Genomic DNA, 141,256 nt, shown 5'->3' on the forward strand with positions numbered 1-141,256 from the left:
GATTATTATTAAACTTTGCTTCTTTATTATGTTGAAGGACATGTATATTTAGTCAGGTAAATCTTGTTTTGTGTGCAGAAACTGGGAGCTCACAGCACCATGGACTGGAGAACAGATCAAAGTGCCGACCAAGTTTATTGTGGGAGACCTGGACAGTACATATAATAGTCTAGGTGCTAAGGAGTACATACATAGTGGTGCCTTTAAGAAAGTAGTACCATACCTGCAAGAACTGGTTGTGATGGAAGGAGTGGCTCACTTTATAAATCAGGAAAGACCAGAAGAGATCAGCGCTCATATATATGACTTCATCAAGAAATTCTAATCTGGTATTTAATAATCTCATGGTAAATTAGATAACCTCATCAATAAAACATAATATGTGTCGCAACAAGGATTTCTTTATCATGATTTGGCTAATATGCCTATTAACTTGTCTTCATGTACAAAGCAAACTTGTCTTAGTGCAAGGTCTAAAACCCACCCTTTCCATTATGCTTCAACGTCAATCATTCGCTATCTCTACTCTGCTTTCACTGGCATTTTTTCAGTTGTTTTATGACTGTTTATCGCTTGTGTTTAGAAGTTGTAACAATCTGGCAAACTCACAAATGTTATATGTTGGGCACCAAGGTTATATTTGCATACCGTTGTCATTAAACTAATGTAAACATTGGCACACTTTAAACAGAGTAAACTAAACTCTTGTTATTGATTAAGATCAAAATATGTTCATATTGCACTCAATTAATATCCAAACCTTTTCCTCTTGTAACCAAAAAAAAATCTCCAAACACACTAAATTAGTATGTAAAGTTCCTGCTGACTTCTTAAAAAAATGAAATGAAGCAGTAGATGCCTCCATCTTCACACATGTTGCAGTTTATAAATTCAGATTTACTACACTTAAGTATCCTAAATTCACTAAAGTCGAAGATCTGTGATTGTCTGATTTGATTATTAACATCCAACGGCACTATATACCTATTTAAGCTAAAGTCCGATTAAGATCAAACTGTCATTGACCACTAACTTCAGTGAATGCAAGATCCTCCAATTGCTGGAAATCCGAGTTCATGGTCGCAACTTAATCTGAAGGACCCGACACAAAAAGAAGTAACAATTAATTTAAAGACCATCAGTCGGCATCAGACACTTTTAGCTCTAAGTTCGTAATGGGAATAGGTAAGTAACCGCATACATGACAATAAAGAATGAGAAATAAGATTTGTGAATAATTCAAATTCATACTACAAACTACCATATTTTAACAATTTAAATATATCAATTCCGACAGGTAAATTGATCACAGCGCAACGAATCTCTCTATGCAATCAAACAGCCCAACAGGGAGGGTTCAACGACTAAAAACAATAGAAATGGTCGTACAATTGCTCCTTACTAGAACAAAAGCTACTCATTAATTCCTCTCAGAAGTTCAGTAGAAAGAATGCTAAAACAAAATTGTTCGCAGAGGGCGCTTCATTCTTTTTTCCCTAGATATAGAATGCAAAATAAATTGTTCCAACAGCACAAAGGGGGGAAAATACAAAAAGATCACAAGATAAAAGGAATGGCCCTTCATGTTTGAGTTCCATAACTCAAACTCTAAAGCCTTTGCTATTCCTTTTTCCTCGGGCCTTCTCAAATTTTCTTCCATTAGAACGGACATATGGCTTGGTGTGACTATGTGGCACGCCAGGAGCTGGTCCAAAGTGCTTGACAGCCTCTCGAGCATTCTTAGGACCTCTAAGAAGAACCTGAAACGTTATTGCAACAAAAATTATATATTATTCAGAGAAGTGTTATTTCACAACAATTTTCAAACAGCAGGGAAGAAATGAACCTCTCACTCTCAGTATAATTTTCTTCTTACTCCTACAACTGTCTTATAAGAGCAAGACAACTTCAAACAACAATTAAGTTGGTCTCTATTTACTAAACTAGATTGATATGAAAGTAAATGGAACAGTGGAACAACAGTGGAACAGTTTTGGTGCCCGAATATAAAAAAGAACATCAGCTGAACAACAAGATTATATATCATGCTTATCCTCCAAGCAATCGACCTTCATATTCACAATGGTACGAGGACGATAAGCTAGCACGTTAAAAGTACACACTCAAGTGGTAAAAACCTACAAAAATGGATACTTATTCAGAGACATTAAACAACTTAAACCTTTACTTGCTGGAGATAAAAAAAAAACGTACAAGAACGGATAATTGTTCAGAGTTCAAACATGAAACATCAATGACCTTTACACCAAGATAATACATCCGGATATAATGTTTTGCTCATGTCAGCCAACATGGCAACTACTTAAACTATACAGCAAATTCACACACAAAAAAAACTAAAAAAGTTAATTGCAATAAGTAAACAAGGATAGCATTCATATCCATACCGTGTTCTGGCCAAGAGGAGCTATAAGAGCGAGCTGATCGAAGGTGAGGCACTCACCACCGGCCTTCTCAATTCTAGCTCTGGCAGTTTCGGTGAACCTTAGAGCAGCAACCTTCAGTGCAGGTACTTCATAGACACGAATATCATCGGTGACAGCCCCAACAACTACAGCAATCTTACCCTCCTATTACACATGACAAAATAAACATAAATCCAAAGCAAATAAAAGGTTCACATGCAATAATTTATCTAATCAATGGAATAAGTAAAATAGCAAAAAGGGTAGCTACCTTTCCCTTGGTGTAACGAATCAACCGAGAGAGTGAAAGAGGTGCCTTGTTGACTTTGCTCATGAAAAGACGCTTGAGGATAACAGAGTTGAAGTTACTCCCAGTCCTCCGAACCAGAAAACGGTAGAGCTTGACGAGAAGCTTGAGGTAAATATCATTGGATTTTGGGGCGGTTCGCTTTGTCTTCTTGGACTTGCCTCCTGCTTTCAAATCGATCCCCTGCGAGATGCAATTGAATTCAAACAAAGTTAGATGAAGCACTCGGAGAATCTATGAGATGAGGTGATAACATTGAGGTTCATACCATTGCAGATGGAGGTGCTTCTTCTTCCTGCTGCTGCTGCTTGCGAGCGAGAGAAGAAGGCTAGGGTTTTGTTTATGGTTTAAAATGAATTAATTTATTTATTTGTCAATTTTCGCAGGGCTCGGAACCCGGTTCAACTCGGGTCACGTTTGTGAATTGTGACCCGCTATGATGTGATATTGAGATTTGGGAGGTGATTTTTTGTGGGTTACAAGAATAGGAAGAATATAATCTTATTATTATGAGATTAATTCCTATGTACTCATAGTATAAATAAGTTTTACGCAATCGTGTAATTACACACTCCATTTTGCTAGCTCATAATTAATTTTAATTTTAACTATTATTTTCTTGGCTTATTAGCACTTTTAGTCCCCTACGTTTCTCATATGTGCAAATGGGATCCCCAAACTTTAAAAATAGCATTTCGCTACCCCGACGTTTACCTCCGTCAACACTTCTGGTCCCCATACAGTTTTCTGTCAAAAAACTAACGGTTTCGGGGACCAAAAGTGCAATTGAACCCAAAAATTAATTTAAAAATTAAAAAAATTGAAAGTCCAAAAAAACCCTTGATCTTCATCTTCTTTCTGCATCATCTTCAAACTCAAAACTGAGATTAACACAAAATCTATTCTCTAATAGCACTTCCCCACCCTCAACCACCACTCTTCCTCCTCCTTCTTCACCCATCACCACCTGAAACCCAGAAAATACAGAACAAACCCAGAAAATATTTTCCCCCAAATCTCATCAACACACATCAAATTCCCAGAAATTGATGTATGCTCAGATCTGGAGAGATTATAGAAGATCCGATGAACTCTAGTCAAAAGCAAGCGAGATTGCGCTACTCTTCACTTTTTCACCCACCCTGCTCTTGAATGGCTTGGCAAGAATTAGTTCTTCAAGCATGGTAGGTTTGGGTGGGTCTTGCAGCTCTTTCTCATCGCAGGTCTTCAATTCGTTCAGCGTAGAGAGGAAAATCACTCTCTGCCTCTCTATAAATATCATTCCCAACGAATCTTAGAGATCTGTGAATTTATCACTAGCTCCGTGTTGTTTTGTTGTATTTGGTTATTTGCATAATTGCATCTGACTCCATCTGGGCATATCTTTATAATATTATCCTTTGATCTTTTAAATAGAATAAGTTGGAATCTTTATTGCTGATTGTGTGAGAGAGATATTAAGGTCTTTGTGTGTGGTTGTGTGCGAGTATGTTTGGGTGGGTTATGGTCTGAACTCTGAATCTCTTTTTTTTCTCGTATGTATATGAGGATGAGGATGAAGGAGATAAAGAATTAAAGATGTTTGTGAGATGAAAAAGAGGATGAAGATGATTTTGATTTTTAATATTAGAGAAAATTATGAAGATGATGGAAGAAGAAGAGGGAGATGATGAATTTTCTGGGTTTTTTTTATTTTTTAATTATTTGTTTTGGTTTAATTACATATTTGCCCTTAAAACCGTTAGTTTTTTGACGGAAAATTGTCCGGGGACCAAAAGTGTTGACGGAGGTAAACGTCGGGGTAGCAAAATGCTATTTTTAAAGTTTGGGGATCCCATTTGCACAAATGAGAAACGTGGGGGACCAAAAGTGCTAATAAGCCTATTTTCTTTTGTCTTAATTGCACTTTTTAGTCATTTATATCTGATCGTGCGATTTGATTTTCTAATGGTTAAATTGAGAATTTTTTTTTTGAAATCTACTAAATTTGTATCATTTCGTCTGACTGTCATGAAATTGATAATGAAAATTGTTGAGTTGATAACTTCATTAGTACTATTGCAATTTAAACGTTAATTTTTTTCTTTCCTTATTTTTGCCATGTCACATTCTCTTTCTTACATTCCCAACATCTCTCTTTGAAGTATCATAGAGGTGGATGAGGTTGCCAAAACTATCACAAAGTCAGAGGAGGTCGTCAAACTCTCACCACATGCCGCAATATGTGCAATCGTGCAAAGGTAGTGGAGATGTTTGGACTCTCATCTACCACCCGTGTGAAAATGTGAGGTGAAGCAATTAGGGTTAGGGTTTGGCAGTTAGTGAGTAATAAGTTGTTTATACGTAGTAATGGTAGTTAAGTAACTTTACACAACTCAAGCGACAAGAGTTAAGGAACATGAGTTGCATGTAAGTGCAGGATTTGATCCTTGCAAAAGAATAAAAATCCCTCCCCCTAATAAAAAATCAGCGATAAATAAAAAATAATTTCACATAATAGGTATGTGGAACTCAAGTACCCCGCATACCTGTCCTCACCCTGTTTATAAATGGGTAATTCTTATTTTCAAACTACGGGTATTCGCACCTGTATTTTACCCATGAATGTGAGTTTTATTTGTCATCCTTAAACCCAAGTCTAAAGAAAAGCCTATGATAGTGCAAGTATCCGTGACAGAACCTTACACACTAGTGAGATATTTTGTGATCTCTAGACTTAGCCTGAAAAAAACCCTCTCATATATCCATAGTATATACATTTAGGAAAAGATCTCAGCACAGTCATCGCTTACTTGGCATCTACTGATTGGTTAATATCAGGAAAAATCCTACATGGCACTGAATCCTTCATTCTTATTATCCTACACCTTTCTCCTTATCCTTCACTCATCTCTCCTTAATCACATTGATTCTAAACGCGTTTTACATCCTTTGCCGTTTCAACCTTCATTCTAAACGCGTTTACATCCTCTGCCGTTTCAACCTTCAAGATCATCTCTTCCGATCTGTATTAATCGCATTTCATAGCCCTTCAAATTCCCCTTCAATCGCATCTCTCTTCCCCTTTCGGTTCCTGTTTCGAATCAGATATTTTTCTCTCATCGCTCCCTTCCTCTCTTCCCCTTCAATCGAATCTCTCATGGCCCCTTCCAATTCCCCTTGAATCGCATCTCTCTTCCCCTCTCGGTTCATGTTTCGAATCTGTGTAACTGAGATGTTTATGGGTGGCATAGAATTGATGACTTCGACTCTGTGTAAATCGCCTCTCCCGTCTTCATTCCTCTCAACGCCACGACGGCGACACCACAGGTATTCAGGGCTTAATTGATGTATGTTTTAGTGCCTGTATTTTGATTTTGATAAATTTGTGGTTTGCAGGCCGATTCTCTACATCAGATACAATACCTGATGTTTCGTAGAAACCCTAAATCAGATTCAGGCAGATGCTCTACATTATATCCTACATCAAGGTAAGAGCTTTGATGTTTATATCAAATCCTGATTCTCTTAGTTAGTAAATTCCTCACAACCTCAGACTTTGTTTCATATCTGTTTTGTTATTTCAGGGAGATTTTGTTCCTTTTTTTTCCCTTGGCTTTGCAGGATATGACCCGTGCGTTCTCTTACTGTAATTATGTATGAATCATATACTACGTTTCTTCCTTTCGAGATTTTGTTCCTTTTTTTTTTCCTTGGCTTTGCAGTATTATACTTCCCGTGAAAATCTACATTTAATTTTTAAACAACAATCCTCCTCTTCACCATGGCTCCCATTATGCCCTCATCGCAATCGCCATCTCAGGTATGTTCAAGCATGATTTTTTATTTTATTCTTTTTCAAAAAAATTAGGTGATTGATTAGTTGCCTTATTAGATGAAGAAATTGTTGTTTAGTTGACTTATCAGCAGTGTTGTTATGTGCATATTTACTGTAATTATTATTTTCCTCAGTAATTAGTGTTTTTGAATTCGAATTTTTGCTTGACCTGAAATTACCCCCCTTATCAAGCTTTAAAATTATAATCTCACCCTAAATAACCTCCTGGCCGTATTAATTAGTGATTTTGAATTCAAATTTGTGCTTGACCTTAAATTACTCCCCTCTCATGCTTCAATTTGTTGAATTCATGTAGAAAAAAAATCAAAATTAGGTTTATATTTTAGGCTATATATTTAAGCTGAAAGACTCTTTTGGATTTCAATTTTTTAGGGGACGCTACCTTCATATTTCAAAGAAACATTCAAAGAATCAAGGGTGTGGAGGTGTGAGCATTTCCTTTATGCATGTGTGTTCCCACCATTGCAGGATTATGGTAACCAGGTAAGCTCTACTCCTAGCAAAATTAAGGGCAGCTGCTTCTACACAATTAAAAGGTCAACAAATAGAATATGGTTTATTAAGGATTTAAGCAAGAATTAGTTAATGCTTTGACTCTTTATGTTGTCTCTTTTCCTGCCTCATTTCTCATATAATCTTTTAGTTTGTAATGTATATGAGAGGAGAATCATAATGAATGGGAAGAATGAAGGGAAGTTCCAATAGCAGCGGAAACATTCTATTTCTTTTACTGTAAAAATATGATAACTAACATCTGTGATATGATTTTGCTTTCTGGGTATCCAACTCAACTACTCATCCGTGCATGATTTTTTAGACTCTGATTTATGTTTGAAACAGATTTTTTTTCTGTCAGCTGAAATTGCATTGTTAACACTTTCTATCAAGTTCATCTTAAATGGAACATATTGGGCTGTATATCATGTTGGTTTAAAATTTTATACTGCTTATTTAAGAATAGTTATATAATATATTGGTATTTTGTTTCCTATTCGTATATTTGGTTCTAATTTATTTAATCTAGACAGATAATAGCTTGAGGCGATTTTTTCTTCAATTCAACATAAGATTCTTCCTTCCTTTAATTTTTTCATGCTATTGTCCAACTTATTTGTCTATTTTTTCCCTTACTCTGTTGCATGTTATACTTCTGGTGTATATTTGGTGATAAAATGGTGGGATAGATTTCAATTATTGATAGATTTTGGATGTGATGTCAAATTTGTCTTTTGGCTCTACAGGGGTTGAAGATAAGGTCCCTGATTGCAATACTCACAAGGTGGTTTTTAAGAAATATTGGATTGGCTGAGGGTTCTGGAGAGAGTGCAGAGTAATATGTCTCTGCGATCTAAAGCTACAGGGGAGGAGAAAAGGTCTAAAGAGAAAGGAAAGCCCACTCCTTAGGATAGTAAAGAAGAGGTTCATTTTCACTTCATATTTTCCCTGATTTTTCTGCGGTAAATCATTTTTGTGTTTGTGGGTGAATTTGTTTTGTAGTTATTTAATTGAGACTGTTGCTCGCAAGCCCAACAATGATATTGCCTTGGCTCTCTTTCATGGTGATCTGGAACAAGGCCTCAAGTATTTTCTAAAGGAATTTTTTAGAAATTCTGCTGTGGTGCCAAGGAGGAAGAAAAGATACATGGACAATAGCTTAAGTCTCTCAAGTAGAATCCTACACTCTCTGATATGTGTGTTTTGTTATTTTCATATGGTTGTGCTAATAACATCAAAAACATTTCAATTTTGCTCCCTATAAGAAGTTGATCTCTCTAGGTTGGTTTAGTACTTTAGTTGTTTGTTTGACAAAGTATAATTTTTAGGCTTCCAATCACTCTGATGTAAACTTGAGAGCTTTGTCAGATGTATGTTGCGACAAAGTTAATTTATTTCTTTCTTGATGAAAGTTAATTTATTGCTTTCTTTAACTTTTAGCTTTTCCTTTTGGTTAAAGTTTTTTAATTAGCCACAGGATGCATATACAATGAATTACTATTGCAAACCTTTTTAACACTGAATTGGTCTGGCATTGTATTATATTACCCTTGACGGGAAAAATTTCACAAGGTTTAAAGTGCATTTAGTTATTTTTTAGTAATTATTTAAACATTAGGTTTTGGGGCTTACTGAAGAGTTATTTTGCAGGTACTTTAAGATTTTCTCCAATTATTTCTGAGAACATCTGGTATATGTTTTCAGAAATATTTCCTTTAATGATTTAGGCGTTACAATTATTTTGTCAGACACAAAGATATAGGTTAGTAATCTAAAGAAAGGGGAAGGTCTACTGCTTCATGGGTTTGTTTATTTTGCATTCCTTCTTTTGTTCTTCACTGGATCACAAGATTCCATGGTTTTTATATTTTTGTTAACTTGGTGTAGTGTAAAAGTCAATCCCCCACTTCCTGTTCTGAACTAATTTGTGTTTTTTATGGATGACAGTAAGTATCATATTTCATCAATCATTCTGCTGAGCTTTTACAAAGAAGAACATCCTCTGATGCAGACAAAGCATTAGAACATATTAATGAGGCGTTGATGATGAGTAAATACTCCGAAAATTTGCTTGAAATGAAAGCAAAGACTCTTTTAATGGTCCGTGCCTCATTCTTATAATATGCCTGAATTTCACTATAGATTAGATTACATGTCAAAAGTCAACATAATTCAGCATGAGTCTGTGTTGGATAACTTTCGATTCAATTATCAGCTGTGTAGATATTAGGAGGTGATTCAGCTGTGTGATGAGACACTTGATTCTGCTGAGAAGAATGCTGGTTTGCAAGTCACAGAGGAAAGCTTCTACATCAGAATATGGCGGTGCTCAATGATCCTTAAATCCTACTTTCACCTAGGAAAGCTTGAAGAAGGTCTGTCTTTGCTGGTGCAACAAGAGGAAAAGGTGTACACCATAAGCAAGTAATTAGTACTAACTTTTTATCCATTCACCCACCCTCTGCTCACTTCCCAGGGTAAGCGTAAAAAAGTCAAAGAAAAAAGTAAATATTTGACAGTTATAATGATCTTTTTATCATCAGCTTTGGTTCTATCATAGCAGGAGTGGAAGCAAGGTTTTGGATTCACTCATACTGTTAGCTGCCACTGTATGTGAGCTCTTACATCACAAGGTGAGCTTATATGTTATGTTTTATGATATCTTTATGATGACCATTTATATAAGCATTGTTGTTTGGTTGATACCCAGAAAGTGTCTGGTGTTAAAAGCAACTATAGTTTTATCACTTTATGCTTTTTTACCTGGGATTTAATTGTTATTTTTGCTATTTTACTTGAGTAAATTACAGTAACTGAATTTACAGTGAAATTAATAAATAAAAACTCAGAAAACACTTCTCTGATTACAAATGACAGTTGTTAGAATATAATATAAAACCATTAAAGTGGCCCTTACTCAACAGCTTAAGCTTTTGGGATAAGTGGTTATTTGACATGGTATCAGAGCCTCTATGGCCGAGAGGTCTAGAGTTCGATCCTTGCTCCCCTCACTTTCTGATTAAAAAGTGGAATTTAATTAAGCACATGGTAGGTGGGCCTGCTGATGAGCAATATTTTACCCATTTTATATAGCCTTAATTTGTCATTATTAATGATTATTCGTAATTAATTGACCTTGCTTGACAGAGATTTCTTTTATTTGGTCTAATTACGTTTATTCTTATTTTCAGGTTTTATTTGACATCAAGGGCATTTTGGAGATTTGCGGAATGAAGATTTGATTGTGCTGGAGTGAAGATTGTATTTTATGAAATATTAGGATTTAATTTCGGAATAAATTAAGTTTGATATCTTTCAGATTCAAACTTATTTAGGTTGTTATTTTAAAACTCTATCTTTAGGATTTGTTAGGATTTGATTTTGATATCTTTTAGGATTTGATTTTGATTTTGATTAGGATTTGTGATCTCAGCTCCTATTTAAGGGTTTGTGCTGAGAGAAACAAGAACTTTTTGGCCTTCTACATTATTATTATATGCAATTTCGAATTTCAGTAATTATTAGAGTTCTGCTAGGGTTTATGCTTTTAATCCCTAGTCTCTTCTCCAATATAATTGTTGAATTCGCCCCATTCATGGAAGGCTAATTTCCTTCGAACGAATTCATTTGCAAAGTATATCGCGCTCTTGAGGTATAGTGCTTAATAGACTTCGCATGATTAGTTTTCTTCATCTCTACTTCTGGCTAGGGTTTGCATAATTCCTTAGGTTCACGAATTAGAAGATGATGTATGTTCGCTTAGTTCATATTAGGGCGTAAAGGATTCTTAATCGCTTAGTTTAGGAATCTGTGAATTAGTTATCGCTTAGTTAATTAATTCTCACGAACTAGGAAACTAATAACAAGAATTGATCTTTAGATACCCGTGATTGAGCAGCGATATACTGAACAAATGGATTCGTCCGTCTTTACTTATCATATTAATCTTTGTTTACTTTCTGCTAATCTTTTGAACTGAATCACAACCCCCCCAGTGTGTGTGCGTTTAGGGTTCTTAATATTGAATCTGTGCCGAACGATAATCCTTGAGAAACGACCTAGGAGTCACTTCCTAGTTACTACAGTTTTATAAATTAATTATTTGTATCGGGTACGGCCTCGATCAAATTTGGCGCCGTTGCCGGGGATTATCGTCCTTGCCAAAGGTTCAATAGAGTTAGTATTAGCATTAGTAGTATTAGTATTATTAGTAGTAGTATTAACAAGTTCGATCTCTGACGCAGGTACTGGATTTGTTGGTGAAGGTAAGGATTGGTGATTTTTGAAGGATAATTAGGCTGTAACTTCAAACGGCCATATCTTTTGCTCCAAAACTCGGAATTGAACATATTATATATGCTTTTGGGGTAGAAAAAAATTTCCAATTCATCTGTGACCGCTACGCTGTGAGATCGATTCTTAAAAACGCAAAAAGAGGCCTTCCGCCAAAAGTTTTTTTTTAGGGTTTTGAAAAAAAAAAAATTACTTTCATTCTTATTCTATTTGGGATACTTAGTGTTGCATGACTAGGGCAAATCCTGGGTTTTTGCATCCATTTATTTCTGAAATAGATCGAGAATTTCATAGGTTAATTAGAGCACGTAGAGCTTTTGTTACTGATTCTCATTCAAGTGATTCTGATTCTGACCTTGATTTTGATTCTGATTTTGTTGCAGTTTTTGATAACATGGCTGAAGAAGGACCGCGAGAAAGAACATTAAGGGAGCTGGCTGCACCTGATTTCACCTACGAAAGCTTGTGTATCCAGTATCCTGAGGATGTACCATGTGTACTCAAAACTGGACTAATCCATTTATTGCCTAAGTTTGGTGGTCTTGCAGGTGAAGATCCTCATATGCATATCAAGGAGTTTCGTACTGTCATATCCACCATGAAGCCTCCTGAAGTTGACAAAGATCATATCTGTTTGAAGGCTTTTCCTCATTCCCTTCAGAGAACTGCAAAGACTTGGTTGTATAACCTGCCTCCTTCATCCATTGCAAGCTGGGACGACCTGAAAAGAAAGTTTCTTGAGAAGTTCTTCCCTGCCTCTAGGACAACTTCAATCAGAAAAGACATCTCAGAAATCAGGCAGCTACATGGAGAGACTCTACATGAATACTGGGAAAGATTCAAGACACTATGTGTGAGCTGCCCCCATCACCAGATTTCCGAGCAGCTCCTAGTTCAGTATTTCTATGAGGGTTTGCTCAACATGGAGAGACATCTCATTGATACTGAAGCCAGGAAGTTGTTTGAGAAGATGGCTGCTAATTCTCAGCAGTTTCACACAAGGAGTAATGATGCTGTTAAAACTGTTAATGAGATTGGGACAGATCCAAGGATGGACAAGCTTGAGAAGAGGATGGAAACCATTGCCAGCTTGGTTACTCAATTGGCCATGAACCAGAATAAACCTTCACAACAGGCAAAGGTTTGTGGCATTTGCACTAAAAACCATAATACTGATGTTTGTCCTTCTCTGCAGGAACCTACAGATGAGAATCCTGAAGCATATGCTGCCAACATTTTCAATAATCGACCTCAGCAAAATTATGATCTGTCATCTAACAGATATAATCCTGGCTAGAGAAATCATCCAAATCTTAGATGGTCTGATCAGTCACAACCTGCCCAAGCACCGTTTCAGAATAATGCTAGACCATATGTTCCTCCTCCAATGCAACAACAGGCTAACAACCCTGCTGCACCGCAATCTAAAGAATCTTCATTGGAGGATATGTTGAAGCAGATGACAGCCCAAAACATGCAGTTCCAACAAGACACCAGATCCTCTATTCAGAATCTGACCACCCAGATAGGACAGATGGCTACTTCAATAAACCAGCTCCAGTCCCAGAATTCTGATAAGCTGCCCTCTCAGACGGTTGTCAATCCAAGAAATGTGAGTGTCATCACCTTACGGCCGGGGAAGCAAATTGATGCAGATCATGGACCCGAGCCAGAGCCTGAACCTGAAAAGGAGACAGAGACCACTGCCACAAGAACCTTCCAAGTACAACCACCTTCCATTCCTCTTCCATTCCCTCTGAAATCTATGCCAAGCAAGAAGAAGGAAGAGGTAGATAAGGGAATCTTGGAGATATTCAAGAAAGTGGAGGTGAACATACCTCTACTTGATGCACTCAAGCAAATTCCAAGATATGCAAAGTTTCTGAAAGAATTATGCACTCAGAAAAGGAAGTTGAAGGGAAATGAAAGAGTTCGCATGGGGAGAAACGTTTCTGCAATCATAGGTAAAGCTGGTAAACCTGCTCCTGTTTCTGATGTTCCTGAAAAATGTGAGGATCCAGGTACGTTTTCTGTTCCTTGTGTCATAGGTGATACTAAATTTGAAAATGCCATGCTAGATCTAGGAGCTTCAATTAATGTGATGCCTATGTCTATTTTTAAATCACTTTCACTTGGACCTTTGAAACCTACGGGTGTTGTCATCCAATTAGCAAATAGGAGCACGGCACACCCTGCTGGTTGGGTAGAGGATGTTTTGGTTAGGGTTGGTGAACTTGTTTTCCCTGCTGATTTTTATGTGCTTGAAATGGAAAAAGGATCTTCCCGTAATACAGTTCCTATCATTTTGGGGAGACCATTTTTAAAGACAGCCTGAACCAAGATAGATGTGTATGCTGGAACATTGACTATGGAATTCGGTGATATTGTGGTTAGGATAAACATTTTTGGTGCTATGAAACATCCACCTGAAGATTATTCTGTGTTTCATATTGATTTGCTTGATGAACTGCTTGATGAACATGAATCTGATTTCCTACATGAATCTGATTTCCTACATGATTCTGATTTTCCTTCACTAACTGGGTCATACACTTGTCATACATGTACTGCTACTGAAATGTGTGATTCTTGCATTGATCAATTTTTGGACACTGTTGTTGTTGACTCAGATGTTAAGAAATCTGATTGCACTAACCCAGTTGTTGAAGTGCAGGCTGCAGAAACTGTATTGGAGCTTAAGCCCTTACCAGATAACCTCAAGTATGCTTACTTGGAGGATGATAAGAAGCTCCCTGTCATTGTTTCCTCAACCCTTCATGAAAATCAAGAGGAAAAGTTGCTGCAAGTACTAAAGAAGCACAAGAAAGCTATTGGTTGGACCTTAGCTGACATTCCTGGTATTAGTCCATCCATGTGCATGCATAGAATACTCTTGGAAGAAGGAGCGAAGCCAGTAAGACAACCACAAAGGAGACTCAACCCAGTGATACTTGATGTTGTGAAGAAGGAGATCACCAAGCTGCTACAAGCTGGAATTATATATCCGATCTCTGACAGCCCTTGGGTGAGCCCAGTTCAAGTGGTCCCTAAGAAGACAGGACTTACCGTAGTGAAGAATGAGAGGAACGAGCTTATCCCTACTCGAGTACAAAACAGTTGGAGAGTCTGCATTGATTATAGGAGGCTCAATCAAGCAACCAGAAAGGATCACTTTCCTCTGCCCTTCATTGATCAAATGCTTGAGCGCTTAGCAGGTAAAAGTCACTACTGTTTTCTTGATGGTTTTTCTGGGTACTTTCAAATTCACATTGCTCCTGAGGACCAAGAAAAGACCACATTCACTTGTCCCTTTGGCACTTTTGCCTATAGGAGGATGCCCTTTGGTCTATGAAATGCCCCTGGTACATTCCAGCGGTGCATGGTAAGTATTTTCAGTGATTTCTTAGAGAGTTGTATCGAGGTCTTTATGGATGATTTCACTGTTTACGGATCTTCATTTGATACATGTTTAGATAATCTGGATAAAGTTTTGCATAGGTGCATTGAAACTAACCTTGTTTTGAATTATGAGAAGTGTCATTTTATGGTAGAGCAAGGCATAGTTCTAGGTCATGTGATTTCTAACAAAGGTATAGAGGTGGATCCTGCGAAGATAGATGTTATTTCACATTTGCCTTACCCCTCTTGCGTGCGAGAGGTGCGTTCTTTTCTTGGCCATGCAGGTTTTTATCGCAGGTTCATTCAGGATTTCAGCAAAAAAGCCCTTCCTCTTTCTAACTTGCTGCAGAAGGAAGTGGCGTTTGATTTTGATGAGAAATGCAGAGAGGCGTTCGATTGCCTCAAGAAAGCCTTGACCACCACTCCTATCATTCAGGCACCGGATTGGACAGCCCCTTTTGAGCTTATGTGTGATGCCTCTAATTACGCATTGGGTGCTGTCCTTGCTCAAAAAGTAGATAAGTTGTCTAGGGTAATATATTATGCATCTAGGACTTTAGATTCTGCACAAGCGAATTACACAACCACTGAAAAAGAACTTCTAGCTATTGTGTTTGCTCTAGATAAATTTAGATCATATTTGCTAGGTTCTAGAATTATTGTGTATACTGACCATGCAGCTCTAAAGTTCCTGTTGAAGAAGGCTGAATCAAAACCTAGGTTGATCCGATGGATGCTCTTGCTCCAAGAGTTTGACTTGGAGATTAGAGATAGAAGTGGAGCACAAAATTTGGTGGCCGATCACTTGAGTCGGATAGAGAGGGATGCTGACACTCTTCCCATTAGAGATGACTTTCCGGATGAGCGGCTCTTTAATATTTCAGTTTCTTTTCCAGCACCCTGGTTTGCTAATACTGTTAATTATTTAGTTGCTTCTGTGTTCCCTCCATTTGCTTCTAGAGCTCAGATTGCTAAGCTCAAGAGTGATGCTAAATATTATTGTTGGGATGACCCCTATTTGTGGAAGTTTTGTACTAACCAGGTTATTAGGAGGTGCATTCCAGATCATGAGATTGAGTCAGCCCTTCAGTTTTGCCATGCTTCTGCAGTGGGTGGTCACTTTGGACCCCAAAGGACAGCACGCAAGGTGCTTGACTCTGGATTTTACTGGCCCACCATCTTCAAAGATGCGGCAAGGATTTGCAGCACCTGTGAGCCATGTCAGAGAGCAGGCGGTACCATGTCTTGGAGAAAAGAGATGCCTCAACAGCCCATGCTGTTTTGTGAGGTCTTTGATGTATGGGGTATCGATTTTATGGGTCCTTTTCCTGTTTCTCTTGGTTTCTATTATATTTTGCTTGCTGTTGATTATGTTTCTAAATGGATGGAAGCTAAGGCCACCCGGACTAATGATTCTCGAGTTGTTGTGGATTTTGTTAGGTCTAACATCTTTTGCAGGTTTGGCATTCCTAGAGCGATCATTAGTGACCAAGGCACCCACTTCTGCAATAGGTCCATGCAAGCTCTTCTCAAGAAATATGGGGTTGTTCATAGAATTTCCACACCATACCATCCTCAAACAAATGGGCAAGCTGAGAATTCCAACAGAGAGATAAAGAGGATCTTGGAGAAGACTGTCCAGCCTAACAGGAAGGATTGGAGCAATAGACTTGAGGATGCTCTTTGGGCCCATCGTACTGCTTACAAAGCACCCATCGGAATGTCTCCTTATCGCGTTGTTTTTGGTAAGGCATGTCATCTCCCTGTTGAGATAGAGCATCGTGCTTATTGGGCTGTGAAGACTTGCAACTTGGCTCTTGATCAAGCTGGTGGCGAAAGAAAGCTTCAATTGAGTGAGTTAGATGAGATCCGCTTGGAAGCCTATGAGAACTCTAAGTTCTACAAAGAGAAGACCAAAATATTCCATGATAGCTTGATTTCCAGAAAAGACTTTTTGGTTGGACAACAAGTGTTGTTGTATAACTCTAGGCTTGGCCTAATGAGCGGTAAGCTTCGTTCTAAGTGGATTGGTCCTTTTGTTGTTACTAATGTGTTTCCTTATGGTACTGTAGAGATCAAAAGTGAATCCACAGATAAGAGCTTCAAAGTTAATGGTCATCGCCTCAAGCATTTCCTCACTAATCCTTCTCTTGTGGATGCTACCATGGACAATGTTTCCTTGGTTGTTTCCACCCTCCGCCCGCCATGAATCAGGGAGTTTTCTTTCTCCTTCTTTACTTTTAGTGCACTTGTTCAATTCCATATTTGATATGCTTCATTGGGACAATGTGTAGTTTAAGGGTGGGGGGGAGATTACCATAGGTAGAATATTTAGTTTTTGAATAAATTAGGTTGATCCATGCTTTCTTTGAATTCTTAGGTCTTGTTTAGATTATGGGCATTTTCTTTCTTTGAACTGAGTCATGATATCTTGTGATGTGAATCCATGCGTTCTTGTTGTCAAGTTACTTTTGAAAATTGAGGGGTTGAAACAATTATGATAGACTTAATTCCCATGTGAGAGTTTTTGAGCCTTAACTGTAGGTGGTCAACTGTATGCCATCTCTAATCTTTTTCTTGTGTGATTGCACTCTTGATTACTTGCACTCTAGAACTTGACTTGACGCTTGTTTCTACTTGATATTCACATGCACATATTGAGGTGATTTTAGGCATTTTCTTCTTTTAATTAATAAGCCACTAGCCATATAAGCTTACCTTGAATGAATTATCCTTTGATAGCCACTTTGAGCCTTTTTACCCTTCTTTTCTTTAGCTCATTACAAGCTTATAAGTGAAAAACCATGATTGACCTCATCTTAGGGAATTTTGGAGCTTTGGAATTGTTTTGGGAGTAAGTACTAAGTGGGTAAGGGTGCATTGTTCTTTAATTCTTCTAATTCTCGGTTATGCTTAGTTGGTTGTTGTAAATAGTATGGTGGTGCTGTTTTTCTTACTAGTTTTGAATTTCAGTAAAAAAAACGAAAAAAAAAAGAAAAACAAACAGAAAAGGAAAAAAAATGAATGAAAGGATGAAAGATGAAAAGTTGAAGTGTGGAATTGGAGGAAGAATTGCAAATCTTATGCTTTGAAATTGGGTTGATCTTGACTTACTTCTTACTTATTCCCCACTGCTCCTCTATTTCCTAAGGTTTTAGCTACTTATCCCATATTTTATCCTACCTTGTCCTTGGCCACATTACAACCTTTAAAAGTCCTTTTTGATCTTTATGTGCATGTGTTTTTGATTGTTGATGTTAGCGTCTTGTCAAGCCTATGGTAGTGTTTGTTCTCATGAAGTGCCTTGAGCGTAAACACAAACCTTAAACACTTGAGTGTAAACACTTAGAGAGCATAACTTGTGAGGTTCTATCATCTTCGTTCTCACCTCTTGGTTTGATTGGTTACTTTACATGCTTGGATGTTTGGATGATATTCATGGATTTCTTGTCTCTTTGATTCTTCACTTGATTTTGCCCATTTCTCTACATTTCCTAGGATTCATTGTTAAGTATGTGATCTTTTAGGTTATTGCATGATTCACTTCCAGTTACAAATTGGTTTTCATGTTCTTAATTCTTCATTTTGCCCAGGAGTGCAAAAGGCTAAGTGTGGGGGTATTTGATGAGCAATATTTTACCCATTTTATATAGCCTTAATTTGTCATTATTAATGATTATTCGTAATTAATTGACCTTGCTTGACAGAGATTTCTTTTATTTGGTCTAATTACGTTTATTCTTATTTTCAGGTTTTATTTGACATCAAGGGCATTTTGGAGATTTGCGGAATGAAGATTTGATTGTGCTGGAGTGAAGATTGTATTTTAGGAAATATTAGGATTTAATTTCGGAATAAATTAAGTTTGATATCTTTCAGATTCAAACTTATTTAGGTTGTTATTTTAAAACTCTATCTTTAGGATTTGTTAGGATTTGATTTTGATATCTTTTAGGATTTGATTTTGATTTTGATTAGGATTTGTGATCTCAGCTCCTATTTAAGGGTTTGTGCTGAGAGAAACAAGAACTTTTTGGCCTTCTACATTATTATTATATGCAATTTCGAATTTCAGTAATTATTAGAGTTCTGCTAGGGTTTATGCTTTTAATCCCTAGTCTCTTCTCCAATATAATTGTTGAATTCGCCCCATCCATGGAAGGCTAATTTCCTTCGAACGAATTCATTTGCAAAGTATATCGCGCTCTTGAGGTATAGTGCTTAATAGACTTCGCATGATTAGTTTTCTTCATCTCTACTTCTGGCTAGGGTTTGCATAATTCCTTAGGTTCACGAATTAGAAGATGATGTATGTTCGCTTAGTTCATATTAGGGCGTAAAGGATTCTTAATCGCTTAGTTTAGGAATCTGTGAATTAGTTATCGCTTAGTTAATTAATTCTCACGAACTAGGAAACTAATAACAAGAATTGATCTTTAGATACCCGTGATTGAGCAGCGATATACTGAACAAAGGGATTCGTCCGTCTTTACTTATCATATTAATATTTGTTTACTTTCTGCTAATCTTTTGAACTGAATCACAACCCCCCCAGTGTGTGTGCGTTTAGGGTTCTTAATATTGAATCTGTGCCGAACGATAATCCTTGAGAAACGACCTAGGAGTCACTTCCTAGTTACTACAGTTTTATAAATTAATTATTTGTATCGGGTACGGCCTCGATCACCTGCGCATTTATCCACGCTTCAAGCCCAAAGGGCTCTTGCATGAGGGGACGTGTTAGAATATAATATAAAACCATTAAAGTGGCCCTTACTCAACAGCTTAAGCTTTTGGGATAAGTGGTTATTTGACAGCAGTTCACAGAAAATTATAGAAGCTGGGAAAGAAAGAAACATATCCGAGAATAAACCTCAATACTACCCAAATGATTGCCCACCACCTTTCTCACTATCCTCTCTTTCCCTCATATTCACGTCATTTTCACTGGTTCCAGCATCCCCTACTCCCCTACTCTACTGCCACTGTCCAGTTTGTTAGAATTTAACCTAGCAGACTCTTCCCCGCTATCTCCCACATCATTTTCCAACCTACACTTCTTCCTCTTCCCCCTTCTACTGTAGACCTTCATTGGAAGCCCATGATGAGGTTCATCAACAAACCATTTTGTTTATAATATGCAGCTTAGCAGCCAATTGTTTGAGTTTTCAACTGACTTTTATGATGAACTTTTGGAAGAGACACTTTAGCTTTAGCTTTAGCATTGTAAATCTTGGGAGTCAAGCGAAGGTGTTTATCATCTAGAGTCTAGAGAATTGTGAGTTTAACTTGATTTCATTTCCTTGGTTTTCAAGTTCGTAGAGGACTTCTATAATTCTTTGAAAAAATTACAGTATATTATGTGTGGTGGTTTTGTTTTGAGATGAACTGACATTGAAATCTTTGGACTTTATTTCCCAGCCATTAGATGATGTCTTCATTTGTTATCACCAATACTAGGCCAAGGGTATCCTCTAAGATGCTTCTTCTTACAAACGTCACAATTCTTGATATGCTTGGTGGATTTTAAGTACCAAAGGAAATGATTTATGCAGAGATATTGGAGCAAGTTGAGAGTAGGGAGTCTTTTATTGGGGGAGACATGTTTCTCCCGATATGGCAGGGGATGATTTCCATTTGAAGTTCTGTAATCATTATACTTCTCTTTTCACTAATTGAAGAGCTATATCAGTTACTCAGTAGAGATGTACCCACTATATTTTCTATGTTTCTCTGCTTTCTATATATTTTATGTGGCTTTCTTTGATTTTACCAGTTATTAGTAGAGATGTAACTACTACTTTTGACAGAAACTCATTTAGATTCCTAAAATATTGATGAAAATTTTATATTGAAACATAAAAGAGGGATTGCTGCACCTCAAAGTCTGCCTCTATTTTAAAATCTCTTTCACTTCTTATGTAGGATCTGAACTTGAAGTGTTGCTATCTATGATATTGCCACCGGCTATGTGTGGACATCATAATCACTTGGTTTGGACTTTGGACGCTATAAAGGATGGACACTTATTCAATTAGTTCTAGGATTCGTGCTGGGTTTTGTCCTAATTTTCTATAATCTTGAACTGTTGCTCTCTGTGACTTTGCTACCCGCTAGACATTCTAATCACTTCGGGTTTTGTTAGAGTATTTCAAGAACCTAACTTTGGATTTGTGCTTTTTACAATAGTATGATTAAATAACTTACTTAAATTTGGAATTTTACAGGGAAACAACAAGAGCAATAAGGGATGCAAATTCTGTAAGAGGCTAATGTGTCCCATCTGCAATCCTTTAATTTGGATAAATGGCTCAAAATCAACATGTGTGGCAACTGGCAAGGGGAACCAGTAAAGTGAATAAGTAAACTCATCAAGCTAGATTTCTATGGTCCTCTCAGATGTGGGAAAGTTGTTAGCCAAAGCAATTGCTAATTAATCTCAGTTTCCTCTCCACAAACCTTAATCTAAAACAATGTCTTAATCCAGCTGGCAGGTATTTATGTTTCGAAGAATGTCTTTGTTTTGGACTGAATAATCCATGAAATATTGGAATTTAATATCTTTCTATATTTTTATGCTCACAGAACTAAACACTTTTTATAGGGTTTAGTATAGGAGAGGGAGGGGTGGAAAGTAAATGGATGCATGGTGGCTTTGCAAATTTCAATTTTTCACTGAATCTCCCCCAATTTGTTTATTCCATTATTTCTTTTCATTTTCCCATGAGGGAAATCTCTTAGTTGTAGTAACAAATCTGCACCATGGAGTAGTAGAGGTAACGATTTCACAAGATTTATGTTGTGTATAGAAGTTCTAGCAGTTACTCAGTTTTAGAATGCTTTGGTTTTTATCTGATTTCTTTCTATAGTAGAAAGGGATATGTGTTTGTTAACTACATCAATCAGTGATTAGTGTTGTTGGTGACCAATCTTTCTTTCATTTATTTGATATTTTTTTGTAGCATTAATATTCATTATGTACTCATCTACATTGTTTATATCAACTGTAATTCTGTAAAGACTAATCTAATGTGCTTGAACTACTTTTGAGTCTCATTCTTTGTTAGTTTATTTACACTCCTCCAAGTGCTTGGAGCTGGAACTTCAAGTTATAATGGTTCAATGGCAACTATTTTTAACGACTAATCTTGGGGAAGTTTTGCCACGTGCCATAAGGAGAATCTATCAGATTGTGGATCAGATTGAGCTTGATTTTTTCATTGAATTGAGACTGTTTTTTAATATTCTAAAGTTGGTTTTTCATGTTCTAAAGTTGTATTTTCATATATCAGGTTGTGGGTCAGATTGTATGTTTTGACTTGAAACTAAGACAACTCTGCAGAACGCCGTGTAATGACTTTGTTCCAGTCTTGGATCTTTTTGAATGAATTCAACCCTGCATGGTTTGTTATAGTTTTACGTCTTATATCATTCATTTATGTATGGTTTATTATTTACCCCGTCTTTGGGTTAAAAACATTTGAGCAAGGTAAATGCTTGGGGTCTGCATAAAGTTATTTAAGATTACTACAATTATCTAATTTCAAGCTTTTCACAGGTGATGGTAGAAGGATAATTTAAGTGATCCTTCTCTCTATAAATGATTCTTATGTGTAAAAAACTCTTACGAGAGGGATATTTTACAAGAAAATATTTTCATATTAAAAATAATATTGTATAAAAATAATTTTTAATATAATTGAAGTCCATTTTTTTTTCAGAATTTTAATAATTTTAGGAGTAAATGTATATAATAGTATGATAATTTCTTTCATTCAATAAAATTACTTTTGCTGTTAAAAAAAATATATATAATAGTATGATAATTTGATAGTTGAAATATGTAATACGTGGATTAGAAAATATTATTACATATATGATTACAATTTTTTAAGTTTAAATTACACAATAAAAACTCCCGTAAGTAGGAATTTTTAACATGAAAATATATCACTTTTAACATGAAAATATATCACGTTAAAACTAATCTAAAATAAAATTAATATAATTTGAATATAATTTTGGTGCGTTTTTTCATAATTTTCAATATTTTAGGAGAAAGTATATACATAAATAGGAAATTTTGATAGTCAAAATTTGTTCTATTGGAATCCGAAAGCATTAATGTACGGTCTACATTTGTTCATGTTGAAACTACAAGGCAAAAAACTATAACGGTGAATATTATAGTCTACATGAAAACTATAACAAGTACACGTTCAAACTTCGTTCTTCTCAATTCTCATGGTTGTAGGGGGATGAAAATCATACATGAAAATATTTTTATGTTTAAGATAAATAAAAAATATCTTTTAAAATAACTTAAGTAATTTTTTCATAATATTTTATAAAATTAGAACATAGTATATATAAAAACATAAAAATGGATAATGAAGTAATAAAAAATTAATTATAAAAATTATGAGCATTTAAAAATTTTCATGTAAAAAATATAGTCTACATTTATTTATATTTAAATTTCATGAAAATAAATTAGGGTGGAATATTTAACATGAAATAGTTTCATGTTTTTAATATAACTAAACACCACTTTCATAACTTTAGACATAAAATATGAAAATTTGAAAGTAAAAATATAGCGTATAAGGATTTGTTTTTTTGGTATATCGGAAAAGTAACGTATGAGGATTAGAATATATATATATATATATATATATATATATATATGTGTGTGTGTATTCATATGAGAATTAGAAACAAAATATGAGAATTTGAGAGATGCGATTCCGCTTTTTAATATTTAATAGACACAAAAAATCGCATCTTAATATTTAATAGACACAAACAATATATTTTCAATTTAGGAAAAAAATAAACAAAATACGCGAAAGTGATTTTATGCTGAAAACTACAAATTATTGTTTGATAAAAATCTACTTAGGCAGACATAAAATGAGAAAAACATCCCTATAAGATCGTTACTAATTTTCCTTACCGTCACACAACCTTTTCATCTCATTTTATTCATACATCATGAACATGAATTATTGCTTCAACCATCTTTGCCAAATCAATTTGTCGATGCATGAATGGTTTGTTGTTGTAAGAGTCCTTAGGGCTTGAAATTCTCAAGATGACGATGAAGGATTGGATTCACCCATTGTCCTATAATTTGTTGTTGATGGATTCAAATGTTGAGTCCATAGAGTCCGATATTATTATTACTAACCCAATATAGTTTATTTTACTTCATAGTCAGTCAATGATTGGAACCTACTTGATTTATAGGGTCAAAAAATTGGAACAGATGCTTGGCATACTATTGCAAATCGTTTTGAAGATATAATCACTGAAGATTTAGTCTATTGATTTCAATTTTTTTCGTATGACGCATTTTTCAGGATTCCAATGCATCTAGGCATCGGTACAATATACACTTAAAGAGCCTAATAAAGGTATTTTCGTACGACAATTATGTGGTTTCTAGGCATGTGATCGAGTTTGATAGCATGTTTGCCTTGAGTTCAATCATAGATTTTTAATCGGTAAGTAAATTTCTTAATTCATTTTATTTCACATATATTTTCAATTCCAACAGGTGATAATAATATCATTTCAGATGTCATGGGTTCCCTTACGAACGTCAGAAACGAAATCTCATACGTGTGAAATGGAGTGCTTACGAAAATCAAAGAAATTTAGATCGAATCTGATGAGTGTGTAATTTTTTTTATCTTTACAAGAGGAACACACAAATTCAAATTTTCAATTTAAATAAAAAATCAAAGATAAAATACTACAAATGAAGTAAAGTTATTTATTGTTTTCATAGGAAAAAATTTAAATGTGTTTTGTTCGATAAATTCATCGGCAATTTGAACGCATTTATAAGTGCAAGCGATATCAAACATATTGTTGTTGTCATATTCATGGAAAAAATGACAATAATCAAGGTACATTTACATTTTTTTTGTTCTACGTACTAAAGCGACTTTTGTATATAATACTCCCTCCGTTCCTTTTTAAGTGTCATTTTAGCATAAAGCTCTCAAACCAAGATATTGGATTATTAGAGTTGTTTTTCCCATTCTACCCTCTCACATCCCAGTCATAAAGTCATAAAGCTCTCCAACCAAGATAGTGGATTGTTAGTTTTTTTTCCACTCTCTCATATCATTAAACCATCTACCACTCTCACCCAATCATAAAGTCATAAAGGTCTTCATAGTTATTAAGAAAGAAGAATTTTATGGAAAATGTGAAGTGGAGTTATTGAAAAAGTAAGGGTATAATTGACAAAATGGAACCTAAAACATCAAAACGACAGTTAAATAGGAACAAAAAAATTGTTCTAAAATGACACTTAAAAAAGAACTGGGGAGTGTATTTTATGTATATGACACCCGACTCCAAAAAAGAATCTAGTTGAATATCAGCTAAATACTGGGTTTTTTTTTAGGGAAAGCTCATCAACTTATATCAAATAGAAAAGGTTGAATTAGCAAGTAACAACAGAGAAATACAATCAGGTGGATTATCCCACCATGAATAAGATGAGAATTCATAGGCCCTAGCAGCTAAAGTATGGGCTACTACATTTGATGTTCATCGAACATGAGAGATACCAAAAGCTAAATATTGAGTTTAGATGCACCAAAGTTATGTTTAATCCTAACATTCATGGTTGTTTAGTTAATTTAAACAATTTTAATTATGTTTTTAAATATATTTATGTCATTATAATTATTTATCTTTGATTTGAACATTGCAGGGTTTTAACTTTGCTTTGGAGCTCTAACGCCTCATGATCTCTGATGCCACTTTGCTATAAGGCGTTTATCAATGTCCACGGCAGCTGCACATTGAAAAAGACTTTGAAGGAAAAATTTCAAAAACCGTTTGCACATTTTATCTAATTGTTTTTCGGTTTTCTAGCTACCTTTGAATTTTAAATTATTTAGTGTGACTTGACACTTTTTGAAGGATTCGTTACTTCAAAAGAATGTCTATTATCTTGCTCCATTTATTCAATCTACAAAACACATTCTATGGTTTCCAAAAGAACTAAAAATCACACCGTCGACAAATTGATCCTAAAACACCGTACTTTGCAACATCAACTTCGCCAATATTAATCTCTCTTTTTTAGAAAAAAAAACATAATATTTTTAAAGAATTAAATTAGCATATTACAATCATTCATTTCAACCAAGATGAAATAAACACAACTATGGTAAAATATATAAAATTTACCAAATGATTACAAAATAAAGTTCACAATTTCTTTATAAACACAATGAAACTCATATATAATTTTAAATTCTCCCGTGCAAGGCACGGGTCATAAACTAGTAACATCTTAAAATTAAACCTTGAAATTTTAAGTAAATCATGCGTATTTATCCAAAATTTAATCAAACTCACGCTATTTCCACACCTTCCTTCACATCAATTAAGCTGCCAACTGCCTTATGAGCCGTCATGACACGCAACACTCAGTCTCAGTCATTTTAGTTGAGGAATGAAATTTTCAATGTGTTGAAACGTTGCTTTGGTCTTTGCCATTTCTTTCAACCAAAATAAAATAATAAAAATAAATGACGGGAAGCAATGCATTGAGGACCATCACATGTGTCCATACAACACTGGTGTAAGACAGAGTCATTATTTCACAAAAACTTCATAAGGACGCATGAGGATTCTTCCCTCTATGAAATGTCTGAGCTTTAAAATAACGTCACAAACTGGATATATACAAGAAGTCATGTTTAATTTTAGGTGTTTGGTGTAGTGCCTCCTCCCAGATGCAGGTATGGTGTCGCCGTTTAGTTGGACCAGTAGAAAAGTACAATGTTTTATATGAGTCAGCAAGTATATTTTTCCTATAATATTTTTTTTATAATATTATTTTTGAAAATATAGTTATTATTTTTTGCTAATTGGTCCCTTCACCTAAATATAAGAGTTTAACCTTGGTAACGGTTAAAGTTAGTGTCCATCAACGTAAAAAAAATAAAGTTGTCCATCGATCTTCTCTCTCAATTGGAAATTATATTTTTTTTTCTTCTTCTCCCACTTTTCTTCTGGGATTTATTCATATCCATCTCCTCCCTCCTCCTCCTTAACCCAAACCCAGAATATATGAACCCAAACCCAGAAATCACTGTGTTCGGCCATGAACCCGAGACTGCGAGCAAGTTTTAAGGTTCAACGTCGCACGATCCAAAAACGCAAATTGAAACCCAAACTCATTTTTCAAAAAACGCAGAGAAGAAAAGCACAAGTTGAGAAAGATCCAGATTCAAAAAAGGGAAGTTAACCCCAAAATTTTACCAGAAGAACAAACCCAAATTTCTGCCCACAAAACCCTAGAGTTTGGGTCCTCAGGTTTTGACGGGAATCCTTAGAGGGATGTGAGAATGGAAGAGAGGGACGGCGTCGACGAACTCGACGGTGTCGTTGGAAGGGGAAATGCGCCCAATTAAGATGTCGTTGATGGCAGAGAACGAGTTTGATGTAAGTGTTTTGAGCAACCTCGTACCACAAATCGACGCTTCCATTGTGTCAGCGGTGGACTCCCGGTGTTTATGGGTCGTGGTCACGTTAATGGTTTCACGGTAGTTCTCCGACGACAGTGCGTTCTTTAGATCGGTCACACAGGTCGATTTCTGGTGGTTCTATGGAAGCTTCCTCTAGTGGGTTTTGCCACGGGTATGAGAGGAAGGGAAAATTGAAAAAGAAAGAAGGTGATATTTGGATTCATCCTCCCTTTGAAGAATCAAAGATGAAGAAGTGTGAAGTTAGGGTTCCTCGTAGGTTGAAGATGAACCAAAGAGAATATGAATCAGCAATGTCTGTTTCATACTTTCAACCTTCAAACTAAAAATCTCACTCATGGTAAAAAACAAATAACTTTCAAACATTTGCTAAAAAACCCTTCCATTCTATTTTTAATTTATAAAAGACAAACGAAAATGAAAAAATAATACACATGTCATATTTTTATTTGAAGAAAGCATGGAGGTACCACACCCACAAAAATCCAGAGGCACCACAGAATCTACCTTAATTTTAATAATGGATTTAGTTATAAACAATTAATATTTCCTTCCAGACAAGACATTCATGTGAATATGATTCAAGAACAGAGTTTCATCATAAAACAGAGAAATCAAAGCTGTGTCTGTTTATTCTGTATTGGTCCTCTTTTGATGACTGCATCAAATCATTCATGTCATATTCCCTAACTAATTTCTCTTTTTAGTAATGCTATTGTTATTGTGGAGTTGATGCACCCACCACATGTATGCAGTTTTCCAAGTGAACAAAGCTGTCTTTTATTATTTAAAAATGGTTCATAATTCATCTTTACATAATAGATTTAAATTTCATTATTGATAATGAAAAAGCTCTATGCATACTGTAAAGTATGTTTTTATGATTTAGTATAATATTTTTATTTAATGTCCGATCTGTAGTTTATTAAATCAATGATGTCAGAATAATTATTTGTTCACACCTCAAAATGAGGTGGAGAATGAAAGATAAGAAGAAAAGATAAAGTAAGAGAGAAAAAATATAAGATGTGATAGATGATAAGAGAAGAGAGATAGAAATAAAAATATGTGGAAATGAAGTGTATAAAAAAGGAGATGTGTATATATCATTGTTGATGATGTCATTGTAGGATATTTACAAAGTTTTCACCCCCTCTCACAATTAGGGTGAGGGCATGTTTCCAAAATCTTAGGTTGTTTATAGAAGCACTTATAAATCACTCATTAACATATTTCTCACATCATGCACGAGAATTAAACACACAACCTTCTGATGAGAAATGATTCATCATTAACTATTAAGCCAATAATATGTTGACTTTTTTGATAAATCAGAAAACTAATAAAATAACAAACTTAACGAGCTAACAAAGAGTCCCTCGTGACACAAGTCTCAACATCTAATGGAGGCTCTTCTAAGACGCAAACATCTATAAAGGACGAACGAGCTCCCATCTTCTCGAGATAGTCCACCGGAGCATTACACTCCCGCCTAATCCTGGTCACAACAACGGGCCAACTTCTGACTCCTGATATCTGCAAAATTGGAAGGAAGCAACAACTCTCATCATCCTCCAAAGCCTGCAAAAGCTCACCGCGGTCCACCTCCACCATGACATTCTTGTGCCCACGTTCGATCCCACACAAGCTCCAGACCCAACATTAACACTTGAGCTTCTGCAATCAACGCATTCCCCCACGCCATTGATGGCGTCGATAATATGCCGACTATTTATTTGTCAATTGAACACATTGTTTATAAAAAAATTGAACACATTAATTTTTAGGGTTAATAGTCTACTTGGGGGGTCTTTGTCTCGCCGTCTGAAATTAGTCTCTCCCCGGAAAATTTGCAAATCTGGGTCCTCTCGTTTGCAATAAGTCTGGAGCAGGTCCTCACCGGAGCCCGGAGCTCCGACGAGTGATGAATAGGCATGCTGACTGGATAAATGAGGCTGACGTGTCAAGGAAAAAAAACAATAAAAAATAAAAATTATAAATCAGTTTTATTATTTAAAAGAACCCTAATTAACCCTAATTAACTAACTTATCCTAATTGGGGCCCAAAACAATTCTCTATTTCTGAAATCCCCCAAATTTCCCAATCATGTGACATGAATTTAGGGTTCTTGAATCAATTGCTTCTTCTTCCTCTCAAACCCATAACCTTCTGAGCATCTTCTCATCTTCTTCTTTCCCTCAGTTGCTTCTTCTTCCTCTCAAGCTTGTGCCTGCATGTCCATCCACCATCTCCCCCCGAATCTGCGAATCGTCCTCCATCTATCATTTCTTTGGGGGAAAGGTTACGGGTTTGGGTGTGGTGGGTTGCGACTGAGGATGGGGATGGGGGTGAGGTTGCGGGTTGGGGTTTCAGTTGTGGGTGGGGTTGAGCATGGGGGTGGGTTGCGAGTGAGGGTGGGGATAGAGGTGGGTTGCGGGTGAGGTGGGGTGGGTTGCGATGGGTTATGGGTAGAGATGGGTTTCAGGGGTGGGCTGTTGGTGAGGGTGGGGTGGGGTGGGTTACGAGTAGGGGTGGGGATGGGAGTGAGTTCCAGGTGAAGGTAGGGGTGGGTTATGAGTGGGGTTGGGTTGCAGGTGAAGGTGGGAATGGGTATCTAGAATGGGTTTCTGGGTGGGGTGTTTCTTACTCTGTGTCAATGTGTAATGTTGCAGTGAGATGATGAGGAAGAAAACAAGTAAATAATTGAAGTCACCCATTATGATAAGTTAATCAAAACCAGATCAAGTGCCAAGAGATGTTTTCTTTAAAAAGTGAATAATCTGGAGGAGAGGAACGAAAAACCAGAGCAAGAGCACAGTACAGGGGAGAAAAAATAGAATGCTAGAAAGTGAATCTTCTTGTGTTTTCTTGTTTGGATCTACAATTGTGTTTCTGGGATCTGGTTTTGATATTGAAGGCCAAGGGATTTTTTAAATTTTTTTTTCTGAAAGTGAAGATTTAATTTTGGGAGAGGTTCTGATTTTTTTTTGGAGAATTAAATTTTTTAATTTAATGATGTGTAATTTTTTATTTTTTTTAAATTCCACGTAAGCCTCATTTATCCAGTCAGCATGCCTATTCATCACTCGCCGGAGCTCCGGGCTCAGGCGAGGACCTGCTCCAGACTTATTGCAAACGAGAGGACCTAGATTTGCAAATTTTTCGAGGAGGGACTAATTTCAGACGGCGAGACAAAGACAGGGATCAAGTAGACGATTAACCCTAATTTTTATTGACCAAGTTAGTTTTTTATTTTTAATTAAAACATTACACTTCTATGTTTTAACTAAATTTAATTTTCCTTAAAATAATTTTCTATATATTTTCAGATATCTATAAATTATTTTTTATACAGAACTTTGAATAGAAAAACTCTAGTTGTTTTTTAATTACTAAAATACCCTCAAAAATAATTGAAAACCCGAAAAAGTACAAGTTGAGTTTCCGACGACTCTTATTATGTGTCCGAAAATTTGGAGTGCGACATTTCAATTTTCTGATAATAAATCCCTAAATTTCCTCCTCCTGCCACGGCGACTCCGACGATGCTCCCCTCCAAACCTCCTCGCCGGAAAATTGTTCCGGAGAACGGCGATGACTCCGCCGATAAATTGGACCAGCTCCTCCTCTCCTCCGCCATATGCAACAACGAGGACTTAGGACCCTTCATCCGCAAGGCCTTCATCTCCGGCAAGCCAGAGTCACTCCACCACCACCTCCGCCACTTCGCTCGCTCCAAAGAGTCCGAGATCGAAGAGGTCTGCAAGGCGCACTACCAGGACTTCATCCTCGCCGTCGACGATCTCCGATCCCTCCTCTCCGACGTCGAATCCCTCAAGTCCTCCCTCTCTGACTCCAACTCCAAGCTCCAGTCCGTCGCTCGCCCTCTCCTCTCCTCCCTCGACGCCCTCGTCGAAACGCGGAATGTATCCAGGAACGTCAACCTCGCCATCGACTCGGTCGGAGAGTGCGTTCAGCTGATGGAAGATTGCTCCCGCGCCAACCGCCACCTCTCCAATGATAACTTCTACATGGCGTTGAAGTGCGTCGACGCGATCGAGAGGGAGCATCTGGACAAAACGGCGTCGTCGACTCTGAGGAGGATGCTGGAGAAGAAGATTCCGGAGATTCGATCTCACATAGAGAGGAAGGTGAACAAGGAGTTTGGGGACTGGTTGGTGGAGATCCGAGTGGTGAGTCGCAATTTGGGGCAACTTGCAATCGGTCAGGCCTCGGCGGCGAGGCAGAGAGAGGAGGATCTCAGAATCAAGCAGCGGCAAGCGGAGGAGCAGAGCAGGCTCAGCGTGAGGGACTGCATTTATGCTTTGGAGGAAGAGGATGAAGATGGAACTGCCGGTGGTGGCGGTGGGATCGGAGATGACGGGTATGGTAACGGTAACGGTGGTGGTGGAATTCTGGGGTTTGATTTGACTCCGCTGTACAGGGCTTACCATATTCACCAGACGTTAGGGTTAGAGGATCGGTTCAAGAAGTATTACTATGAGAATCGGAAGCTTCAGTTGACTTCGGATTTCCAGGTATCGTCGATGACCCCTTTTCTCGAATCACATCAAACCTTCTTCGCGCAGATTGCGGGGTTTTTCGTGGTGGAGGATCGAGTATTGAGGACTGGGGGTGGGTTGATATCGAGAATGGAAGTTGAGAATTTGTGGGAGATTGCTGTTAGCAAAATGTGTTCTGTGTTAGAGGATCAGTTTTCCAGGATGCAAACTGCTAATCATCTTTTGTTGATTAAGGACTATGTGAGTCTGTTGGGAGTGACCCTGCGGCGATTCGGGTACCCCATTGATGCATTGCTTGATGTTTTGAGCAAACACAGGGATAAGTACCATGAACTGCTATTGTCAGATTGTAGGAAGCAGATAGCTGAGGCTGTTGGTGCTGATAAGTTTGAGCAGATGTTGATGAAGAAAGAGTATGAGTATTCCATGAATGTTCTTTCTTTCCAGATTCAAACATCAGATATCATACCTGCTTTTCCTTATTTAGCACCATTTTCATCCACGGTGCCGGATTGTTGTCGCATTGTGCGGTCCTTCATTGAGGATTCTGTGAGTTTCATGTCGTATGGAGGGCAGCTTGAGTTCTATGAAGTAGTTAAGAAATATTTAGACAGGCTCTTGAGTGAGGTTCTAGATGAAGCTTTGGTGAAGCTTATTAACACATCAGTTAGTGGTGTCTCACAGGCTATGCAAATGGCAGCAAATATGGCTGTGTTGGAGCGTGCTTGTGATTTTTTCTTTCGCCATGCTGCACAGCTTTCGGGGGTTCCCTTGAGAATGGTGGAGAGAAGCAGAAGGCAGTTTCCTCTGAGAAAAGCTCGTGATGCTGCAGAAGAGATGCTCTCTGGTCTACTCAAAGCCAAAGTGGATGGATTCATGAGCTTGATTGAGAATGTAAATTGGATGAGTGATGAGCCTCCTCAGAGTGGAAATGAATATGTGAATGAGGTTATAATTTATTTGGAAATTTTGGTTTCAACAGCTCAACAGATATTGCCATCTCAAGTACTTAAAAGAGCTCTACAAGAAGTTCTTTCTCATATATCGCAGAAGATTGTGGAGACTTTGGTTAGTGATTCTGTTAAGAGGTTCAATTTCAGTGCTGTTACTGGAATCGATACAGATATCCGGCTCTTAGAATCATTTGCTGATAATCAGGGTGCCCTTTTCTCGGATGGGGATGTTGATCAATTGAAAACAGCCCTTGTCGAGTCAAGGCAATTAGTTAATTTGCTATCAAGCAATCATCCAGAGAACTTCCTGAATCCAGTGATTAGGGAGAGAAGTTACAATGCCTTGGACCATAAGAAAGTGGTAATTGTTTCCGAAAAATTGAGGGATCCTTCTGAACGACTCTTTGGAACCTTTGGTAGTCGTGGGGCCAGACAGAATCCCAAAAAGAAATCACTGGATACATTGATAAAAAGACTTAGGGATGTTAGCTAATTAAGCTGTTAGCTGTATGTAAGGTACTTCTGTCTTGTTTTTTTCTTTAGTTTCATTTTGCCTCTGATTTATTTTATTTCTAGTCCTTGATGAAATTATTTTGTTCAGTCCAGCCCATCACTGTGTTCCAATTACATTTTGAGATTTTCCAATATTTGTTTGAAATGTATATTTCATATGTTCATTTTTTTGTTGTAATAATGCATGCTTTATGAGGTGACTGTTTATTAAACTTTCGCTAGATTGATGTCTAGAACTCCTTCTTACTGAGCTTTGATTCTTTTTTTATATGTCATAAATTATTGCTCTGATATGTATCTTTGTTAATCAACCTTGTGCTGTACCACATTGTTTGGCTGTAAACCTGTTAAGAAAAATGAAATTTATCATATTCTAAACTATTGCTTCTTCACATTTAGCCAATAGTCAATGAGGGTTGAGGTTACTGAAGAGACATAGATCCACGCTTTGGTCTTTCAGAGACCATGTTTTGTTGCCTCAGCCGTTAGGTTGGGAAATTGGAATGAGGTGACTGTATCAGTATGGTATGATCCTGCCTTTTATATGAAAATAATCTTACAATATATAGAAGACAACGATTAAGAAAAGAAATAGTGTGGAATGGAATCAGAATAGGTCTATTGTCTATAGATTGTTTAAAATAGGGTTGAATTGAGAATATAATAGAATGTAATCAGTCAAATTTCAGAATTAAACTAGGTTAGATAGTCTGGCTCAGCTCATGGGATTTGGATGGTGAATTGAAGATAATCCAGTCGTTTTCCACATCTTGCTTATATGGTCTTGAGGAGATATTGTCCCACCTGCTGGTACTATGTTAGATTACTTGTTGGCATCCGTCTAGGCATCCATGTAAACAGACGGTAGCATTTACTTCAAGATTAAAGGTAAATGAAACTCTTCTTATTCTTCTTATGGATTGGAATGAAAGTTCCTTCAAGTTAAGGAGTTGATTGGGAACACATGATTTTGTGAAGGAGTCGACTCCAGTCATAAATATTTGAGTAGATAATTTGTGTTTGTTACAACTTAGAAGAAACCCCACCAGCCTTTAGCCCATTCTTTCAAGTTCAATGAATTTCTAGCTCTTCGAAGATAATGTATTTTATGATTAAATATTGGAACCAAGTTTAATTGAGGGAGCATCAACTCTTACATATTTTTTCTCCCTTTTGAAGGATGTTCTCATCTGTTTGCAAAATAATAGTTGTTCCTCCTAACAAATGATTTTTTGATGGATTGAACTTGTATTCTCACCTTTGTTGGGATCTAGCCTTCTTAACACTAGATCAACACATTATTGATATAATGATATGACATTTTCAAATGGTGGAAATACAATTCATTTTTATTTTTTTTTGATAATTGGCTGTAAATGACTAAGATTTCATGATATCACTTGGCTAAAGTTCACCTTTTAATGAACATGGACCGCTACTGACAGATAATAACTTCTATTACCTCTCTTGCATGTCATATCTTCTTAATGAACATGGACCCCTAATCACAAAGACATCTCACCAACATAAGTTATTTTATGGCAAATTGAAACCAATTTTTTCTTTTGGTTACAAGATTGAAACCAAATTTAATTGAGTGACTTTCAATCCAAAAATTAAGTAAATGTTTTAAAAATTAAGTTCGCCTCTTAATACAAAATTTTCTTCTTATTTACTTCTAGTGGATAATAAGGATAAAGATTAAATTATTTCATTAACAATTGTTAAAATCACATAAACGTAAATGAAATACAAACCATACATGTTGTGACAAAAAAATTACTATACCAGCATGTAAAAAAATATATGCATCATATGCTAAGGATCATCCTTTTGCAGTTTTAATGTGTGATATTGTTCTCGGAGTCTCTGTTCATGGTAGCATAAGTTTTCCCTATATACCTGGAGAATTCAATTTGGTTGCTGATTGGCTTGCCAGTGCCGCGCTTCAGTTCCCGCTTAGAATGCATATTTTGTCTTCCATGTTCTCCCTCACCTTCTAAGCCAGGTGCTTAGTGTTTTTTTTGGGCTTCGCTGCTCCATGTAAAAAAAAAGTGTTAATATTAAGTTTAACAAAAAATAATAAATACTTAATTAGAAATATATTACATAAATAGCTATGAAGCTTATAAAAAAATAGAGGTATGATTCATTTAGTCCCCACTTCATTTCCACGTTTATTTTTTTTATCTATTTCTCATCTCTTGCAATTATATCACTCATCACATATTTTACTTTCTCATTTTTTTTCTTCTTATCTCTTTCTTCAGCGTCCTTATTTCCACTTGAATGAAACTTTTTTTTTCATATAATTACACTTGATTGAAACTTAATTCTTACATATATCCAATTAATTTATATTTTTTTTGGGTATATGAGAGAATCCAATATTTGCTTTTTGCCCCCTAGACAAATCCTTTTTTCTAGCACAAATGTCATCTAAGCTTTGCCACGCGCTACTCGAGTTACCCGCATTATTATTAGAATATTCTCAGTATATATATAGTGAGTAGGGACAAAAACTAGCACCTCCAACTTAATTTGCAATTGAAGTCAATTTGCTTGTACATATTTATGACACATGTTCCTCATTTACTTTTGACTTCACTTTCAATCACAGAAAAAATTGGCCTAAGTAGTGTTGAGATTAGTGTTTACTTGCATCCATCATCAGCAATCAAACAAAAGTGATGATGATGGTGATGGTGAGATCTTCAATCATCATATTGGTGGTTTCCATTTTGATATGTGTGACAGTTGCTGCAGTTGCAGAGAAACAAGAGAACAAGTTGTTGACGGTGTACGAGGTTCTTGAGTCTTATGATTTTCCGGTGGGGCTTCTTCCAAAAGGTGCGACGGGGTACGAGCTAGATGAAAGGAGTGGGAAGTTCACGGTGTATTTTGAGGGAACCTGCATCTTCGGGATCAAGTCTTACGATCTCAGGTACAAGTCCATGATCAAGGGAGTGATCTCCAGAGGGAAGCTTGCGAAGCTGAGGGGAATCAGCGTGAAGATTGAGCTGGTTTGGCTCAGAATCACCGAGGTTACCCGCGACGGCGATGACATCCATTTCTATGTTGGTGTTGCTTCAGCTGATTTTGGTGTTGATAGCTTTCTGGAAAGCCCTCAGTGTGGATGTGGATTCAATTGCAATGGTTTCCGTAGAAATGGTAGTCTTTCTTCTGTTTAGTTACAGATCTTTCATTGTTGTGTTTTTGGGGTCTTTAATCATCAATTTCATGGATCAAGGGTATGTATGGTGTTTGGCTGCAACCTTGAATTGAGACATTTTTTCTATTGGACGGATGTTATCGTAGAACATTTTAATATTCTTCCCACAAATGTCTTTACCGGGATTTGAACTAGTGATGTCATTCTTATAGGTCTAACTTGTTCATCACTAGGCCAATTGCAAATCAATGTAACTACCATTGCTCTATTCTCTTTCACACATAAACCATCTTATAGATTGACTTAAGTAAGCAGTTTAGTTAATCAAGTGTTTATGGCTCATATAAACGCTCCTTCATAAACTAAAAAATTCATTGATAGTAGATATAAATGTTTATTCACAAACAAATTTAAACAACTTATAATATAAGTTAGAAATAACAGTAAGTCATAAACTATTTGCAAAACTCATCCAAACACTTTCATAGGCGTTCTTAGACTTATCAAGTTTCACTATTTATATTTTTAACCCAAAATGGTTTTTTAAGAAGAACATCATAGTCAGACAACAATGCTTTGAACATCAGCAAGGATGAAGCAAAAATTTATCATAAGGTTGCTGAATGCTTGTTTTGATTTCCCGACACAAGTGTCAAGCCCGATAATTTGTCTTGTTATTGACGAATAATTATTCTTTCACACATCATTTTTGAGGTGGAAAGAGGTGAAGGAGAGAGATAAGAAGTAAAACCATTTACCAAAAAAAAGTAGTTTAAAAACAATTTATCAATATGGAGCAAAATCCACCGCTCCAATGCCATTTCTAATCTCATGACAAAACTATTTTAGGAGGGACATAGAACCCATGCACGAAAACAATGAAATTGTGTTGCATATCTTAATTGAACCCAATTCAGGAGTTCTGATAAGGACCCAAATTTCCAACAGACACGTAATAAAGTACTAAAACGAAATTAATAGCTATTTTTTATTACTATTTATGCGTGTTACAAATCAAATTTAGTTATGATAAAATTAGAATCATGGAGCTAATGTCAAATAATAGGAGGATTTTGTACTCTATCAATAACCCCCAGTCGAAATGCAGGGGTTTCTTCATGTGATTATTACTAGAACCAGTACTAATAGGTTCTCAAATATGGATCATTCTTATAACTTGAATACAAAGGAAGATCAAGAGCTCTCTCAGCAACTCTACGGTCTGCATGAATCTTAGCTATCAAGCTTTCAAGGGAAGGAAAATTGGCCTGTTATGAAGAGTGCCCAATTTTAGCGAAACTCAAGAAAATGGAGAAGAAAACTTGGAGGAGAAATATTTATTCAGCTGTACCTCAGGACGGATGTAACCAACTATAACAAGCCGCAGTTCTTCCCCGTAGAAATCCTCACTGAAATCATGGAGTAACCATGGTTCCTATATTGAAAAAACACAGATCATATGAAAATTCTGAGGCAAATAGTAATAGCTAGAGGTTTCTAATAAAAAAACTTACTATAGTTTTTTCTTTGTTGTTGAAATATGGATTCCAACCAATGCTCATAACCATTTTAAAAATACCTCTCCCAGGTAATCCAGCCCAACCAAAATAAACTCCTGCAGGATGCTCCACAAGGAGATCTGAATAGCCTTTTGCTGATAAATTAGCTGGAAGAAAATAATGCAACAAATTCAGTTGGTATAATCAAAGGCCGGAAATTATTTTGAGATAGTATAATCCAAATATATTCAGTGAAATACAAGTTACAAACATCACAAGCAACCACAAATACTCGTACCTACCACCTATTTTTCGCTTATCTACTTTTCAGCTTCATGTCATATTACACAATTAATAAGTGGAAACATACCTGTAGGGATTCCGAGGACCTTTGAGCCACGACCAAATCCCTTGATGACAGGACCACTAATATGCCAAGGATCTATGGGCAAAGTTCCCTCAACCCCTACAATAGTTCAGAATACTAGCTCAAATGTAAATGGCATACTGATAAAAGAAACACAATATGCACAGAAGGTACTATCTTAAGGCATTAGAGGTTTACAATCTTCAAATGGAGGTAGACCCCACTTTTCAAGTTGCAAATCAAGCAGGGAATTGATCACCTCATCTGCTGCAGTATAGAGATGTGACTGTTTTGGAAGAGATGGTACAGCAACCACTTCCATTCCAGCAGCCTTACCTGCAGTAACACCTGGTCTAAAGAAGCCATGTACACATGTTTTTAGAAAGAAGATACAGAGGAAAGGCAGCAGTCAGGTATAAAGAAAAATGGCTAGGATAAAAATCAGCATGTCTATATAAAAACCTAGAAGAAAATAAGAAAGCAGTCTTCAGTTGAAGTAAAGTATGCTGACTAAGATAGATGCAAGGTAGGCATCACCGCAGACTGTAATCAGAGAGGGTTTAACCAAAATGTAATCAGAATTGAAAGGGGATTATTTTGACTATCATGCTAGAAGAAAAGATACAAACGACTTGAAAGTGCTATAAAAATCCTTTCAAATTATGTTAGACTTTTAACATAATTCCACAGCCCCAGTTTAAAGTATCAAAGAGAACATTCATGGGATACAGAAAAACAGTTCTTCTGCAGAAAGATGTAACAAGCCAAGGCCTAAATCAATAAGCAAGCAAGAACATGTTGCAAAAAGGAAGCTTAAATGATGATTACAAAGAGCAGATTGTAATTCAAATTGTACACATATACTCAAAAGAATATTATGTAGGAATTTCCAGGAGAGAAAAAAAAAATTATATGGATGCTCTCAAATTTTTATCACAATCCCTAAGTCCCAAATGCACCCAATCACTCTATCTCTGTCAATCGCACACCACCCTGCACCTGATTAAGCACTTATCAATTACGAGAAAAAGATTTTCACTTCACCAAAAACCAACCCCTGCTTATAAAAAAAAAAACCAAAAACTAATCCCAAGTACACAGCACGTAACTTTGTCTACCCAAGCTATCAACATAACAATCATCCTAAGCCACTAGGTGATTTATTTCAAAGACTACAAAATCCAAACAGAACCCCTTAGGGGCTGATGTTTAAAGGTTCTCCAGAACTTTTTAAATTTTTTTTCCACGAAGAGGCCAAAAGAGGGGCTATTGTTATATATTACAAATATAATTCATGAGAAATCCAGAGATAAAAAAAAAAAAATTCTGAGGTATTGCGAATATAAAAGCAAACAATAATCCAATACAAAGTGTAACAGTCAAAGAAGACTCAGTTGGCACAGGAAACCATATACAGGACAGAGTCAGAACAGGAGAGAGACACTCACATAGAGTCTTCAATGACAAGACAGCAAGAAGGTTCAATGCTTAACCTCCTAGCCGCTTCAACGAATCTGCAATAATAAAACACAATAATTTTAGAAGACAAAAGATATGACTTATACACAAGAAACACAAGAAAGTCTAAGTAACCAAGGCCAAACAATACATTTGGAATCTCACATTTCAGGGGAAGGCTTCCCTTTTCTGACTTCATCTCCACCAATTATGACAGAGAAAGAATCTTTCCATCCTGCATGGACAGGGAAAAAAATAATAAACAGTCTCATACTTACATTCATAGAGGCAAAGGAGCATAAGAAGATTAAGGTTCTCGAAAAAAATCAACCATCATGAAATGATATTTTGGCTTCAATGTTTTCCCTTGGGGAGTTTGATGCCAAAGCCATTGGAGCTCCATGACTCTTCAAATGTTTAATCAACCGATTGGCACCAGGAAGTGCTTTAATGTTGCACCATCTAAAATGAGAATCGAGCAAAAACTTTAGCGGGAAACTTCCTCAGAAGTTTGAACTATGAATTCAATTGAACGGACCAACCAAGTAAATGATTCACTATATATGTTTTTAAACAAGTAAATACTTGTATCTCCGATACGAAACATAATACACAAAGATTTCAGATCATAAACTAATTGGTACGTGACAAAATTTTCAATATATTGCCTTGATATGTTAATAAATTTCCTAAGGTAATAATGAAGATAGTAGCCGAATCTAGTGTTAACCTCCCCCTAATTAAAGGTACAGCAGGGTGTCCTCAAATAAATACTCTGAAGCGATGCTTCGCTGGAGATAGTATAACGTCACAAAATATGCTATGAAAGTGCATTCTTTAACCATGAAGAGTAGAAACCAACTTGGAAGGTTAAAACATAACATGCAAGACTTTATTGTTTGATAAGGTAGTCTCTAGCAAATGCAGCCAGAGGGCCTCAATCACCTTCTCCAAACATTCATAAAGAGTAAGCACTAAGCAGTTATTGTTAGTTCAACCATAATTGGAAGCATATAGCGGTATTCACATTCAAAATTTAATTGAAAATATATCTCTAAGCATGGTCCACATTTAAAAAGACAAAAAAAGACAATCTTCAGAAGAATGATGCAACAGATAATTACTGATCAGAGAACAAAGGCGAAATCTCAGAAATAAATTCAGTCGTCGAACAGGGAAGTCCATAATCTTCTACAACTGCAGCAGCAGCTTCAAATGGTGTCTTCCCCACAATTTTAAGAACTTCTCTTCCATCCCATTCCTTTCCATACTTTCCTAATGAGAACTTCAAAACATTGCCTACAACGCCATCTGTAATTAAATCACCCTTGCTAGTATCATTGAACTAGTAACGAAATAACGGCCAACTAGAATGAGGAAAATATAGCTACTGGATGATTATTATTATTATTCAATTGAGGGAATGAAAATACAAAAATCAAAAGCAGAGACATGATGGGTTGACGGATAACAGGACAACAGACCTGTGTTGAGCAGTGTGCCATCTAAATCAAGGATAACACAACTAATCCACTTCCTAAAAGGCTTTGCAATCGACATATTGTCACTCAGACCAAAATCTGTTACATAAATAAATAATGAAATAAATTCAGACAATTGTTCAAACTAAACAAAGAAGCACTCTACACAGAATAATTGCTCATTGGAAATAAATGAAGGTTCAGAAACCACAAGAATACAACAGAGAGCTTTCGGCACAAGAAGTGAAGGGTGAAGCATCTGGAAATTATGCCAACATAAAGATTGTAAATTGGCGACCTTCAAAGAAATTCCTTCATGTTCTGCAGAAAGCAATACGACAGCCACACAAACTGATAAAACCGTCCATAATCAGATAAATTTAAAATTTCCTCCTTTATGTGTTTGTGTGTATTTGACAAAATACAAAATATGGCTTTTTGATTATGTGCATAGTACTCAAGCATCTGCATATAAGTTCCACAACATGGTAGCAGCAAAGAATTGAGTAACAAAAAATTTACATTACAATGCAATAAGTTCCACATATCAAGTAAATTCAGGTTTGAAAACCACTTAATTACCAAGTAAGTTGAATCAGGGAGAAAGTGAGGAAGCCAGGAAGATTTTTCAATAACGATGTGTAAGGGCTTAGGATTTGTCGAGGAACAGTGCAAGGCAAGCAGAGGAGTTTGAGGATTAGGGTTCATATTTGGTGGAACATTTGGGATTTTGGGTATGAAGCGCGCTGGTGAAGCTGGGAGAAAGTGATAAGGGAAGTATAAACTTATGCTTTGTTTGGAAAGGAGAAGAAAATGCGAGGAATGAAAATGACATAAATGAAAATGAAGGGAAAATGAGTATTATATGAAGTTATTTCAAAAAAGAAGAAGAAGAGTATTATATGAAGTTACTTTGTTGTCATCATATGTAAAATACTCTAAGAAATTAATTTTAGGGTAAATAACAATTTTGGTCCCTATAAATGTAAGTGGTTTAATTTATGCCCAAATCAGTTTTTTTTTTGCTTAATCCTCAAATTAGTCATTGTATTTATCTCGCCGTCTGAACTAGGTCCCTCACCGGAATTCTTTTAGCAACAATTCTGCTTTACAACCTATTTTACCAATAAGGCTTCTTTATTTTCTAGAGCTAAAAATCCCTTCTAGGAATTGTTTATTAATTTTTCCTCATAATACCTCTCTTTTTTATTGATTTTTCTGGTTTATCTAATTGTTCTCGAAGACTGAAGGAGGACACATTAAATGTGATGATGAATACTTAGAGCCCGTTTGGTGGTCAGGATATGATAGGATATGACAGGATAGTAATCATATCTTGTTGTTATCTTTTGTTTGTTGCGCCAGCAGGATAGGATAACATTATCCCGTCTCCTATCTTATCATGTCCATCATGTCTAAAAGTTATCATGAGGGGGGAGCTAGGATAGAACAAAATAGAATACCAGTTATATATTTTCTTTCAGTATCCTAACTTCAAATTAATTTATTTTAATATTATATAATTTATAATAATATTAATTAATAAATATTAAATATTAATTTAACTAAAATAAAAATAATAATAATAATTATTCATAAATAGTAAAATAGATTACTCACTTACAAATATTGATTTATTAATATTAATACACTAATTTATTATTTTCATCTCCTATTATTTAAAAATTATTTATCTACTTATATAATAATTTAAATATATTAATTTTAAAATAATAATATTATTAATTTAGTTAATTTTTCTTATTTATCGCGTGTCAGTTGTCACAATTAAGTGAAAACCAATTGGATACAAATATTAATTTTTTAATAGTAATAGACTAATTTTCTATTTTCATCTCCTATTATAATTTAAATATAAAGTACTTTTGAAATAATAATATTCTTAATTTAGTTAACTTTTATTGTTAATTATCACGTCTCACAACTAAGTGAAAACCAACTGGTTAATTGCATAATTTTATTAAAATATAGACTATCTTCAAAATAATAAAATAGGCTAATTAATAAAAGTTAAATTAATTTTAGTTATTTTAAAATAGACTCATTAATGAAAATGTATAAAAAATTAAATTTAATAATGATCAATTTTTAAATGTATTTTTTATTTAAATATAAATTTGATACATTTTTTCTTATCATATCTTGTCCTTATCATGTGCACCTCAAACACAAGATAAGATAAAAGTCTATCCTGCTCTTATCATATCCTGTTGTTATCCTGTTCACATATCATATTCCATCATATTCTATCATTACCACCAAACAGGTCCTTAGTGTTTTGATGATTAATTTGTAGGTAGTTAATGGTAATTATAGGCTAATAGCAACTAAACAAAAAGTGGTTTGTTTACTTGTCATACAATCGTAGTCAAGCTTCGCTTGAGACTGAAGGGGGACTCATTAAATGTGATGATGGATTTAGTTGTTGAAATTTTAGCCTTTGCTGGTTGCAAGTTGTCTGCTTTGTCTCCTTAGCTGTGATTAATATATTCTTTTGCTTTTTAAATAAAACTTGTTATGGATGCAGTTTGTTGCAAGGTGGTCTTAAGAAAGTGGGTTAATTAAATGCATATTGATGATATTTCTAGTTTTATGAAGGGATTTTTTTTAAAGGGGAAAAAAGGGTATCTCTACATGCATGGTTGCCCTTAAAATCGTATTGACGATTAATTTGTAGGTAGTTTATGATAATAGGCTAATAGCAGCTAAACAAAAAGTGGTTTATTTACTTGTCAAGTATAATCATTGTCAAGCTTGGCCTGAGGCTGAAACAGAATACGCACTGGAACACTTCTACCCTTGTATTAGCTTCAATCGTATGACTAGTTTTAGTTTATAACCCTTATTTGTCACTCTACATTTTTCATATCATTAATATAAAACATTTTAAATATCTGCTTTAATTTTTCATTAGTCTATAGAAGAAGAGAGGTCAAGCAGAATACATAACCACCAATCATTCTCAATGAACACCTAGCAAAATTTTAATTATGAAATACTCTTGATAATGAATTTTTTTAATCACTATTGATATGATGAGACAAGAAAAGAAATGAAAAAAATGAATCTTTACAAATCATTTTCAGCCACATCTAGAAAGATATAAAAATAGAAGAGCGATAAATAAAAAGTATGATAGGATATAAATAAAGAAGAGAGTCGTTAAAAAAAAGAGAAATGTCAAAAGAAAGTGTGTAGAAATAGAGTGGGAAAATAAATTTTAATGCATATATATTAGCATTTTTTCCATATGGATAATAATATTGGATTAATATTGTTCAACAGAAGTTTCTGCTATGCGGTTGACTTTCTGCTATGCTTTCCCTGCCTTTCATGCTTGCGGAGTTCTGGACGTTGGGGACCTGTTTTCTTCTGTTATAGGTAGCGCTTTGTCATGCTTGGTTTCATGGTCTTTCTACCAACGTACAGATTCTGCAAGTGCCCGAGAAAATAAGGATGTTTGTTTGGTTGATTCTCCATAATTCTTAAAGTTTAATATTGTGAAGGCCTTAGAAATTTACATATCTATTGATTATAATATATAAAATTAATGGTTAATATTATGCATTAATATCATTTAGGAGTTATGTAGAAGCTCAAAAGTTAGAAATATTAAAGATTGAATTTAAATCAAATTTTAAAGTGCTTAATTATGACACAATTCAACATTTAAATTCATGAGGTAAAAACTTTTCCACTTTTACAAGTCCATTTACATGTGTTTACTATTATATATAATTCATAAAATTAAAATATATTCCTAACGTGGTACTTCCTTTTATTTGTGAATTAAAAAAATAAAATTGAACAATAAATTAATCTCAAATTTTAATTTAAAATTAAAAATATAGATTAAACTGTTTCTGAAATTCATCTAAAATATATATATTGGCTACACATCATTATCATAAACATAAATAAGTTTTCTTTGTTTTACTAAAAAAAAAGGGGTGGTTACATATTATGAATAAATGTCATTAAGTAGTTATATAGGAGTTGAGAAGTTTATAACTTTCAAGATTGTATTTAAATCTCACATGAAAGTATCAAATCATGACACCAAATTTAAGATTAAGTTCAAGGGGCAAAAGTTATTTCACTTCCACAACTTCATTTTCATTTGCTTACTATATAAATGAGCATAACTTGCAAATATTTTCATTTATAAGATTCGAACTCAATACTTGCTCTAGAGGGAATTGATGGCTGTATGTTGCGGATAGCGTATCAATGAGTATGTATCACTTAACTACGGGTCATAAATGTTTTTTTACCATGTATATCTTTTTAACTCTGTAGATTTCTTTATAGGAGATCAATCATGATCGTTCGTTATTTTTCATCTTTGTCGTTCTTTATAACCTTTTAAGAGTTCTATAAAAAACGTTTAAGATTTAAATAGAAATTTGTAACCTTCAAGAATGAATTTAAATCTCACTTCAAAGTGTATACTCATAAAAAAATAAAGAATTAAATTCATAAGACTAAATACTTTTCACATCCATAACTCCATATAACATGTGCAATATTTACACACATTTCAAAAAACAAAACAGGAGTTCCATATTAAGCATTAATATCATTTAATAATCATAGACCAAATAAAAAAATCATATTTTTATGAGTGTAAAATAAAAAAAGAAAAATGATCCAATAAAAAGTAAACAATGTCATTTTAATATTAAAAAAAAATTCTTAGAATCAATGTCTGTTTTGCAACATAGAAACTTATTATGTAACGTAAAGATGAGTGCATTTAAAACAAAGATTATATGAAAACAACACTATTTATAATGCAATAGTTTTTTTACACTATCATTTATAATGTTGTGGATTTAAAACTTACTAAGGAGCAAATAAAATTTTTTGCATTTGCAAAAATAACAACTTTATTGCAGAGCAACAACAGGTCATTAGACAACTTCCCATAAATGACTCAAATTGATAGACCTTCAATACCAACTTTTTAAAATAAGCTTATTATGGATGAATTATGTTATGATATACAAGATCTAACAACATAGCATGTACACCTTCTATATACATGACACCAAAATAATTTTTTTTATGACATGATCATGTTAGCAATTAATTATGATAAACATGTATAACCTTTTTCTATGATTCTGGAGGAACAGAGAGAACTTTTATTTGGAGAGCATTAACAACAATTATAAGATCAAAGGACGAAGAACTCATTACTCACAAGCATTATTTTGAAGTTGTAGACTAAACACTCAGAGATATTATAATATTTACTAATAAGCACAATTTCAACCACCCTTTTGGAGGAGAAGTTGTTGTTGTGGAATGACAAGAACAACTGAAAGTTTCAACCTACATGAAAATATTGTATCATAAATTTCACGAAAATATTAATTCAAAACAAAAGGATGGACGCATATTGTATCAAAATGGACCTTCACCACATCTGGAGGATGTCGAGCACATGTCGAGGAGGAAGCTCCCTGGAGGTTGGGCGCATATGAGGTATTTGTTGTCACCAAAGATGAACAAAATGCAGTAGCACGTCACAACAAAAAACTGAATGAAGCGACAAGCTGGTGACGAAACATATTATTTGGATCCGCCTAAATGGTGTAGAAAAAAGACGTGAAGATACCTACACTACCAACATCAGCCAAGGTAAAAAAAAAACAGATAAAATCCTGCATATAGGTAATACAATCCAATATATAAATATATATATTACCAAGGCAACACACAAATAACAAGAGTTGTAAAACAAGACAAGTTAAAAGTGTGTGTTGTGTTGTCTCAGGGGAGGGAGACAAGACACCACAAACACACTAAATCCATTATCATGCTACGACCAAACAAAAAAAACACATTTAAAAAACAATATATTAATACAAAAATATATTTTAGAAAATACGCAAAAATCATAAAAACACACAAAATAAATTAAAATGAATATCCCCCGTGCGAGAAGTACTAGTTGAGAGATAAAAAAAAGAGAGATAATTGATAGATATCATGTGTGATGTGCTAAGAAAGGAGGAAAGAGTTAGGAAGAATAAGAAATTGAAAACTTCTTTTTTGGATATCTATAAGAGCCGGTGCTACTAAAATCATAAAATCCGTAATACTGCTAAAAGAATCACACTCTCATTTACTACTTTTTTCTCCATCTTATGCATGCCTCCTATGCCTGAATCAAAAGTCAAGGCCGCCTCTAGATGGTGTCTTTGGTGAGTCACTTTAAAAGTGAACCACCATGGTGCACTTCAATAATTTAATTGAAATGACAAAAATACCATCAGTTCTTTATTTTTTTCCCATCCTTGTCCCTCCTTTCCCAGTCTGTAGCAGAGCCACACCCACACCCACCTTTCCAACTCCTTCATGGTGAAGAAGAAGACAGTCTTGTAAGCAAAACCAGCAAATAAAAATCCACACAGCCACCACCAACTCTGGCCGGCCACCACCACCGCCGCACAACGGGTTAGATCTCCTCTTTTTCTAGACCACCATGCATGTCTTTCTCCTCCACCAATCTGGCCCTTTCTCCTCTCTAACACCCTCTGTTAATAGGGTACTTCTCTTTTTCCTTAATATTTATGCAGAAATTAATAGATCAGAAAAAACCAATTCTTGGTCGGATTCATCCGCCACCGCGCCATCTCCGCCGTCTCTAACGTCGGCGTAGTCAAAATTCTTATCTCTGACCCCTCCCTCCCCGAAAACATCACCATCCTGGGAATCACCGTCGATCCCCGCAGCAACCGTGTCCTAGCCGCCCTTGAGCCGGTCCCTCCGTTCAACGTCCTCTGCTCCCGTCGCCGTCTCTTCCTCTCCCACCTCCACTCCGAACTAAAACGCACTATCGCTGAAACGATCTTTTATTGTTCATCTGCACTGCAAAAAAGGAGGAACTCCTTGAACTGTTGAAGGAATTTGGAAATATCATATCTGAAAGTTTTTGTGTTTAAGAATCTATGACGGAGGACATCTGGTCCCGTTGTACGGTGGTGGTTGTGCTCGGTCGGAGGTGAGGGGAGAGGGGCAGATGAGAGCTGTTGAGAATGGTGGCAGATTGAAATGGGGTAAAGGACATTTTAGTAAATTTAAGATTCAACCAAAATTAATCTCAGCCATTTAATTTTAAACTATTATATCCGATGGTTGTCCTTTAACTGAACCACCGTGGGACAGCTCTTGACTGTACCACCGAAGCCAACACCCCGTTGATGTTGAAACTTGAAAGTTTTGCTTTTACTTAGCTTCTTGATATTCTTCACATTTCCATCCCTATGGTATTCATTTTCAAATCCCACAAGCATGGTCGCTCCTTGTGGGCTTTGTCAGTCAAGTGTCAACATCTCTAGAAACCTGAGGTGTTTCTACTTATGATTAATTTATTACCAAATGGGCTGACGAATCTCCCTCTAAGCTTGCTTTTTGTGCAAACATGACATGATTCTCTATGATTGTTCAAATAAAAATCATTTTCAGTGGATTTCTATAAGAAGAAACTCTCAGGTGATATTTGATAAGCTTTTAAAGAGATGACAAGTGGCATATAATAATATGAAATTTTTGCACCACTAGTTATGACTTGTGAGTCATTAATTAATTTCTAATTACTATATTGAATGGTGTCCGTCTATTGACCTCCAAATGTTGGCTGTAGGGGATACACTTGCCGAAAGATACCAGAAATTTTGCTAAAAGTGTGCTTGGACATCATAGTGCGCATTTTAATTTCAAGTTGAACCAAGAATCTGAATACCAGATTTCCCATGATGTTCTTTTTTTATATTTATTTCCCAAATGGAGTTAAAAACAAAGTAGTACTAGTTCAAACATTTACGATTGTTTGGGCAACAAGATCAGCTCTGAGCACCAGTGATGCATGGAATCCCACCACAATATTATAATCAGGTTTGTTAATTTCTTGGACAACTTCAAGGAAAGATTATCACAACACAATACGCCACTGCCTACAAGACATGCCTGTCTTTGACATATGCGACTATCAAATTCTTTTATGCTGATTTTATTCTTTTTAATTATTTGTATCGGCCAAATAATCATCAAATTGAAAATGACCAAATCTCCCTCTGTTCACTTCATCTAAACTTACTTGCCACGCACGCTTGGTCTTTCATTAGAAAATTTAAAGACCATCATTCATTTGATATTGGTTGACAGCAAAACTATAGTTGTTTTCCTACTTGCATTCGAACTCTCGCCATGAGTTGGTTCCATGATACATAATAACTTTTTAGGATTAATACCTCCATATGCATATTCATCTCGATCTCATAGCTCTTAATTTTATTTTTTCTTTAATAATTATTTATTTGTGTTCTCAGTTCTCACCATGATCTGAGATTCTCATATCTAAGATTTATGCAGCCATCTCATCGCTAAAGAGAAAAACTATTTCATTAAGGCTTAGCTCTAGACTTTATAAATGAGATTAGTCTTGATCTTACGTCTATTACATCGTGATCCTTATAATTATTATATATGCCTCAAATCCGATCCGGTCTAAACACAGATGGCTCACTAAAACATGTAGGGTCTCGTCCCATACCCTATAAGTTCTCTTGATTAGGGCGCCAACTTAGGGCATAACCCCATATTCAATCCAATCTTTTCAAGGAACTTTTCCCTCAATCATACACTACTCCTTGCACCAATATTTTTAAGGGTAAAATGTAGAAGGTAAATCTATGGCGGGATAATCCACCCTTTTATGTTGCTCAAGCTTTGATGGTAGACATTTTAGTTTCTAATTAGTGAAATTGGCGTACTTTCTTAAAAAAAAAATAGAAGAGAAGCGCAGAAAAAACAATAGGATGCGAAATTACAAGGGATCAAAACTAATTTTAGGAAGGAAAAAAATACTAATTGTATTCAGTAAAATTAGAAGATGTTACACCATTGATCAGCTGCCAATCCTCATTCTACTGGTTTCTAAAACTAATATGAAGAGCAAAATAATGGGAAAATAAGCATTGATCTAGTTTCATCGTCATCAAGCAGAGGACGTCACTACAGAACACATCATCACCATCATCAATATTCCATGCTCTTCATGATAAACAGAACAATCCAAGTTTCTATTATGCCATATGACTCTTTTTTTAACGAAACATTTCTTAAATTGGTTGAGATATTGATTAATTAGTTGTTGAATTTTTTGGCGAGAAGCATAGCGCGCATTTCTGCAACATCAACAACCTCCTTGGTGTTCTCTGGTTTGTAGTAACCAGTGACAGGGTCCGGCACCCATGAAACCTTGTAAGTTGAAGCACCTTTATCTTCCCCTCCCATCTTTGTCATTCCTGATCCTCTTGTTGCGCTTTGTGTTGCCGCAGCAGCAGAGTAACCGCGTCTGTTCAACAATCAATCAATCAATCGCATGTTAGTTAAATAACCAAATTGAAAATTTCACAATCATAAGATGGAGAATCGAATCAATGTAAAAGTTCAGTACCTGGTGAGAGAGGTGGAGATTCCGTCAAGGAGTAGAGCAGAGAGAGCCTTGGTGTTAGCGAAAGAGCGAGCCATTGATGATGATTGATGATTCAAATGGAGATGAAATGAAAAGCTATGGAAAGAGCTTATTTCTGTGATTGTATATGAATTTCTGAATCAGAGAAAAGAAGCTCCCCACAGCTGAAGTTGATCCAACTTTTGATGATTTTGTGTGTTGATGAGAGAAGGGGTGAGGGTGTTTATATAGGGCGGGGATATGAGTTTACTAGTCAAATTAAGTTGGATGCATGATTTATTGTTAGACCAGAATATTAGCCGCGTGCAAATATGAAATTAATTGATGTGTAAGTGTAAGTAACCTATGGTTTGGTGCCACTTGTGAGTGATTGAGTCATGACGGTTGAGTCATGAGGGAGTGAGTTGAACTTGGTCTTGCTTTTGACTAGGCCCTCTTTTCTCTATGTAAGTCAGTCACCACCCGCAACTTGGTGATTACATGCATGTGGACAACTGGACAAGGTAGTGGTCGATAAGAAGGAACTTCTAGAGAATATCGAGAACCTTCTTCCCAGCACCCTCGCTCCAAGTGGATGAGTCATGTCATGAGAGTATATGCTTGTTGTTAAGCATTAGAATGTTAATCATTGCAACTTGAAGTTAAATTCAAATTTGCCAAATCCAAATCAATTCCTCAAATATAGTAAAGTACCATTCTACTTTATACTTTGAAGATGCACCAAAAAAACCTAAACGAGTCACTCAATTGGCCCAAACCATCTTTGGGTTACATAAAATATTCTACTATTCCCTTTATTGAAGGTTTATTATTCTAGTTAATAATTTCAGCATATTATTAGTTCAAGTTCTGGAATATCTTGGGTAATTGGATGTGGCCAATTGCTAGTTATCTCTAAGTTTGGTTTAACTTATCTAAAGTAAGGTAAAATAAACATGATAATCATTGATTGATTTAACTTATTGACTTTATGAAAGTAGATAAATACTATTAATAATTATGATCCTTACTTTACTCTTAACTATATGTTTAATAAACTCTACTATCTACCCGTTATACTTGACTCTATTGGTCAATCCAAGTCATTTAGTTACTACTAAGAGAATTTTTTTTCTTTTTTTTAATACTCAACTCCATCTTTTTAGTGCAAAATAACACAAAAAACATACTTTCTAGTCACTCACTCATGAATAAATAAGATGACTTTTGTTGACTAAAAAGATCACATGACTTTTGCATTTTATGAGAGCTAAAAACAAATATATATATATATATATATATATTTTTTTTTTGACAGGAATTAAAATTAACCATTACGAATTTTACAAGGATGAAAAATATATTTTAGGCCCATAGCAGAAGAAGGCCCAGAGCCCAAACACATTTGTTGTAGGCTTTGAAGCAGCGTCGTCTCCGGCAGTGGCTTAGGGTTTCGGTCGCGGAGAAGCCGAGTTTGTTTTCCATTCACAATGACAGAAGCGAACGCGGGTCCTGAAACCCCTCAGAACAACACCATCTACATCAACAACCTTAATGAAAAGATTAAGATTGAAGGTCTATTCTTCATTCCCTGTTTCCTGTTTCTTCGAATCAACGCATGTTCTTCTTGTTTTGATAATTCAGTTTTTTGGATGCAGAGTTGAAGAAATCTTTGCACGCTGTTTTCAGTCAGTTCGGGAAGATACTTGAGGTGTTCGCTGCCAAGACGCTCAAGCACAAGGGTCAAGCTTGGGTGGTCTTTGAAGATCTCTCTTCTGCTTCCAATGCACTTAGGCAAATGCAAGGTTTCCCCTTCTATGACAAGCCCATGGTACCTACCATATACACTTGTTTTCTACTATTTATTTATTTGTTGTGTTTGGTGTAGTTTTAATTAGGAGTAACTTCACTAGGTAGAATTATGTGGTTTTGTTTGCTTCTAATATTTAATAATGCTACTTATTAGACTTGAAATCGATAACAATCGTCATCTTGGCTTAGGTTTCATGTCAGAAAATTGTTAGAAATTTAGCATAACTTATGTGCCCACATGATTAGAGAAAGAGAAGAACAGCTTTCTAGAACATTGCCTTATCTAGTAGCAACTCTATTCTCCTCAATAGATGTTAGATTATTCATTTGAAATGGACTATAAGATGATAGGAAGAAGTCGAAATGTCGAATGTCTGAACATGTCAAATGTAGCACGAAATGGCTATTGCCTTGTGTCAAGTGGCTATCGTGTTTGCTATGCAGTTACTGGTGTAAGTTCTTTTTATCAGTTAGGCTGCCGGTCCCTCACCTCTCCTCACCGAACAAAATAGCAAGATGTCTTCTTGGTTGGAACAATGGATTTTAGTTATAGAAATAGTCTAGGAGGACTCTTTTAAAGACTGATGCTAAGGACTAGCTGATCACAACGTCTTGATGTTTATCCTTAATGCTGAGGATCCATTAACTACAATTGTGATTAATTTGATAAAGAATCTTCAGCGGTTTGCCATTTTGAGCTAAGTAAACTATCAATAGGTCCCAATGGAAAAATTTCACTATAATTCTATTGAACTAGTTTATTTGTTTGTTTATGAATGGGGATTACCAACATGCATGGCTGAGGTTAATTGTTGGGCTGAAGGTGGTGATTAGGTGAAGCCCTTCCCGGAATAGGGATTCTAGGATTTGAGCTCTTAACAGAACATTGCATGTAATTATGTAAAGTTATCTTGTGATCATAATTTGGAGTCGACAATAATTGCAATTTGCAACTAACTATTGGTGGGTTCTATTGAACAAGCTGTAACCGCAAGTTCATGGATCATATCAGATTTTGGATTTATTCAGCAGAGGAAAAAAAAAAAAATAGTTTTTTGTGGTGCGCGATATGTCTTCATGATGTGGCTTTGGTAAATCAACGAATATTTTTATCTGAATGTTCTCAGGCTATGCAAGTTGTTTTTATATCATTTTCTGCTACAACCATCAATGCTATTTCTAGCTCTCTTTGTGCTGGTGGGGTTTTAATTGTCCGTAAATATGATATATTTGCTAGCATGTGATGTGATATGGTTCAATGGCCTTATTAGCTTGACATGATAGATTGCTTGGACATTTAATTCAACAAGTCCTTATTAGAAATGTTTTCATAATTTTTCTCTTTAGTCACTGCTACTGATTCAAATATGCTGTTTTTCCCCCTGTTCTATGCAGAGAATACAGTATGCAAAGGCTAAATCTGATATCATAGCAAAAGCGGATGGTACTTTTGTTCCTAGGGAAAAACGTAAGAGGCATGAGGACAAAGGTACAACACTCTGAGCTTTTTTTTAATGGATATTAAACTGTATGTTTGAACCCACATTTGAACAAAAACAAAGTAAACTAAAGCTTATTTCCTCTTCTAAATTGGGGCCCAAGGCACTAAATGCCCATTAATGACAGTAAGGGCCAATAGATTTCGTGGAATTGTCTCCCCCTTTAAACTAAATGATTTGTACTTTTTCCTTTTTTTTTTGGGTTGGAGGAGGGCCCTTTAGGGTTCAAATCGATTTCACACTTTTGTAATTGATAATATCGAAGAAGGAAAAGTTATAATAAACGTGAACTGTGACTCTCACCTACCTCTAGGCACCTAAGGCAAGTGTAGTTTTGTATTTCACCAATTTGTGTAATTTTATGTATCCCCCTGCTTGGGATAGTCTTATACAATACTTTTGAGCATCAAGGATGGATGCAACTCTTTTGCTCAAAAGCTGTGTAGTATGGACCATATAAGGTTACTTGTTTTATTTAATGCATTATGTAATCAATAAATGTGAGTCACCTTGTTTCATTTTGTTGCAGGCAACAAAAAACGGAAGGACCAAAATGATGCTAATTTAGCTGGGATGGGTCTTAATCCTGCTTATCCTGGTGCTTATGGTGCAACACCTGTAAGTTTCTTCTGCTGTTTTAATTTACATTTTTGGTCAATGATCATGTTAACAATCCATTAGTATGCTAGTCCTTTGTGTCATTTGAGTTGAGCAACTTTAGAGTTCTTTCTATTTTATAGTACTTTGTCTCTTTTTTTGCCTTTCAAACATATTTTTGATTTTCTGGTAGAAGAAGCCTTCAGGAATAGAAAACAAAGAAAATTTCTTCCAGTAAAAAAGTGAGATAGGCAGAAATTAAGGTCATACTCTATCTTGTTTCAAAGCAAATTATTCAAATACACCAAAAAGATGAACAATTTTGTTTCATGTTCTTCATGGCAACCATGTTTACTTAGTGTTTGGTAGACAGTTAAGAACATGGCATATGGATTCTATTCTATGTTTTGTATTTCTTAAAAATGGAACATAACTGGACATAAGAGTCAAAAAATGGTACACGATGGTTCCTTAAAAAGGGGTTGAATCAATGAAAACATAGTAGAACACTATTAATAACTTTTTATTGACAAAGTACCACTCATCATTCTTCTACTGCTCCTAAGGTTATGCGGCTTGAACAGTCTCCCCATTTCAGTAATCTCACTGCAATCCCTTTTCCTTCTCTCACTCCATTCATTTCTTCTCTTTAATTACTTCACACTTTTCACAACAGCACGTCATCACTCATCACCAAAGAAGAAAAGCTACAAAACTCACCAAATTTTCTTCTTTACCAAGCAGTAACCATTACAGATTATTATTACAATTTATTTATCTTATTTCTTCCTCAACTTTTTTAGTTCAAGTTTGGTAAAAGATGTATTTGAAGAGTCAAAATGCTCCGGAAACATATTGAGATAGAATCCATGTACTAACCCAACTAAACGTTAATCAGAATAAGGATATATGTAATTGAAGACATTGTTCTGTTTTGTTCATTTATGTCTTGAAAACAGAACAATACATATGGCTCTGTTCTATTCTATAATTACTGATTGCGTTTACAAGACATTATTAAATTGTATTCCATTCTGTTATGTAAGCATACCAGACACTACATTAGCTACTTCTACATTTGTTGCTTGCCCTTTCTAATATATCATCTCTCCCAGATACCTTATCCAGGTGGTTTAAAATCTATGGTACCTGAGGCTCCTGCGCCTCCCAATAATATTCTCTTCATTCAGAATCTTCCCAATGAGACAACTCCCATGATGCTGCAAATGCTCTTTCTTCAATATCCTGGATTCAAGGAAGTTAGAATGGTTGAAACAAAGCCAGGTATTGCCTTTGTGGAATATGGAGATGAGATGCAATCCACAGTGGCCATGCAGGCCCTGCAAGGTTTCAAGATAACCCCACAAAACCCTATGTTGATAACTTATGCCAAGAAATAGATAGAGGTTTCTTCAACTTATGGTACGAGAAGGGCAGGAATCATATATCTTCGACAATTTTTAATCTATCTAATGTAATGGTGTATCGTCTTTATTGGTGTTTACCCGTAGCAGCTTTGATTTGTGTAATGGTTACAGTTTAGAAAATAACTTTCACATTTTTATAAAAAAATCTGTATTTAATTCATTACTAACCGGTTCAAGTATATCCATTACAAATTATGCCCCTTTCTCTAGATTTTGCATTTGTCTTACTTGATGAAGACTGATGGATCAACTTAATTGGTTTCATCAATTTGAGATGCATGGTTCCGGTGACTTAGAATGAAAACAGAACAAGGTAATGGCATTAGCTCCACACTGACAGTGAATGCCTGTTAACAATTATTTGTTTTTGCCATGTGACTGTGTTCAGATTCGAGCAAATGAGTTGAAAGATTATCAGGATAAGGAAGTTCTTTTTTAGTGGGTTCATGTTCCTTTTTTTCTGAAGCATGGTAAAAAACAGGAAGTGATGTAGAATTTTAGCTGTGTGGGAGCATGATAGAGTTGAGTGACTTTAACCAATACGTGTGCATGACTAAATCAAAAGTATGCACACGCCAATATTGAAGCCCTTAGATTTTCATTTGGTAATGACTTCATCTAGAATCAATGTTCTTCCACAACACAGAGCATGGCCTCTGTTAAACTACCCATAACTTTTAGGGGTAAATGGTAAAGGAACTATTGCACTTAGTATAGGGAATCATATCTACCTAGGGAGGTTCCCAACTTTCTCCCACATGCCATGTTCAACACTTGCCCCCAACACGCAAAGCCTACAACTACATGCACTCGTACATTATTCTTCTTCATTTTGCTTGCTTGCGCCATCCAATTCTTCCCCAATGAAGCATGTGGGACCCAAAATCCTTTATCCAAAAGCTAGCATTAGATATGATTTTTTAGTACAAAAGGAACTTCAGAAGGCTTGAAGTGAATCTCAGATAAGCAAAGAGGTCGTTGGCTTTTTTCACGTAGCGTAATTCCTCAAGTTTGTCTCCATAAAGTTTGGCAACAATAGTTAGATTTTAGCTCAAGTTTCACTCATGTGCACTTTTATCTTAGATAATAAAAATTAAAAAATTAAAAATATTTTCTCCTTCTAAAAAGTTAAGTTGCACCAATAAATACTGACCCTTTTCCTTTGTGTTGCTCAAGTTTCAACCTTCACAGTTTCATTTCACAACCACTCTTATCAAGCTGAAGGTGTGTGCAGTCCTAATTACCGGTAGAGAAGCTCCTTGTTGGAGAAGCAGGGCACGTGCAAATTTGTCGGCTCTCGAATGTCACTTAACCATTTGCGCGTGCTCCCCTTCTCCAACATGGGTTTCTCCTCCTTGGTCCTTCCTTTCCTGGCCTCTTAACACATTGCCTCTTAACACATTGTCTCTGACGCTATATGAGGTAATGATATGCTAATTGGGCTCCCTGTCTTGTTCATATGTAAAGCTATTGATTTGAAACATGCATCTTCTTCGAGAAACAGAGTGAAGCATGTCACTTTCAAATAGAGGAAGAATTACAATTTTAACTACCGCTTACACTATAAAAACTAATATCATTTCACAACTGAGATATGAAGTTCCACTTCAACAAAAGAAAGAGAACCCCTTCCACTTCCACAAATTATATCCCTGGACCAGCATCTTCATATATCTGCTCCTCCACGACTCCGTCCCTTTTAGTCTTCTCTCTACCCATCATCCGAAAAGGGACAGCGACAAAGGTAACAAGGGTCGGCAATCGAAATTATCATTATCGGAACTTAAGGGGCATATTCATCATCCGAAAAGGGACAGCTCTGTCAGTTATTATTAGTGTTTCTTCTTTCAATTTACTGAGCACAACTCTACTTTCAGTTGCACTGCAAATCAAGTTCTTTCTTCCTCACAGATCAGCCAGTGGTTTTCTATTTCTTCCCTAGAAACAAACTAGATATAGATTATTACTGCTGTTATAAAAATATATGCTTGGGTCAAAATCACAGTAGACAAAAACAATTTTCTTTAGCTTATCGACTGTCCAATGTGATTTTACCTTCACTGCGATTTGTTTTCCAAACATGCACTAACATGTCACCATGTTATATACTCAAAAAACTTTTAATTGCTGATCTTGAGAGTTCTTAGAAGTTAGAATCATACATAGGAGTTCACATTATGCATGGAGGATAAATAAACTGTTACTTTCACTGATGGGTTTTAAATTGCATGGATTTTCCACATCATAGTTTTTTTGTAAGATCAGATTGACACTAACTGTAATTGAAGCAGGATAACCTGGTACTAGAATAGGAAGTATGGTTGTGCCCTTAGAAAAGGTCTATACCAGCTGAAAAAGCAACTAACTGGTTCACTTAAAGAGAAATTGTGAAATTTTATATCAGAATAAACTAATTAGCCAAGAATAGTTAAGTTCATCTTTTTTGTTTCTATTGCACATGATAATAAAAGTCTTGCTATTGTTGCCAGCTTGTGGCCTCTGTATTTAGATTTGTTTGCTTTAACTCTCTTCTTTGTCATAGTCCTGTCTTTACTTTTTCCTTGGAAAACAAAACTTTTCATTACTCTTGTTAATTCAATTCCTTCTATTGGTTTAACAGTCAGGGTGTTGTAAACCTCCAACTGCTTGTGAGTACAATTATGTGAACCCAATACTTTGCATAAGCCCTGTGAATCCTATGGCAGACCCAGACTGCTACATATGGAACAATTACCAGAACCAGCTCTGCTACAAGCCTACAACTGCAATGCATGCAAGGCAGGTCTACTTGGGAACCTCAGAAAAGAGTGGAGGAAAGCCAATGTCATCTTGGTTGTGGCTGTTGTGGTCCTTATCTGGGTCTATCTCATTGCCTGTAGTGCCTACAAAAATGCTAAAACAGAAGACCTCTTCAGCCGCTACAAACGGGGTTGGGTTTGATCCATTTTCCTCCCAAAAAACTCAGAGGACCTTCCAATTAGAGCATATTTGAATTAGCTTATCTTTCTTCAGAATCAATTATGGAGCTCGGACGCAACTTACATAAGCTTCCCTCCATGATTGATTCGAACATTAAAACCAATTGTAGAAGATGTACTCTTTCTCTTTAAAATCAATCTTCTTCACTAGTACAAATATTCCTTTTCTAGTTCTCTCTTGATAGTGGTTAACAAGTGGTCCAGCAAGAGATCTTCCAAAATAAAACTAGATAACACTAATATAATCCTGATTCTAGCTTTCCTCAGAGCAGGGTTATTCCATGTCAAATTGTCAGTGGTTTCTAGTTTTTTCTATTGGATCTTTTATGACAAACGTTGGTTACCTTAACCTTTGATGCTAGTATCCACAATCTAAACATGCATGCACGTGTGACACCAACTTTACTTTGTATTTTAATTCTCTGAACGCGTGAAACAAAAAAGCCAACCAACACTAGGGACTGTAAAGAAACTAGAGCTTCTGGAATTTTGAGGTTTCCAGATCTCTCATTAACTGAAAGAAAAATCTTCCCAGATCTTTTGGGTAAACTAGCCACTTTTAATGCATGATTTAGAGTACAAGAAACGAAGAGATCAGAATTCAAGTTGTGTATTCAATAAATTTATTTATCTACTGGATAATGCATAGGTTGATATGCCACAAGAAAATAGTTTATAGCTCAGAAAAATTTCTTTAAAATATTTAAAAACAAAAAATTACATACAATGTGAAGAGAATCAATCTCCCATCAGAGTCACTGCTGATAAGTAGACACATACATTGATACAAATTCTTTCAGTTCATATTTATCTCAAGCGGTAGAGCTTCCTAGAGTACACAATGTACATAGGATCAGAGCGTCCACGATTAGGAGATATATCGACAGCCTACAGAAAAACGTAAACGGCATTAAACCTTCAATTTACTTCAGCAATGGTAACACTTTCGTACTATATGAAACATTGCAGAGACTTGTCATCATATCATAATTCTTCAATAACTATTAGTTGAAGCATGGATGGGTTATGCAAGCTTAATCACAAGTGGCAAGTTTTGTTGCACGCAGGCGTGTGAGAAGAACTAAGAAGTAAAGAATATAAAGCACAGGGGGAAGAGTGGGTTAGATATTAGAAAGAGTTAGAGATTCATGCAGCTTGAAGCTTGTCCCCACAAAAATGTGTCAACTTAAATGGGAAAAATAATCATGACTGTGCAGATAGCTGAATGTCTTTCAAACAGGCAAGATAAGAAATTATCAGTTAAGGAATTACCTGAGGGGGTTCAAATCCACCAGCATAATGGAAATATGAACCCACAATCATAACGTGGTCAGCATCCCCAGTTGATGTCCATAAAGAAATGGCTTTTGTCCAGAAGCACCGGTTTGAAAAGCTAGTATCATCAATGAAGTTATCCTCAGTTAGTTGGAAAGCACATAAGAGATATAAGACCAATAATTGAAAGAACATCATTAAGCGGAAAACAGGCAATCCTCATAAGATTTCTTATTTATTTGATTGGAGTATGAAACAAAGAATCTTGGTCTCTCAATCTCCTTATGTCTAGCAATTTGATCCCCCAAGTTCAGATATACTAATGTCAGTGATGTGCAGATTCGATGGAGGATATTAAGTACTGGGGATTCGTATTTTGAGGGATCAACCTAATCTTAATTAATTGATAACTTCTGACTTTCAGGGACCAAAGTAAGTTCTACTCTAAAACAACTAGATGGAAAAAAAACTCTCACTTTCTAACCGGAAACTAGAGTGTAGTGATCTTAGAAAAAGACAATAAAAAAGCCGTGAAAGAAAAAAGAAAGATACTTTTGAACTAGTACTTATCAGAAATTATTGGTAGGAGTAAAATGTTCATGTCCAAAGATACTGAAAGCACCTCATTCTGTTACTCCAAATTATGGGATGAGGACGAACGTGTCTGCATTGGCAATCTAATGATGCATCTGGGTTCTGGTTGCAGAGCTCTGAACACATAACTCTCAGTTTAACTAGTCAGCAGTTGAGTCAAATGTTTTTTTCCCATTGCCCTAGTATGACATTACATCGAAAAATCTCTATATCAAGGGGTCAGGGTTTATTTGCCCTTATCATGCAAATGCAATTAATTGTCTACAAGCATAATCAAAGCATGAGTCCACGAGGTTAAACTAGGAACTATGCTCTCAAGTCCCAAGTAAACTTTAGACAGAAATATTATAATAACAACGAACCTTTCCAAGGAGCAAATCAAGGATATATACACCCATTGTAGTCATTCGTCCATTAGATCCAGGAGAAAATTCCTGTAATGAAGGATCATAATTTTAATATGAATAATAACTTGCATAGCACTTTCAGATGGTATCACAAGAATAGATGATAATTCAAGAAAACTGAAACCCAACAAGTAAACTATTATACTTAGAAAAAGGACCATTTACGCACAAAATATAACATAAATAACAAAATCTTGATAGATTTGTTTAAAACTACATCTGTCACACAAAAAATATTGACACGGCATGCTATTTGCATAGTTCCATATGAAGCAACTATAAATAGTGGTTAGCCAAGTAGAAAATAGAATATTACAAAGAATTAAAGGTGTGTGACATCAAAGTTCCAGCACCTTGATCAAAATCCTTGTAGATAAAATCCAATTTCAGTCATGGGGGAAGTACATGTAAATGCAAAAAAGTCAACAGTCGATTTATTTTAAGTCAAATAATGAAGAAAAAAACAAATATAATTATCAGAGCACAGTAGGAAGAAAGAGACAATAGATCAAAAACCCTAATAAATGTCATTGGACGATAGACTACTGGGGCTATAAAGATAATAACCATATTCTCATACCTCAGCATCCTTTATATATGGTTCAAACCAGCTCCAGAGACTTTGGATCAGCAACATATCTCAGATAGAGAAATCCAACCTATCAACAATAAAGGGAATCAATGCAAAGCATAAGATAAACAGACAGGAAATAAAAACAACCAAGAAACTTGACATAGACCTAAACAAAATTTAAAAAATGTAGAAAAGCAGCTGAAGAAAACCTCTTATGATGATGCCAGGTAGACTACAACCAAACCATATATTGTCTAATTAAACAAAACTCGAGATCAAGAGAAGGGAATACAAGGTGCAAGTTAGTGCATTCCTAACATCGTGAAAATTAGAAGTAAAAAGGCAGAGATGTTATTGGTTCATTCAAAATATCATTGAAGCATATGATCCTATGATCTATCTATATCTCCTAGTCTTAACTATCTTACATTGGAAATTCAACAAACCCACCAACACACTCGGACTTAAGGGACATATTCATCATATCGTTTTAGGGACTTGCATACTCATAAAGTGGAAGCCTTTAAGCCCCCCAAGAAGGCTTAGCGCCCTCAAATTACCATCATCCCAAAAGGGACAGCGACAAAGGCAACAAGGGTCGGGAATCGAAATTACCATTATTGGGACTTAAGGGACATATTCATCATCCGAAAAGGGACAGCGACAAATGCAACAAGGGTCGGCAATCGAAATTACCATTATCGGGACTTGAGGGACATATTCATCATCCGAAAAGGGACAGCGACAAAGGCAACATGGGTCAGCAATCGAAATTACCATTCATCCGAAAAGGGACAGCAACAAAGGCAACATGGGTCGGCAATCGAAATTACCAGTCATCCGAAAAGGGACAGCAACAAAGGCAACATGGGTCGGCAATCGAAATTACCATTATCGAGACTTAAGGGACATATTCATTATCCGAAAAGGGACAGCGACAAAGGCAGCAAGGGTCGGCAATCGAAATTACCAGTCTCGGGATTTAAGGGACATATTCACCATATCGTTTTAGGGACTTGCATGCTCAGAAAGGGGAAGCCCTTTAGGCACGCCAAGAAGGCTTAGCGCCCTCAAATTACCATCATCCGAAAAGGGACAGCGACAATGGGTCCGCAATCGAAATTATCCTTCTCGCCACTTTAGGGTCATCTTACCCATCTCGTTTTTAGGGACTTGCATACTCTGAAAGGGGAAGCCCTTTAGAGACTGAAAGAAGGCTCAGCCATGTAACTACCATCATCCGAATGCAAAAAAAAACAGGGACAGGGACAAAGGCAACAGGGTCCATAATCGATCTTGGAGAGAAACCCTAAATCAGAAAAGCGATGGAGAAACATGACGAAGAATCCGTAATCGGGCACAGAGAAGAAAGAAAGAGAAACCCTAAATTGAAAGCCAAACACATTCATTCATTAATCTCAGAAAGTTACCCCTCTCTCGCTCTCTGTTGAAACAACCAGAAGCCATGAACGCTTTCCCTCTCTCTCTCTCTCTGACTCTGATTCTTGTTCGCGCCATCTCCAACCGCTCGCTCAGGGACAAAGGCAACAACGTTTTCGCTTTGTGGTTCCAACCGCTATATTTTCTTTCTTCGAACTGAACTGGACAAGACAAGTGTTTATTTATAACGTTACTGTGCTTAAAGATTAAGCACAAAATAACACAAGCGTGTTTCTCACGCCACGCGTCTTCATTCTATTTTCATTTTAAATCTTTTTTCTTAACGCTAAAAATCTGGAGTAAATCTTTTTTTTTTTAAAATGAAATCTGGAGTAAATCTAAATAGACAAATTAAGGAAAACATTCAAATATCTTTTTATTCTATTAATTAATTTTTCAAAATTTACTTCTTATGCATCCGTACTGTAACATGCTTTATTTAATAATATATTATCATCTTATTTAATAACAAATAATTTCTTAAACTCATCAAAATAATTAAATCACAAAATATTATCTTTTTAAACAGAAAATAAATTAAAATTTGAAATCAGATTTTGTCCACCTCAACGACTATGAAAAATATTTTCATATGTTTGGATAAATCAATGTAAAATTGTTTTTTGAGCAAGATAGAAACTATCTAAGTAACATTTTAAAATAAATAATAACAAATATATAGGAAAATAATTTTATAAAATTAAAAAAGGAACTTTTAAATAACAAGTTTTTTTTTTCTTTTTTGACGTTAAATAAGTACTTCATTCAAATAGAAGGGGAATGAGTGAGAGCCATACAATCATCTAACATAACTTTCCCTTAGGGGGCGTTTGTTTCACGGATTGGAAAAGGATTCCCGGGAATGTTTGGGCCGGAATCTACATTCCAGTGTTTGGTAGCAGATTTGAAAAAAATATTCTCAGGTATCTTTCATTCCTGGGTAAGTCATATGCCCATCCAGAAGCATTTCTCATTCCCATGATGAAGAGGTGGGTAAGTTGAATCCTGAATAGAAGGGAATGAGATTTTTGGTGTGAAATCTCTGAATTGCCACTACCCACTACCAACTAACCACTACCCATGTCTTTTACCGCGAAGGGTATTTTAAGAATTTTACTATCTATTCCCAGGAATATACATTTTGAACCAAATATATATTATAATTATACCCAGGAATATTAAAAAAGATTCCCAGAAACTGATTTTGTGAACCAAACGAATTTTTTAAAGATGTCTGGGAATAACATTCCCATCATAACATTCCCGGGAACAAGATTCTCGGGTATCATTTTCCAATCCGTGAAACAAACACCTCCTTAGACCACTTGATCCCTCCCCAAACCATACATAATCAATAAAAGAAAGTGCCAATTTGGACATAAAATCAGCAGCATTGTTACAACTCCTTTTAGCATGGAGCAATTGCCTAGTATGGAAATTATCTGATAAAATCTTGCAGTACTTATTTCAAGGCTTAGATAAAGTTAATCTTTGCAATTCATAAACTAGTTGACATGAAGCATTTTCCATTTTCAAAGCGAGGAAACAGCTCAAATTTTATGAAGGCAATTTTTTTTTCAGTCTTTATTCTAATACTAGCATTTTTACCCCGTGCGTTGCACGGTTATTAAGATTATTGTGTAAATATATATGTAGAATAGTTGTATAACAGAGAATAAGTTCAAATATGTATGTGAATAGACCAACTTAAAAATGTTAAATAATAAACGTTGTATAACCCACCAATGTCAACACATGAACAGTAAAATAAATCCAAGATTTTGCAGAATGCCTTGCAAAAACAAAATGTTAAATATTGTTTATTTTGGAGAATTAAGATAGATCTAATCAAAATAAATTAAATCAATTCCTTTGAATAATTCCGGTTTTATAATTTGTAAAAGCTATGTAAGAAGTCAAATTTGAGGAAGACTTTTTGCTGATTTTCATTCCTTCAATTTTATGGTTCTTAGTTTAAATTTAAATGACTAAAAAGTCAAGCATTAAAAACAACAATATGGAGAATTAAAACAGTTTTATTCAGTACCACAAAAATCAAATCCCCATAATCAATATAGGTACATAGTCAAAAAAAAATTGGTACGTACAACCGTTTCCTTTTTTTAATGGAAATAAATTAAAAATCACATGATATTTTGCTAAAAATTCTCTTTATACATAAAATAGGTTAAATGCATTAACCACCATCATTTTGATTTATTTATTGTAATTGGACAAAAGAGTTTAAAGGTATTGACCACCAACATTTAATGTAATTTTATTTCCTACGAAATTTAATAAATTAATTACGTTGAGTGATTTTTTAAAAATCATGATACAAATTAACTTTATGTGAAAAACGGTTTTCTTAAATGCATTAATTACAAATTATATTAAATGAATTAGTTACATTCATATTTAAATATAGGTGAAAATGACTTTTTACGCAGATTTTGGCTAATTACAACGTTTAAAAATAATGCTGCCGCCCAATAAGGTATATTCATTTCATTAATGCATTAAAGTAATTTTGGCAGAATTATGATATGAATTAATTTTTATAAATTAATTTTATAAAAAAATTTAAGCATTAAAATCAAGTGATTCGTATTGTTTTATGCATTATATGATTTCGGTTTATATATGTCTTATTATGATTATTACACTTAATTAATGCAAAATAAGCAATACTTAAATAATTAAATGATTGTAATTAATGTAACAAAAGTAATTTGTATCATGATTTTTAACAAATCAGTCAACGATATTAATGCATATAATTTGTCGTTTATATTTTTAAAATTTAATTTAATTTAATTACCTGATTTAACTCAACAATCAATATTTAAAAAAAAACCAATTAATGTTAAATGATAATTAAGGTGATTATGTTTATTGAATGGGCAATGATTGATTACGTTAAAAATACTATCATTTTTTAAAAACATTCCAAATTTGATTATCAAAATTTGGTGAGTATGAAAAAATTAAGTTAAGTAAATGCATTTTATTTCTCAAAACTAAAAAGAAAAACTCAATATTTCTCATTTAATTTAATTTTCTTATTTAAGTTAATAATGTAGATTTTAACCCAACACTCAATATGTTGTTAAAAAAATTAAGTAAAATGTTGAGTGTATATTTTTAACGTCATACTCATGTATAAATTTTTTTTTTAACTTGACACGTTGATTTTCCTTAGTGAAGCTCTGATATAGAATTTTTCCATATTTTTTTTTAACTTGAAGCAAATAATAGTGATATTTGATTTTGAATAATAAAATGTGTTAATTCAGTTTTTTTATAAAATATTAAAAAACGAAAATTTGTATCTAATTAAGGAAATAGTGATTATTTATCAAAAATCTCACATTGAATAACGAAATTCTTTTATTTTGAACTTGAAATCAATCAAACATTAATGCCCAAAGTTTTTCCCCTGATTTAAAGTTAATTTAGGCAAGGAATAATCAATCATTTTCCTTTTTTAAATTAATGCAAGAAAACATAATGTATTAACTAAATCCTCAATTTGAACCTGATATAGGTCATCATTTCCTTTTTTATATTTATTCAGCAATAAAGAATAATAGTTAATTATGTAAGGAGAATATATACACATTAGGTCCTTAATTTGTGGATTTTAAGCTATCAATTTATTTTTACAATATTAAAACCTTTTTTTGAGTTTTTTTTTTTAGAAAGGAAATGCATTTACCCAACTTTAATTTTCTCCTTCAAATTAGACTCACCAAATTGAATGATTAAATTTACAATATTTTTAAAAAATGGTTTTCGTAAATGATTTTTATATATTGAACAATAATTTAAATCTGATGTTTTTTGGAAGGTATTCTTCATCAAACATAATAAATTGAAATCGAACTCAGAAGTACTTGCGAATTCCATAATCCGAATAATTTATTGAAAGTACTAATTGTCAGGCAAAGACATCAAAATAGGCAACTAGACCAAGAAAAATGGATATTGAGTTTAGACCACTTATGGCCAGCAGACTTCAAAACAACGATAATGATATAGGTCAACAAAGAAAATTAAATCTAGACCACGTATGGTCAAAACGAAATCCACATCAAAAAACAGGAACATAATTTCCTCATATCTTCTCCTTCTTGACAACTTCAAAAGTTTATTTCTCCTTCTTGACAACTTTCAATACATTTTGTTGGTAATCATCAACTACAATAGAAAAAGACAAAAACTAATTATTAGTTTACAGAAAAAATTCAGATCTAACAGGTCAATTGAATAGAAAGTGGGAAAAAAGGCCTTTTGATATGAGAAGGTTGATTGATAAAAATTTGCATTCAAAAATTTCGATTGATATGAAAAGTTTGTTTAAAAAAATACCTTTTTGTTGTTAATTCAACGACTGCAATTGAAAAAGCCAAAAACTCTGTATTAGTTAACGAAAAAAATTCAGATCTAACAGTTCAATTGAATGGATAGTGGGAAAACCGGAAAAAATTCAGATCTAATATGTCAATTGAATAGAAAGTGCGAAAAAATACCTTTTGTTGTCAATTCAACAACTGCAATTGAAAAAGCCAAAAACTCAGTATTAGTTAACAGAGAAAATTCAGATCTAACAGTTCAATTGAATGGATAGTGGGAAAAACGGAAAAAATTCAGATCTAACAGGTAAAATGAATAGAAAGTGCGAAAAAATACCTTTTGATATGAGAAGGTTGAAACTAAAAACTTGCACAATAAGATGGCAAAAACACCTTTTGAATTTGAGATGAAATCAACAATAAGAAGATTGATTTATAGGAAATGATTTTGAAAATTACATTTAATGGGGGACAACAAAACTAAATTATAGAGATATCAGTGCAATTAATAAATTTGTGTGAATTGTTGTAGTTGTGACACTTGTCAGCCAGTGAGGGGAGTGGGATGAGAGTGAACCTTGGAATGTCATGTGTCTAATGCTTGTTGATAACGTTTTTCTTTTATATAGTATATAGATTTGTTATTGAATAAAATGATAAAGCTTAATGTTTTCACCTAATATAAAAAAATAAAGATATCTAATTAAAGTAATTATTAACTATTATAAGATAATATTTGTTGCATGATTCTCTTCGAGTTTGTTACACTATTCACTGTATTCTGTATATAAATAGATGTTTAGGGAACACTTTTGAAAAACCCTCTACATACCAACTCTAATATTTATTTCTACGTCAAATTCAATTTAAAATTAGAGTTTAGTGGATATACACAACATGCCACGTATGTAGAATAATAACTTTCACCTTAAATTTTAATTAAAACAAGAATATATTTGATGATGTGGCGAAATTCAATTGGGTGACTGTGTAAATAAAGTTTACATGACGGCGCATACACATTAAATTCTTAAAATTAAAGAATAAATGATTTAGATTGATTTAGTATTTTTTTTTAAAGATTTGGTTTTTAAAATCAAATAAGTGAAATAGCTCACCCTTTATCTCTAACCAGCTAACCTTGTTCTTCCTTTTTTGTTGTTCAGGACTCTTGTTGCGCAAAGCCACGAATTTGGATCCTCTTCAACACTTTTTTCCATCCAGCCCCTGCAGCTATATCCCAGCCATTAACTTTTATATTCAAAAGCTTTGATTAAATTGAAATTGAGAGATAACTTAAATGATTTATTGGGGACCAATCAAAACACTGTTGTACATGCATCCGTTGGAGATGATTTGAATCCCAAAGCCACCATCCTTCCTAGCATCGTGAGGTAGCCCCGTACAGGTTGCAAGACACAAGTTCAGAGCTCATCAACAAATTTGATTGTCTAGTGAGATACAAGATGAAGATGACAAGGAGGAGAGAGGCATGCATGACCCCACCCCCCTTCAAACTCACGCACAAAAAAAGATCAATATTTTAAAACTGGACCAGACATTGGTTTAGACAACGATTTAAGATTGAAAGGCTCAATCTTGTTGAACCGTGGTCGAACCGATATTAATTAAACAATATTTAAAAAAAATTATAATGTATTAAATATATCAAAAAAATTAATATAGAAACTAAAGTGAGAGAAATTTGAGATATGATAGGAAAATAAAATAAAGATATAAAGAGAAAATTTATGGAAATGAAATAAAAGAAAAAATAAGATGTAAAGTATAAATAAATCAAAAACCCATCATTTATTTTTCTCTTCGCTTATTGTCTTTCTTGTCATTACACACTATGAATTATTTATCAATATGTCCCTTTTAGTCTTCTCTCTACCCATGTTAGTACATATTAGAATTCAAGATATAAACATTTATGAGATATGAAGAAAAAGGTGGCAGAGAAAGAGAGAGACCCGTAAAGGAGTATATGAGAGTTGAAGGATTGATCAACAATGATGTAATCCTGGGTGAGCTTAATGCAGACATCAGAATCAGCCAAACACGTCCTTATTCTGTTCCAGCTCCGAGAATCCGTGACATGGTTCTTGAGCCAGGCAGAGAATCCGTGATCCTGGACTCCATGTAGCCTCTACCGGGAACATCATAGCTTCCATCGGGTCGAGTAACGATGAATGCAAAGACGAGGAGGGAAAGGAGAAGGGCGATGAGGATGGCCATGCAGCAAAGGTAAAAGGCCAAGAGGCACTGTTTGTTCAAGTAAGCCCCGATGAAGCTAGTTATGGAGACGAGAAGAATGAGGATGCCGAGGATGAGGACGTGCCAGCGGAAGGTGTGGATGCACTCGTTGTCTGGCTTGGAGGTGATGACCCTAGTTTAGTAGTGTTTTTAGGGACATTTTGTAGTTTATTTTGAGTCTTTTTATTGAGTCTCATGTAGTGTTTCATGCATTATCATGCATTTTTATCTTTCTTTAAGTTTTTACTTTGTTTTGGTAATTTTATAGTTTTATAGGGACTTTTCTTGCATTTTAAGTAAGTTTAGGACTTGCATATCTTTTCTACTTGAATTGAGGGTCTTTTGTGCTAATAAACTCTTGGAAATCCTAGATATTTTCCTTACTTTGTTCCCAAGCAGCTAGGTCTGAAAACTGATGAAGAAAGAAGGTCAAAAGGCTTGGAAAATTGAAGGGAGGATTAAAGGGGAGTTAAGAAGAAGGTCAAGAGGCTTTCTAGCATGTAGAGAGCGCTCAGGCGCTCGTGTTGAGCGCCTGAGCGCCAATTGGATCGATGTTTACATGATGCTAGAAAGGAATTGACGCCTGAGCGCTCCTGATTGAGCGCCTGAGCGCCAATTACCTCCAGAGAGCTTGTTTTGGCTTGGAATTGGCGCTCAGGCGTGCTTAATTGGCGCCTGAGCGCCCAGACTCGACCTGTTTGCCTATAAATAGGCTTTTTGTCATTTCTTTTGTAACTTTTGTCATTGCTGTACATTCCTAAATAAGTTAGAAGTAGGGTTAGGCTCTGGAGCTTGAGGAGAAGCATTCTCCAAGTCCATGTTCCAGGTTTTATCCTTCTTTTCTTGTATGGATTCTATAGCCATGCTTGGCTAAAACCCCTTTTGCTTTGGGTTCTTTGTAAGACTTTGAATGTTTTAGCTATCAATCCTTTTTTATTCATGATGTTCTGAGTAAACCCTTGAATCTCACTTCTATGCTTTATCTTTCAAGCTTGAATGCATGCTAGCTTCTTACTTTTCTATAATCATAACGATAGTTTGTTATAGAATTGGGACTTGTTGTGAGATTACTCCTTCTATACTTGCTACTAGGAATAGAGGAAGGGTTGGGGTTTGTTGGCCTGATTTGTATGCTTAGTGCTTCTAGCAAATGTTTAGGTTATCAAGGAATTGAACCTATCTTTTGATTAGGAAGGGTTTTCTTTGCGAGGCATCGAAAGATAACTAACTAGGCTAGAACATCAAGGAGAGACTCGGGATTAATTGAATAGGAAGGTTTGCTAAAACTGAAATAGTTGAACAAGAACCCAAGGCAATCTCATCTCTGTTTTTCAATCGCTTTATTACTTGATTACTTGTCTTTTTACAAACTCAAGAAACAACCAATTATTAAAACTGAATTTTACTTGCTTTACTACCGTGAACTCGAGGCTTAAACTGAATTCTCATACCAATTCCCTGTGGTTCGATAAATTAAAACCGGGTAGATTCTGTACACTTGCAGATTGACCAACAAGTTTTTGGCGCCGTTGCCGGGGAATTGTTTGTGGTTTTTGGTTTAAGTTTTTAGTTTGTGGTTTTATTTTTGTTTTGAACTTGTCTAGAATTGGTGCTACTAATCTTTCTCTGTTTAGTATCAAACTTTCAGGCTACTCTCACAAGAGACGCTACTCTCACAAGAGACACCACCATGGGTGGCCAAATGACGGAGGAGGAGATGCTATGATGGGTATTGAGCCCATGAGAGCTTCACCATACCATTCTAAGGAAGGATATTTCTGCATGAGCAAGTTCTCAATTTACATGTAGTCATGTTTAATTTGTAGTTTGAAACAAAGTTTGTCCTCTCGGTGTGTCATCTAGTTCGAAACTTCATCCTCTAGAGACTAGAGGCACTTTTGAGTTTCACCCTGAATTTCATTGGGTAATGTAGCTGAGTGCCGAACACGAAGATAATATGTTATCTTCTTTTGTAATGCAATAGACACATGATAGTTATAATGAGCCCAGAGATATTTAATTCCTTATTTTCTATAATTGTTACAATTAAGTGCTCAATAACTTTTTGTTATATTTGTTTTTGAAAGTGGAAATTTGATTAAATAAATCAAGAGGGTAGAGGTTAGTACATCAGACTGAACCAAATTATATAATTCTGGCTCATGTTTAAACTTTCAATTTTTTATCATAAAAAACATGCATTATTATGAATTCAAACACAAATAGGGAAAAAGTCTACACTCATATACTCTATACTCCTCCTATTCAAATAGTGACACATGACCCTACTTTTTCCTTTTTTTGTAAATTTTAAAAAAATGTAAAATAGATAAAAAAAAGGGTGTCCATAATATGCACCACTTTTAAAGTGGTGTAGTTTTACATCACTTTTTTTAACTTACTATAACAGGTCAACATATCTTTTTTTAAAGAAATTTAATATATGACAAATTTTTAATGATATTTTTTCTAAAAAAAAATAAAATGTTGACCTGCAATACCCGATCAAAGTAGGTGGTGTAAAATTACACCACTTTAAAAGTGAAGCATATTAGGGATAACCTAAAAAAAACACAATGTTTATGAAAAAATGAAAATTTGGTAGGGGAATTGGGCCGGACAAATTGACCCACCAATTTTTTGTTGTTGTATTGAATTCGGGTTTAGTTCAGTGAATATGGTACGGGTCAGTTTTTCCGGGTAGGAACTAAACAAACAAATACACGTTACTTCTCTTTTTCATTCCAATAATAATAATAATAACTCCTTCGTTAAACCCTACTCTTCAGCTGCCGCCATCCACGGCCTCGTTTCGCCACCGCGCAGCGCCATCGCTTCACAGCTTCACCGCCGCGTCCGATCATCGTCCCTCAATTCACTGAGTGTGATTGCTCTGAAGCTTCTGCAGTGATGGCCGATAAGAAGCGGAAGGAGAGGGACGGAGGCAACCGCCAAAAGAAGAAATCGAAGACCACTCAACGGAAGAAGACCGGGCCTCGTTTACCTTCATCTTTGCAGAAATTGGTTAACGGCTTAAACCCTGCCCCCGAGCCCAGTAGCGTCGATTCCGACGACCAGAGCGATTTCTATGAGTATGAGGAGGAACGGGCTGAGGAGGAGTCACGGAAGAACAAGCGATACGACCCTGTATTCGTCAATGATGAACTTGATAGTGAAATTGAGGTTTTCCTTTCAAACCCTTACTTTGAATGCGTATTTGTTTCAGCATTTGGATGGATTATCTTGTTGTAAATTCATCTGCTACATAATATTTGTTATATTTTGGGGTATATTAACTGATATTAGAGCATGGTATGATGAGGGTAAGTGGCGCGAATGCTAATCGTATCTTTAGGGATTAAATTTTAAGTGCCATAGTTTTTTCCTAATGTTTCTGTCAAATAGTTTTGTTGTTTTATTGCTTTGATGATTGCCTCATTGATAAATTTATATATCAACTTATCTGCTCTCTCTTTACTGGTTTATTGTCATTTATGTGTCTATTTTCATTTTTAGGATGAGATTGTGCCATCTGACGATGAGAATGAGGATGATGATGATGATTACTTTGGGACAAAGAGGAATGCCAATGCTCAGAGTGATGATGATTCTGGAGAGGAAGATGATGGAAGACACGCAAGGATGTTAGAAGGAGTTACTGGTTTGCCAATTGAGGCTTTTGAAGGTAAGAAGACAACTGTTTAACTTTTGCATTAGTATGTTATGCTTTATTCATGTAATCATGTTAGAACTTTGAGGCATCTGGTCAGTTCTCTGTTCGATTTACTGGAAGATGGATATAAATATTAGAGATGCAAATGAATGAGTTTTTAATATTTCATTATTGTTTTAAACTTGCAAGGATGTTATTTCATAACTTCTTGAGACGAGTCTGGCCAGTTCTTATATTGGAATTATAATAGCCCAAAAGCTTTTCTTAATCTACACAACATCAACAACTAACCTTTTCCCAGAAAATTTTATATATGCTTCAAGAGGCTGATATCTTATGCCTTTAGGTTTGTTTTTGGGAACATATTATATAAGTTATAACTGCTCTGATTTTGTACATGTGAAGAACGCTGAAGCAGTTTTTGCTAATTAATGGTTACCACTTACTAGATACAATCCTGCTGCTGCTCCATAGTCTGTCTATTTTGTTTTTAGAACCATGAATATGAATATGATACACTTTTAAAACTTCATCATAATGCAGATAATAAGAAGATCAAGAAGAATGCTGTTATAACAGAGCTCTATCCAGAGTCTGAATATAACCCTAGTCGTGATGTTGTGGATGGTGATGGACATGTTAGCGTTGAGGACCTTCTTAGTACTCTTCGTGAAAAACCTGATTATCCAAAACTTAGGAAAAGATTTCAACAAATTGATAAGAATGCTAAATCTATTTCTGCGCCACTTCCAAAGCCAGATCAAGAAAGGGAAGAGAGGAAGGCAGCATATGAAATATCAAAGAAAGATGTTACGAAGTGGCAGCACATTATTCAGAAAAATAGAGAGGCACCAAGTATTTCCTTTGGTGAAAATGTAGATATAGGGTTTTCAACTGTAGGAGCAATAGCTTCTGAATTTGAACCTAGAACTGATTTTGAGAAGAAAATAGCTGCACTGGTTCATGATGAAAAAGTTATGGAAGCTCATAAAAAGGATGGCTCTAGGCTTCTTGAAATGAACAAGGTATGGATTTCATTTGTAGTAGTGGATCATCGAATCTGGAATCTGAATGCCTTTTCGAGGTTCCCTTGTTTTCTCTGTTGTATGATCTAAAGTCTTTTTTTTGTTAACTTGAATCAGTTGTGGTTTGGCATCCATGTATGATTTTTAAATTTCAAAATTCACAGCATTCTTGGAAGCATTTTAAATTAGAGAATTCATGGTATTGCTGGAAGCTTTTTAAATTTCAAAATTCAAACTTGAATTTGTTTGTTAGATTGAAGGTCGCGTATAGTGATGAAACATATTTCGTATTAATAAGATTGTTCTCCCCATCAAGATTAAAAGTAATAATTAGAACTGACTCTTGATGTTGAGGGGGAAATAAAATGCAACTTATACTAACATGATCATTTTTTTGGGCATCTGTATCGCCTTCACAAATAATTGGATAGGCAAGTCCTTCCCTTTTAATCTTTCTTCTAACTAAATATTTCTTTTCTTTCCCCCCTTATTGAACTCTGCTGAAAAATATAATAATTTGGATGAATAGGTTATCAATTCTTTTAGGAAAATCCTATATTCAAATACTTCTGCCCAAAATTAGTAATGGGCTTCTGCCAAACACATTCCATAAGCTGCCTAGTAGTAGACAAGCCATAAATCTCTGGACAAGCAGATGGAAGATAAAGTTTAAATGCTTTTAAGATGATCTGGTAATTCTGTTGAATTGATGCCTTAACTTCATCCAAGTTTTAATTTAGATTGCCTTACAATGTTCCCTGTGTGACTTTAGGAGTCTGAGATTAAATTAAACACCAACTACATTTTAAAGTTATATTGTCTAAGCATTGCTTTCAATCCATGTTGTTAGTGATGCATATGAATTGAAATTTTTGGTCTATGGCTGCTGTATTTCAATTGTTTTATGTAGTTTATGATGTCTGACAGGTTTCTATAGAAGATGAGAAGGATAGGCAAAATCGGATTGCTAAAATGAGGAGCCTTCTTTTTCGCCATGAAATGAAGGCAAAGCATATTAAAAAGATAAAGTCTAAGACATTTCATCGTTTGTTGAAGAAAGATAGATTGAAGGCAGAATCTTCCCGAATGCAAATGGACCCCGAAGCTGCTAAGGAATACGCTATGAAACAGGAGCGCGAAAGGGCAGAGGTATATCATCATCCCTCAAGAATTAAGAGCTGGAGAAAATTTTCAGAACGAATGCTGTTCACTGATATATATATATATATATATATATATATATATATTATATGTCTCTTATTGATTAAAAAAGGACATTGTTTTTATTTATTCTTTTCTCACTTCCCAACTTGATACAGGAACGCATGACCCTGAAACACAAAAACCAGAATCGGTGGGCTAGGCGTGTTTTGGAACGTGGTTTAGATAACCAAGATGAAGGAACTCGTGCTGCCATAGCTGAACAACTTCGAAGACATGCTGAATTGACTAGAAAAATGCACACCATGAAGGGTAGTAGCAGCAGCAGTGATGATATGAGCGATGAGGATGATGAAGATGAGAACTCTGCTGGTTCTGATCAGGATAGGACTTACAAGCTTTTGGGAAAAGCGAAAGAAAAGACAATGAAAGTGTTAGAGGAAGAGGACGAAGCTCCCAAGTCAGGATTGCTATCCTTACCTTTTATGGTAGTTATCAGTTCCATCTCTCTTCTTATTCCTTTTTCCCCTAAAAGAACAATAAACAATCTTGCCCTGTATCCTAATCTTCCTAATCCTGACAAGACTTTGGGTTAAAAATTTCAAGTGATTTGTTCTATTAGTACTGGATAAAGGGCGATATCTCCAACTGTGAGGAAGACGCATATCTTCTGCTTCTGCTTATGTTTGTTTTGTCTTATTGTTTTCTATGGTATCCAATTTAGAGTTTGAAATATGTCAGTGAGGAAGGTTTACTTATTGTTTTGTGGCCGTCCATTAATTTCTTCTGGTGTAGAGGCGTGGAATGGAGAAAAGTAAAGAGGCAGCCGTTGGAGAACGCAACCTTGCTCTTCAAGAATTTGAAGATTCCTTGAAGAAGCTTGATAATTCTGGTGGCTCAGAAGATGTAAAAGCTGCATCTACCAGTGGCCGAAGAGTATTCGGAGCTACTAAAGCTCAGATATCTGATGCCAGTAATAAGGTTAAGTCTGATAATTTTTATGGTGGCAGTGACAGTGAGGATGACTTAGGGCCCATGAATGGGGCAAGTGACCTTCTGCAGATGGATGTAAACACTGATTCAGTCTTAGTTAAAGAAGACACTGATACTCACCAGGAATCTATTTTTAAGGTGATGAAATTCCTATTTTTTGGACTTCTTCTTGAAGTTTTTGTCTTGATAAGTATGATACATTTAATGCATTTTTTGTTCACAGAACATTGATGAGATAATTCAAAACCCTGGGCCAAAAACTACTATTGATGTCTCCATATTTGTGTCTGATACATGGAAAAAGGTTTAAGTGCTGCTATAATATTTTTTTGTTTAAATATTTTTAATCTCTTTTATGTAACAATAATATCTTCCATATAAAATTTGGGTGTTTTGTCTGAGGCTGACTCATGTACTAATCATGCTCAGGCAAAAAACAGAAATGATAAAGACATAAATACCAGGAAGTCTCCAAAGCCTGCAGAGCCTGTTATGCAAGATATAAAAGTATGATCACTTTCTGTGTGTTTAAGAATATAAACTGCATAATTAGTTTAGCCTTATCTTTTTGTCCTTTTATGTCCTAGGATAATGAAAAGGAAGTGGGAGAGGATAGTGATACAGATAGTGAAGGACAGATGGTGGATGGAATTCTGTCTTCTGTATCTAAGCCATCATATGAACTTCCTTCTCAAGAGGAGCTCCTTCGGTTAACTTTTGCGGGGGATGACGTAGAAGATGATTTTGAAAAGGATAAGCTGGATATCCTAAATGAAGAAAATCCTGAGCCAGAAAAGCCTCTTCTACTTCCTGGCTGGGGCCAATGGACACATATACAGCAAAAAAAAGGGGTACCGTCTTGGATGCTGAAAAAACATGAAGATGCCCAGAAAAAAAGGGCAGAAGCTCTCAAGAAGAGGAAGGATGCTCAGCTAAAAAATGTGATTATCTCGGAGAAATCAGATAAGAAGGTTAGTGGAACAAAATACATGCATGCAGTAATTTTTTTCCAATAAAAAATTTGAGAGTTATTCTCAATGAGCACTTTTTAAACTTCGGGGTTTGCAATGATAGTTAACCTCATTAAGATTTTTAATAATAGTAATATTATTAACATTGTTACTATCTCCTTTCCTTATTAACCGTCTAGAAAGAGAAAAAACACATTAAAAAATGTAGTTAATATTGTTAACTTTTAAAAATATTACTTGTTTTCCTATTTTAACCTTTAAAGTGTATTTTTATCTCATTTATTCTTCTCATGAAAGCATTATATGTTATAACATCAATTCATGCTCCCTTGAAATTCTAAGTGGACATATATAAAGAAACTGTTTTTTTCTCTCAGTGTTAATAACGAACAGAGGTAGTATTTCTTACCGTTATGTTTATTACTGATATTCTAAACTCTTAATTTTGTATAAGAGGCTGCACCAAATAAACGTGTTTTTCCCATATCTTGACATGCAAGGCTGAATAAGTATGTGAAGCATATGAGCACAAAACAGCTCTCATTTAATGAATCCGTTAGGCTTGATATACTTTTAGAATTAGTCATAGCATATATATATATGTAAAAGTTTTTATGATAAGGAAAAGCCTATGTTGTGTAGGTAGGAGAGAGTAGTACTTCCATTTTTATTATTGGTGGGTGTTGTTGATGTTGGTGTTTTCTACTTTCTTTATTTACCTTTTCTTTTTGTATATTTTCATGCTATAATGTTAGTTTATAATTTAGTGTTTGAATCATGTTGCTAACCACCATTTGTTCCCAATTATCTGCTGACCAGTTCATTAAATTTTTTTTTTTCAATCACGTACTTACGCTGGTTTTAATTTTATACTTCTTTTTTGGGATATGGCAGGCTGAGAAACTCCATACAAAAGTGTTGCCTTACCCTTTTACTTGCAAAGAGGTCTTTGAACAAAGCATACGTTTGCCCATTGGACCTGAATCCAATCCCGCAACTGTAATGGGAGCTCTTACCAGACCTGAAGTAAGTGCTTTAGCACAGTTCCTTTGCCAATTGACTGTAATTTTCCCTCATCTATACTATCATGCCTTCATATGGCTTTTATTTTGACTGTCCATATATATGCTACAGCTTTTCTGGATTCATGCCTTCAAGGACAGTTTCTTTTTCTCTGGATAGTCCTTATTGTGGGAGATTTTTTGAATACTGTTGATGGTTTTTTTTTTTCTGGATTCATGTCTTCATGCTAAATGACACTATTTGGGGAATTTCAGCAACATGCGTGCACATTTCTCTTTTATTAATCTCTTCTACTTAAACTCATGTGTGTAGGTGGTGAAGAGACCTGGCGTTATTATAAAACCAATAGAGTTTGAGGAAGTGAACCCTCATGAAAAAGCAGAGCGACGGAGGGGAGACAATCACAAGTTGAATAAAAATAAAGGCAATGGTGGTAAAAAGACCAAGGTCAAGGGAAAAAGTTAATGGAGGCTTGAAGTTTTGATTGTGACCCAGTTGTAGGAACACTCACTTTGAAGTTTGAAGGATAAAAGAAAACGCCAAAATTGAAAGGAAGAAAAAGAAGAGGTAAGCTGATGCCATTTGAGAAACAGAGGAAAATAGAGTTCGTTAAGAGTTTGATTAATTTTGCAGTTAACAAAAATGTTTATGTTAAAATTTATACTTCCAAAATGATATCATATTTATTATTTAAAAGGTCGTAGGGAAGGACATGTTATTATGATTTTTATTGCTGTTAAGGCACATGACCCTTCTATCATGTATGCACTTCTCCCTCAAATAAGTGAAGCGAATACTTTTGGGATCCCTTTCAAGTCCAAGCTTTGTTCTTATGTATTGAAGTTGGATTTCGATGATCCAGATCCCCTGCATTTACTTTTTCAACTGCATGAATCTTAGTGGTAAACTCATGCTTTCAGTTATAGTTACCAGTTGCAGTAAGGATCATCCATGATGAAGCTTATTGATGTGCAAACACAGCCAACAACTATATTTGAATATTTATAATTTGACTCTGTTCAGCTAGATTATACTGCACTTTAATTCATTAGATGAAGACATTCATTCAAAGATACACGAGCATACCATTTGGTGTACACTGAGCAAAGCAGAATAAAAGGCACGAGTAATTTCCATTATTTTCATACTTTTTATGGTATAAACATTTATGGCTATGCAACCATGTTTTATGTTCTGGATGTTATGTTATAATGTGAATATGCATAATCTCATGACACTGAAGAAATGAATTCAAAAGCTATGATTTAGACCTGTCTTGGGACATAATGTTTCCTTTTAAGGCTAACCACATTGTCAAAGTTTGTATGCTGTTCTATAACTCTTCAAAACTAGATTGATGTCGTATATGAAGAATTGGATTCGCAGTGGAACTACTTACATGATCATGTCTTCTAGTGTAAAAAAAGACAAACAAAGTGCGAGGAACATCAAGATATTAGCATAAAGAAAATCCTTAAAATAATTCTTTGTGCATTTTGTAAATGACCTAGCGTAGGAGTCCACAAAAATTGTCCTGGTCCAAAGGATGTGAAAACATGGGCAACGTGCATGCATCGATATCCTTTCTATTCCCATCCTTGTTTTGTACCCATATATAACGCTTTATGACTTGCTGACTTTATATTATTATTTTAGAATAAAAAATACATTATTTTTTTCAATAATATCCTTATTTATTGGTATCTATTACTATATAACCTTTTCAAGAACTATATACATTAATGTATGTTTTTTTTTAATGTAGTTATTGAAAAAATATACATTTATATAAATCACAATATACAATAATGTAATTTTGAAAAGATATCCATAATATTGATGATAACAATTTTTCACTGAAATATGGGGCGTATGTATTATGTAATACTAGCAAGACCCTTGATTGAGACTTGATGGATTAAAATTTTCTAAGTCCTAGGTTCAAATCCTATTGGTACCTAGATACCCAAAAAAAAAAAGCAAGACCCTTGATTGGTGATATGAATTCGCTCTATTTTAGCTCACATGTTTGATTTTTTTTTATAACAAAAATGGTAGAACGGAGAGAAAACACGTGCTAATTACCGGGCAGGGCGCGTGGCATGCTAGGGAGGCCAGCAGAGACACACTCTTGGAAGGAGCGTCGGGGATCTCCCCAATGAGGATTACCTACCAACTGAGATTTTACTGATCCTAGGGAATTCGAACCCTCAACCTATGAGAATGTGAGAGTTAAACCCAGAACCTAAAACCAGTTTTGTTAATTCATGTTGGCCACAAATTTGAGTTTTACAAAGGTTATAAGTGATAATTTAAGGAATAAAATATATTAATCACTCCATCCATTTGAAGGCTATTGTTTTACTTTCTTTTCGAAATGGATGTTGTTTTTAGAATTTGAAGTATATTATCTTATTTTCTTCTATCTATGCATTCTTTTACCGTTACATATTTCACCTATCACCTCACCTTTTCATATATTTCAATTATGTTTAGTTACTTAATTAATAACTATCATTCTCTTGTTGATATAACTCAATTTTAAATAAGAGTACTTCAACCACAAAGGGGTGGCACAAGTGGTGAATGTGCATTTCCTTAAGGAATTTCCTTAAGGGATTTCACATAGGCTTCTAGCCCGGGTTCGATCCCCTCTGAGGTCAAAAATAAAAACCTTTGTGGCCAGGGACATCACTACCGTATCCTGAGTCAGATTAGTCACGTGGGGCCCCTTTCCCCCGTGGAGACTGGTGGCCAAAGGAGAAAAAAAAAAAAGAGTATTTCAGTCAAATTATGCATTAATTAGTGAACTATTAAACTCTTTAAACAACATATATAATGGAATGGAGGGAGTATTAAAATGATTGGTGATTTTAATATTGTTTCGACCCTCGGACCAGTCGTGTCCACTCCCAATCGTTTCAGGCCACTCATTCGATCAAAGATTTGTGAGCGAGAAAACCTTGCTCTTCGCCCCACAAATAATATTATCATCACTTATGTTCGGTTTATAACTAATGGTGTTTATGTCACTTCTCCACGTCCCATCAAAGGTCCATCCATCTGGCCTCAGACAGAAAACGTGAAGCTCAAGGCATCGAATGACACGTCCAACAGTTCAAGCTTTGCCTAGTCGTCCGAATTGGGCGATTGCTAGAAAATACAACATGTGATAAGACCATACCCCGCACTCATTACTTCATCAATATCCTTAAACCTTGCCAACATACAAAATGCAAGTCCTAAAATATCACGAGGCACACAATATCTTTCACCTTTCTTCTTCAACAGATCCTTCATTCCTCGATCTCTAGCTTAGCGATGAGAGTGTCATTGCGAAAACCCTTAGTCGGCGGATAACGACGATTCCATTCCTCTCACCATACATCTCACCAAGAATCTCACTCGTCTGAACAAATATGTACAAATGCATCCATTTATATTTAATTTATTTATAATTGGGGATTAAATGGAATAAAGTTAAGTATTTTATAATTAAATTCCGTAAAATATGAATATATGATGTTACTTTAGGTGAATGGTTAACCACATCTGATTACTAGTTTCTGTTAGTAGCTGGACGGCATATCAATTGTTGACTTTCATTATGTTAATTTTACTTTATTTACTTGTATCGAATTGATTTTTAGTACATTAGAAAAGTTTATTTTTATTCTGATTAAAATTAAAAATAAATGTAACTCCCCTAGAATATGGTCACTATTTAACACACGCTGAAAATTATACTCTATTATTCACCATTCACCAACAAGATCTAGTTTAGCCGATAGATATTTGAACTCTTTAAGCATTTAATTCAGTGTTTGATCTATGGGTGGTATGTATAAATAATGATTTATTGAGAAAGACACACTCACTTAATGTGATTTGATCTCAAAGGAATTACTCTCGTGATTGCCGGCTGAGAAATACCTTTGAAAAAAAAAACTCTATTATTTGTTTTCTCATGATACTAAAAATCAACCTTCATAACTCGTCTATATAAATAGTAACCCGTTGGTTTGACAAGATCCAGATTTGTAGAAGAAACAAACACCTTCACCGACTGATTCCTCTTCCTTTCTCTCTCAATCTCTCTCTGTCCCGTTTCGCATTGCTCTGTTCTGTTCCTCTGCAGGAAGCAAATCTTTTCAATTTCATGCTGCAGCTGCTTCAATCAACAACTTTGTGTTCACGTGCCTCAATTTTCAGTTAGAGTTTTCATCCCTCCCTTGCAGATTGATCCATCATCATCAATCAGTTCAACTCATTCATGGATTTGGAGTTTCAATATCAAGAAGTAATTAGTCACACACACACATACACTCGATTCTTCTTTAATCTTAATTAATTTATGCATGTCAAGCTGAATTATATATGCTAATTAATATGGATATCGTTGTATTTATTATTGATTATATATGTAATGCAAGGAATACTGGAGGAACTCAAGGGGAGTGCAACTCTTCACGTGCAAATGGTTGCCTTTCTCTTCTCCGAAGGCTCTGGTTTTCCTCTGCCATGGTTCATCTCTCTCTGTTTCTCTCTCTCTTAGTAATAGTAGTAGTTGTGTTTTGTGTGATTTTTACTTTAGCTAGCTTCATTGATTATTCATTGTAGGTTATGGCATGGAATGCAGTAGCTTCATGAGAGGTAATAAATGTTGTCACACGACTTTGCTTCCTTTTTCATATTCCCCTGTTTTTCTTTTCCTGTTTATATTTTATATTCCACATTATTGCTGAACAAAAGTAGGCAAAATTATAATAGTTCAAGCATGAAGTAATATAATGCTAGGATCAAAGTCAGATTAACAAATGAGGGAAATTTGATCTTTGCTTCTAAAAGTATAATAATTACATCATGAAACATTAGCTAACTAGTACTAACAATTTTTTGTGGTTTTTGTGTGATAAGTACAGTTTCTCATTTAATTAGTTACTTGTCATTTCCTGGTGGGTGGTTGAACCTCCAACTAGTTATTCTTCAATTCGTTGACCGAACCTTTGTTTCTTTTTCTTTTAAAACACACACACATAACATACTATATTCTTTGAATTTCTAAATGAAAGACTAACTGCTGTGGATTTCTTTTTCTTTATGGGAATACACATTTTACCTTATTGATAGTGTTGCACTTGCACTCATCTATCAGAAGTTGAATGATTTTATTAAGAGTTTAATTACTATACATTGATATTGTATAAATTTTTACACTGTCATTTAATGAGAATTTTTCAATTTGCATCTTATAATTAAATTTGTATTTATAAATATTTTATAAATACAAATTTAATTCTGTAAAATTTTAAATAAATATTTAACAATTTAAATACTCATATAATATTATGTTATAATTAAACTAGAATTTAAAATAACAAGTTTGTTGTCCAAGAATTTTGAATGTCAGCAATGGCCTTATTGCAACTTGATCAATCTTTCAATGTCACCTAGGAGATTGAAATCCTTGACAACTTGGTTGGTGTGCCATCCAAATTTTCATAGGGATTAATATCATATCTGCATCCTTATCTCTGCGCCCTATTGAAGAATAGAAACAAAACAACACTTGAAAAAAAGTTGTGAGTAGGCCATACCTTGAGAAACGTGGATCCATCCACCATAAAGGTCATGTTTTATCTGAGTAGGCCATACTATTACTCTATTACTTCCTTCATAGAGGGTGGGGAAGCAGAAATAAGTTTGGCGGTGTACAAGGACAACCGCTCTTTCATGACTAAAAACTGGACCACAGTTTAAGGATTTAACTCAAAGATGACATGTGGTTGTTTTTATACATGATAGACAAATCATAAGAGTGATCTCTCAATTTCTTCACGAAAATGTTAGATGTTGATAAGTTTGATTTTAAAAGTAGGATATACTCTATGGTTCCCTAATTATGTTAAATGTGAGATTAATTTGACCGACATTTTATTTAATCATATGAATTAAATTCGCTAACATTTTACATAATCAAGATCCATGAGAGTACGTATTTCCTCAGTCAAGGAACGAATTATCAACACTCAACACTTTCAGAAGTCAATTTAACTGTTTACTAAAAAACACAGTAAAACTAAAATTACAATAAATTAAAATCACATACATCAATTAAAACTAAAATAGTTCTCTATCCACCAAATTTTGGTTCCTTTACTTTGCCCCCAAGGTGCACTCACTCTCAAGGCAATGTTAGAATCAAGATATACTTGCTTTCCATCAAACTTGCATGTCTTTTTTTTTATACTAAACATTTCTATTTATTATATACTTCATTCTCAATTACAAGTCATTTTTACCTAATTCTTTAGGATTCAAAAAAGTAGTTAAATGAATTAGTAGCAATAAATTTGTAGTTCTTTTTAATATTTTTTCTAAATTACTCTCATTTAAAATTCTCTCTCCTTATTAATGTTTCACTATCTCTAGATAGTAGTAGTTTTGGAAATAAAGCAAAAACACAAGGGTAGACATGAAAAAAAAAAATCATTGTTTTGTAGATATTGTAAAACAACATTTTTTATTTATTTATAAAAAGTGACTTATAATAAGAACAAACGAGATATAAAGAGATAATCCTAGGTGGATAGATAAGCTTAATTAATGTGGTCAATCATTTGATTTGTCAAGGGTTTGCATGGTAAAAATTAAGTATGATGTTATGATTGTGCTTGAATTCAAAGAAATTTTTCAATACAAATTGAGTTAGTTTGTACTTTTTTAATACAAATTCAGAGTAATATTATCATTGTTGCTTAATTTGGTTGCATGATGGCTTTAGAATGTGGAGTGCGGCTAGCGTGCGCCCAATACGCTGTTTATGGCATCGATTATGAAGGACATGGGCACTCTGAAGGTGCTCGTTGTTACATACACAAGTTTGAAAACATCGTTAATGACTGTTATGACTTTTTCAGATCAGTTTGTGGTAATTAAAATCTTCATCACTCTCTTGTTTTGTGGATTATTACTTTCAGTTCAGTGTTAAAATCTTCATCACTCTCTTAAATTTCAGAGCTACAAGAGTATAGGGGAAAGGCTAGGTTCTTGTATGGAGAGTCCATGGGAGGTGCAGTTACTCTACTTTTGCACAAAAAGGACCCTTCATTTTGGGACGGTGCTGTTCTAGTTGCACCCATGTGTAAGGTAACCTCTATTCTAGCTAGAAGCTATAGTGCAATTTTTAGTTTCTCAGTACATTTGAAAATTCTTCTACAATCAATTCAGAATTTTTTGGAAGAACCTTTTCTAAATATCTTTTAGATTTCAGTATGAGAAATATTAAGCTGATCCAAACATAATTAGTATGAGCATGCTTAAATTTTATGTAAATCGTGAAATCAAACATACACTTTTATGTAGGTATTCTTTTTTTGATAGACAAATATTAGTGGTTAGTTGTTAGTAAATTAGAAAATCTCTTCAAATTTTCATTTCAGGGTTCGAACCCGGGACCTTCCCCTTCCCAACCCTTATATCTCCTAGCTATTACCACTTGAGCTAACCCTCGGGAATAAAATATTCTAAAAGGATTTCCTTAAATGTGCTCTAATTTTTGTTTAGGGAAATGAATCCTTCAATTGATGAATGGTATACAGATAAATCATGAGTGACCATTTATGAGCTTAATCAATTGAGTAGTTGTTTTTTATCCCTGCATCAAAATGGAAATTAACATGTCTTGTGCAAATGTTGAAACAATATAATAAGCCAGATATCAGAGAAGGTGAAGCCACACCCGGTGGTGATCAACTTATTGACTAAAGTGGAAGATATCATACCGAAGTGGAAGATAGTTCCCACAAAAGATGTCATCAGCTCATCTTTCAAAGACCCTGCCAAGCGAGAAAGGGTGAGACTCTATCTCCTTCTTTCTTAATGTTTATGAATTTTTGAAGTTATACTATAATATAGTGCCAAATTAAGTTAGATGAGGTATGATCTATTCCTTTGATGGTGGCCGGTAATTGCAGATAAGGAGAAACAAATTGATATACCAGGACAAGCCCAGGTTAAAAACAGCATTAGAAATGTTGAGAATCAGCATGAGTCTAGAAGACAGCTTATATAAGGTTTTTATATTCAATCTAGCTCTTAATTTGCCAAGAAAATCAAATTAGTACTTCATAAATATACTTGTGACATGTTTGGAAATCCTTCTACAATCAACTCCAAAGTCAAAATCAATTCTGTGAGAACCTTCTGAGTGCGTGCCAGAATTGATTTTGAAGAAATAGAAGATGATCCAAACATGCTATTATTGTACGCAATTGTTTCCGTCTATTAATTTGTTGAGTTTTGAGCAGGTGACACTACCATTTTTTGTGTTGCATGGAGAAGCAGACACAGTGACTGACCCTGAAGTAAGCAGGGCACTGTATGAGAGAGCAAGTAGCAAAGACAAGACCATAAAATTGTACCCTGGAATGTGGCATGGCTTAACTTCTGGGGAGCCTGATGATAACATTGAAAAGGTTTTTGCAGACATCATAACATGGCTAGATAAGCACGCCAACAATGATTTTGTAGAACCAATTGACAGTTACAACTATGGCATTGAGAAAGTCACAACAGCAGCATCATCAGGTAAGATTGTGGATCAGCAGCAGAAAAACAGGCGAAGAAGCTATCTTTGTGGGTTGAAAGGACCTCGCTTGCTACACCACTCGGCAATGTAGATTGTAATTATGTGACCATGTAGCTATATTGTTTTGCTTTGGCCATATAACATTATAAAGTTTTGTATGTTTGAGAATCTTTCAGCAATCGATTTCAGTGACATAATTAATTATGGAGATCAGCTTCTGTGAGTAGTACCTTCTAATTAAGTGTCAAAATTAATGATTCCTGGGAAAAGAGAAGCTTATCCAAACAAGGTCCAAATTGTTTTTGAAAGTAAAAGCATAATGTGAAAAGCTTACATGTGATTAGATGAGATATTGTGTGGGAACTGTGTCTGAAACTTACACCTAACAATACTTGGTAATTCATGGCTGTGGCCTGTGGGAATCATTTGTGACTATGATGTGGTAGAGTTCAGGCGAGTTTATGTTTTTGCTTGCCTGTGAATCTAACTAATGAAGCTTGTATGGATCTATAACAAATGGTTAATGAATCCTGTGCTGCTGAATAAACATTATGCCTTGACCCCAACTGAATTTTATACATCCCCTAATCTTTTGTCCAACCGGAATGATCGTCTCAATTGTGAAAAAATTTAACCATGTCAAATTTAATCATGTTAAATTTTACCATCTCACCATTAAGTTTTGAACTGGTATTTCAACCAGTTAGTGATCTTTCCAATTATCTCCATTATTTGAGCCATGTGTGTTTAAATAGACTAGAGGAATGGTTGAGAAAAACATTGTGGGACCAATGTGTGAAAACCTTGCAGTCCCTATTGCATGAAGAAGCTGTAGTTACTACACTAAGATACGATCCACATTGCATTAATTAACTATAAGGACGAAAGCATAGTTGGGAAGATCCACATAGCATAAATGGGGTATAGCCCTAATTTGACCAAGCAATGGTTATGAATTTTAGCTGTAAATTTCTTATTCTAAATTTATCTTCACATGTGACACGGACACCCATGCATTTGTATCAAGGTTCAACTCAACATGATAATGACTGTTAAAATTTAAATGCATGATAAAAAAAATAAAATTTTTCTAGAATATTGAAAAAAATCACTATAAAACATTTTTTTATAATGTAATTCATATTATGATTGGATTACATAGAAGAGCAAGCAACATTTATGCACAGTATATTAACAGAACAACACTGATCAATATTAAGACATATTTCCAAGCTAGGCTTTCTTTATTTCCAGGACAATTAAAAAGAAACTATAGCATATCTATATACTATAATTATATCAATAGACTCATGTTCACAGCTTAATCCTTTAACCTTAATTCAGAAATTACGTTTCAGTTACCCATTTCAGAACTTTTATGGATCAGTGATGCTTCCCAATCCTGTAGTGGCCAGTTTGTTAACAAGAGCCAGAGCATTACTTGTTATGTAAGACACATTCTGAACCCTGTTCTGCAGCAATTTGATTTGCCTCTCTGTTTTCCCTTCAAAACCATCTATGCAAGTGTCTTCATCAGTGAGTGCTGCACTGATCCATGTGTTCAGATCCCCCATTTGGGTGCTGAATGTCTTCTTGCTCAGCCTCCTAAGAACACCGAGCGATCTGTGAAGCTCATCAAGTGCATCTGCAAAACACTCAACACAATCTGACAGAGCAGCTCTGTTTCTTCCTTTCATCATACGCTTGTTCTTCTTCAGTTTTGTGAGGTATGCCTGAACATTCTTAACCTCGGTTATTGTTACCGATACACCTGCACGTGCCCATTTGCTGGGGCTTGTTCCTGCAGTGTTAGAGAAATGTGATAGCGTGTGGATACAGAGGTTTTGGTACCTTGTTACACTGCAAGCTTCTCTAACGTTGCTGTTGTTATTCTTCCCTTTTGCAAATACCATTTGATTTTGGCCAGTGTTTGCAAGGAGTGGAAGGAGCAGTGTAATTAGCAGTAACATGAGGTGTGTCATTATTCACAAAATGCAAATTGAGAAGTTAAAGATGATGAAGATGAAGAGGGAAAAAAACTGTTGTAGTGGAATTGGAGAAGTGTGTGAGATTTGCTCGGAAGGTAGGCTGTTATTAAAAGCTGCGTGCTATGTCTCACTTTAAGGACTTTTTTGTAGGGGTCTTGTTTTGTAGGCAAGAGGCTAGTGACTGCAATTAAAAAAAGGTTATGGTGGTGACCTGAAATTGATGGGAAAAAGTTATAAACATGTGAGAGGAAGGTGAGTTTCTCACTTGTCTTCATAATAAGCTATAAGTGTGTGATTCGATGGAAGGAGCTTTCATCCAATTTTTATGAAAACTTGTATTGACTATTTATTTAGAAGTGAATGCTATCATTCTTTTACATGATAACATGATATAAATTTAAAGTGCGGTAGTTCTAGAAACTACATTTATATAACAACTCCCCCATAAGTAAGTGATTATAGACTTTATAGTGATTCTCTTCACAAAACCAAACATGACATTATATGGCTAAGCATTGCCATAATTGATTTTCATAAAACTGATTGAAGTTGTTTAATTTATATTTAGATATATTTATAGAAAAAAGAGTTTATGTAGGGTAATATTTTCAACGGGACAATGACTTGAACACGAGACAATGACTCAAACACAAAGAGAACAGTGACTCGGACACAATGCACATCTCTTCAAAGTAGGAAGAATGGTGGCTCGAACACAATGATGACACAAGGGACGAGTGACTGTACTCTAGCTAAAACCATGGCAACACTTGCACGCTTGCCCATAAAGAATTAGGACACCTAGGTAAGTTGAGTTTTGAGTCAGTTCATTTTTAAGTTTTCCAAACTCAAGACTCAAACCAATCAGCTCGAGTTGCCAAAATATTGATTCGAATGGAGTCACGAATCGAAACCATATTTTTATCTTGGCTTAATCCAGTTTTTGGTCCCTAACCTTTGTCATAAATATGGCTTTAGTCCCTCGTCGGAGTAAAGGTGGGGATTGGTCCCCAGTTTTTGGCAAAATGATTGGGTTTGGTCCCTCCGGCCATTTGGGTCAACGTCGGAGCTCCGGGAAGCTCATGTGGCATTGCCACGTCATTTAATGAGAGCTTATGTGGCTTTTCTTTTTCATTTAAATTCTAAAAAAATATAATTAAAACCCTTAAATCCCCTTCTTCCTAATTAATCCTTCACCTAATTAAATCATTCATTTAATTAAAATAAAACAAAAATCAATTAACACTAAACAAAAAACAAGCACTACATGATTTTATGCAATTACCCTCTGATTTTCTGCAATTACCAAGATTAACTGATACAGGTCCTATCAAAACTACATGATTCTTAACTAGGTTTGGTTCTTTCTCTACTTTGATTTTTAAAACCACCCTGTCAATTTCAGATTTAGGCTTTCGACTCCATGCCTTACTACCATTAACTGTAGCTGCTGCCTTTTGATCATGATGGGTTCCATATTGTTTATTGACATCATTTTTTGAAATTGGAGTGGGCAGGTTTTTATGCAAACCATTGGCCACATAAAAAAGGGAAATGAAGGTGAATAGAAACCCAGAAAATCATCATAGAAAAACCCAGAAAAAAACCTTTCCTCCTTCTTCCTCCTCCATTACCAAGAACAAAAATCCACAATATCCAAACCCAAAACCACAACCAGAAGAAGAGAAAAACACAGAACAATGAAAAAAAAAACTCAATCTTTAACCCCATTACCCATCTGAAACCACAACTCCAACCCAACCCGCATAGTTTCGCTGCTTGGGGAAGAAGAGATAGGGAATTCGCGATTACTTCAATGGTGGCTTGGTGGAGGTAGGTCGCGGTGGCTATTAACAGTGCGGAAGCAGATCTACAACGTGAAACCCAGATCTATACCGTGAAGGAGAGGGAAACAACCAAACAAGAACCAAACCCATCTCCGACCCAGAACCACCGCCCATCGCCGCGAGTCGCCGCTCCATGAACCCAGAATTGCGAGCTCGCCGCTCTCTTCCTCTCGATCCCATACACTCTGTTCTACCATCTCTTTTTCTGCCCTATCCCTTTGTCTGCTTGACTGGTGGTGGTGCGGTGGAGAGAGGACAAGAAGAAGACGAAGAAGAAGGGAGTGGTAGGGTGGGTTGATGATGATGAAAGATGATGATGAAAGATGTGTGGATGAAGGATGTTATGTGGATGAAGATCCAGAAAATGAAGAATGGTTTTTTTTTTTAATTAAATGAAGGATTTAATTATAATTTTTTAGAATTTTAATGGAAAAAAAAATTCCACTGAAGCTCACTAATTGACGTGGCAACGCCAGATCAGCAGTCGGAGCTCCGGCGTTGACCCAAACGGCCGGAGGGACCAAACCCAATCATTTTGCCAAAAATTGGGGACCAATCCCCACCTTTACTCCGGCGAGGGACTAAAGCCATATTTATGACAAAGGTTAGGGACCAAAAACTGGATTAAGCCTTTTATCTTCAAGGGTGATGTGTTGACCGATGTGCAACCTGTTACCAAGAAGATTCAAGTACCTTATTGATAATACTTTAACTTTTAATATGAGAAACAATCATATACTATATCCAATTCTTGAGTAAATTTTTCAGCACAAGTGAAATTCATTCAGTTTTACTAAATTATATCTGTCTTAGTAGTCAATGTCACAGATTCAGATTCACAATGACCAACGGAAATGAGAATCATAATTCATAGCTATCCATTTCTCCAAAGTAGAAACAAAAAAGGAAATGAAAAACTAAATGGGCTTTGCGACTTTGGGTTTTGCTGAATCGTAACTAACATTCCATGACAATGGCCAAAAAACGATGATGAATTTGAAACGATCACGACGTACACGAATAAGAAGAAGTCGAGTGGGTGGCCGAAAGAGATCTCATAACATATCTCGTGTTGAGTTTGATTACTTGCATCGGGTCCCTTTCGTTCTTGCCACTTTTCAACAAATAGAAAAGTTAGAGAAGAAGAAGAAGAAATTGATAAAAACGTGCCTAACTAATCTAGATTCTATATATAGGACATAGGGAAGTTATGCAAATCCTAACGTCGTTTAACTTTTTAGGTTACTAATTTGATCAACTTTCTACCAGTTTATGGTCTTTTGCATTTTCTTATGCCTAGAAAGTTTTCCCAGTTTTAGATTAGAACTTACAAGTTTGGAGGTTTAATAGTGTGAAACTTACACTTGATTTACAAATGATACTTATTGTAGTATCTGATATTTGAAAACAGTTGAGGTGAGTTATATTTATCTCACTACCATTATTCTTCTATTATTACACTACTTATTTATAAACATATAAATATTTTACACTAAAATATAATTTCATGCATAATTAATTTTTTCTCTTCTTATTCTCTTTTCAACCAAATAACGGAAGATAAAGTTTATTTCCAATCTCAATTCAACCAAGCAAAGGGACGGTAAATTTATTTATTTCAGATCATTCTTATTTACTTTTTTTAAACGGTCTACTTATTTCTCATATATTTCTATTCTACCAAACAAACTATCAATTTTACTAAATATCTCACATTTTTCTCTACTAATCTACCCCTAAACCAAACAAAGCATTAACCAACCTTCATCTTTTTTGGTGTAAAACACGTTGTCATTCGGAGACAATCATATACGAGTCGGGAATATTCACATCATGATGGGGCTAACTCTCTCATTTGAGACCTTGCTTAAGGGGAGGAGAATTAACCATGTACCACTTGAACCAACCACTCGTCGGTCGGTAATCAACCTTCATCTACCAGTACTAAGCAAATTACATATATGACCTATCCTTAAAAAAATATACTGTGACATTTTGGTGATTTGGTGAGGGGTAGAACCGGAAGGTTGTAGACCAAATGGGGTTTTGAAGGTGAAATCGAAGCAGTGAGATCAGCGAAGAAGAGAGCAGAGAAATCCATCGGAGAAAGAGAGAGCGATGGCATCAGGGTGGGGAATCACAGGAAACAAAGGTCGCTGCTACGATTTCTGGATCGACTTCAGCGAATGCATGTCTACTTGCAGAGAGCCCAAGGACTGTGCTCTCCTCCGTGAAGATTACCTCGAGTGCCTCCACCATTCCAAAGAGGTACCCTTTCATATCCATCTCAAAACCCTAATTAGCTTTTCCTCTGTTCGATTCGTTTACAAACCCTATCATTTTGATCCCAAATCCAATTTTTGTGGTATCCTGCATTATTCTGATTCAACACAAATGTATCCATGTTTGGGATCCTGAATTGTTGATAACTAATTCACTAGTATTAACTGAGAGGATTCAATTGAAAACAAATGCAGTGTTTTTTTAGCTCTCAAGAGAGAATTGAATTCACAAGTCATTCATTTATACACTATTGTGAAAAGGGGCTTCATTTCACATTATAATTTTCGTTCATAGGTAAAGGGTATCTATCTAGCTAGCTACGTTTGAATAAATACATGTATTCTGTATATTGGAAATTAGAGGCACAGTAAAAGCCTTGTTGTTATGCTTATTTTTTGTGCATATTGTTGAGTGGCAGTTTAATAAGTCATGGAAGTAGTATCATGCGGCATAGGATTGTAAAAAGGAGAGTGATGCTGTGGAAGGATTGAAAATTTAGAGTAATGCACATGATTCCTTCGTGCATTGCTGCTAATATGATTCTATCCGTCCACTCTATTTGACCCATGTTCGGCTATCAGGATATAGTGAGTATAAGATGTGGCTATTGATATTTCTGTAATCCATGCTTCCTTTCTGCCTGGTCTCAAATTTTGTATTTTGCCCTGCTAACATATTCATGTTCTATTTTCGTGATAGTTTTACTATCGAAGTTTAAAGATGGGTTTGATTTTTTAGAACTAACAAGTTTTGTTTCCGTTAAATTTTAAGAAGTTTTTTGTCTTTTCCCTCTATCTATCTTGGTTTAATCTACATTCCATTTCAGTCTGTGAGTCAACTATGAAACAAAGTGTGATGATTTCTTAAGTGCTTCTTTTCATTACCATCTGTAACAACCTGGAGTTGCTTAGGGACCAACAATTTTCTTCTTAACAGAGTTTGTCTATGAACTAAGTGATATAGGCAAGTCAACTTTGAATTACAAACTGGAATTCACTTGATTTGACTGTTGGCCTTTTTAAGTTTCTAGTGTTAATTCCTGCTCTTGGTTTGATGACCTATTTCATTTATATATCTTTTTGTAGCTTATAGGATGGTTGTAATCAATTAACAAGGGACAATAGGATATCTGTTGTCAGCTATTTTTCTCAACTTAATAGCTTAAAATTGTTCTTTGACCTCTTATAATTCTTCAATAGCTTGTTAGGACACAACACAACTCTGAGTATTTAATATCCAGTGGTTGACAATTGTATGGGGTGGTTAGTTTCAGAAATTTAGAGTGTGAATGGTTTTATGTTTGAAACTTGCAAACCACGGTTCGGGCAAAAGCTACAAGATACAAACTTCTACCCAAATTATGGTTTGTCACTTTTCAACGCCACACCAAATGTCCACTTAATGTTATCATATAAAGCTGTTCAATTATAATTCTAGAAACTTTCATATGGATCGGTGGACTCCAAATAGCTAGTCTAGCGCATGAATTCCAAACATCTGTTGAAAATTGGGAGGACTATAATCATTATTAGGTTACCACACAATACAATCATAACTGATAAGCGTGATATGAAACTTGTCCTTTTCTTGTTGCTGTTATATGGTTAAAGCCTTTAGTTTTACCTTATTCTGTCAGCATACTCAAGTTTGTCAGCTATTTTTCTCAACTTTGAAGGTTTAGGAATTCTAGATTACCTAGACATCCTTCCTGTGATTGTTTTTTCTCAATGTTACTTTGGAGTTTGGAGGCAAAAGTATATCCTGGTTTATAGTTCAGGCCTTAAAAGCAGTTGAGAATGTCTTATTATTGCAAAAAATATCAAGTTTACTTTGCCCCAGCATTGTGAAAATTATCTCTTGCTCTAGATACAAACCTTGTTTTACACAACGTAGTAAATTTTATGACAACATATGTTGGTTTGGTTGGTAAATATATTACTGATATTGATTTTATTGCTTACTGCAGTTCCAACGAAGAAACCGTATTTACAAGGAGGAGCAGCGCAAACTAAGAGCTGCCTCCAGAAAAGGTCAGGATGAGGGGGTTGTTAGTGGACATCATTAGCACTCAAAATATGTTGTCAATTTAAACTTTTGAACAGTTTTTTTTGACAAAACGTTTGTAATTTCGCTTGGATCGGCATTCCTACATGTTCTGATATTTTATACTTTGACATTGTGGGATTCTTTTCCCTGTGCAATAATTCGGATGCCAACTTTCGACTGCAAAATAATTAATTAAACTATGAGCTTGCTGAGTGAATTTGTTTCATGTTTTTTTTTTGTAAACCTGCTTGATCAAAAGGATTGAAATCTCCGAAATGAAAAATATTAACAGGCTAAAAATTTATGAAATGTACGTGTAATAAATTTTTGATTTGTATGAGATTAGTGGATCCTGCTAAGGAAACAGAAGTCTGCCTGAACCTTTTCCCTGAAAGTTTTATCCTCTATGATGGTTTTTCCTTTCATTGGCTGATTCATTGCAACGCGATGCCCTAGACATGTTGGTGATTTATCTTTATCCATCGATCCAGTCTCATACCTGAATTTGCAAAATCTCTTTCTCCTCAAGAGTACACTATTTCCTTCTATCAAATCCTGATTCCAAGATATTAATCCTTTGGCATGATGCATAATAATAGTTTATTTAAAACAGGTTTTAGTTCTTAACCAAAAAGAAAAAATTACAGTTGGTGCATCCATTCTTCTTTTGCTCTTGCAAATGGAATTGCATGCATCCTGAACAAAGGATAGATGGGAGACACCGCGAGTTAGCAGTTTCATTTCTTCTATTGTCTTTGGTTCTAGACTTCTCTTCAATATGTGGGAAAGAACATTCGCAGCAAAGATATGATTAACGCTCATTCTTCATTGAACCCAAAAGCAAGTAAGGTTTTTTTCCTAACAACTTCCACTTCAAACAATCACATGCTTTATTTCATATCCAGCTTAACGATTAATAAATGATTTGATCTATGTTGTCTCCTCTTCTTTAGCATGTGCAACTTCTCCTACACAAGCATCAGGTTGGTTTACAATTATTCTTCCCCAACAAAGGCACTATGGTTAGGGGAGATAAGCTGCTCCATATATACTCTGAGATAAAAAAAATTGAGATATAATCAAATTACAACAACAACGGATTTTTGAAACTAGCACAAATTGGGTAGTGTTCTTTTCTCTACATTTCAACCTTTTTTATTACCTGGGACTTCTGACTGCATAAAAATTCATTTTGTCTCCACGATTCCTTCATCACACCTTGTAAACTCTTGAATTCCTCACCATCAATGTAGCTACTAAAACCATCTATGATATATTGGATTCTTCTAACTTAAGAGTTTCACGATCGATCCTAATGAATTTCTCTTACTTCCATTTAAGCATGACAAATTTGCACCCTTTTTTTTTCTTCATTAAAGTCATCCAGACATAATTTTCTCTTTGTTCCAACTCCCATTGTTTTTTGACTACTTATGTACATTCTTCATTTTCCTCCAAGAAAGCTTCATATTTGACTGTGTTGCCACATGTTACATTGGGAATGAGTTAGAATAGAATTGGGAATTGATATGAACTTGCCATTGGAAAAGTTGTAGCAAGGGCATTGGGGAAAATGATTTTTAAAGGTCAATTGAGTTAGAGTGTGTTTGGTTCAATGGAGGGAGGGGAGGAGAGAAATTAATAGGAATGGAGATATTTAAAAATAGGATAAAAGATATTTTAAAATAAAATAACTTCAAAACCTAGTAAGCGTTTTGTCTAATGAAATTAAGAAAATGATCGGTGCATTGTTAGTGTAAACATTTTTTACACATACATCCATATTGTTTTTTAATTCAAATTATTAACCATATTATAGATATTTTTTTTTAGATACTTAAAAAATACACTGTACCATTCAATTTATATTGATATCTGATTTCATTCCAAGTTAATATTATTATAATCCTGTACTGTACGGTGGTGACATGTAGAAAGGAAATACCCAATCCAAAGTGAGCGTCACGTGTGACGTTCCCAACCGAACGGGAAATTATTTCCGTAACAGTGAGTGTGCGCGTGTGACTGACTATATAGCAATAGCATACACCCTTCTTCCTCTCTTTCTTTCTTTCTTTCTTTCCCTCTTCTCCTCATCAAAACCCTAATTTTCCAACGCACCGATCCCCAATCCTCACTCACCCAAAGGTAGCTTCTTTTCCGCTCAATTGCTTCTTGATTATAACTTATCTGCACTTATTCGCCTCAAAAATTCGATTTTATCCCTTTTTCTATCATCATGTTTCTGTGAAATTCATTGCTGAAATTCGATTTTACAATTTTTGACTTGCTGTTGCTCATTTTTTAATTGCGTTGCAGAAAAAAAGATGAGTAGGCGTACGAGCAGAACCGTCTACGTTGGAAATCTACCTGGTGATATCCGTGAAAGAGAAGTTGAAGATTTGTTCTATAAGGTAATTTCATTTTCTTTGTTTATTTGCACTTTTATCTGATAATTTGATTTGCTGGGGAAGCGGCGGATTCCTCATTTGATGTGGGTTGGGTGTCAATGTGTGATAGTGTCGGAGATATTTGATAACCCTAATATTCTTGATAGCATCTATACCTGCATTGCTTTAGGTCTACATTAGTTAAGGTGGGTTTAAAATTTAGGTATTGCAATGCATAGTGATTGCAGTAAGATACCATTTTACAGTCTCTTTTGGGATAGCGTAGGTCAGATGCGTTATTGATGTGCATGACTGTTAATTGTTTATTGTAGTCCGTCTACTGCGCGATTAATGTTATATTGGGTTTTTCTTTGCTGTTTCTTGATTTTGAGGTTGGTTGTTATATGCTGATAAATTTCACTTTGTGTTTGTAGTATGGAAACATAACTCATATTGACCTAAAGGTTCCGCCAAGGCCTCCTGGCTATGCATTTGTAGAGGTGAGTTTGCATCTACCAAGTTTGATATGAATTTCCGGCTATTTCTTTATATTTTGGTTTATCCTAATTGAGGGCACTGTATTGCAGTTTGAAGACACTCAAGATGCTGAGGATGCAATTCGTGGGCGCGATGGTTATGATTTTGATGGTCACCGTTTACGGGTTGGTTATATTTTTAGAATTACAAGCTTTACTGTTCTGACAACTGCAATTATCCCTACCAAAAGTTGGGGGAAAAACAAGATAGCTTTAATGAATTGCTGATATTGTTTAAATTTGTATCTTTATAGGTGGAGCTTGCTCATGGTGGACGTGGTAATTCATCTTCAAGAGATCGATATAGTAGTCATAGCAGTGGTCGTGGTGGACGTGGAGTGTCCAGGCGCTCTGAATATCGTGGTGTGTAGAATTTTGGAACATTTATTAGGTTCTTTCAAGGGATGCTTTGGGTGGGTATGTGTCCTAATTCTTCATGTTTCATGCTCCCTTTTGCAGTTCTAGTCTCTGGGTTGCCCTCTTCTGCATCCTGGCAGGATCTTAAGGTGAGCTATTGTGTTCATTCTGTTCCAGTTCTATCATATAATTCCAGTTCTATCATATAATGGTTTTCTTTGCTGCAGGATCACATGCGAAAAGCAGGGGATGTATGCTTTTCCCAAGTTTTTCATGATGGCAGGGGTATGTGGCGTTCAAATAAAAATTTTGTTTCTAGTTTAATTAAGGAGTTTTTTATGTCGATGGTTTATTTTTCCCCTCTCCATTCTCTCTTAGATCTCTCTATGCCATGCTAGCATTTGAGATAGTCTAACGTGTCTGAGATTTTTTTAAGCTTTAAACTATTTTCTCAATTATTTGATGCAGTGTGGTTGGTTTGCAGGTACTACTGGAATTGTGGATTACACCAACCATGATGATATGAAATATGCTGTGAGTTACTTCTCGACTTGCATGGTTTTATTTATTTTGAAGTGCATGGATAACCTATTAACCTTCAAAGATCTGTGCATATCTCTAATAAATACCTACTAATTTCAACGTTGGTATTTTCTTTTTCTGCAGGTCAAGAAGCTTGATGACTCTGAGTTCCGAAATGCATTTTCCCGGGGTTATGTTCGTGTATGACCTCAATTTGATATTTTAAGAGTTATATATTTTTTTCTAGTAAATGCCTACTTCTACTGACTGTTTTCCTCTTTTTCCCATGTAGGTGAGGCAATATGATTCGAGGCGGGACTCCAGAAGTCCTAGTGGTGGCCCATCTCATTCTAGAGGAAGAAGCTATAGCCGCAGCCGTAGCCGTAGTCGTAGTTATAGTCGGGGCCGAAGCGAAAGGTTTGTTCACCGTGTATTTTAGTCATTCCTTATGTGAACATTCATTGTTGATTTTTCTTAATTAATTTTGTGTTCATACAGCAAATCTCCAAAGGGTAAATCTTCACCGCGTTCGCCTGCTAAATCTCCAGCAAAATCTGCTTCTCGCTCAAGATCAAGGTCCCGCTCTTTATCAGGGTATGAAATGTTCTTAATGTTTACAAATTTCTCTGATGCGTCTCTCAAAGTAAATTTTATTGATACTGTTGTTTGGAAGACCTAACATCATTATTTTACCAAATTATTTAGAGCTTCTTAGTCTCTTTAGATTTGTGCAGGGACCAATAGGGTCAACCCTGATGAGGCATATTAATAGATTGCGTGGGGGGACCATCTGAGTTGTCAATCCCGGGTTCCCATCCCATCCATACCCTGGGATGAATTTCCCATTCCAGCCCAGTTCACTAGCTCAACCATCTCGGCTGGGATCCTGCCCAAAATCCCGACGGGTGTAGGCCCCAGTTTTCCAAATATGCCCCCAAATTGTTCGCATTGTGGGTTTTTATTTATAGGGGTATTTTCAGGCTTTCGCAATGGAAAAACCCTAGCCTTTGGTTTTGTTAGATTTTTCCCTCTCTTCTACCCACTTTGTCCCTCTTCTCTGTTCTATCTTCGCACCTTCCCTCTCTTGTCTCTCTTGGACCCATAACTGGTTGGCGACCACCATGACAATACCTCCGGCGAGCATCACCTCTGTTCTACCCACTTTGACCCCCTTCTCTCTGCTCTATCCTGTAGTTATCATTGATTTAGTATGTGTATGTATGGTATAAATTGTACAAAATATAGGCAAAAATTCACTATCCTGGCCATCCTGCTTTCCAGGATCCCGCTATCCCAGTGTTTAGGCTGGCCGCGCTGAGCTTGAAACTGGGATTGACAACATAGGGGACCATAGAGAATTGAGTATTGAAATGAACAAAACATAAGTAGTTTGAGTTCCGTGTCACGAATCAGTTGAATCCATGCATATCAAGTCCTCCTTAAGTTAGGATGAACAACTTTTGTTTCAATTGCTTTGTCCTAGTGAAGTCAGTTGTCCGCACCATGTGTGTGTTTGTGTGTGTTCCTTTTTTGTGTTGTTAAGCATCCTAATGAAACTTGTTTTGTTCAAAACCCTTCTTTTTCTGAAAGTGAAAGTCACGCAGAAACTTGTTTGTGAATGAATTGTTATTTATCACTTTTTCTCAATGAACTTCAGATTTAGTCATTTTTTTCCTAACACACTTGCTCTCTTCTCAGTCCCTTGTCAGTTTTTCCCCTTCATGCATGTTCACGTGCTACCCGGACAAACATGCCTCCTTGTCGGAGTGTTCGCTTTGAGTTTCCTTTTGTTTTTGTGAAAATTCCTTGTTTGTTTTTTCTTAGATATGGAAACTTGCGGCATACTGGATATTGGAATTTAGGATCTTGGTGGGATTTGTTCAATTGCCTGCAACTCAATTTGTTGTAGAGGTATGATATTTTTTAGATGGGCGACTTTGGATACCCTCCCAGTACATCTGTTCTAATACTTTTAGCATGTAAATGTCCATGGGTGCTAGATGGGGAATCAAGGAGATCATGGGATTGCCATTTTAGAGCTGGATTTCTTGTGTATAAAGTCAATTGGGATTTGGAAACCACCACCAATGAGGAATAGGAACAATTTCATTACAATTGTCGGCTTCAAGATTACCCAAGCCTGTAGGGTGCACTATCTGGATTCTTTGGATTTTGTGGTGCTGTGGAAGATTTATTTTCTCCAAGCCACTGGTGTATTAAAATATACCCTGTGATGGTTCTATTTACTTTTTTCATTTTCCATGATATTATTTTGCATTATTATCTACAATTTGTCCTTTTTAGATCTCTCTCTGTTGGGCTGTTTTATATTTTGAGATGTTTGCTTTTACCTCTCTTGGACATGTTTACTGTGACATGGGAGAGGCATCAAGGCTATTGGATCAAATTTGATGAGGGAACATGTGGATCTTAAATTCTGTTGTTTGTGGAACTTTTGCAGATCACGGTCAAGGTCCAAGTCTCCATTGCCATTGGTGAGTGAATTTCTTAACTTAAATTGAACATGTGTTTGCCTTCTGTTCCTACTCGTCTTGGCTGAATTTGATGTCGTGATTTGCATCATTGCATGTTGAGCTTGGGTTTGTATGTGAAATCTCATTTTTCTCGGTGAATCCTCATGTTTTTTAAGTGTTTTTTTTGTGGTTTGAATATTGTACATGGTGTTAGAAAGCATAATTTGCAATTTCAAGTTGAGTTTTGGTAGACTGCCTTCTTTTCCCTCCTTAATTAATGGTTTTCTTTGACAGCGTAACAAAAGCCCCAAGAGGTGCAGTGCAAGCCCCATAAGACGCAGTGCTAGCCCCAAAAGACGCAGTCCTAGCCCCAAAAGGCGCAGTGCTAGCAGGAGTCCAAGTAGGAGCAGGAGCAGGAGCAAGAGTTTGTCCAGGTCTTTATCTTAAATTCTTTTGTTTCTCCTGGATTATTTTTCAGTGCATTTGTTGACTTCCTCAAGTTTAATTTTGTTTGTGTGTTGGATTCATGCTCAACTTTTGGATTTGATTGACCATGGTCTGGCAGGTGAGCTCTGATTTGGCAATTGATGAAGTTGAGGAGGATGATGAGTGCTACATAGTCTTTCTATTGAATTTACCTTAGCCTAGAAAGAACACCTATTTGGGTTGAAGTTGTTTGAACTTTGAACTCCTTTGAATTGAACTGTAGACTTGTGCCATTGTGCGTCTTAGCTGCTATTGAGGATTTGATGGAACTTAATTTATGTAGTAGACTATTGGATGTCAAACTTACATTGGTTCCTTATGGCCGGTTTATTTGATAACTGTCATTTGGTATATTATGTTCTCTATTATTTCGCGTTTTATATTTGTGGTACATCCTTCTGTGTTGGTTTCCGCTCTTCTGTGGAAAAATTTACATTATTCTCGAATTACCTACTCTATCATTACATAATTTTAATGGAAGTAGGCAAGTAGCACATACTAGGCATGGAAACTTTACTATTATGAAATATATTTTGGTCCAAATAACATTAGTGTTTCAAATTCTAACTTTTTGTTGTTGTTATGGTCTGTCTTTACTAAATAAGTGGAAACTGTAGTGACCATTCATTTGTAGAAAATAGGAAAAAGGTTTAACTAGTACGAACTATGAGAATTAAGATTTAAATACCAACAAGGTGTTGGTCATGTGGCAGGCAATCTAGAGCGTCGTAAGAGTGAGGTCACAAGATCAAATCCTAAGAAAGTCTTTTGTAGGGACTGCCATTGTATCCTGAACATAGTAACGCCTGTCAAGGACAATAAAAAAAGATTTAAATGAGCAAAAATTTAGGGACTAATATTTCAAGTGAAGGGACCTAATCTGTAAGTAAAACATATTTTGGGTTTAATTTAAGTTGTCTGTTTATGGAATCTGATAAGCTGAGTTCTTATGTCTAACAATCCTGGGGTTTAAGTAAAACATATCTTGGGTTTAAGTTGTCTAACTTTGCTGAAAGGTTTTTACAGATGTCTCTTTTATTTAGGACTTTCAGTTCTGCATTAATCTCAAGTGATTTTCATTCAAAAATTAAATGGACTTGTGTCATAGTATTTGGACTATTGGTTGAAACTTGAGATGAAATTGGGCAAGATGTTAATTTTGATTGCATCCTCTGATTTATTATTCTCGTCACAAGTTTTGTATTTTAGCTCCCAACCAAACTAATTTAAACTAGATTCTAATTATTTTTTGTGCCTGGTTGTTTCATGGTTATGGTGAAGTTAACTTGGGTTATTTTCATATTGGAAAGAGTGCATGAATTTGTAGTGTTCGGCTTTTCATTGCATATGAATACTTTCTCAACGTAAGTTTGATGGATCTTTGACCAAGTATGTTTAAATTTATTTAATTTCATAGTTATGCTTTAGTTAGTCCTATTAATCCAAGTTACTTTATTACTGTAACTCCTAAAAGATTCTTGGTCCCATGAACATCTAAACAAGGTTTTCATTTGGAAGAGGGTGGTGTGGTGTTAATGATCTTCTGTAACCAATGATTATTTTTGGTTGGGTGGAAATTGCTTTTAGTTTTGACAGCAAACCGTTTGTGGTTGTCCTCATTTTACTTGGATAAGAGGGAGAGATGCAAGTTTTATGGAGTATGTGGAGATAAGGAATTTGAATGGTAAGCTGGTTGTGATGGATGTAGGGACAACATTAAAAGTTAGCAACTGCGACTCATGGCTTGGCTTTAAACATGAGGAACCATTATTAGTGGTTGTTACCCTGAGTGACCTCGTTGTGTTGATTATGTGGTCGTGCTTTTATCTAGGTGGTGCCTCCTCTCAGATGTAGGTATGGTGCCTCTGCCTAGTTGGACCAGTAGCAACAAAACATGTATTAAATGATGTGTTTTTTCCATTTATCCTGAAATGATTTTTAAATAATATTATTTTAGAAAAAAAAGTTTATATATTTGCTAACTTGTCCCTAACTAAATCAGTTACCACTGTAAAAATGTTCACTAACACTTCCACACAATAACCCTAGCTACTGCCCCGCCTAACCTAGAAGTCGTCCATTGTTGCGCCGTCAAGCTGGTGTCTCAGAGCCTCGCACCACCATAGCAGATCCTCCACGACCACCTCAAGCACATTCACCCACGGCCAGAGCCTCACGACTACCATCGCAGAGCCTCACCACCCACGACCTTATTCTCTGTATCTGAAAACTGGTTTTTTCAAATAAATTGTTTCCTCTATTTTTTTTCTTCCCAACAAGTGTTAACCCATTTGTTTTTTCCGTTTTCATGCGACCCCTTTTTTCAGTTTTCTATTTGATTTCGGATTTTTAATGTCCATTTACAATTTCCGGGCGACCCATTTTGTTTTCCTCCGTTTCTGTACATATTTGATATTAAAGTTTTGATTTTTATCAACTGGGTCTTCCATTTTTATATTAAAGTTTTGATTTTTATCGTTTTTAACTCTTGCTGAAGATTTGTGAATTAAAGTCTTGGTATTTATGGAAATTTTGGGTAATAAGCTCTATAATGGTTACTGTGGTCTGCAATGTCTGTGCCCTGTTTCTGTTGGCTTGCAATTGTGTGAAGGTGCAAGTGGTGTGTGGGCATTGATGTGAGGAATGTCTGCGTTTTTTTTAGGCCTGTTTTGTGACCTCTTTCCATTCCTAAAGGGAGATGGGGTGTTTGGACAGATTTAGGATTGTATTTGTTGCAGGGAAGATGTGTACCTTGTGCTCTGTCATCATTCTTGTATATAATCCCCTTTCATCTCGTTCTCTCCTTTTTTCTTCCTTGCTGTATTGGGTTTGGAGTATCCTTAGTACTCCCCACTTTAATACAATCTTTACTTTGTTGATAAAAAAAGCTTGAAATTAACGAGAGAGGGAGAGAGAAGAAGAAGTTGCAGAGCAGCAGATTTCAAATACTAAGGAAGATGAACCACCAATAGCACTTGATCGGTGAAAGAGAACCAAAATGAAAGAGGAAAAATGTGATATTTGGGTTTTCCTTTCTAAAAGATGAAGAAGTGTGAGATTAGGGTTTACTGGTGTGTTGATGATGAACCAAGATCAATAGAATATGAACCAACAATGTTGTTTCAATCTTCAAACTAAATCTCACTCATGGTAAAAACTCATATTAACCAGAAGCAACTCTCTAACAATTGCTAAAAAACCCTTTTCAAAATTAATATCATAAATTATTTTGAATTTATAGAATAAACGGAAATTGATGGAAAATAAAAAATTTGATATAATAATTGCCAGATGTCTCTTTTCTATTTGATAAATCACATGGAGGCACCACACCCACATTTTCTCACAGGCACCACAGAATTCACCTTTTATCTATCTATCTTTATTTCAGTTCATGTCACATGGTGTTCTTCCCAACTCACCATTGAAAGGGATAGAACTCTACTGTTTCTGAGTCGGTCCTCACCCTCCAATCATTTTCCTTCCTCACTTTCTTTTATTACTCCTGGTCCTGGATTCAACTAAGAGCATCTCCAATGGAGTCCTTAATTTGGGGTCTTAAAATAAGATCCGGATCTTATTAGATCTCACCATTGGAGCTATCCTACATGGCATGAGATCTTAGTAAAAGCTAAGATCCGTGCCTTAGCTCAGGTACTCTCAAATCCGGGATCTTAAATAAAATAATATTTTTTTCTCTCTCCTTTCAATACTAGAACCAAAGTTAAAAATAGTGAGAGAAATAAATAATATAAATATATTGGGTACCGTGGGTCCAGTAAAAAATAAAATAAGATCTCAACCACTAGAGTGAAATGTGCATTGGGACCTTATGAGTGTCTTAAATCTTATGTGGCAATCTGGGCCCACAAAAAGTGAGTTAAGTCCCAAAATAAGATCCCACCATTGGAGATGCTCTAAGTTGAATGGCTACTTCCTCTGTTGCTTGTGATATTAGTAACTAAATAAATAATAAAAAATAATGATGTTTGGATATTTGTTAGCACACATTTTAAAATAAAAAATAAATGAAATTCAGTTCATGAGTTAAGATAAAAGTGTTTGTTGTCATTACATATAAGAACATCTCCAATGTAAGGTTCTTAGTTCTTATTTTTTAGCTAAGAACTAAGAACTGAGTTCTTAACCATTGGAGGGGATGACGTTGAGTTCTTAGTTCTTAAAAATCAGAACTAGGTTCTTATATAAGGAGTTTTGTTTTTTGAGTTCTTAGCATTAAAAATTATTTTCTCTCTCTTATCCAAATTACTTTATTATTTTATGAGTTTGCTTTATTACTTTATGAAAATAAAAAGTATAAATAATGTGGTTGATGTGACCAAATGAATAGTGCTAAGAACTAAGAACTAAGAACTCATGATTGAAGCAAAATTGCTTGAGAGTTGCTTAAGTACATGTGGCATTACGGGCCCACATGAATAGTGCTAAGAACTACTCCCTCCGGTCCTATTTATAAGCAACAACAAAAAAATTCACATAGTTTAAGAAATGTAGTTAAACTAGATAAAATGCATTAAATTTGTCTTAAATTAAAACGAACTTCTAAAATTACCCTTTGTTATTAGTGTTGGAAAGTGGAAAAGAGAGAGAATAATTAATGAGACACATTTTACAAGTTAGAATTAATAAGGACATCATTGGAAAAAATTAATTAATATAGCTCAAACTTTCATTTGGTTCTTATAAAAAGGACCAAGATTTTTCTTCTCTTTCATGCTTATAAATAGGACCGGAGGGAGTAATAAGAATTAAGAACTAGCATTGGAGATGCACTAAGACTAAGTGTGGTTGAAGAACTAGAGAATTGTCTTTTAAACTTTCTAAGTATTTTGCACTGTTTGTAAAATATGATTTTGAGTGAATTTACTTTTTGGATTCAAGTAATTTATATTTAGATTTTTAATAAAAAAGTTAGATAAAGTGCTTCTACGAAATTGCTTTTTAAAAATTAATCCAACATATTCATAGGAAGATAAGAAATATGTATGATGAGTGATTTGATAAAAAAAAAAGTGAGTGAAAATTTGATGGAATAAAAATGTGTGGATGTTTCAAAAATTAATGTAATAAATACTATATTTCCAAACTTTTTCAAAATTTTGGTTGGATAAAGTTGAATTGAATGATAGTAAGAAACTAGAGAAAAAATAATTAGTCTAAGATATAAATGTATAATCAGAAATAGGTATAGGAGTTATGTTTTAATGAAGTAAATAAATTTTATTCAGACACCTAATTAATAGCTTTTATGATTTTATCCATCATATTTAAACTTAAAATTTGAAAATAAAAGTACAAGAGAAGGATATATAACTAAATCTCTATTATTTGTTGTCCACATACACTGTCTTAAATAATATGCCAGTACCTAAAAGTAAAACTCAAGATTAATTATTGACCCAGTTAAAAACAGTTTAATAGTGTACCTCATTTTTATCTAATCCTTACAATGGTGTTTTTTGATAGATACATCCAATTATTGTATAATTTGTATACAAATACATCCTATTTATTCCCTTCAAAAAAAAATACATCCTATTTATTGCACATCAATACATCAAATTTATTGATCCAATAAATTATAATTGGATATATCTGTAAAATAAATAAATCCATTTTTCAATAAAAAGAAATACTTTAACATTTACTTTTTAAAGAAATAAAATATGTTGAATAAAAATATCAACTAGAAGGTTATATATAGTCTCCAACTGAATCAGAGAGTTAACCGGAAGATTGATATCCAGAATCACCAGATCTCTCAGAAACCACCGCCACCGCCACCGCCACCGCCACCATGCCGTTGTTCTCTGCATTGACCGACGACATCGTCCTCAACATCTTCGCCAAGCTGGAAGACGATCCTCGTGATTGGGCACGCCTCTCCTGCGTCTGCACCAGATTCTCTTCTCTCATCACCGATTTCTGTTGGAAGAACAAGTGCTCTCGCTCCATCCCTCCCGATCTCCTCTCCGCCACCGATCCGCCGCTCTCCCTGCACAAACTCTGCCTCTGCTGCCCCGGCCTCCTCCACGCCGGCCTCCTCTTCGACACCTCCGATTTCGGTCTCGATCGTGACCTCGGCCCCGACCACCACCACCACCAACAACAACCACTCACCCTCACACCACCGCCGCCGCCACCACCACCACCCTCTCAACAACCCGAATCCTCCGGTTGGTCCCTCTTCGATGACCTTTTCTACGACACCGTCTACGCCGCCTCTGAATCCATCCAACCACCACAACAATCACAACCACCGCAACCCTCGTCGGAGGAGGTGGTGCGTCAGGGTGTTGTTGCGGAGGCGCGTGAGACAAAGAAGCGGAAGGTATGCGGGGCGCGGGGGTCCCATTTGGCTACCGGGACATGGAACCTGAGCAGGGAACAAGGGAGCAAGCTTCTCGCGAGGCAGTTTCGCGATGACTGTCTCTACGTCTGCGATTGGCCTGGTTGCGTTCACTCTGAGGAGAAGAGGAAGTACATGCTCTTCAGAGGGGTTTTCAAGAATTTCAAACGGACGAGGGTTTGGAGGACCATCAATGATGGGAATCGGAGGAAGCTTGATCTGCCATGTGCGTTCTGCGCGTGTAAACACACCTGGGATCTGCACTCTGCTTTCTGCTTGAGGCGGGGTTTCGGGTTTCATGATGATGGGGAGCCTGTGGTTCGAGCATTTGTCTGTGACAATGGCCATGTTTCTGGAGCTTGGACCGATGTGCCCATGTACGCTTGATTGATTGATTTCATTACTGGTTTTATTGCTGTTCTGCATTTCTGCATTTATCCAACTTTTCATTCTTTCTTTCTGAGATTTTCTCGGAAGATTGTAGATGTGAAAATAGAAGGAAAATTGTTAGAGGTTGTAGGAATAAAATAAAGGATGGGGAGCAATACCCTTGTTTATGTTTCTTAGTTTTGCATTTGGATTCCATTATGTATGTGAGTCTTATCCCAAATTTGTGTGATTTAAGAGTTCTTCTAAGAAGAGAATTCAATTCATGAGAATGTAGCAGCAATAGGGTATGCTAATGCTTCTTAGATTGTGTATTAGTGCATGTTTAGAAATCCTTCTATACTTAGTTCTAAAGCCAGAATCAATTATGGTTTCTGGTGCTGCAATAATTGATTTCGAGGAAACATAAGCTAATCCGAACATGATATTATGTTAGTAATTTAGATTTTCTTGACTATAGCAATTGCTTAAAACAAGAGCCTAAAAGTTACCTTGGTTTCTTCCTTCCTTATGATCCATTCAAAATTTCAGATGGGGAGGAATCTTTGTTTTGCCATTTGGTAACTGAGGTACTTGGTTCATAACTTCATATCAATATTGTTGCTGTGTGGTACTTGGTTCATAACTTCATATCAAATTGTAAATCTTGCTTGTGGAACTGTGATTGGCATCATCCATCTGTTTGCAGGGGGTTTCTGGTATCCCCAAGATGACTTTCCATATTTTGTGATTTAGTGTTTGTAGTGTGTGGATTGCATTCTATTGTGATTGCCAAGTTTATTCAATTTTCTCTTCTCTGCAGTAGGAGAACTGCAAGGGGAAAAAGGTTATTGATATAATGATTTTTCATAGTGTGTTTGGATCTAAGATTTTTTCACTCAAGAAGTGATTATACTTTGATGCTGCCCCTCATATCTTCTGACCTAATTCTGTGTTCACCATTGTTCCAAACATACACAGAGATTTAAGACCAATTCACATTTTAAGTAGGAAGGTTTTGCAATTTCATGTAGGTAGGACCTTTCAACTTGTTTTGGAACAAAGTTGAGTAAGTGGGAACAAATGTGTATTCCATTTCAAAAGCATACATGACAGGTGACGACGAATAAAGGAATGCGAATGTAACATTGTTGAAGAGTAAACTACCTCATAAGAAACGAGAGGACGCCAACGACCCATTCTTGACTCAATTATTACTCAGTTGTCAGAGTATAGAGCCACTTCTGTTGACAAATGTGGCAATGTGATTTTGGGGGGGGTGAAAGAAGTTTGCAAATAATGGACCTAAAGCTTTAACATTCATATAATATTCTCCTATTTTATAGAGAGAATCAGAGAATTATTTTCATATTTGAAAAAGTTTAATTTTACTGTCCCTATCCCTCCCAAGCAGCGCCGCAGCAAACCCATCCACCCACTCTAGTTGGGTTTTGGTCTTTTTCATCTAATAGGTTGGAATCTTTTTCTGTTCCATCTACCATGTCTTCCTCCTTTTTCTCCATTCATGGCTTTCCTCCACCTTTGAACATTTCCCCTTACCTTTTCATTCACTGCCTACGGGAATAGTGGCGTTTCTCTTATAGTCTTGTTTTTGTAATGGGTTATATTTTGCATCGTGTATGGCAACCCCTTCGTTTTTCTTGCTCTCCCTGCATCAAACTCTTTACAAAATACAAACTACACAATCCAGCTCGGGGGGGTCCTGAGCCAGAAGAAACTCCATAGGCTGACTCACATTACTCTCTCTTAGAGTGTGCACGAATCTCATCTCCCACTGTCTTATGAGTTATGAGCAGATCCCTAATGTTCCAAACCAACACGACATAGACATAATTGCTTGTGAGGAGGCTAGAGATCAAAGAGACAGCATGAAGTGAATTAGAATAACACACCAATGCATAAACCCGCGATCCCACGCAACCCACAAACCATAGAAAATGGCAAGCAACTCCATATGAAGAATGGAGGAATCACTACCAACACTAATATAACAAAAAATCCAGTCCTTATTTCCATTTGAATGCACCCTCCAAAACTCAAGCTATTGGGGGCATCGCCGTAGCTGCCATCACAGTTTCAAAACCACACTCAAACCTGTTAGAGCCTCCCCATTTTGCGATCAAGTCTGCTGGAAAATGTTCCTTTGCACCTCTATATCAGCTATTTGCACATCTTCTTGCGTAATTTGCTCCTCAAAACAAAATTTGTTCCACATGTTCCAAATGATCCAAACCGCTGCCATAGTCTTGCTCTCATCTACCCAAACCAATCTCAAAGAAAGTGGGATGATTCAAGCCAAAACCCAAAGGGACCCGAATTCTCCTCGCAAAAGTAACAATCCCTAAGACAATGAAGCATTGTCTTTGGATAAAGATGAAACTTCTTGCAAGCGAGCGAAGTCGCCTTTTACAGTAGAAACGGAGCAAGTTTGTTGCCAACGCCCCATGCCAGCAAGCCACACCAGAAACACAATTTTAAAAGGCACATGAAGCCTTCATATCCAAGCCCAGGATCCTAACTACACTATTTGTTGACATTTAAAATAAATACACACACAAATTTGAGTGGGTTTCCGAGAAAAAATATATTGAATACCCTTATGTATAGCCCATCCCTTCTTGGTCCGAAATTACAGAAGAAATTGTCTCAAAAAATTCAACCTTAAAGATCAAATAATTAAGTTTTAAAGTTTAGGACTTAAATTGGGTTTTGCCTAGCGTGGGTTAGTTTCAAACTGACCCACCGTGGTTCAGTTCAACTTTTCACCATTAGATTTAATGTTTTTAATTTGAACGGTCCAGATCAGCTAATAATAATAAAAATTCATTAATTAAATATATTTAACTTTACTTATGCTCTGCCCCGCCAATCTTCCTCAGCCTACCAGCACCGCCACCATGGATCCACCAAAATCCCAGATCCGAAGTTGAAGCAACATGCAAACCCATCATCTCCACCCAAAGCCACACTACCAAAAACTCATATCTAGAACTTCACCAACGTCAAATCCAGCTCGCCGGAGATGGAGTTAGCCACGGTCATCACATCCACCCACAATAAAGCCACCCAAACGACCAAATCCTCCACCCAAAGCCACCCCTCCAAACACCCAGATCCAAAATCGCATCAGCAAAACCCAGATCCGAAATTGCATGGTCGGAGGAAGACGAGAACTGAGACGCCGAGTTGCATGGTGGATTTTCTGGGTTTGGATGTCTGGGATTCGATCTAGAAAGAAGGTGTGCTTGATGGCTATGGAGATTTCTGAAGGGTGGTGCAGATCTGGGTTCAGGCTGGGTTTGAAGGTTGGGCTTGGTGCAAATCTGGATTAATGGGTGCTATGAGGTTGAGTTTTTTTGTTACATATCTAGGCTTGGTTCAAGCTTTTTGGGGTTTTTTGCAGGAGATTTTTGGACACTTAGAAATTACAAGAACGGAGGGTTTGGTACGGGAAAAGATGTTGAATATGAAGAGACAAGTTTTCAGCAACAAGATTCCTGGAACGGTTGGTGTTGCATAGCTTCATCTTAGGAAGTTTAATTTGGTTTCTGTTGCATTATCTTGTCATAATGGAAGACAAGCATCACTTGTCACCAGTTTCCTTGCAAGGAACTTTCTTCTTACAGTCTTCAGAGGAAGGAAAAAAAGTCGTCATTTTTATGGGTTTTTTATGAACACTTAGAACATTTTAAAGGGTAGCGGTGGAGGAACGAGCTTCCTTTGATGGCGAGAGCAGTGCTGAGGCTTGGTGCTGTCGGTGGTAACTGGTAACAGATGAAGAAGAAAGAATTTAAGCAAAGGATAAATATGGAAAAAGTTAAAGAATGAAGGTTATTTTTGTCTTAACATAGGTACAATAAAACTGCACCACCGTGGGTCATTTTCAAAACAACCCACGGTAGGCGCAAATTCGAGATTTTTTGCTGGGCAGTTGTAGACCTTATATTGAAATTGAATAGAATAGAAGAAAAAAAGTGAAATAGAACTTATCCACACTGTAGGGCTTCAAGGATAAGCTATGCTACAAATTAGACAAATTCGAATTGGCGAATCAAACTACAAAACCATGATTACATGAGTCATTTATGCGGAGAAGAGTCACTTCATATTACATGTATTATTTTGATGGTTCCATCTTAGAAAGAAAAAAGAAGTGAAATGAACCATAAAGCATATAGCTTGGCAAATAGGACAAACATATAATTTTCCTTCTGCTGAATTTGTGTTTATTGCTGTAGTACTAATACCAAATACTAAAATCTCAGTCCATGAGATCAGTGTTTGGTTTTTGGCTTCTTCACAATCATCACAGTGCAATGAGCATGATGAGCACAATAGTCACTTACACTCCCTAAAACCGCCCTGTAAATAAATGTAGAAAGTGTCATAAAGCAAAACTTGCAGTTAATTGATAAAAAAAGGCTTAAATACTCTGTAGGTCCCTGAAATTGTACCCCGTATCAAAATAAGTCCCTGAAATTTTTTTTTCCGATTCCGGGTCCCTAGAAAAATTTGTTTGATCAAAATAAGTCCCTACGCCGGAGAAGACAGTGGTTGCCTCCTCATTGTTTCCACAAACCATGAAATAACATGTTTAAAACACTCCTAGACCTTCATATATCTGATCTGGGCGAAGAAATCGCAAGAAACAAAGCTAAAACGAAGAAACCGAGAAGCTCCATAAATTCCGGCGAGAAGAAATCAACTTGCGACTGGCCTTTTCTCTTCAACTGTGACGACCCAGCCCACGAGACCACCACCACTGAGTTCCTGAGGACGAGACGAAGCCGGCCCAACACCCTGGTCGTAGCGCCGCCATGACCGCCGTCGTCAACCACCGTCTTCTCCGGCGTAGGGACTTATTCTGATTAAAAAAACAATTCAAGGGATCCGGAATCGGAAAAAAAAATTTCAGGGACTTATTTTAATACGGGGTACAATTTCAGGGACCCCTAGAGTATTTAAGCCATAAAAAAATGCAGTGCAAATTCATTTGTACCTTTTGATAGCCCCATAACCATGACTACCCACAACCAATATTGAAGCATGGTGCTTCTCCACAACATCGCAGAGAACATTTCTAGCATCACCTTCTATCACTTCCACCGTTACGTCTGTTACCTGATCAAAAAACTAGTCATCAGATCATAATTACACAATAAATAATACATAGTTATATAGAAATTTGAGGATGAACAGAAGTAATTTATGACAGGGGAACATATCCTCTCAATTGCCCAATTCATCATTTTACCATTGATTTTTATGTGTTCAATAATTAAAGAAATGAAAAATAAAAAATTGAATCAATGGTTGGATTGTAAAACAATTGATAAAGTCTGAGTTTTTTTACAATTGATAAGATCGATTTTCATGTGACAAAGCAACATTTTTTTTTTTGTATTTTCTTTTAGCTTGTGAATACCCTGGACTACGGCCTACAAGTATGAGCCTATATCACAAAAAAAAGAAAAATTCATAAAGGACATGCTCATTAAGTGACCAAAAAAAAAAGGACATGCTCATTCTATTGTAAAGAATTTGTTTTTCTCTCTCACTTTTTTTCCCCTGGATCAAACACATTTTTTGGATTAGTTTCTCTTTCCTCAAAATCAATTTCAAAACTCATGAATTACTCAGATAAGTTTCTCTTGATTCTGACTCAAGAATCAATTATGAAGGACATGCTCATAGTGTGGTAAGTAACAGTTAAAAAGTATATATGATATATAGTGAAAGAGAAGAATTATACCGATTTCTGGACGCAGAGTTCTTTAGCTCTATCAGTCACTTTGGCAGCAGTTCTTTTCAAATCTGCATCCACAACAGGGATGACCTCACCAATTCCTGTTAAAACATTGTCACAAAATCAAACATCATCATCAGCAACAATCATATAGTAACATAAGAAAATGATAATATAATGTTTCTAATTTACACATATACCAGGGCCAACAAAGCCGACAGTAGTAGCAACAGAAGGCTTGGCATAAACAAGAACAATCTTGAAGATGGGATTATTGGGAAGAGGGGCTACCAAGTGATCAAGGGTCCATTCCAAGGCATAAGTGCTGTACTCACTATCGTCTACGCCGATCACCATTACTTGCTTCGTTGAGCTTGCCATGATCGATGAAACTTGATTAATTTCAGTACCAATGTATGCAATGCAAATAATCTCTTAAATTGTTTTGTTGAGTTAGCTTAGGTACTTTACTCAACCAAATAGTGTTGTGTTGTGTTGTGGTGTGCTTCTATATTACTACTACACTTGAAATCAATTGATGCTGAATTTAATTATTCGTATTCCAAAGCATTTGAATCGGGTTCCTTGAAAGTGACTAGTTATGTTGTACCTCATTCTAGACCTTACTTGGTGGAAAATGGAGAGTGGACCCGCGTTAATTGCAATACAAACGAATCCTTGAGAATGAATGAATACGATAAAAGTGTTGACATATTCCATCGAATGAATGAATGAAGTTACTTGCCATCTTATCTCTTATCTTATGGCAAAAGAATAACCTATCCTACACTAACTCCATTCCAATCCGGAGAGAAGAAACACGCATATTAAAGAGTGAAACACACATATTTAAGATTACAATTAATTTTGTTAATTTTCAGAAAAATATTATTTGTTTACCTATTTTACCCTCTAGATTATGTTTTATCTTTCCTCATTTATTGTTTCTAAAATGCATTAATAGGAAAACATTATTTAAAGAGATTAATTTAAAACTCTCTTGAAATGTTAAGTTGACAAATATATATGATTTTTTTAAAACAGATGTAGTACTATACACTATTTTCATAACAAAAAAATGACAACTTGGACAAGTGTCGCCCCCTCATGCTTTGCCTTTCTTTAGTAGTTTTCCCTCTCACACTATTATTAGTATGTAGATGGTGTCATATTTGTATTTTTTGATGTTTCATAAATTTAAATACTCAACAATTCCATATTTTTTAAAAACAACTAAGGTATTAATATGACATAAAATGGTTATTAATGATATTAGAATAATTAACAAAAGTCAAGTGTGGTCAAGTGTGACTTTTTTACCATTAAATGTATTTGGAATTTTTTATTAAATATATATATCTATTGTTTGAGTTTAATTAAATATAGAAAGTTACAATTTTTTTTATAGCTATGGATATTTGATAAATTAAATTATTTTAATTGTCTTTTCGAATTTTGAAGAAATATCAATGAAATTATAAAATTAAATATATTGTTTTTGTGTATCTTGAAATTTTGAAAAAAAAAGTCTCATAATTATCTTAAATTTTTATAAATTATTTTTTCTCATTCTATCATATACTATATACTAATTTCAAAGTCATACAGTGACAACTTCGACACGTGTCACCACCACATCCAATGTCTCTCTTGGTCATTTTTCTCTCTCATACTATTTTTAGTAGTTGGGTGATGTCATATTTGTGTTTTTATATTATTCAGTAATTTAAATAATCAATAATAATTAATTGTTTTTAACAACTCATTTGTGACTTTTCTACCATTATTAGACATTTATAGTAAAGATCTTTATTTCAAAATATTCTAATAAAGGAAATAGTGTATAATAAAGGAAATAATGTATAATTTTCCCACTTATTGAGTCTTTATACAAAATTATACTCTGTAACGGCTAACAACTGTCACTATCTCACAAACTCAGTATAAATGCACACCATGTGCATTTTGAAACTGTGATTTCCAGAAAGATGCCTGATCTCTATGTGTTTGTTACCACGATAGATGCTCATAAAGAGGCTCTCATCTCTGTTGACCTATGAAGCTCCACATTTGACTTCTGTCTTTGTAGAGGTGTGGGTTACTTTTTGCCGAAAGCACTAAATAGAACCTTTAAATCCTGAAGCATATTTTCAGTTGAACTGTGGTATTCTAAAAATTGAATACATGGATATGTGGAGTTGAGATATCAGAAATTTAAAATGAATCTTCACAACTTACCACAAACCATAAATGAGTTCAATTATCACTATTATCAAGAGAAATTTAAGAAGAAATAGACGAAAGCTAGTTCTAGTGTCTCAAAGGGAAACAACATGGATGTCTGATGGTTTTAGTCATTGGTAAGGAACTTGGCCATCAGCGAAGCCTAACCATTCAAGAGGTGACCATGGTCTTATACTTCAAGTAACTTCTAAATTGTACCAAATTCAAGAGGTGACCATGGTCTTATACTTCAAGTAACTTCTAAATTGTACCAAATTCAGTTATGATCTATTTTGGATATAATTAATGTAGAGGGAATATTTGTTATTAGAAGATTGTATAATAGAAAAATATGATCATGGGATAAAGAATAAAATTTGATTCCTATAATCAAGTGATGAAGAGTATCTCAAGTACGCTCTAAGTTTAAATTTAAATTGATTTAATTTTAGGAAGAACTAATAATTATAATTAATTTTAATTTTTTTAAACAATTAATTGTAATTTGAATATCTTTAAATTAAAACTAAAACTTAACTAAATATCTCTTCTTAATCATTATATGTTAATTATCAACAATTTGTTGTTTTTTTGTGTCAAGCTATATATCTAAGTGTTTGATTAGCACCGTTTAATATTGTGTCCTTCATATATTTCTACAGACAGTGATACAACTGTAAGATCAAGTTTTGATCTAGTAGTACAACTCTATGTTTTGATGATTACAAGTTAACCTTTTGATATGAACAATTGTGGTACTCTAACGTGTTTTTCTGAGTGTGCTATTTACAGGCTCTAACCTCAACTCAATCTCACACAAATCAGAAGCACTGTGTATAAAGGGTAACCCAAGCAACGCTTTCGCATTCACCATGTTCAGTATGAACAGTGGAAAAGCTTCAGAAGTTCTGAAGCTATACAAACTCTGATGTGGACTCAGTCGCTAGAAGCTCTGAAGATCCAGAAGTTCTGATAACCAAGAAACACTGAAGGTTCAGATGTTCTGATGGTGTAGAAGACTCTGAAGATCCAGAAGCTGAATAGTGGAAACTCTGAAGTCCAGAAGCAAGAAACTCTGAAGGCCATGTTCTTCCCTCTGAGTTCAGAATCAGAAGATACAATGGTCAGAGGATCTGTGCTTTCCCTCTGACTCTGATCAACCGGCTTCACAAGTTCCAATATGAAGTATTCCCCTGATCAGAAGTCTCCTAGGTTAAAAGGTCAAGTCGCTATCCAAGTACAAAAGCAAGTGTACCTTCCTGACGACCTACCTAACGTTCTCAGCCACAGCAGAAGCTGGATTTTCCAGAACTGCCCTCCAACGGTAGCATTTCCCATGCAACGCTCAACCCTAATCCTTGGAGTATATATAGAGGCTGAAGATTGAAAGAAGCGGCCAAGAAAAAGAAATACACACGCGCAAGACATATTCAAAATATTCTAAGCTTTCTTTCATCTGAAATTCATTGAGTTTACAATTAGCTTTTTAGAAGCAAATCTCTTGTAAACAATTCTTTGATAAACAGTTTGTTTAGTTCCTTTAGGAGATCAAGGTTGATCGGATCCTAGAGAAGACTAAGAGAGTGAATCTTAGTGTGAGCTAAGTCAGTGTAATTGTTAGTCACTTGTAGGTTTCAAGTGCAGTTGTAACTCTTACCTGATTAGTGGATTGCCTTCATTCTAAGAAGGAAGAAATCACCTTAACGGGTGGACTGGAGTAGCTTGAGTGATTTATCAAGTGAACCAGGATAAAATTCTTGTGTGCTTTTCTATCTCTTATCTTTAGCACTTAAGTTCTCGAAAGATTTGTCAAAATCTTTAAGGTGGAAGTTTTGTTCTGAAAACGTTATTCAAACCCCCCCTTTCTACCGTTTTTCATACCTTCAACAACTACCTAAATTAAAACCACTGAAGTTTGTCGCACAAAAGATGTTGACATTTGATTACCATTGCATTTGTATGTGTCTCGTGAGAGAACACCTAGTTATGATCAGAGAGAATTATAATATGCGAAAATAAGTGGTGGTAGGTGAGAGATGTAATATTAAATAATTTATAGATGAAATAAAATGAGAAAAATATTCTTGAGTTTGTAAAACAAAAAAAAAAGTATGAAAAATATGTCAAAACCTAAAAAAAATAGAAAAGAAGGAGTTTTTTTTTTTTTTTTCTGACCACACCTTAAAGCATTTTTTACTATCCAACTTCTACTTTACGTCTATTTATATTTTTTTATCATCATATTTTGCGCATTCATAATATATTGGTTGTTCAATAAAATACAATTGTTATTTTCATCATAATAGTATGTTGTTTGTTAAGTGTTGACTATTGTGTTAGTCATAGTAAAAGAAATACTATAATAATGAAATTCAAATGAGTTAATCTAAAATGGAATAAGAAAATAAGAAAAATTACTATTCAATTACAATCTAAAGTAGAAAATGAATAAGAGGTTAAATGAGGGAGTATAATTTTCATGAGTATTTAAAATGAATTACAACAAAATACCTTGGTTTATCTCTTGTTAGTTTTTTTTAAGGGAGTTTATCTCTTTTTAGTTCGCTCTCACATTTTATTAGTTAAATTAATAACTTTCAATACTCCCTCTGTTCCTTATTAACTATCCACTTTGAAGAAAAAAAAATTTCCTATATATCTGTCCGCTTAGAGTTTCAAGAGAGCATTAATTGATGTTTTTCCAAGAAATACCCTTACAGAAACAATAAATGAAGAGAGATAAAATACATTTTAAAGGGTGATATAGGAAAACAAATAATACTTTTATGAAAATCAACATAATTAATTGCTTTCCTTAATTTGTGTGAACCTTCTCTTCCTGGACAGATAAATAGGAACGGAGGAAGTATAATGATAAGGTTTTTTTGTTATAAGAGGAAAATTAAAAAAAAGAAACAACTTAGCCTATAGCATCAAGGCCTCAGGAAGCAATAACATTGGACGGAAGAACCTGCAACTAACGACGCGGAATACCCTCCCAAGAAGTTTATCTAGCCAAGAAATTAGCTGAATTGTTTGTCTCTAGACACTAACTCAATCGTAATATTCCATCCCAAGCCAGCATTGCTTTAATTCTAACAATGGTATCTCTAGCTCATTTGGAATACCTCCACTACATTGGCGTAATCCAAAAGACACAGAGTATCTCGATATCCAAAATCCTGAGCCAGTTACAATCTCATCTCCACTGCTTGTAAGTATGCCATATATGGGTTCCCAAGGCCAAAACTAGAGGACACCCTGAAAAGCCAAGGGTCAATCTTGTCCCATATCACCGTTGCGTTGTCCCTAATTTTCTCTTATATTCTATATTCATTCTCGTTCTTTTCTCATTTCTATTCTTATTACATCACCTATCATACATACCTCTAGGTAGAAGTGTGTTTTATATCAGCTAATTGCAACTCTAAACCGTTACAAAGATGTCCATGCACTTCCTTCATTAAGGTGTAGAATGAAGAAATACTACACCATTTTCTAATGTGTTTTGATCTAGAGTGTTGTTTTCTATTTTTTCCAATGTGTTTTGTTTAGATTAAAATCTTGCGTTTTCCTACTAATTGCTTCGTTTTCTGATGTGTTTTGATCCAAAGTATCGTGTTTCGCTTTTTCTTATGTGATTTGTTCAAATTTTTATCTTGAGTTTTCCTACTAATCACTTCAATTTCTTATGTGTTTTGGTCTATAGTGTTGTTTTCATATTATAATCTTGAGTTTTCATACTAATCAATTTATTTTCTGATGTGTGTGTCTTGATCTAGAGTATTGTTTTTATATTTCCTACTATTCATGAGTTTCCTACATTTCATTTTTTAATGTGTTTTGTTTGGATTATCATCTTGAGTTTTCCTACTATTTTTTTTTTTGAAGAAAAGATAAAACCAATACTTTTGCCCAATGCAAATTTGCTTGAAACACTTATCATATCTAAAAGCGAAGAAGTTAATATTATCTAAAGGATAACAACTTCAGGGTTTTTTTTTTGAACAGTTTAAGATTTTTCTCATTTTCTAGTATTTCCCCTATCGGATCATCTGGAGAGAACACCCAAAGAACACATTTTCCTTCCTTTACTTCTTGCTTCAAGCCCCAAGCTGCCAAGGCATACGCACTCTGATTTTCTTCTCTTGGAATACGCATAACCTCGTAGCTTTTAAATTCCTTCATTCCTACATGCATCTTCTTAATAGTTGAACAACTTGGTGATTGGTTAACAACCTTTGGATTATTCTCTTCAAGCAATTCCATAACATTCTTAGAATCAGTATATGTCTTCACTTCTAAAACTTCACATGAATTTTCTTCCTGTTTTTCTTTCCACCACTTCTTGCATTGCAACTGGGCTTGGCGTACGACAATCGCCTCGGCTTTTGAGCTTCCACCACCTTTTTTAAGTCGCTTTCTCCTAATTTCATGTAAAATCCAAAGAGAAAGTTTTCTCTACTATCACGTATAATTCCAGCAACACGACCTTTTTTCAAATGACGAGCAACACAACCTATTTTCAAATGACGAAAATAACTCGCATCATAGTGCACATAAACTACTGGTGAGCCATCATCATCAGCCAAAAGGGTAGCATTTGTGTAACCAACTAGAGTTTTCCTACTATTTATTTTATTTTCTGGTGTGTTTTGATCTAAAGTGTTGTTTTTCTTTCTTTTTTCTGATGCGTTTGGTTTAGAATAAGTGGCCTACGGCGTGTAAACTTATAATAATTATGTATGGATAAATTTTGTCCCTGATTTTCTCTTCTTATATCAAGGGTAGTTGTGCCTTTTTGCACAAAAAGAGTGGGCATTCTAGTAAATATGAATAAACGTACAATTGTATTTCAAAAGCCATGCATATTCACACTTCTTCTGTTGGTTGAACTTGAAGTAGATTCGAACCACTCCTTGATACTTTGTAATCCTCTTTCCTCTCATATAAGAGTAGTGCCAAAGACCTAATCACATCGATCAATCACAGTGAACATGAGCTTCGAAGAAGCAACATCGTTTCTCAAAGCAAACACCTCCTCCAATGCATAGAGAACCCTTCCACGTCAAGACCAATTTCACGACAACAATGATCAAACTGAGCGATTTGGAAATGCGACCAATGGAAGAAAGGTCGTGTAATTTTTGATAGATTGCACCCTAACACACCCTTGACACACGAGTTTCATATTTCACCTTCCATTCTCAAACCATATAGGATAGCGTCTTTTTTTTTTATTGTGATTAATATTTTGATTCAATTCTGATGTAGATTTATTGTCTTGAGTGTTTGGGTGTTGCTTTTTTGGTTTGGTTAACATGACTTTACTTTTCTGATTCTGGTGTGTAGTCTAACTTCTTAGTTGGTTAATTCGTCTTGGTTTTATTTTAATTTTCACATTGCTTGTTTTTGCAAGAATCATTGCTCTTGTTTTTGTTTTTGACATGAAGAGTGAGAAACCCCAACTTTGAGGCAATGTGGTTATGGATATTTCTATTACTTGTGCGATTGGGTTAACATCTACTTTATTTTCTAATGTGTTTGGATCTATGATTTCATCTGCTGTTTTTTCTGATGTGTTTAACACTATATGCTTTATTTTTTTCTACGGGTAATGATACAACCCAAAATCAGAATTGTACGTTGGAACTAAAGCTGATGGTACAAAAATGTTGACATTAGATTACCAATGTTTTTGTATGTGTCTCGTGAGAAGAGACCTAATTATGATCACATGAAAAATGCAAGAGCCATGAATACTTTTATTCATTTTATCTTTATGTCTAATGTATCATTCATTTTGAAGCTAGAATACAACCATTACATACACAACTCCACGTTCATCAAGAAAACTATGTACTCTTTTTGATTATGTATACTTGTTTCTTTGTTTTCTATTAATGGACCTTAGAGACTCTCTAGCATAGCACAATTATTATATTCTTTGTTCTCTTAACATGTATGTGCTTCATGCTTGAGAAGGATGGTGATATACTCATTTTTCTCTTAACAGGTATGTGCTTCATGCTTGAAAAGGATGGGTATAGAATATCATATGTCCAATATCATCTAAAGTTTGACGACATTAACCCTAGTGATCGAAATGGTAATCAATATAGGTTTTCTTTGATGTAGAAATGATTAGTTTTGATGGTTTGCAAGGTCTCATATACATAAGAACAACTCATAATGACTCTAATCTTTCTAATGATAATGATGGTCAGTCTGAGCCACATCTATTACAATGACAGACTACCTGACAATTTCTGCAAGCATACAGTTATATGTGTGTAGCACGGGCTAAGGTACTAGAGTTATTACGGATCCTGTCTTTCATAACATGCTTGTGTATGAATACAAACTTAATTCATACTATTTTTTTGAACAAAGGACCTGTTGGGAAGAGTCATTCTTCAAACCACAAATTACTTAAGAAACTAAAATTATAACAAACTTAGAATCAGTTGATGCCTGCTTCCCTAAATCTTGGAGATTCAATGTCCAACACTACTGAAACAGGTTTCCGGTTTGACATGTATCCATTTTCATAAGATCAATAATTTCTTACATTGATAGTGTCTTTCTCTTATAGAGTGCAAGGGCAACCACAAGTACTTTGGCTCTATGAATAGTAATCAACTTTTTTGCCCTGTTCTAGGCTTCATCAAGTAAAAAGTTAATCTCTTCATCTATTTCATACATTGTCCTATGACTTAATTTCAGATTGGACAATTTTTTGAAATCAAAATATGCAGGACCAAATCGAGCGCTTATGTCAACGCAACAATTTTAATGGCTATATCTATTGCTTCCTAAAAGTCTCCAAAAGCTCATTTAAATACAAACTCAAGACCAAGAACACCCCATCTACACTCGTACCAACCATCCTAACTATTATATTATCAATTAATTCATTTCTACTAATGAAATGATCACGAGTAGAATAAAAATGGATGAGTCCCCAATAACCAGGGTCAAGCTTAACAGTAGCAGAATCTAATTTTTTTTGACACCACCCAACAATATAACAATCATTGTGTGACTTGATTCATGAACACAGGTATTCCACAGAAAAAAAAACTCTCGAAAAACTTATGTTTCAAATTGCAGATAAGGGAGTTTAGATAGTTAGTCTCCGACTTAATACTAGTGTCTTCATCATCAGTCTGATGATACTTGCAGCTGGTCATAGGGGATGGCGAAAAGCTGGTTGTTTGATGTTGGTAAATCCGCAAGTGTACGAATCCATCCGGTTTTAAATATCGAACCACAGGGATTGTGAGTGACTAAATTCAGCTTAAGCCTTGAGTATGAAGGTTTGTATTATTGAATAAGAGATATGTTGAAGTAGTAATAAGGAAAATGAAAAATAAAAGACAATTCAGAAAATAACATGATTTGGGTTCTTGTTCAACTAGTCAATTCAAGTACATCATTCTAAGCACATGTTCTCATGGATCTCTCCTTGATGATATAGCCTAGTTACTCACTTATTGATTCCTCACATAAGCAATTCTCTCATACTAAAAGCTAAGTCCAATTCCTTGTGTACTTAGTCATTTATATGAGGTTTTAGATCATGCAAATTCAGGCCATCAAACCCCAACCCTTCCTCTATTCCTAGTAGCAAGCATAAAAGGGGTAATCCCAAATCGGTTCCCTAATCTATAACAAACTTCCGTTCTGATTATAGAAAAGCAAAAAGCAAGCATGCATACAAGCTTAGATTGATGTTCAGAAAATGGGATTCAAGGAAAGAAGAAGAACATGTGGGAAAGAACTTAAGATTATAACTTAAAGATGAAAAGTCTTACATGAAAACCAAACCATAAGAAGTGAGATTAGCCAAGCATGGCTCTTGCCATGCTTGGCTAAGAACCTGAATTACAAGCTTGGAAGCCCTCTCTCACTCTCCTAGATGATCCTCTACCTCTGAATTTTACAAAGTATCAAAAGATACAAGAGAAAATGACTAGAATCCTATTTATAGGCAAAAATCACGAGTCTGGGCAGTTCCTAGCGCTCAGGCGCCAATTCAGAGCGCCTGAGCGCCAATTACATGCTGAAACTGAGCCTCTGGAAGGTAATTGGCGCCTAGGCGCTCAACAGAAGCGCTCAGGCGCCAATTACTCTCTAGCATGATGTACACAACGATCCAATTGGCGCTCAGGCGCTCAACACGAGCGCCTGAGCGCTCTCGACATGCTAGAAAGCCTCTTGACCTTCTTCTTTCAATTTTCCAAGCCTTTTGACCTTCTTTCTTCAGCAGTTTCAGACCTGATTACTTAGGAACAAAGCAAGGAAAAATATCTAGGAACTCCAAGAGATTATTAGCACAAAAGACCCAAAACTAATGACAATTAACAAAAGACTCAAACTATACTAAAATGCAACTAAAGCCCTTATAAAACTACAAAATTACTAAACTAATGCAAATGCACAAATAAAAGTTAAAATGCATGAGAATGCATGAAACACTACATGAGACAAAAGAAAAAGACTCAAAACTAACAAAAAAAAACCCTAAAAACATCATATAAACCCGGGTCATCATTTGACAAATTTGGATATAAAATCAATGTACAGAGTGGAAGAGTTGTTCTCAGTAGATGGCGGAAAGCTATATGAAAGAGCAACAGATGCATCAGCAGTAGATGCCCTTTTCCATTGTCCCGGGAAGCCTTGAAAAGGAAGAAAGAATTCTGCATTTTTTGAGCCATAAAAGTTTCGAAAAGTTAGAACTGAGAAAGATAAAACTCATTTTTTATTTCAAAAACACAACCTTTTGGAGAAATTTGATACATCTCACCGGTCCCATTTAATAGCTTTTTTTTTATCACTCTTTCATTTCTATCATACATGCCCTTTTCCATTTAGGAACAAACATACGATCCGAAAAAAATAAATTTTTATTTTAATATAGAACAAAATAAACAATTCCACACGTGGACACCAAATAACACCTCATTGAGGAAACATTTAAGACATCAAAACTCTTCATCCCATATCAGTAGAGCTATGGATGTCCAGTAACCAGTGGTTGGGCCTGAAACCGGTGAATTCCTTGCCATTTTTGTGTGGTTAGGTCGTGTTGAAGATGAGTTTTAAAGGTTAAAAAATCATGTTTTAAAACTTTTCTAGTGATTGGGTGCGGGCTCAATCATTTATTCTCGTCAATACCATTCTGACTGACCCCCTTAACATAGATTTAGCCAAGACCCAATCTATGTGGTGTTAGATTGTTAATATGCCAGTTTACTAACCTTTACCCAATCATGACCATAGTCATCACATGATCACATGTCATTCACTCATCCTTTCACCTTTCTCTCATGGCTTTCATTCTCTAGCGAAAAGATAATGTACCGTCATAGGCCCAAGATCGGTCGACTAAACTACGATTGGGCCTTCGGGGCTAGAGCACCACGAAGCTAGTGGATCTGGCCTAAGTGAACTGTCATTGTTGTTGCACGCTTGACATTTGGGTAAGCCCACATGAGTACGATCCTATGGTCTTCATGCTCTGTATTGCTGACTTTGAAGTTCGAAGGGTCCTGATTGACCAAGGAAGTTCCGTAGACATGATCTATGTTGACGTTTTCGAATGACTATGTCTGACAACTGACCAACTAAAACCGCTCAAGGGTTCCTTAGTCAACGTCTCCAATGAGAAGGTGCACACCAGGGAGTGTCTTAAAGTCATGGTGGTTTTTGGCGAAGGTCAGTCCACCGTAATTTTGTCAGTAAAATTTCTAATTATTTCTTGTGTATCCTCGTATAATGTTATAATTGGAAAATCCACGTTGATTATGCTATGGGTGGTGGTCTCAATCGACCATCTTACTATGAATTACCTAGTGTGGATTGATTGTATTGGGACATTGAAGATATTTCAGGAGGCAGCGCGAGAATGTTACAAAGATAGCTTACCAGCTCACAAGAGGTACAATTCGAGGGGGGCGAAGGAGGCACACCAATGTTGTCTCATAGAGCTCAGTTATAGGGATAACTTTGTCAGTCCACGAGATGATGCACCCAAGAGGCGTCCTCTACCGATTGAAGAACTAAGAACAATGATCGTCGATGCTCATCTTGGGAGAAAAATAAAGGTGTGAAAAATGAAAGTATTGATGCGATTATACGCTTATTGTTATAAAATCTCAATATTTTTGCTTAAGGAATGTCAGATATACCTGACAGTAGGGGTGGCAATATGAGTTAGGTTCGCTAGGCCAACCCGCCCCAACATCATATTTAGCCGGGTTAGGTTAGGGGTATTGAGCCCATTTGCCCGCATAACTCGCACAGTTTGAGCCTGCAATTTAACGGATTTTTGGTGGGTTGTGTTGGCTCGTCGGGTTGAGACTATTTTATTATTTAGTTTTAAGAAAATATACAAAATGACCTCATGCTTCAACGGATTTTTGGCGGGTTATGTTTTTAGTTCACAATGTGCAATAAAGATATGAATTTAAACATCTCTAAACCCCTGTTAACTACACCTTCTGAAGCTTCAATTTAAGAAACGTTTGTAATAAAAGTAACTTCTGGAAAAATGTTTAATAGGAAAAAGAAAATGGAAGTTATACAATATTTGTAATATATATATATATATATATATATATATATATATATATGAAAGATTCTTGTGTTTTTCCTTCAAACTTCTTTTGTTTATGCATTTTGTGTCAAAGTTAATTAGTATCATGAACCTACAAAGGGTTAATATGATAAAATGTATGATATTAAAAGTTTTATATATTTTGAAGTGATCATATCATGTTTGTTTATTTTGGTGTTGGTGTTGCTATTTTGGTGTTAGGTTGCATTTGTGATTTTTTTAATGTTTTTCCTCGTCATACAACTCTTTATTTCACTGGATTAAGCGGGTAAGCCCGCCAACTCGCCAACTCAACCCACATTTTAGCGGGCCAATGGGCCTGACCCGCCAACTCATATTGCCACCCCTACCTAACATGAATTGAATGTCAGATATTTTTGCCTGGCTTGGTGAAGGGAGGTCGGGGGAGAAGGGGCAACAATGGTGGAAGGGAAGAGGGTGACCAGGAAAGGAAGGCTGACATGAGGGAGTGATGTTGTCTGCGGGTCCAGCTCATCTAAATTAAGAGGATAAAGTAAGCATCACAACCATTGATTGAGTTATTTTATTGACTTTTCAAAGTAGATAATCGTTATTAATGGTTTTGATGCCTATTTTACACTCTAAAGTGGATCATTTAGAGGAGTCAAATATGTTGCATGCATGATATATTTGACAGTAAAATGTATAATAAATGTCATATGTGGTGCTCATTTACCAAAAATGAAGAAGAAAAATTTACAAAAACTAAATTAAAAATTGAGGTATATTTTTTTTGATACATCGGAAAACAAAACAAATAACGAAACTAAGCTACACCAAGGGAATCCTTCAAAAGAATGACCCCTAAGCCCGGAGGGGCAACTTCCAGGACCCTAACACCAGGGACATGATGAAGAGAACTCTGTTTGGCAAGCCAGTCTGCCACTAAATTCCCATCACGAGCAATCCACCCAAGCTCAACCCTCTAGTTCCTCTGCATTAAGTCGTGAATCACTCGCAGAGTTGGACCATGGACGTGAGTGTCCATGCTATTTGAACCTCGAACGGTAGCCACCAGCTCCGAGTTATCTGACTCACAAATGATACTACGAAACCCTCTCTCCTAGGCTAGCCTTAGAACATCTGCAACGCCTAAGCCTCTGCAGCAAAGGGACTCCCCCCTTCATCACTAGACATGAAGCCACAAACCCACTCGCCGGCGTCGTTTCTGAGCACACCGCCACCTCCCATAGCATTAAGATTCTCGCGATAGCTGCCATCGACATTGAGCATTTTTTATTTAAGTGTTACCCCGTCCTAATTTTGAAAGCCAAGCTCGTAGACCCTTTTTTTTTAGCATTTGAGTGTTGCCATCAAATAGACTAAAAACTTAAAAAGTGTTTTTTTAATAATATTAAGCATTTTTTATTTATGTAAAAGGAAACGGTGCGTTTGAAATTCCTTATGGGCGGGGCGGGGGCCATTCATGAATTTGAGCTTTGTTTTCTGATCTCCTATACCCTTAACCCTTCCATCTCACTTGTTGATTCCTTACGGCCTCATCTCCTTCTTCTTCGTCTCCGGTGACGGCGACCAGAAGCATGAGGCTAACAAGTCCCGTGCCACGTGCCTCTCATCCACCTGCCATTGACCCCACTCTCCGGTTAGTTCCAGGCCGTGGCTTTGGAACCGTTTATTGGCCTAAACATATACGCCAAGCTCGTAGACCCTTGGCCTATACGTCTCAAGTTCCAGATCGCATTCTCTACCCATATAGGTGAGTCACTCGCTTCATCATTCCAATCCACAAGGACTTGCTTTCACTCATGTCAATTCTCATTCCCATGTATTTTTTTTTCAGGTGGCTTATTCTGCTGCATCTTGTTGCTCTTGGTTATTTCCTTACATGGAGGGTTAGACACCCCAACCATGAGGCAATGTGCTTGTGGGGAATGTCCATAACTTGTGAGCTTTGGTTTGCTTTTTCATGGCTTCTTGATCAGCTCCCTAAGCTCTGCCCGGTGAACAGGCTTACTTTTGTGGTTGCTCTGAAAGAGCGGTTTCAGACCCCGAAAGGGAGGCTTGATATCCCAGGGGTTGATGTCTTTGTTTCCACACTAGACCCTGTAAAAGAGCCTCCTCTTGTTACTGCAAATACCATTCTTTCTATTCTGGCAGTTGATTATCCTGTGGAAAAGGTTGCTTGTTACTTGTCTGATGATGGTGGCTCTCTGTTGACATTTGAAGCTCTTGCTGAGACTGCTAAATTTGCAAGGGCGTGGGTTCCTTTCTGCAGAAAGCACCAAATAGAGCCCAGAATTCCTGAAGCATATTTTCGACAAAAGCATGATTTTCTCAAGGCTAAGGTGCGGTTAGACTTTATGAGGGAGAGGAAAGCCGTGCATAGGGGATATGATGAATTCAAATTGAGAATAAATTCCTTACCAGAATCCATAAGAATAAGATCAAATGCTAACAATGCTCATGAGGAGTTACAAGCCAAGAAGAAGCAGATGGAAGCTGGTTCCAGTGTCACAGAACCAATTAAGGTTCCTAAAGCAACATGGATGTCTGATGGTTCTCATTGGCCAGGAACATGGGCATCAGCTGAACCTGAACATTCAAAAGGAGACCATGCTGGTATAATTAAGGTAACATCTTCAATGCTATCAAATTCATTTGTGTTTATTATCAATTATGTAATGTTATAGAGCACTGTCTAACACTGTGCTCTAATGTTTCTTCTACAGGTAGTGTTAGCTCCACCAAATGTGGAACCAGAATTTGGTAAAGAAGCTGATGGAGAGAACTTGATTGACTCAACAGATGTTGATATTAGGTTGCCTATGCTTGTTTATGTGTCTCGTGAGAAGAGACCAGGATATGATCACAACAAGAAAGCAGGAGCCATGAATGCTCTTGTTCGCACTAGTGCCATCATGTCCAATGGTCCATTCATTCTGAATCTAGACTTTGATCATCACATGTACAGCTCCTTGGCCATTGGGCAAGGTATGTGCTTCATGCTTGCCATAGGTGGTGATAGTATATGCTATGTTCAATTCCCTCAAAGGTTTGAGGGAATTGACCCTATTGATCGATATGCAAATCACAACCCAGTGTTCTTTGAAGTGGGCATGAGAGCTTTTGATGGCTTACAAGGTCCAATATATGTCGGAACAGATTGCATATTCAGAAGAACAGCTCTTTATGGCTTTAGTCCTCCTAAACCTACGTCAAAAAAGGAAGACGAAGTAGTTGTGCTAATTGATCCACATGATGATGATGCAGATATTAAGTACAGGTTTGGCAATTCTACTTCTCTAGCTGCATCCATTCCTGTGGCAGAATACCAGGGAAGCTATCTTCAAGACTTTCAAGTAAACGGATGGCATGTATGGCCAAGGCCAGCATGTTCTCTTGCTGTGGCTCGCAAACCTGTGGCTCGCAAACCATTAGATGATGCTACTGTTTCAGAGGCAATGCGTGTCATATCTTGTTTCTATGAGGATAAAACTGAATGGGGAAAAGGAGTGGGGTGGATATATGGTTTCGTTACAGGAGATGTGGTGACTGGTTACAAAATGCACGATAGAGGGTGGAGCTCTGTATACTGTGTGACCAATGCTTTTAGAGCAACAGCTCCAATCAACCTATCAGACGGGCTGCATCAGGTGCTTCGATGGGCAACAGGTTCTGTTGAGATTTTCTTCTCAAAGAACAATGCATTATTGGCCAGTTCTAGAATGAAGTTCTTGCAAAAGGTGGCATATTTCAATTTGGGAATGTACCCTCTCACTTCAATGTTTCTGATTATCTATTGCTTTCTTCCTGCAATATCCCTATTCTCAGGACAGTTTATAGTCCAATCTCTCAACACAGCTTTTCTAGTGTCCTTGCTGGGAATCACAATCACACAGTATTGGATTGCACTGTTTGAGATCAAGTGGTCAGGAATCACTCTACATGACTGGTGGAGAAACAAACAGTTCTGGTTAATTGGTGGAACAAGTGCCCATCCTGCCGCTGTTTTACAAGGGTTGTTGAAGGTGATAGCAGGAGTAGACATCTCAAAATCAGCCACTCCAGAAGTTGGAGATGATGAGTTTGCTGATCTTTATAAGTCAAAGTGGAGCTTTCTAATGATCCCTCCAATTACCATTATTTTGGTGCACATGATTGCTATTGCTATAGGCGTATACAGGACTCTGCACAGCCCATTTCCACAATGGAGCACCCTTGTTGGAGGGGTGTTTTTTAGCTTCTCGGTCTTGTGCCATCTTTACCCCTTTGCAAAGGGACTGCTGGGAAGGAAAGGGTAAATTCCAACCATTGTCTGTCCATATTTAGTCTGGATTGCTCTCCATTATTATCTATTTGCTTTGGGTTTACATGAACCCTCCTTCTGGAACAACACAAGATTACATGAATTTCCAGTTGCCTTAGTTTGAGGAAGATGAAATTCCTCTACTTCATCTTGTTCTGTGCTAAATATGTATATAAAGTATGTTTTATTAAATTAAGAGTATATCGTACATTGTTATTCTAATTATGATATGCTGTTATATCTTAGAAAAAATCATTCAGTAGTTAGTTACCGGTTGTTAATTTCTTGCATGACTGAGATAATATCACTTTCCTCTTCGTCTAAAGATAGATGTGTTCGAGCAATATCATCCATATTATACCATATAATCAGTAGGATCTTACAATCTCAATCCTACAATCTACAAATTTTCACCACCCCTCCCGATTCTGAGTAAGTTTTCTAAGAAAAGGTTTTCTTAGTTCTAAACTGAACATATGACATGGGTCTCACTTGACTATTCACTTAAAGACAACTAGTAAGTAGCCCGCGCATTGCACGGGTGGACGGGTATTTTTCTTTGTAAAAAATCTAAAAAATGTTTTAATTAGTATATAAAGATTAAATATTTTAGCTTAAAAATGTAATTAACACTTTACTAACTCTATGAAGTTTGTTTTTGAAAAAATAAAAACTCTATGAAGTTGAAGTTGGCAGGACTCCCCTTTTATCCTTTATGCAAACTGAAGTTTAGCGTGATTACATTCCAAGTGTTAAACTTAGTTTGTTCTCTTAAATTAACAAAATATGAGAAAGTAAATAATTAGATCAAATTATGTTTAAAAGTTAATTCACATATACAATGAAAAAATAATAAAAGAATTATTACTTTTTTTTATGGAAATAAAAGAATTACTACTTGAATTTGAAAAGATTGTCCTACTTTTAGTATAGATAGTAGAGAATATATAAATCGTGATATCCTAGCTTACTTGGACAATCCAGCAAAGCTTTTATTTTGTTCTAAATTTTGAAATAATTCATTTCTGTCAAGAGAATAGAAAGGAATGACTGGTTTGGTAGAATACTTGAGATTCAGTATTGGCTATGCCATTTACCATATTCTTGCAATCCCTGATATCCATAAGAATTAATCGTTAAAACTTACAAAGTAAAGCACACCACTTTATCACCGTGGCTCTCTTGAGCATGTGCTAAAAATATATCTCTTGAGCTTGTATAATTATTTAGAAATTAATATAATCAATTCTCCTTGACCTAACTGAAAACACTCCCACTCATGAGGTATAAAGATCTAAGGATACTCTAGCATCACACTTCGAGCTAATTCTAACATACATGAGAATTAATGTGTATTTATTTGGATAAAAAAGAGATTGCAAGTAGACAGAACATAGCTTAAAAGAACTACTCTCAGCCTAACAAGATTCTGTAAAAGCTGCTAAGAGAGTTACACACAAGAACACACTATGAACTCACAAGAAAACCCTAATTTCTTATCAGCTAAAATTCGTGTACTAACAGCTAGGTCTTGGTCTTCATATATAGTAGTTCCTCAGGCCTTGTCTTCAATGGGCTTGAGTAACACAGAGTCCATAACATAATCAGGAAGTCAATCTTATTTCATCAGCAACAAATCTCTTATTACTAAGATTTGAACAAAAGATAAACCTTCCACAAATAACCATTAGATCAAATCTACTGGAATCAATTTGATCACACTCAATCAATCCATCATGCAGCGCGCAGAAGCCTTATAACAATTCCTATCTTGTTGACCACATGATCAATCCAACGCTTCTGAAAGACAGCTCTTAAACAAACACAGCAGGCCCACTGGGACATATGTGACAGCCAAGATGTTACAACATCGAGTCCCACAACTAGCACAAAACCACTTAGCTAAAATTTAGACAATCCAAGACAAAGGAACAACAACCATCCTTGGGTGCCCAACGCACACTTAGCAACTAGGGTTAAGCCTCCTTAAATAGTCGTTCTTCTGCAGGCCTTGATCTTCAATGGGCTTGCACGAAATAGAGTCCACAAAACATATCTGGAAAAAATCTTTTTAAACCAGTAACAAATCTTATCAAATAAGATTTGAACAAAAGATAACAACTTTCACAATTTAAACCAAATCAAATACTCTTCAGCAGATTTGATTCCACTATAATATATACCAGATAGCACACAGAAGCTTCTTCAACAACCCTAGCTTGAATACCACGTAATCAAAGCACAACTTCACAGAAAACTCAGCCAACTCATATCAGATCCGCAGGAACACATGTCATAGTCAAGATGTTACAACATCGTGTCCGACATGTTGGCACAGATAAGTATACCTTAGCTAAAATGCAGACAACCATGAAAAAAGGAACAACAATATCTTATAGATGTATTAGCTTATCTTCAATAAAGTTATTATGATAGTCCTTACTATTATAAATAAATAAGTTAAGTTATGTGATTATTCCTAAATATAAAATTAGGGGTGTCACACCTGACAACTGACCAACTAAAACCCTCAAGGGTTCCTTGGTCAACGTCTCCAATGAGAAGGTGCACACCAGGGGTGTCTTAAAGTCATGGTGGTTTTTGGCGAAGGCCAGTCCACCGTAATTTTGTCAGTAAATTTTCTAATTATTTCCTGTGTATCCTCGTATAATGTTATAATTGGAAAATCCACGTTGATTATGCTAGGGGTGGTGGTCTCAATCGACCATCTTACTATGAATTACCTAGTGTGGATTGATTGTATTGGGACATTAAAGATATTTCAAGAGGCAGCGCGAGAATGTTACAAAGATAGCTTACCGGCTCACAAGAGGTACAGTTCGAGGGGGGCGAAGGAGGCACACCAATGTTGTCTCATAGAGCTCAGTTATAAGGATAACTTTGTCGGTCCACGAGATGATGCACCCAAGAGGCGTCCTCTACCGATCGAAGAACTAAGAACAATGATCGTCGATGCTCATCTTGGGAGAAAATTAAAGGTGGGAAAAATGAAAGTATTGATGTGATTATACGCTTATTGTTATAAAACCTCAATACTTTTGCTTAAGGAATGTCAGATATACCTGACATTAGGGGTGGCAATATGAGTTAGGTTAGCTGGGCCAACCCGCCCCAACATCATGTTTAGCCGGGTTGGGTTAGGGGTATTGAGCCCATTAGCCCGCATAACTCGCACAGTTTGAGCCCGCCATTTAACGGATTTTTGGCGGGTTGTGTTGGCTTGTTGGGTTGAGACTTTTTTATTATTTAGTTTTAAGAAAATATACAAAATGACCTCATGCTTCAAAAAAAAATTACTGACCCATATTATGTTTTTAGTTCACAATGTGCAATAAAGATATCAATTTAAACATCTCTAAACCCCTGTTAACTACACCTTCTGAAGCTTCAATTTAAGAAACGTTTGTAATAAAAGTAACTTATGGAAAATGTTTAATAGGAAAAAGAAAATGGAAGTTATACAATATTTGTAATATATATATATATATATATGGACTGGGCGGGACATAAAGAAGATTATGTCCCGCCCAAAATGAACAATAAACCATTGACGATAGCCAAGGCGGGAAAGGCAACATGACGAGCTTCATTGCCCTCCCTTAGGTGATGGACCCACAGGCCAGCTGGAAGATTCCTTTGGATTTGTCTTATGTGTACGGGGATTTGGGCCCTGATTGTCAGGCCCAAATATAGGAAAGATCCATATCATGACCACCCCCTCTATAAAAGGGGAGGTCATCCACTTGTACAAAACCAACTTTTTCAGCATTAATGAGAATATTCCTCTTATGGTAGTTTTGCTATTTTAGTGCTCTGCTAGGGTTTACTTTTTGTCTTTCTCTTACATAAGCTTGCCCTAGTACAGAACATTGGCGCCGTCTGTGGGGAAGACTCAGCTCTTCCGGTGACAGAAGGAGGAATCGCGAGCCATGGAGACTCGTTCATACGGCGTAGGTCGGCGCGATCATCGCCGGCGCGGTGGTGGTCGACACGGCGGTCGCGCCGGCGGACGAAACAACAACCGTCCCGTACTGGACGACCAAGAGCAGGAAGCTTCCTCGGAGGGGGTCCACTCAGTGGCGCCGTCGCCGGCGTCATTGGTGAATGCAGCTCCGGGAAGACCTTCAGATCTGATCGCTAAATCAGATCCAGGTGTTCGGCGGCGTTCAACGCCGCCTGACTACGTGAACTTGGAAGATCTTAAAACAACTGCTCCACGGAGAGCGCAAGAGGCAGTGACAGGTATCACGCCTGCGGCTTTGCAACAAATGTTAGATACCTTGCAGAAGGTGCAGTCCCAAAACGAGCAGTTGCAAGCCCAAGTTGAGTATCTTACTCAGCGGCAGAATTTTAAGCAAGAACAACGCCTGGAGGCGGAGGATGTAGTTGAATTCCAACCTTTTGTTCCAGCCATCACTAGGGTGGACATTCCAAGGCACCTGCAAACCATGGCATTAGACGCCTTTTCGGGCGAATCTGATCCTATGGAGCATCTTAGATACTTCAATACTAAAATGGTGATCGGCGGGGCGTCGGATGCGGTAAAATGTCGATTATTGCCTTCCACGTTCAAGGGCATGGCGATGCAGTGGTTCATTCGACAACCGCCCTTCTCCATTGATAATTTCACTGATCTGTCCACTAAGTTTCTGACTCAATTTTCCGCCAATAAAACCACAAAAGCAACAATGTTTGATCTTATCAGCATACATCAGCAACCAGGCGAGAAATTAAAAACCTACATGGCACGCTTCAGCAAGATGGCGGTGCAGTTGGAGGATGAAAATCCAGATGTCTGTTTGGCGTCATTCAAAAATGGCCTTCGGGCGGGAGATTTGAATAGAGACTTAACAAGGCGACCGGCGAAGGATATGATGGATCTTCGCGCTCGTGTTCAAGAGTTCATATTGATTGAGCAAGATGACCAGAAGAAACAAGAAAGAGAGGAAGGACGTAAGCAGTCTCAATCTGGCGGTGTTTCACAAGACAAATCTAAGGCGGGGAAGGAAACCAGGATAGCGCAAACCCCCCGCGTACCAAGACCGGGACCATACCACAACTCTAAACCTGGCTTTCAAAATACATGGCACAGAAATTCACAAGGTCCCGCTGCTGCCACAGCTGGTCAGCCTGGTGCTTCGCCAACGCCAATCCCACTTACTAAGTTGAATGCACCCTTAAGTACCATTTTAAGGGCGGTTGGACAGACCAACGTTGTGCAGTACCCACCACCCCCACGGCGGCCGCCAGCTAACGTGGACACCAATAGGTGGTGCGAGTACCACAGAGCGTTGGGGCATACGACAGATAATTGCTGGAATTTAAGGCGGGAAATTGATCGCTTGATTAAAGCTGGCCATTTGGCAAACTTTGTCAAAGACACAGCAGCGCCGGAGGTAGCTAAAATCACTCAAGGGGACAAAGGTAAAGGTAAAGAGATAGTTGAAGAGTTGGGCGATCCTTCTGGGGAATGCTCATCTATTGCAGGAGGATTTGGCGGGGGTGCAATTTCAAGTAAGGCTAGAAAACGCTACGTAGCGGCAGTACACTCAGTACAGGAGTCGAACGAAGGCGAGTGTTGGGTGAATCATTCCCCTATTATATTCACCCCTCAGGATTTTGCGCATGTAATTCCCCATGACAACGATCCAATTGTGGTAACAATTAGGGTTAACAATTATGTGACAAAGAAAGTATTCTTAGACCAGGGATCTTCGGCAGACATCATCTATGGAGACGCCTTTGATCGCCTGGGACTAAAGGAATCAGATTTGAAACCATACAGGGGAACTTTGGTGGGATTCACAGGAGACCGTGTCAGTGTGCGGGGATACGTCGAAATTCCGACTGCCTTTGGAGAAGGAGAGTTTGTCAAGAAGTTTCAAGTAAAGTACTTAGTATTGGCGTGTAGAGCCAATTACAACGTACTCTTGGGGCGAGACACCCTCAATAAGGTCTGCGCGGTCATCTCAACTGCTCATTTAACTGTTAAATATCCCGCCTGCAACGGGAAGGTCGGGATATTGCGTGTAGACCAGAATGCAGCAAGGGAATGCTATTTGAGGAGCGTGGCGCTCTATGGGCGGAAGGCCGCCAAGGAGAGCCACCGAATTACAGAAATCTTCCCACAAGAAGGATTTAGCTTGGACCCAAGAGATGATGCTGATGATTTTCGCCCACAACCGCTGGAAGAAACCAAGCAGGTGCAAGTCAAGGACAAGTTTCTAAAGATTGGTAGTGGGTTGACAACAGAACAAGAGGACAGACTAATCACCCTTCTGGGTGATAATCTAGATCTCTTCGCATGGACCATCAATGATGTACCAGGGATTGATCCCAAGGTGATCACCCACAAGCTAGCCATACGACCAGGGGCGACCCCGGTCATCCAACCAAGGCGAAGAATGAGTGAAGAAAAGAACAAGGCTGTACAAGTAGAGACTGAAAAATTGATCAAGGCCCGCTTCATCCGTGAGGTACAGTACCCAACGTGGCTCGCCAATGTTGTAATGGTCAAGAAGGCCAATGGGAAATGGCGAATGTGCACGGACTACACGAGCCTGAACAAAGTGTGTCCCAAAGATTCGTACCCACTTCCCAATGTTGACAAGCTTGTGGATGGAGCTTCAGGGAATGAACTTTTAAGTCTCATGGACGCTTATTCGGGCTATAATCAGATTATGATGCATCCCTCGGATGAGGAAAGTACAGCATTCATGACCAATCAGGCGAACTATTGTTACAAGACAATGCCTTTTGGTTTGAAGAATGCAGGAGCTACGTACCAACGGCTCATGGACAAAATTTTTTCAAAGCAAGTAGGCAGGAATATGGAGGTGTATGTGGATGACATGATTGTAAAATCCGCCAGGGCTAGTGATCATGGCGGCGACCTTAAAGAAGCGTTTGATCAGTTAAGAACATATCAAATGAAGTTAAACCCTGAGAAGTGTTCTTTTGGGATCCAGGGAGGAAAATTCTTGGGATTTATGTTAACATCAAGAGGAATAGAAGTAAACCCAGATAAGGGAAGGGCGATCTTGGAAATGAAAAGCCCAACAAGTATAAAGGAGGTTCAGCGTTTGACAGGGCGAATGGCCGCCTTGTCACGTTTCTTGCCAATGGCGGGTGACAAAGCGGCCCCGTTCTTCACATGTTTAAAAAAGAATTCAAAGTTTCAGTGGACAGAGGAATGCGAACAAGCTTTTACCAAATTGAAAGAAACATTGGCCACATTACCGGTACTCTCCAAGCCAACACCAGGCGTTCCATTAGTGCTCTATTTGGCGGTTACTGACAAGGCGGTAAGTACGGTTTTGCTCCAGGAAGAAGGAAAAAAGCAGAAAGTTATATATTTCGTGAGCCATACTTTACAGGGGGCAGAATTGCGGTACCAAAAAATTGAAAAGGCGGCTTTGGCGATTCTGAAAACTGCAAGGCGCCTCAGACCTTACTTCCAAAGTTTCCAAGTCAAAATTAAAACTGATGTTCCCTTAAGGCAAGTACTTCAGAAGCCTGATTTATCAGGGCGATTGGTTAGCTGGTCGGTTGAGCTGTCAGAGTATGACTTACAATATGAGCCAAGGGGCCAAGTCACAGTCCAGAGTTTAATTGACTTCGTGGCGGAATTAACACCCACTGAAGGAGAGAAGACTCAAGGGGAATGGGTCCTGTCTGTGGATGGATCCTCTAATAACACTGGAAGTGGGGCGGGAATAACAATCGAAAGTCCAGATAAAATGATCATTGAACAGTCTCTCAAGTTCGAGTTCAAGGCGAGCAATAATCAATCTGAGTACGAGGCTCTAATTGCCGGCTTAAGGTTGGCCATTGAATTGGGAGTCCAGAAGTTATTTATCAAAGGAGATTCGCAGTTAGTGGTTAAACAAGTGAAAGGTGAGTACCAGGTGAAGGATCCGCAACTGTCCAAATATTTGGAAGTGGTGCGCAGATTGATGATGGAGGTCAAAGAAATCAAAATAGAACATGTCCCGAGGGGACAAAATGAGAGGGCTGATGTGTTGGCAAAGTTGGCAAGCACAGGGAAATTGGGCAACTACCAGACAGTCATTCAAGAAACCCTGCCTCGCCCGAGCATTGATTTGGTAGAAATAAAGTTGAAAGCTGTAAAGTCAGTCAGTGAGGGCGAGGTATCTTGGATGGAATCGATTAAAACCTTCTTAGAGAACCCACCAAAGGAGGATGATTTGAACACGAGAGCAAAACGAAGGGAAGCCAGTTTTTACACACTGGTGGGTGGAGAGTTGTATCGGCGAGGAATCATGTCTCCTATGCTCAAATGTGTCGATATCAAGGACGCCCTCGGAATAATGGCGGAAGTCCACGAAGGCGTGTGTTCTAGTCATATTGGCGGGCGATCCTTGGCAGTTAAGGTGATAAGAGCAGGATTCTATTGGCCAACGATGAAGAAGGATTGTTTGGAGTATGTTAAGAAATGTGAAAAATGTCAAGTCTTTTCTGACCTACACAAGGCTCCACCAGAAGAATTAACAACCATGATGGCGCCTTGGCCGTTCGCCATGTGGGGGACCGATATCTTAGGACCATTCCCTGTGGCGAAGGCACAAATGAAGTACATCATCGTGGCGGTTGATTACTTCACTAAGTGGATAGAGGCTGAGGCAGTAGCAACTATCACGGCCGCTAAGGTCAGGAGCTTCTTGTGGCGAAGGATTATTTGTAGATTTGGGGTTCCCAGGGCATTAGTAATGGACAACGGAACACAATTCACAAGTAGTGTTACCCGAGAATTTTGTACAGAAATGGGAATCGAGATGCGATTTGCCTCTGTAGAACATCCACAGACCAATGGGCAGGCTGAATCGGCTAACAAAGTTATCCTGAAGGGTTTAAAGAAGAAACTGGATGAGGCAAAAGGGCTTTGGGCGGAGGAACTACCAGGCGTTCTTTGGGCATACAACACCACGGAGCAGTCAAGCACAAAGGAAACCCCGTATCGTCTAACTTATGGAACTGACGCCATGCTCCCAGTGGAAATTGAAAACCAAAATTGGCGAGTGGCTCGGTTTAATGAAAATGACAACGGAGAAAACTTAATAGCAAATCTAATTATGCTGCCCGAGGAACAACGAGAGGCCCACATAAGAAATGAGGCGGGAAAAGTGAAGGTGGCAAGAAAATTCTCAACAAAAGTGGTGCCAAGAAAAATGAGGGTAGGAGACTTAGTGCTCCGAAAAAATACAATGCCCGATAAACACAACAAACTCTCACCCAACTGGGGCGGGCCTTACAGGATTATTGGCG

General features: G+C 36.1%; 18 protein-coding genes and 2 long non-coding RNA genes across 29 annotated transcripts in view; 14 read left to right on the forward strand and 6 right to left on the reverse strand.

Annotated features, from left to right (window-relative positions):
* Positions 1-495, forward strand: part of LOC130731090 (uncharacterized) — a 3,213-nt gene extending 2,718 nt beyond the window's left edge. Inside the window, exon 3 of the mRNA XM_057583276.1 lies at positions 79-495. Coding sequence (XP_057439259.1) covers positions 79-325 — 247 coding nt within the window. The 3' untranslated portion in view covers positions 326-495. The remainder of the gene's footprint in view (positions 1-78) is intronic.
* A 732-nt stretch (positions 496-1,227) lies between these two features.
* On the reverse strand, positions 1,228-3,157 carry LOC130731092 (60S ribosomal protein L18-like). Its single transcript, XM_057583277.1, has 4 exons — positions 3,002-3,157; positions 2,698-2,916; positions 2,409-2,591; positions 1,228-1,760 (listed from the first exon to the last, which is right to left on the reverse strand). The coding sequence occupies exons 1-4, from the start codon at positions 3,002-3,004 to the stop codon at positions 1,602-1,604; spliced, it is 564 nt and encodes a 187-aa protein (XP_057439260.1). The 5' UTR covers positions 3,005-3,157; the 3' UTR covers positions 1,228-1,601.
* A 5,564-nt stretch (positions 3,158-8,721) lies between these two features.
* On the forward strand, positions 8,722-9,699 carry LOC130731093 (uncharacterized). Its single transcript, XR_009016567.1, has 3 exons — positions 8,722-9,166; positions 9,290-9,543; positions 9,630-9,699. It is a non-coding gene; the product is annotated as an uncharacterized LOC130731093 (long non-coding RNA).
* Positions 9,700-11,588: 1,889 nt separating this feature from the next.
* LOC130726571 (uncharacterized) lies at positions 11,589-12,656 on the forward strand. Its single transcript, XM_057577869.1, has one exon. The coding sequence runs from the start codon at positions 11,589-11,591 to the stop codon at positions 12,654-12,656; it is 1,068 nt and encodes a 355-aa protein (XP_057433852.1).
* A 90-nt stretch (positions 12,657-12,746) lies between these two features.
* Positions 12,747-13,694, forward strand: LOC130726580 (uncharacterized). Its single transcript, XM_057577882.1, has one exon. It carries the CDS (start codon positions 12,747-12,749, stop codon positions 13,692-13,694), a length of 948 nt encoding a protein of 315 aa, XP_057433865.1.
* Positions 13,695-30,747: 17,053 nt separating this feature from the next.
* LOC130731094 (exocyst complex component SEC15B) lies at positions 30,748-33,430 on the forward strand. The gene has a single exon (XM_057583278.1). It carries the CDS (start codon positions 30,823-30,825, stop codon positions 33,244-33,246), a length of 2,424 nt encoding a protein of 807 aa, XP_057439261.1. The 5' UTR covers positions 30,748-30,822; the 3' UTR covers positions 33,247-33,430.
* Positions 33,431-35,785: 2,355 nt separating this feature from the next.
* Positions 35,786-36,706, forward strand: LOC130732730 (uncharacterized protein At5g01610-like). Its single transcript, XM_057584722.1, has one exon. The coding sequence runs from the start codon at positions 35,957-35,959 to the stop codon at positions 36,455-36,457; it is 501 nt and encodes a 166-aa protein (XP_057440705.1). The 5' UTR covers positions 35,786-35,956; the 3' UTR covers positions 36,458-36,706.
* A 696-nt stretch (positions 36,707-37,402) lies between these two features.
* LOC130731095 (bifunctional riboflavin kinase/FMN phosphatase-like) lies at positions 37,403-42,051 on the reverse strand. 4 transcript variants are annotated; one of them, XM_057583279.1, is made up of 12 exons: positions 41,826-42,045; positions 41,466-41,564; positions 41,247-41,342; positions 40,887-41,073; positions 40,094-40,224; positions 39,928-39,997; positions 39,753-39,818; positions 38,503-38,657; positions 38,308-38,403; positions 37,953-38,104; positions 37,790-37,873; positions 37,403-37,706 (listed from the first exon to the last, which is right to left on the reverse strand). In XM_057583279.1, the coding sequence occupies exons 2-12, from the start codon at positions 41,500-41,502 to the stop codon at positions 37,581-37,583; spliced, it is 1,200 nt and encodes a 399-aa protein (XP_057439262.1). In that variant the 5' UTR covers positions 41,503-41,564; positions 41,826-42,045; the 3' UTR covers positions 37,403-37,580. The 4 variants fall into 4 exon arrangements, 3 of the variants coding, with proteins under 3 accessions (XP_057439262.1, XP_057439264.1, XP_057439263.1); XM_057583281.1 differs by having other exon boundaries at positions 41,452-41,564; XR_009016568.1 differs by having other exon boundaries at positions 37,494-37,706; positions 38,018-38,104; positions 41,826-42,051.
* An 8,069-nt stretch (positions 42,052-50,120) lies between these two features.
* On the reverse strand, positions 50,121-50,964 carry LOC130731098 (indole-3-acetic acid-induced protein ARG2). Its single transcript, XM_057583284.1, has 2 exons — positions 50,734-50,964; positions 50,121-50,631 (listed from the first exon to the last, which is right to left on the reverse strand). The coding sequence occupies exons 1-2, from the start codon at positions 50,805-50,807 to the stop codon at positions 50,421-50,423; spliced, it is 285 nt and encodes a 94-aa protein (XP_057439267.1). The 5' UTR covers positions 50,808-50,964; the 3' UTR covers positions 50,121-50,420.
* Positions 50,965-52,125: 1,161 nt separating this feature from the next.
* LOC130731096 (U1 small nuclear ribonucleoprotein A) lies at positions 52,126-56,232 on the forward strand. Its single transcript, XM_057583282.1, has 5 exons — positions 52,126-52,305; positions 52,389-52,561; positions 53,938-54,031; positions 54,571-54,659; positions 55,754-56,232. Exons 1-5 carry the CDS (start codon positions 52,221-52,223, stop codon positions 56,036-56,038), a joined length of 726 nt encoding a protein of 241 aa, XP_057439265.1. The 5' UTR covers positions 52,126-52,220; the 3' UTR covers positions 56,039-56,232.
* A 1,312-nt stretch (positions 56,233-57,544) lies between these two features.
* LOC130731097 (uncharacterized) lies at positions 57,545-59,092 on the forward strand. The gene is made up of 2 exons (XM_057583283.1): positions 57,545-57,809; positions 58,686-59,092. The coding sequence occupies exons 1-2, from the start codon at positions 57,660-57,662 to the stop codon at positions 59,055-59,057; spliced, it is 522 nt and encodes a 173-aa protein (XP_057439266.1). The 5' UTR covers positions 57,545-57,659; the 3' UTR covers positions 59,058-59,092.
* A 607-nt stretch (positions 59,093-59,699) lies between these two features.
* LOC130731099 (uncharacterized) lies at positions 59,700-63,502 on the reverse strand. 5 transcript variants are annotated; one of them, XR_009016570.1, is made up of 5 exons: positions 63,324-63,502; positions 61,900-61,978; positions 60,941-61,346; positions 60,316-60,436; positions 59,700-59,931 (listed from the first exon to the last, which is right to left on the reverse strand). It is a non-coding gene; the product is annotated as an uncharacterized LOC130731099 (long non-coding RNA). The 5 variants fall into 5 exon arrangements; XR_009016572.1 differs by having other exon boundaries at positions 62,103-63,502; XR_009016573.1 differs by having other exon boundaries at positions 60,941-61,091; positions 61,275-61,346; positions 61,900-63,502.
* A 9,192-nt stretch (positions 63,503-72,694) lies between these two features.
* LOC130731100 (uncharacterized protein C57A7.06) lies at positions 72,695-79,650 on the forward strand. Its single transcript, XM_057583285.1, has 11 exons — positions 72,695-73,130; positions 73,464-73,632; positions 74,164-74,645; positions 75,573-75,794; positions 75,965-76,294; positions 76,602-76,937; positions 77,023-77,103; positions 77,229-77,306; positions 77,387-77,770; positions 78,665-78,796; positions 79,106-79,650. Exons 1-11 carry the CDS (start codon positions 72,858-72,860, stop codon positions 79,256-79,258), a joined length of 2,640 nt encoding a protein of 879 aa, XP_057439268.1. The 5' UTR covers positions 72,695-72,857; the 3' UTR covers positions 79,259-79,650.
* Positions 79,651-82,814: 3,164 nt separating this feature from the next.
* LOC130731101 (caffeoylshikimate esterase-like) lies at positions 82,815-87,726 on the forward strand. Its single transcript, XM_057583286.1, has 8 exons — positions 82,815-83,093; positions 83,227-83,317; positions 83,414-83,446; positions 85,578-85,724; positions 85,812-85,942; positions 86,511-86,648; positions 86,770-86,868; positions 87,103-87,726. The coding sequence occupies exons 1-8, from the start codon at positions 83,067-83,069 to the stop codon at positions 87,472-87,474; spliced, it is 1,038 nt and encodes a 345-aa protein (XP_057439269.1). The 5' UTR covers positions 82,815-83,066; the 3' UTR covers positions 87,475-87,726.
* Positions 87,727-88,481: 755 nt separating this feature from the next.
* On the reverse strand, positions 88,482-89,510 carry LOC130732731 (pectinesterase inhibitor 6-like). The gene has a single exon (XM_057584723.1). It carries the CDS (start codon positions 89,363-89,365, stop codon positions 88,760-88,762), a length of 606 nt encoding a protein of 201 aa, XP_057440706.1. The 5' UTR covers positions 89,366-89,510; the 3' UTR covers positions 88,482-88,759.
* A 3,734-nt stretch (positions 89,511-93,244) lies between these two features.
* Positions 93,245-95,764, forward strand: LOC130731103 (NADH dehydrogenase [ubiquinone] iron-sulfur protein 5-B). Its single transcript, XM_057583289.1, has 2 exons — positions 93,245-93,486; positions 95,468-95,764. The coding sequence occupies exons 1-2, from the start codon at positions 93,337-93,339 to the stop codon at positions 95,564-95,566; spliced, it is 249 nt and encodes an 82-aa protein (XP_057439272.1). The 5' UTR covers positions 93,245-93,336; the 3' UTR covers positions 95,567-95,764.
* A 1,771-nt stretch (positions 95,765-97,535) lies between these two features.
* LOC130731102 (serine/arginine-rich splicing factor SR34B) lies at positions 97,536-102,663 on the forward strand. Of its 2 annotated transcripts, XM_057583287.1 has the most exons (14): positions 97,536-97,695; positions 97,867-97,961; positions 98,372-98,437; positions 98,525-98,599; positions 98,728-98,836; positions 98,933-98,979; positions 99,058-99,115; positions 99,315-99,364; positions 99,497-99,553; positions 99,645-99,769; positions 99,851-99,946; positions 101,814-101,847; positions 102,121-102,260; positions 102,392-102,663. In XM_057583287.1, the coding sequence occupies exons 2-14, from the start codon at positions 97,875-97,877 to the stop codon at positions 102,393-102,395; spliced, it is 948 nt and encodes a 315-aa protein (XP_057439270.1). In that variant the 5' UTR covers positions 97,536-97,695; positions 97,867-97,874; the 3' UTR covers positions 102,396-102,663. The 2 variants fall into 2 exon arrangements, with proteins under 2 accessions (XP_057439270.1, XP_057439271.1); XM_057583288.1 differs by lacking the exons at positions 101,814-101,847; positions 102,121-102,260; positions 102,392-102,663 and adding exons at positions 101,177-101,263; positions 101,353-101,586.
* A 5,377-nt stretch (positions 102,664-108,040) lies between these two features.
* Positions 108,041-109,386, forward strand: LOC130731104 (phytochrome A-associated F-box protein). Its single transcript, XM_057583290.1, has one exon. The coding sequence runs from the start codon at positions 108,131-108,133 to the stop codon at positions 109,067-109,069; it is 939 nt and encodes a 312-aa protein (XP_057439273.1). The 5' UTR covers positions 108,041-108,130; the 3' UTR covers positions 109,070-109,386.
* Positions 109,387-113,117: 3,731 nt separating this feature from the next.
* On the reverse strand, positions 113,118-115,314 carry LOC130731105 (universal stress protein PHOS34-like). Of its 2 annotated transcripts, none has more exons than XM_057583291.1 (4): positions 115,016-115,310; positions 114,822-114,916; positions 114,069-114,190; positions 113,118-113,431 (listed from the first exon to the last, which is right to left on the reverse strand). In XM_057583291.1, the coding sequence occupies exons 1-4, from the start codon at positions 115,194-115,196 to the stop codon at positions 113,344-113,346; spliced, it is 486 nt and encodes a 161-aa protein (XP_057439274.1). In that variant the 5' UTR covers positions 115,197-115,310; the 3' UTR covers positions 113,118-113,343. The 2 variants fall into 2 exon arrangements, with proteins under 2 accessions (XP_057439274.1, XP_057439275.1); XM_057583292.1 differs by lacking the exon at positions 113,118-113,431 and adding an exon at positions 113,653-113,933 and having other exon boundaries at positions 115,016-115,314.
* A 13,910-nt stretch (positions 115,315-129,224) lies between these two features.
* On the forward strand, positions 129,225-132,069 carry LOC130726593 (cellulose synthase-like protein D5). Its single transcript, XM_057577898.1, is given in 4 exon segments — positions 129,225-129,400; positions 129,485-130,274; positions 130,374-131,957; positions 131,959-132,069. Coding segments are annotated over 4 exon segments (2,661 nt in total).
* Positions 132,070-141,256: the final 9,187 nt, after the last annotated feature.

This window comes from Lotus japonicus, chromosome 1, assembly GCF_012489685.1.
Source record: "Lotus japonicus ecotype B-129 chromosome 1, LjGifu_v1.2".
Taxonomy (NCBI): domain Eukaryota; kingdom Viridiplantae; phylum Streptophyta; class Magnoliopsida; order Fabales; family Fabaceae; genus Lotus; species Lotus japonicus.

Bases quoted from the DNA above. Each gene is read 5' to 3' on its own strand.
- LOC130731092 (XM_057583277.1), bottom strand. The intron at 2,592-2,697 runs GTAGCTACCCTT...CATGTGTAATAG, and splicing joins TTCGTTACACCAAGGGAAAG to GAGGGTAAGATTGCTGTAGT. The intron at 1,761-2,408 runs GTATGGATATGA...ATAACGTTTCAG, and splicing joins CTCCTCTTGGCCAGAACACG to GTTCTTCTTAGAGGTCCTAA.
- LOC130726571 (XM_057577869.1), top strand. From the start codon at position 11,589: ATGACTAGGGCAAATCCTGGGTTTTTGCATCCATTTATTTCTGAAATA.
- LOC130726580 (XM_057577882.1), top strand. From the start codon at position 12,747: ATGCAACAACAGGCTAACAACCCTGCTGCACCGCAATCTAAAGAATCT.
- LOC130731094 (XM_057583278.1), top strand. From the start codon at position 30,823: ATGCTCCCCTCCAAACCTCCTCGCCGGAAAATTGTTCCGGAGAACGGC.
- LOC130732730 (XM_057584722.1), top strand. From the start codon at position 35,957: ATGATGATGGTGATGGTGAGATCTTCAATCATCATATTGGTGGTTTCC.
- LOC130731095 (XM_057583279.1), bottom strand. From the start codon at position 41,502: ATGCTTCACCCTTCACTTCTTGTGCCGAAAGCTCTCT. The intron at 39,998-40,093 runs GTTGATTTTTTT...CTGTCCATGCAG, and splicing joins CAAAATATCATTTCATGATG to GATGGAAAGATTCTTTCTCT. The intron at 37,707-37,789 runs GTACAGCTGAAT...TCTTCATAACAG, and splicing joins TTGGTTACATCCGTCCTGAG to GCCAATTTTCCTTCCCTTGA.
- LOC130731098 (XM_057583284.1), bottom strand. From the start codon at position 50,807: ATGGCTCGCTCTTTCGCTAACACCAAGGCTCTCTCTGCTCTACTCCTT. The intron at 50,632-50,733 runs GTACTGAACTTT...ATTGTTGAACAG, and splicing joins ATCTCCACCTCTCTCACCAG to ACGCGGTTACTCTGCTGCTG.
- LOC130731096 (XM_057583282.1), top strand. From the start codon at position 52,221: ATGACAGAAGCGAACGCGGGTCCTGAAACCCCTCAGAACAACACCATC. The intron at 52,306-52,388 runs GTCTATTCTTCA...TTTTGGATGCAG, and splicing joins TGAAAAGATTAAGATTGAAG to AGTTGAAGAAATCTTTGCAC. The intron at 54,032-54,570 runs GTACAACACTCT...ATTTTGTTGCAG, and splicing joins TAAGAGGCATGAGGACAAAG to GCAACAAAAAACGGAAGGAC.
- LOC130731097 (XM_057583283.1), top strand. From the start codon at position 57,660: ATGAAGTTCCACTTCAACAAAAGAAAGAGAACCCCTTCCACTTCCACA. The intron at 57,810-58,685 runs GTAACAAGGGTC...TTGGTTTAACAG, and splicing joins GAAAAGGGACAGCGACAAAG to TCAGGGTGTTGTAAACCTCC.
- LOC130731100 (XM_057583285.1), top strand. From the start codon at position 72,858: ATGGCCGATAAGAAGCGGAAGGAGAGGGACGGAGGCAACCGCCAAAAG. The intron at 77,771-78,664 runs GTTAGTGGAACA...GGGATATGGCAG, and splicing joins CGGAGAAATCAGATAAGAAG to GCTGAGAAACTCCATACAAA. The intron at 78,797-79,105 runs GTAAGTGCTTTA...TCATGTGTGTAG, and splicing joins GAGCTCTTACCAGACCTGAA to GTGGTGAAGAGACCTGGCGT.
- LOC130731101 (XM_057583286.1), top strand. From the start codon at position 83,067: ATGGATTTGGAGTTTCAATATCAAGAA. The intron at 83,318-83,413 runs GTTCATCTCTCT...TATTCATTGTAG, and splicing joins TCTGGTTTTCCTCTGCCATG to GTTATGGCATGGAATGCAGT. The intron at 86,869-87,102 runs GTTTTTATATTC...AGTTTTGAGCAG, and splicing joins TAGAAGACAGCTTATATAAG to GTGACACTACCATTTTTTGT.
- LOC130732731 (XM_057584723.1), bottom strand. From the start codon at position 89,365: ATGACACACCTCATGTTACTGCTAATTACACTGCTCCTTCCACTCCTT.
- LOC130731103 (XM_057583289.1), top strand. From the start codon at position 93,337: ATGGCATCAGGGTGGGGAATCACAGGAAACAAAGGTCGCTGCTACGAT. The intron at 93,487-95,467 runs GTACCCTTTCAT...TGCTTACTGCAG, and splicing joins GCCTCCACCATTCCAAAGAG to TTCCAACGAAGAAACCGTAT.
- LOC130731102 (XM_057583287.1), top strand. From the start codon at position 97,875: ATGAGTAGGCGTACGAGCAGAACCGTCTACGTTGGAAATCTACCTGGT. The intron at 98,837-98,932 runs GTGTGTAGAATT...TCCCTTTTGCAG, and splicing joins CAGGCGCTCTGAATATCGTG to TTCTAGTCTCTGGGTTGCCC. The intron at 99,947-101,813 runs GTATGAAATGTT...GAACTTTTGCAG, and splicing joins AGGTCCCGCTCTTTATCAGG to ATCACGGTCAAGGTCCAAGT.
- LOC130731104 (XM_057583290.1), top strand. From the start codon at position 108,131: ATGCCGTTGTTCTCTGCATTGACCGACGACATCGTCCTCAACATCTTC.
- LOC130731105 (XM_057583291.1), bottom strand. From the start codon at position 115,196: ATGGCAAGCTCAACGAAGCAAGTAATGGTGATCGGCGTAGACGATAGT. The intron at 114,917-115,015 runs GTATATGTGTAA...ATGTTTTAACAG, and splicing joins TGTCGGCTTTGTTGGCCCTG to GAATTGGTGAGGTCATCCCT. The intron at 113,432-114,068 runs GTACAAATGAAT...ATTTATTTACAG, and splicing joins GGTTATGGGGCTATCAAAAG to GGCGGTTTTAGGGAGTGTAA.